The 143,737-nt window shown below is 35.5% G+C and overlaps 10 protein-coding genes, 1 long non-coding RNA gene and 2 pseudogenes across 17 annotated transcripts; 9 read left to right on the top strand and 4 right to left on the bottom strand.

Annotated features, from left to right (window-relative positions):
- The first annotated feature begins 1,739 nt into the window (after positions 1-1,739).
- On the top strand, positions 1,740-4,742 carry LOC137814347 (alcohol dehydrogenase class-3). Its single transcript, XM_068617035.1, has 9 exons — positions 1,740-1,949; positions 2,047-2,183; positions 2,287-2,333; positions 2,492-2,817; positions 3,186-3,268; positions 3,354-3,429; positions 3,883-4,040; positions 4,131-4,292; positions 4,399-4,742. Exons 1-9 carry the CDS (start codon positions 1,916-1,918, stop codon positions 4,513-4,515), a joined length of 1,140 nt encoding a protein of 379 aa, XP_068473136.1. The 5' UTR covers positions 1,740-1,915; the 3' UTR covers positions 4,516-4,742.
- Positions 4,743-7,078: 2,336 nt separating this feature from the next.
- LOC137814346 (uncharacterized) lies at positions 7,079-16,790 on the bottom strand. Of its 3 annotated transcripts, XM_068617033.1 has the most exons (19): positions 16,637-16,790; positions 15,741-16,428; positions 14,949-15,149; positions 14,200-14,283; positions 13,447-13,506; positions 13,082-13,126; positions 12,294-12,493; positions 11,679-12,188; positions 11,395-11,488; positions 11,121-11,297; positions 10,956-11,045; positions 10,231-10,293; positions 10,001-10,075; positions 9,861-9,911; positions 9,137-9,214; positions 8,784-8,918; positions 8,502-8,609; positions 8,339-8,404; positions 7,079-7,601 (listed from the first exon to the last, which is right to left on the bottom strand). In XM_068617033.1, exons 2-19 carry the CDS (start codon positions 16,101-16,103, stop codon positions 7,527-7,529), a joined length of 2,475 nt encoding a protein of 824 aa, XP_068473134.1. In that variant the 5' UTR covers positions 16,104-16,428; positions 16,637-16,790; the 3' UTR covers positions 7,079-7,526. The 3 variants fall into 3 exon arrangements, 2 of the variants coding, with proteins under 2 accessions (XP_068473134.1, XP_068473135.1); XM_068617034.1 differs by lacking the exon at positions 10,956-11,045 and having other exon boundaries at positions 7,369-7,601; positions 16,637-16,776; XR_011081634.1 differs by lacking the exon at positions 7,079-7,601 and having other exon boundaries at positions 8,800-8,918; positions 16,637-16,776.
- An 880-nt stretch (positions 16,791-17,670) lies between these two features.
- LOC137816199 (ammonium transporter 1 member 2-like) lies at positions 17,671-19,635 on the top strand. Its single transcript, XM_068619280.1, has one exon. The coding sequence runs from the start codon at positions 18,085-18,087 to the stop codon at positions 19,549-19,551; it is 1,467 nt and encodes a 488-aa protein (XP_068475381.1). The 5' UTR covers positions 17,671-18,084; the 3' UTR covers positions 19,552-19,635.
- A 4,914-nt stretch (positions 19,636-24,549) lies between these two features.
- Positions 24,550-25,128, top strand: LOC137816064 (two-component response regulator 24-like). Its single transcript, XM_068619163.1, has 2 exons — positions 24,550-24,801; positions 24,955-25,128. Exons 1-2 carry the CDS (start codon positions 24,550-24,552, stop codon positions 25,126-25,128), a joined length of 426 nt encoding a protein of 141 aa, XP_068475264.1.
- A 1,692-nt stretch (positions 25,129-26,820) lies between these two features.
- On the top strand, positions 26,821-28,190 carry LOC137816198 (two-component response regulator 24-like). 2 transcript variants are annotated; one of them, XM_068619278.1, is made up of 3 exons: positions 26,821-26,962; positions 27,399-27,656; positions 27,765-28,190. In XM_068619278.1, exons 2-3 carry the CDS (start codon positions 27,441-27,443, stop codon positions 27,933-27,935), a joined length of 387 nt encoding a protein of 128 aa, XP_068475379.1. In that variant the 5' UTR covers positions 26,821-26,962; positions 27,399-27,440; the 3' UTR covers positions 27,936-28,190. The 2 variants fall into 2 exon arrangements, with proteins under 2 accessions (XP_068475379.1, XP_068475380.1); XM_068619279.1 differs by lacking the exon at positions 26,821-26,962 and having other exon boundaries at positions 27,308-27,656; positions 27,765-28,029.
- A 4,464-nt stretch (positions 28,191-32,654) lies between these two features.
- On the bottom strand, positions 32,655-33,691 carry LOC137816197 (uncharacterized). The gene is made up of 2 exons (XR_011081780.1): positions 33,592-33,691; positions 32,655-32,973 (listed from the first exon to the last, which is right to left on the bottom strand). It is a non-coding gene; the product is annotated as an uncharacterized lncRNA (long non-coding RNA).
- Positions 33,692-34,893: 1,202 nt separating this feature from the next.
- Positions 34,894-39,001, bottom strand: LOC137814345 (uncharacterized). Its single transcript, XM_068617032.1, has 8 exons — positions 38,370-39,001; positions 37,319-37,531; positions 37,031-37,231; positions 36,522-36,629; positions 36,255-36,392; positions 35,885-36,136; positions 35,449-35,769; positions 34,894-35,343 (listed from the first exon to the last, which is right to left on the bottom strand). The coding sequence occupies exons 1-8, from the start codon at positions 38,808-38,810 to the stop codon at positions 35,176-35,178; spliced, it is 1,842 nt and encodes a 613-aa protein (XP_068473133.1). The 5' UTR covers positions 38,811-39,001; the 3' UTR covers positions 34,894-35,175.
- Positions 39,002-41,366: 2,365 nt separating this feature from the next.
- LOC137814344 (pleiotropic drug resistance protein 1-like) lies at positions 41,367-49,641 on the top strand. Its single transcript, XM_068617031.1, has 23 exons — positions 41,367-41,980; positions 42,173-42,293; positions 42,383-42,471; positions 42,890-42,974; positions 43,072-43,231; positions 43,321-43,397; positions 43,754-43,807; positions 43,893-43,983; positions 44,084-44,385; positions 44,503-44,784; positions 44,882-45,198; positions 45,310-45,470; positions 45,553-45,656; positions 45,743-45,899; positions 45,985-46,166; positions 46,284-46,616; positions 47,045-47,335; positions 47,411-47,494; positions 47,582-47,715; positions 47,798-48,025; positions 48,130-48,301; positions 48,407-48,661; positions 49,147-49,641. Exons 1-23 carry the CDS (start codon positions 41,628-41,630, stop codon positions 49,411-49,413), a joined length of 4,299 nt encoding a protein of 1,432 aa, XP_068473132.1. The 5' UTR covers positions 41,367-41,627; the 3' UTR covers positions 49,414-49,641.
- Positions 49,642-57,017: 7,376 nt separating this feature from the next.
- On the top strand, positions 57,018-71,842 carry LOC137814342 (pleiotropic drug resistance protein 1-like). 2 transcript variants are annotated; one of them, XR_011081633.1, is made up of 24 exons: positions 57,018-57,603; positions 57,718-57,838; positions 57,944-58,032; positions 58,121-58,205; positions 58,315-58,474; positions 58,582-58,658; positions 66,179-66,232; positions 66,322-66,412; positions 66,519-66,820; positions 66,920-67,201; positions 67,289-67,605; positions 67,686-67,846; positions 67,933-68,036; positions 68,117-68,273; positions 68,353-68,424; positions 68,530-68,657; positions 68,734-69,066; positions 69,379-69,669; positions 69,748-69,831; positions 69,935-70,068; positions 70,227-70,454; positions 70,543-70,714; positions 71,280-71,374; positions 71,457-71,842. XR_011081633.1 is itself a non-coding variant. In XM_068617030.1 (24 exons), the coding sequence occupies exons 1-24, from the start codon at positions 57,299-57,301 to the stop codon at positions 71,721-71,723; spliced, it is 4,269 nt and encodes a 1,422-aa protein (XP_068473131.1). In that variant the 5' UTR covers positions 57,023-57,298; the 3' UTR covers positions 71,724-71,842. The 2 variants fall into 2 exon arrangements, 1 of the variants encoding a protein (XP_068473131.1); XM_068617030.1 differs by having other exon boundaries at positions 57,023-57,603; positions 71,120-71,374.
- An 8,192-nt stretch (positions 71,843-80,034) lies between these two features.
- LOC137816063 (uncharacterized) lies at positions 80,035-82,104 on the bottom strand. Its single transcript, XM_068619162.1, has 2 exons — positions 81,948-82,104; positions 80,035-81,005 (listed from the first exon to the last, which is right to left on the bottom strand). The coding sequence occupies exons 1-2, from the start codon at positions 82,102-82,104 to the stop codon at positions 80,035-80,037; spliced, it is 1,128 nt and encodes a 375-aa protein (XP_068475263.1).
- A 6,472-nt stretch (positions 82,105-88,576) lies between these two features.
- Positions 88,577-96,688, top strand: LOC137814341 (pleiotropic drug resistance protein 1-like). 3 transcript variants are annotated; one of them, XM_068617028.1, is made up of 25 exons: positions 88,577-88,642; positions 88,710-89,291; positions 89,406-89,526; positions 89,633-89,721; positions 89,810-89,894; positions 90,000-90,159; positions 90,275-90,351; positions 90,971-91,024; positions 91,114-91,204; positions 91,311-91,612; positions 91,712-91,993; positions 92,081-92,397; positions 92,507-92,667; positions 92,754-92,857; positions 92,938-93,094; positions 93,174-93,278; positions 93,379-93,512; positions 93,589-93,921; positions 94,212-94,502; positions 94,583-94,666; positions 94,771-94,904; positions 95,065-95,292; positions 95,381-95,552; positions 95,941-96,195; positions 96,303-96,688. In XM_068617028.1, exons 2-25 carry the CDS (start codon positions 88,984-88,986, stop codon positions 96,567-96,569), a joined length of 4,311 nt encoding a protein of 1,436 aa, XP_068473129.1. In that variant the 5' UTR covers positions 88,577-88,642; positions 88,710-88,983; the 3' UTR covers positions 96,570-96,688. The 3 variants fall into 3 exon arrangements, with proteins under 3 accessions (XP_068473129.1, XP_068473128.1, XP_068473130.1); XM_068617027.1 differs by having other exon boundaries at positions 88,586-88,642; positions 89,810-90,159; XM_068617029.1 differs by having other exon boundaries at positions 88,641-89,291; positions 92,507-92,640.
- Positions 96,689-103,454: 6,766 nt separating this feature from the next.
- LOC137816061 (pleiotropic drug resistance protein 1-like) lies at positions 103,455-109,557 on the top strand (annotated as a pseudogene).
- An 11,075-nt stretch (positions 109,558-120,632) lies between these two features.
- Positions 120,633-130,546, top strand: LOC137814343 (pleiotropic drug resistance protein 1-like; annotated as a pseudogene).
- Positions 130,547-143,737: the final 13,191 nt, after the last annotated feature.

Genomic DNA, 143,737 nt, shown 5'->3' with positions numbered 1-143,737 from the left:
CTTGGCTCGACATGAGTCCGACTTGACTTGATTCGATGTGAGCCCTACTCAACTCAACCTAAGGTGCGCTTGACTTGACTCGACTTGACATTGGTCAGACTCAACTTGGCCTGATGTGGGACCGACTCAACCTTATGTAATGTGGGCTCGATTGAATTCAACACGAATAGAAACATCAACCTTAACTTAACTTGAATCCAACTAGAGTTGGGACCAACTCAATCGGCCTATTTTACTTAAGCCTGACCCAACCCTGTCCATCTTAACCTGATATCAACTTGGACATACTGATCTCTTCCCAACTCGATTTAACCTAATCATGACTCAACTCGGCTAATATAAATCTAGCCTAAATTAGCTCGACATGAGCCATCTTAGCCTAATTCGATTTATCCAAAAACTAAACTCGACTTCACGTGAACTTAATTCAACCTAACTTATCCTAACTTGTATCTAATTTGACTCAACACGACTTAGATGAGACCTAACTCACCCAGACTCAACCTGACTTAGGGTCCATATTGAGCAACTTAAGACAATGTAGGTTTGTGTACGTTCAACAATTTTTAATTTTTTTTTTCATTTTCTTACTTTTAAAAATATCCATGGATTTAACCTAACTAGTAAGGCTTTTGTTGCTATTTAAATTTTTTTTTTTAGTCCTTTGACTCTTTTTTTTAATCCTGAGGGATCAAATGCTATGGACTAAAATCTATTCCTAACCAAAGAATTAGACCTTTTCCAAAAGTACACTAAGAAATTGTAAAATGCCGAAGAAAGAGACAATAAAGAGTTTATTGGAATTACCTTTATTAGGTCGCAATAAAATGTATTCCCTCTTTTTTCTTTTTTCCAAGTACGATATATTAGAATTTTATTTATTTAAATCTATTTTTAATTATCATACATTTTTTATATTTTATTTAGACGTATAGATATATTTTCTCTGATCTAGAAAAAAAAGGGTAAACTAAAAATATTATTAATATTTTATTAAAATAAAAAGTTATTTTATTTCCCAATTTGAAACAGAATTTTATCATTATCATTATTAAATACATAAAGTGATGTTTCTTTTACTACTATTATTGGTACTAATCAAAATACACGTTGCCTTGCATTTTTGTAAATTTAAAGTTGTGTTAAATTATTAAGTTTAATTTAATATACTTTCTCCTTTTTTTAAGTACACTTCAATGTTTATTTTTCGAAAAAACAATGAAATGAATTTTATTAATTTCAATAAAATATTTATAAATTGATTTTTTTATTTTATTTCTATATTACAATATATATATATATATTAATATATAAATTAATTAAAAATTAAGTAATAGTCAAGTGAATAAATGAAAAAAATATTAACTTAAAATTTGAAGATAATAGTTAAATAAAAATATTTTTTGCCTAGAAAGAAATGGATGAAATGTTTTATAATACTTAATAATTTCCTTTTTATTCTAATATTATTTTACATGAACTAGCAAATATAACAAACAATATAGTAAATAATTATATAATTTTTTTATTTTAGTTATAAAGCCGAAAATGCATGTGTAAAATATTTTAAAATTATTACAAGGACTAAGTATACAATAAAAAACAAATAAAAATATGTTATTGAAATTGAAAAAAAAGACAAAAATGAAAAAAGAAACTTTCTCTTAGAATCAAGACAAAGAAAAACAAATATTAATTTTTTGTTAGTTTGTATTGACATGTATAATTTTCAAAAGATGTTTGAAGTTTTATAACTCAATGAATGTGAATTTGAGAGTAATTGAGAGATTATTAGTTTTTGTAATTTAATATGAGCATGTTAAGAGTGTGAATGTCTTGGTCTATAAATAAGTAGAAGGTAGAGTTTTGAGATAAACAGGTATTGGTTTGTGTGGGTCTCATCTCATTCCTTTCAATGGCAACTCAAGGTCAAGTCATCACCTGCAAAGGTACCCAATCTCTTCTTCATTCTTCTTTCTTTCAGATCTAATTAACATTAAACAAATCCCAATAATCTAACTGTGATGTGACGTCGTTTTGATGTAGCTGCGGTGGCCTGGGAACCCAATAAGCCCTTGACAATTGAAGACGTCCAGGTGGCTCCGCCTCAGGCCGGCGAGGTTCGAGTTCAAATCCTCTACACCGCTCTCTGTCACACCGATGCTTACACTTGGGGCGGCAAGGTTTCTATTTTCTTCTCTTTCTATTTGTTAACTGTTTCCGAATCCATTAATTTGTGTTTCCCTTGTTTGGATTTGCATTGTGAGAAAATTGTTAATGTTGCAGGATCCTGAAGGCCTCTTCCCCTGTATTCTCGGTCATGAAGCTGCTGGGTATGTATGCATGTATAGTATATGAATGCGAATGTGAATTTGAATGTTAAAAGGTTCATTTTTAAGATACGATTGCTGCTGCATGTGCTATTTGATGTGAGCATATGCATTTACTGGCATGGATCGGGGTTTTAGGGGTTTGTTCATTTTTGTTGCAGGATCGTGGAGAGTGTTGGAGAAGGTGTTACTGATGTTAAGCCTGGGGATCATGTCATTCCCTGTTACCAGGCTGAGTGTGGGGAGTGCAAGACTTGCAAATCAGGGAAGACCAACCTTTGCGCCAAGGTTCGCTCTGCCACTGGAGTTGGGGTCATGCTCAATGATGGCAAGAGTCGGTTCTCGATTAATGGAAAGCCCATTTATCATTTCATGGGAACTTCCACTTTTAGTCAATACACTGTTGTCCATGATGTTAGTGTAGCTAAGATTGACCCCATAGCTCCTCTGGACAAAGTTTGTCTTCTCGGATGTGGTGTTTCAACTGGTAAATATTCTCATTTACAAAAACTATATTGAGATTTTTCAAGTTGTATGGTATGGGTCTTGTGATTCATGAAATGTGTTTGGAGTTGGACAATAATGTTACATGCTTACATTTGCCTATGGAGATGTATATTATTGCTGCCTTTGCCTTACCAATGTATATCATATTAGACTGTTTCTGATCACAGTTACAAATTCCCGCTCTTGTGTTGATAGTCTAAAAATGAACATGCTTTGTGAAAAATGAAAATGTTTTCCTTCTTTCATTCTTTCTTTCTTAATGCTATGAAATGTGCGGTCTTGTGTCCTTCCGTACCTAGTTCAGTTATTATTATTAAATTGTGATATCTATCTTTCCCCTCTTTTTAGGCCTTGGAGCTGTGTGGAACACTGCAAAGGTTGAGCCAGGGACAATTGTTGCTATTTTTGGCCTTGGGACTGTTGGGCTTGCTGTAAGTTTATGAAGTTACAATTGTAGGTGTTTATGTTTTTTCCCTTTTGGGTTTGACATTTTGATTTGTAATTTGTACTTCACAGGTTGCAGAGGGTGCAAAAACTGCTGGTGCATCCCGGATTATTGGCATAGATATTGACAGCAAGAAGTTTGATACTGGTACGAAATGAACTGGGTTTTCCTAAACCAACCAGAATGTCTTTAATATTGTGAAGTGATTCGTTGCCATGTTTCTCATTTTTTGGTGTTGTAGAACTAATTTCTCTAGGTATTGAGTATCATCCTTTTAAAGAATTATACTAGTGGAAGAATGATACTGTTTTAATGGGATCTTAATATGTATGTTCTTGTGGTATATATTTGTATTTATTTCATTTCTTGCTCCATCGTTTTTGTTGTGCCTTAAATGCTGTGACCTATGTATAATATAGGTCCATGCGTTGTGTCTTACTTACTACATGAGCTATTTTCTGTTTGTGGTTTTTTGAGTTTTGGTTTTATAGTGCTGGTGTAGCATTAGTACACCACAGAAGACATTCTTCACTACAATAATAATAATAATTACCTTTTCATTTATTGATTTGTCTTCTTTTGTTTTTTTTTTCCTTGCAGCGAAGAACTTTGGAGTCACCGAGTTCATAAATCCAAATGAACTTGATAAACCAATTCAGCAGGTCATAATTGATCGTACAGATGGTGGAGTTGATTATAGCTTTGAGTGTATTGGAAATGTTTCTGTGATGAGAGCTGCTTTGGAATGCTGCCACAAGGTGAATATGCTTCTGCTGTCACATTGACTCCATTTTCAAATATTACACTGTGATGGTTGTACACATGAAATATTCTTTGAAAATTCCCAGGGCTGGGGGACATCAGTTATCGTTGGTGTTGCAGCATCAGGTCAGGAAATATCAACCCGACCTTTCCAGTTGGTGAGTGGACGTGTCTGGAAAGGAACTGCTTTCGGTGGCTTCAAGAGCAGGTCACAGGTTCCTTGGCTCGTAGACAAGTACCTGAAGAAGGTAAAAATGTTTTTCAGAGTGTTTTGTTCATTAATTCAATATTTTTGTAAAGCATGGATAGTTTCGAGGCTACATTGTGTCCTTGTCTGCTCTACTTGTTTTGCAGGAAATCAAGGTTGATGAATACATTACCCATACTTTGACTCTCTCTGAGATCAACAAGGCTTTTGATCTTTTGCATGACGGGGGATGCCTTCGTTGTGTGCTTTCAACTCAAGAATGAGGTGATATATGTCAGCCGGGCTAGTTTCGTGAGGAATGGATGTGTTGGGTTGCATTTCTTTGTCGTTGTGCTTGTAGTTTAAACTTCAAATAAATCTGGAGTGGCTATAGCTTTTGAGTAAGATCATGTTAGTCAAATTTGTGGCGAGAAGGGCTTTACAGCGAATACTTGACAATCCTTTTTGAGTTATGGCTATGGTATTATCCTATTTTACCTGTCAAGAATAATCTCTCTTTTACCTCTCCATCCTCTGGGTGGCAGACACCAAAGTGTTTTACTTCTGCTATATTATTGTGAGGCGTCAAGAAGTTAAAATTTTCAACAAATCTGTCATGTTACCTTGTTTCAAGTAATATACTTCATTTCGAAAACTACTAAAAGTTTTTATCTTTCACTAATAATTTAATTCGTAGGCACTTATGTCGAACCTGAACGTTAGAATCGGAAAATCCTTTTAAGAATTTGAACAAAGTTGGACACGTCTAGCCAGTCTGGAACAAATGCTCAAGAGACCAACTAAACATTTACACACGAAATAAATGAATAAAAAGAAGTCAAAATTAATGTTTCTGCACAAAAGGTAACTTGTAGTAACTACAATTTAATGATAACCATTGTAATTATTATTATTATTTGTGTATTAACTTTAAAAAAGTATAACAAATACATATATGTGGCTAGAAACTGATATTTTTAATCATGTTTGCTTGCAGATAATTATCAAAGGGGATAAGATGCTTTAACTTTCTATTCTGCAGAAGGATTTTTTAGGTACCTGTCTCAAATAAAGTTGTTTTTGAAAATGACAATGCTAATCAAATAACATTCCGCCAATCAAATAGAAAGAAGAAACAGAGAGAAGTGAGACAGGATGAAAATCTCCATTTTTTCCTATTTATTTGAAAAGATAAATAAGCAGAAAGTTATTTGGACGACATGTTTATTACATCTGATTTTTATGTTACTTTATAAAAAAATAAATAATTTCCCTTGCAACATCCAAATAATTATATGTAAAACATAATATGGTAAATGGTTTAATTTTTTTTTCAAACATTTTTTTTTCAATTTCTCTTCTTACTTTTATTCAAACAATACACTTTTTTTCAGATTAGATGTGGCTAAGTGTCGCTGATTGTGTAGTACATTGACATCCACTTGGATAAATAAAGTGGAAAACTTTATTTTTCTTTTCTCGACAGAGTAAAACTGTGGATTTAATTATTGATTCTTTGGCTGGGGCATGGGTTGATCAAACCAATTGTAGTACCTTTGTGCTTATATAATAATTCGTTTAAATCTTTTCAATTTATTTTCGTTAAATACTGTTTTCAAGGTTTAAATACCTTTGAGATTTTTATTTGATAGTTTTGTATGACTTTTTTTCATAGACATCTATCAAGAAAAACACTTCCAATGATGGTTGCTGTATTTCACGTTGTAACGTTCGTAGGATGAATTTTGACGTGGACATTAACTTCTGATGCCCCTTCTAACGTGTAAGAAAGCTTTGCATTTGTTTTTAAATTTTTGTTCAGAACATGTTTTTTCATTTTAACTTTATACAAAAAAACCTCTGCAGTAATATCTGTACACACCAAAGCAGAGTACACAAACCAATAAAAAGAACAATGGGGACAAAATGAAAAACAAGAAGTTGGCCTTGTACATTGAAATGTCCTGAGCAATTTACAGTTTTTTGGCTGTTAGAATTTATGGCTTTGGAATCTACAGAAAACTGTGATCAAATGAATTAATCTTTCTATTCTTAATCATTCTTAACACCTTTAGTAAAGTTAAGGAGATATAACATGGAAAAAAAGTGATAGTTAGTGAGTTTGAATTCTGCTCTAAGAAAATAAGTATCTTTTTTAGAATATATATAATAAAATTAAGGAACATTTAGAAAAAGCTAGATGGAAGAACTTATGCAGAGTGTTTTTTTTTTTTATGTTAGACCCCTTTAAATATGGTCTTGAACATAGTCTCGAAATTGCTTTATTTATCATTTAACTTGTTTTTAATGATTGATTGCAGCCTAACTATTACTTTTAATCTAAAAATATTTTATCACTACCACTTAATGTATCAATTAACCATGTTTGTAAAATGTGTCATACCTTTTTAATCTTTCTACAGTGAACTTTAACAAAGTTGCAGCTTTCTTTCTCAATCACCTACACACCATGATATTACTTCTTAATTCGAGCACATCGAAACCAACAAATGCAACTCAATCACCCACATCTGCCACAAATTTCCCATATCCATTCATCTCCCAGCAATAACAGCCTATTACCAAACTTCCAAACATTAAAATTGACAACTCTTGTGTGTAGTTTTCTCCCACAACATATATAATTATGATAAACTTTGTTTAACTAGAGGAAAGGATGATATTGATTATAATAGTCCTTGAAACTAAAAACACTATTAAATAGGTCTTTGAATATGTATTTCATCTGTTATATCAGTTCAAAATTCGAACAAATGTAACTTCAATGATGATATTATCATATCTTTAAATACCAAAATGATACCAACTAGTTCACTTTAAAGGTTTGGACCAAATAATAAAAAAATTCATTAACTTATTTAGAATTTTCTTGATTTTAATATGACATTACATTACACTTTTAGGAGCCAAAACTGTCCTTTACTCAATAAGAAAATTATGACATATATGCTACAGGGAGAGTGGACATAGTACTCACAGTTACTCAATTACAAAACATGAACTGCTGAACCCAAGAACACACCCCTCAATAAAAAATAGGGACAGATTCTTTCCCCTGGGTTAGCACAATGATTTAGTACATGACATTTGTAGTCTATTACTATGAACATTATACAAAATTTTTTGACCCACATAACTTTCTGTGTCTTTCCAAACCTGGACTGAACTGGAGGTGTTCCCCCTATGAAATCCAGAGCTATATCTTCAACAGTGCCATCAAACATGTCTAATACATGTATAACACCATTTGGTCTAAAAATAGTGTGGCACGGGACTATGATTCGCCACTCTCAAAGCTTGACAAACGAGTGTCGGATAAAACAGTGAAGAGCTGTGTATCTACAAAAAGCTGCATAGCCAAGGATTCAAGATCAATAGGTTTGAAACAGTAATTAGTGAAGAGATTGGCCTCCTATAGATAATTTTTTCCATAAACGTCTGTAAGAGAAGAAAATATGAGAATAAAATGAATTGAGATTCTTTCATTAATTAAAATTAACTTGTGCCTTTCAGTCACTGAACAAGTTAAATCAGAGAACTTTTATTAACGTTATGTGCACAAATTGATTTTGACTAATGAGAAATTAAATTAATTTACCTTCCTATTTTTTCTCTCCTGAAAAGTTTATTCAAACAACAGTCACTCCAGGATCTATGTTGCTTCATAAAATAAATGAAAATAAATAAAACAAAATCCCACTAGGCCTATTCATGAAGTAATATTTAATGTTCCACCCTACCTCAGTGATGTTAATTCCAACTATTTTTCTGTAGCTTAAGCCAAATGTAATATATAAAACAATCAAATTTTGGGTTTTTGAAAAAAAGTGGAGCAATTTTTTCCCCTTGTTACTAGAATGGGATAGCTTTTTAACTTTGGGGAGGTACCTAAAGTCATGCTAGAAGTAGTGGGCCACTTTTTGGCACAACTTTCCAAACTTAAAAAAAAGTGAACCCATTTTGATAATAAGGGGCAAAATTATTCCAGTTTCGTCAAAAACCCTCAAATTTTGTTCTAAACTAGGATGACACCAATCAAATTTTCAAATGCCTACGTTTTTTGTTGAAATGATAGGATGCTGCTACCTTAATGAATGGTTGATCCCTAGCAGGAAAGGAATCAATGAAGCTATCTTTAAGAAGTAAAGAAACCTGAAAAAGTAATCCAGGATGAGCTAGGGCAGATAACTCATTCTTAGTATTGCAAGAACTTCCAGAAATAAGTATCACATTAACTTAGTTATCTTACCCTATCGTTATTTGATTGTACACTAGTTATCGTGTGGGATTTCAGATCCGAACAAAGAGACTCCAAATAGTGCCACATTATATTCAAAAACTGAGTTGAAGCTTCGGCCTGTAAACAAGTCAAAATTAGCAGATGCTAATAATGGTTAGAGCATCAGCTAGAAGCTGAAAAACTGCTGCTTTGTGAAGCATGAATTCTTTATACATAAAAAATACTAAAATTTATTTTTCCAAAATAACGTGTGTGTGGAGAGAGATCTTTTAGTATGGGAACTAAGAAAACCTGGACTTCGTTGCACCTATGTACAGGATGCTTTCTAGCAATTGATCGTTCATTTGAAAGTCTAGCATGAATTGGACTCAACCGAGAGAGAAGCTCTTTATGCTGTGGAAGTTTTGGTAATGGACACATTGCAACCTACAAAAGAAATATTAAATGGGAGAGAAACACGAGAAAAATTCTGCTTGGAATAGCAAAAATAGCCAAATAATTGTCACACACACATAAATACAAGCCCAAAATTTGGAAATAGTCAAGAAACATGACGACTGTAAATTAAGAGTAACAAGTTTCCAACAGACTCCCACATTTCTTGCGGAATATCATGTGAGTATCTTTAAAATGTCATTACAAACCTGGTCCTTCAGTATATTAACAAGAACAAGATTAGTAGTTCTCATATTCAAGTCAACTGGTTTATGTTGTATGCCAACCTGCATGAATAATAGATAATTGGATGAACAATTGAGATGAACCATTCTTTAAAATTCAAATGCTTATAAAGAAAAAGATAAATAAATTCTCATTAGATTGATAACCATGTTGGAATATAAATTTGATTTTGAAGTTACTTGTAATCCATGTATGAACATTTAGAAAAAGAACAAAAATTCTAATCTGTTTGTTCTCTTTACCATCCTATTTTTGGTCTCATTTTTTTCTTTTAAGTTTCAGAAAAGATATGGAAAATGGAAAAAGAGGAAGCCTAGTTTTAACATGAAATAAAACTGTATATCAGAATAGGGTATCATTCTCATACAATGAAAGAACAGTAGCATTTTAAATGAACATGCTAATCCTCAATGAAACACACAGGCTTTATCGATCCAAAATGAAATTGGAAGTATAGTACATACCCTAAAAGGCAACAAAGATATTGATATTAAAAAAAATAAAATAAAGGTTTTTGCCATACATTAAAATTGGTTTCTGTGCAAGTTAAAATTAATTTTAACTTATGCATAAACTAATTTCTTCTTCTATAATGCTAAGCAACAATGAATGCTAAAGTACTAGTCAACTAAACAAATATAATATGAAACAACATATTTTATAAACATTCAAGAAAATGATACTCACAATATATGGAACTGGGGCATCAAGAAAATCAATCATTTTCCCAGGTAAAACCTGAAAAGCAAGGCTAATATATTGTTAGATCTTTGTGACAATCTCACATGGAAATCTGAAACCAGGGCTTGTTGAATCCACAGACTTACTGGGAGCAATAAACTCTGCCACTGAAAAGGACGAATCATGGGAATAAGAGAAAGCACTGTGGCAGATAGAACACCCTACATTGTGTCAAAAAATGCCAAAATCAAAGGCAGGTTACAATTCCACTCTACATCAATCCAAATTAATCAGCAGCAGCAACTAGGTTCTAACCGTACAATACTGTAAGGAAAGTCAATGACCATCAATTAGTATGTTGGTTTTAAAGACTTACCAGATTTGGGCACACTATTACCACCTGTTTTTCCAACAACACTCCTGTAATCAATGTCATCACCTGCCAGTAACATTGTGGATAAAAAATAATTTCTTTTAGTCAATGAAGGAATTAGCGAGATATTAGCATCCAATTTAGTAAATAAATGGAATGAGTCAAAATCTTCAATAGGTATTGGAGAGGCAGTGCACTCCAGATGATGCAATTAAGGCATAATAAATCATTCTTTGACAAGCTAAATTGTAGTGACATTATAGAATCACAAAGACTCTGCTTATTTATGTAAATAAAAACATAGGAAAATGAAGATGTTAGGGGGGATACATGTGATATATTCTTCTAACCTTATGTTTTTAATCTTTTCTCACGAAATATTTAAGCTCATTTTGGTTAAAGGATATAAAATAGTAGCTGGGTTGGGTTTGGTTAAACTAAAGTACACTCCTAAACTATAATAGTTAATAAATAATGTTATCTAGATTAAGAACTAGAATAATTAAACTGAAAAACAGAGCAACTGGAACAGGAAACATGATTGAGGACAAAAATCAAACTGAAAATATTTTGCTGCATATAAAAAATTAAATTACACGAAAAAGTACAGTTTAAAAAGATTTTATGCATACAATACAAGTAATGGATTCTTAGAATAGTTTCTGTAGAGAACTTCTGAGTTAGACAGACATTAGCATTGTTGTATGTCAACTGGAATATGTGCTTACACTATCAAGGGACAGAACTCGACATGTAGTCGCCATTGTCCATACTGATAATGATAGGGCTTCCTCAGCCGCTGCCAGCTTCATATTGTCCTTTTACCAAGTATATGTGTAAGGAGTATACATACTTTTGGATAAGTATTGTGTTAAAAATCACTTAAGAATTACCTGAGCTGGTTCAGAACAGTTTGGACAATCATCGAAGCCAAGAGCAGCAACTGAGTGTCGTATGTATTGAATAGCTTGTAGATGTTCGAGAGGGTGGAAGACAAAATCACTTCCTCGAGGTGGAATAGGTTGAGCATGGTATCTACACACTATTTGTAGCAAATCATTCTTATTCTCCTATCAAATGCATTCACAAAAAAATATGTAAATTGGCAATCAAATATGACTTCAGTTTAATCAATGAAAAACAAATGGAAAACCATTTTACACTGACCATGGCCCATTCCATTAACAATTCATCCCCATAATCTCTTTCGGTGTTTGAGAAAAAATCGTCCTCATCTTCTGATGTCATGCTTCTAACTGGACTGCCAATGAAAACAATATGGATTGAAATTGAATTGGAAGTAGACAATAAATGTCAAAAATAGACACACAAACACACCATAAGTTATGCACCATGATTGCTAGAAATGTAACACTGGAAATACAAGGGAAACAATGATAGTCCACCCAAAAGTAAAACTGAAATAAATATTATAATTATAAATTTATTACCTGAAAAGTGATTCAAAACTTCCAAGACGCTCCAAACCACGATTTCGAGGAGACAAAGGTGTTCCAGCTTTCGGAGAAACATGGTCATTTTCACAATTTCCATGCATTCTTTGTATAGAAGCAAGAGTTTCTGGTGCCTTAAACGCACAATTATCAAGAACTTGAAGATTCTTCTTGTCCTCCTTATCTATATCCCTGACATGAACAAAATCTGAAGCATCACTACTAGTCCCACTTACAGGAGATTGACAGCGACAATCCCGTAATTTAGGTGATAACTGTTGGCTTTCATCATCTGATATAATCCCAGCAGCTGCAGCAGTAATAACAGTTGCACCATCAAGAGGAATTGCAGAATCCATCCATTCACTAGATGACTCCATCTCTGGAGAGTTTGCAGCCTTGGACCTTATTTGATAATCTTGTTTGGGCGATGATGGACCGCTGCCAGTGAGAGTCACCTCATTTATAAACTGTGTTATCCGATTCAGGCGCTCCTGTGCAATGAGACTGCATCCAAGTAAGGCGTAATAAATTCTACAGGGTCTAGGAAAAATGAACATATTTGCCCGGAAAAGTATGTTAGTATATGCCAATAAGCCACATAATCCTAACCTGTTTAACATCTCAAAGTGTAACTCAAAGAAGGGAACTCTAGTCAGAAGACAATAGCAGCGGGGTGCAGAAACCAGAAAACGGCTGAGTGCCCCAGAGGAATGAGAAAAAGGCGATGATATGCCTAAGATACCAGGGGGGCTTTGAACAATTTCGGGCACATGTAAGCAAACTCCATAAAGTGTTGTATTGTCTGCTGCCTGATCAATAGATCAAGGTACACAAAACGTGCTTTCAGAAATCATTACAGTAAGAAATAAATGAGAAGCAAATAAATAAAATTAAACCAAACACACACACACACATTGAATGTCCCTATCTTCATAATTATATCGTACTGTAGCGTAAGGTATGCAGTATGTTTATGTATAATCCAGGCTTTAAGCTCTATTTGTTTGTTCATAAGGGACCAGGCTACAAATTAAAAGTTTATTTTTGGTTATACTGTTCTCACTTGCATCTTGCGCTATAACATTAGGATGCCCTTTAACAACAAATGTTTTGAACTGTCGAGTTGAGATAATTGATAGACACATCTGAAGTTTTTTTCTAAAGAAGGAAATACTGAGTAGCTAAGAAAAAATATATACTGTAAGATATTTTACCCCCTCCCCTTGTGTCTCACTCAACAATTCTCAAAAAAGAAATTGAAAATAATAATATGCTGAAACTGTACATACACAGAATCTTGCATAATCTCATCTAGCACAAGTTAGCCAGGGTACAGGTAAGTCAAATAAGAGTTCAATAGAACAATCATTAACCATAGATATCAATACAAAAATTACCTTTACTGTAAAGACAAATGAAAGATCATCTTTTCCTAAATGTTCCTGTAGAGAATAAAAGCAAAAGGAAAATTATATTATCTTTGGTTGCAGAGGTGATAAGGGCTCAGTGGAAGGTTAATAATACAATGAAAATTGGATTGAGACCATGCTTCTTTGCAACAAAATGGAAAGATAATGAAATGTAGACCTTCCCGATATTACTCTACACATGCATGTCAAATATACCAAGTATTAAGTTATGCTTAGAATGAATTATATTATCTAACACACTAGATGATATATTAATTTAACTAGCTTGTCAAGAAAGGAAAAACATGTTTTTTCAAGAAAAAAGAACTACAAGATTGATGTGGCATTCGTACCTGTCCATAGACAAGTTCATTTAGTTCACTAAGAGATGGAGTCCTCTCCAACAACCTTGCCTGTAAATCAACACTTCACAAATGAAACAGTTTTGCCGAAAAGCAGATTTTATTACTTAACTAGACCTATTGTTTATAAAAAACTGTTACTTTTATCCTCGTAACAAAGTGTCAAATTCTACCAATAATAAAGGGTGGAAAAATTATAATTTGTAATTAAGAAATCCAAAAAATTAAAGGCAAGAATATCAGTTAATCTGAATAAGCTAAAATGTATAGTAAGATTTCTCGAGATTCCATAAACTTGCAACTTTATTGCACATACTGTTTCTTAGTTTCTGTCTCCTGCTAACCTCACTTTTCAACGTTTAACTCGTTGGTTAATGTTGATTGTGAAGGCAACTGCATCTAAAAAATTCTTGTCTCTTGTCATATTATCATAACATTGGATAAGCAACTACTGTTTAAGTTGCTCTTACTGTGTCAGCTGCCAGAGTGATAAAAACTATGTTCATATATTCTGCAATGTAATGATAAAGAAGATAACAGAAATTTCTTACTCTAAGATAAATCAAAATATTTATTCATTAAGAAAAAAATCAAATAATTTACACATCAAGGAAAGGGAAAGAGCAACATGCAATGATGGTAGAACCAATTCTATGGCTCCAAATGCAAACAATTGGTAAGGTAGCAGTTAAAATGAAAAAAGAATTTGATAACTCTGAGTACGTAATATAGCATCAAACAGACCTTAACACCTTCAGGAAAGCAAAAGGGAGCTAAATCCTTCATACGCATTGCTAGCTTCTTTGCAGGAGGATATTTGAACAGTAACTGCATGTTTGCAAAAAGGTATCAGAGCTACAACGAAAGCATAGGTCCATAACAATAGACTCAATTGCAAATATAAATCAGGATGAATCGGCAGAAGCTTGCTTGTTGGGAAGTTTTATGATCAATTATTTGTATGGTAGCAACACATTGTAGACTCAAGCAATTCTCATTCACTGTCAAAATACAGATATAATATTGACATCTTTCATAAATGTTGTGAAGTTCCTTTTATATTCCTAGGAGATCTAGACACCAGATATTCCCAAGGTGTATTAGCCTATAACATTCAAGAATTTAACTTTTAAAATTTATCAAAGGAGAAAAACAGAGAAATTGCGATTGAAATATTCTGTTTCTTATAAGCAGAGACTGGACAGCCAATTATCTCTTTTATTTTATGTTTCCTTAAATTTTCTCTGTTTTGGAAGATAACTTATCCTCCCTTACTTTTTACTTTCTTTCTTTTTCCCTCTGATAAAACTTCCTTTTCAATCAAATGTACTTGTTAAAAGGGATCTCATGATAAATAATACTCGTAGGTTTTTTTATCAAGCTTAATGCCATTGAGTGACCCATGTAGTTGATCCCATCTAGGAGGATAAAAAGCTAATATTGTTAATGCTGTATCAAATAATGTATTAAAAAAATACTGATGTCTACCAAACCTGAGGTTCCAAAGTTGGTTCTGGTAGTTTTTGTTGCTCAGGCTTTCTGCAATCTCGAAATTCAGGTTTCCCCTTCTCCTTTTCCCACTTCTTCTTTCTTGCAAACGAGTGCTCCACGGCTTCCAAATTAGAATCTGGATGCAGCCCCACAATCATAAAATGTTCAAAGAGCGATGTCGGCTCCTTATTATGTACACAGTCCTACAGTAATATTCACATTGACTTACTTCAACAAAATGATAAGCTTACATTTCTGATAAATATGTGCATGGTACACAAAAGTCACCTCCTAAAAGTTAGTGCAATAATGTATCATTGTTAATGTTCCGAGTCTACATGAAGAGCCTTCAAAATAACTTTTAGAGTAGTATACCGATTACTCAAATACCAGTATAGGCATGAGTAATTATACATATATAAGAAATATCAAAAACCTCAACACTAATGCTCTAAGTTCCTTCCGAGACTAAGATACAGAAACAACTGCTACCAACGATACATTATTGCATGCAGAAAAATTAAAATTTTGAAAACTGACTAGAGAATTAAAAGAATTGTTAAACTTCATAGATGACAAAGAAGTGATCTAAATATAGTAAATTTTGTTGATAAAACAATAAAGAACAAGTAATTGAAGGAGGAAAATGATTTCTACTGAGGCAAATGTAGTACTGTACTGTATACGATGTAGAGCATAAGTATATTAAATTCCATACCATTTACAGATGAGTCAAGCAAGGATTACTTTGAAAAATAAATATAGCACATGAAGGGATTCTAAAAAATGAATACCAGACTTTTAGGATGAAGCCGATACCACTGCCGTTTCTGGTTTGCCATGACCTCAGGGTTGAAATTGGTCAGGGAATCTTCTTCACGGGATTTGCCACCCCAGCGCCATGCCCTGTGCACGTGAGATCTTAATTTCTGTAAGCTATTAGTACGCTGAACTCCTCTACTAACAAGCTCACTTTGACAACGTCTATGCCCACCAAGCCCCGTTTGTGGCATGCTTGACCCACCACTAGAATACATATTCTGAAATGCTTCCCCAGCAACTCTGAATGCGCCCCCCGAAAAATGCTGCAGGACCCGCATTGGTGATGAAGGCCTCTCCTCCTGAGGTTCAGCCTCTCCTTTTGAGTCCATCTTCATATCCACCTACCTCATGATCTCAATTTTCAGTTCACCAATCAATTGCACCCTCCACTCCATTGCTCTACCTCCACCCTTTTGAATCATTCCACCGAATTTGACGATTCTACCACATATTCATTCCGATGTGAAGATCCCAGATGGAAATTATCACCAAAACTACTCCAGGGATCCTCCTTTCTCCAAAAAAAAACGTCTTTTTACGCATTTAATGATCAAAGATCATATAATTCTTCTGGGCAGGTAGATTCCACCTTTTTTTCCTTTTCAAAATCTCAAAGTTTCAAAGTTTTCCACCCGAATAATAATGGGCACCAACCTGGTTCTAAGCCAAAGAACAATATTCTCATTAATGAGCGAATTAACAATATTCTCATTAATGGCAAGAGAATGCGGAGAAGGAAAGAGGGAAATCAGAAGGAATAACCCTCCAAGGCATATATTAGTTGTAACGGAAACAAGAGTGAGTAAATGCAGGGAAATTCAAAAGATTGCAGATTGTTTTGGTGTGGCAAAGACAGATGATGATGTACCTGTGTTTTCGTGGCTCCTGAGGCTCGGTGTCCTTGTCCTTGACGGAACAAAGCGAGAGAGAGGGGAGAGAGAGAAGAGTTGCCAAATATAGAAATGGAAGAGAAAGGAAGGAGATGGTTAAGTGAGTGGAGGATGAACCTTTGTTTGGAGTTTGAACAAACAAAAAAGAGAGAATGGAAACTAAAACACTACTATTCGTGTCATGTCATAAAAACACATAACACAACAACATAGGAGAATATATTTACAAACATGGTCCTCAACTTGCATTGACGATGCATGATCGGACACTGTTCCATTTGATTCCAAGCACGCAAGCCAACTTTAATTAATTCATCGGACCAAGTTTTGTGGCCACTGCATGTGCTTCAAATATAAGTTTTTTTTACCTTCCAATGCAACAAAAGATAAAAATAACAATTAAGTATATTTTTTATTACTGGTTTTATATAGTATATTTTTTAATTGTATCTTCCGGAGATAAAAAGAATTATTAATTTTTTAAGATCTTTTTATTTATTTATTTATTTTGTAATGGATTACATTAGCCTATTGAATCCAATCCAACTTGAAATTAGCTTAAAATTTTCAACTCAATGTAACAAGTGTACTCATCCCAACCTATTTTTTAAGGTTCTTTTTTTCCTACACCCCGATGGTTTATTCACACACCTCCATAAAATGTTGGAAAAGTCTAAATTGATAATAATTAAGAAGAATTGCATAATTTGAAAATATATTACAAATTACATAATTTATAATAAATTTTGATGAAGATGTATTTTAGATTATGTAATCCAAAAATATATTCAAATTATATAGTCTTAAAAACATTTTTGAATTTAGAAAACCTTTAATATTGATCACTTAAAAAATATTGAAATATAGAGTTTAGACTTGTATTATAACTAATCACTACCATATAAATATATCTCTAAACTAATTTTAATATGATAGATTCTTCTTGAAGAAGTTTATTTTGAAACTAAAAGTTAGAATATGAAAACTGAATTAATTTTTGTTGGGTGGTTAACTCATTTTATTAAATTTTGTCACAACCATTCTTTAAAAACAAAGAAAAAACTGAACTCAAACAGAAAACAGAAATTAGTTTTGAAAATATTTAAAACTTGAAACTTAAAACAACATACTAAAGATTTATATAGGAATTGTTGTTACGAAGAAGGAATGTTGTGAGAAAAAGATACCATTTCCCAGGTAAGGGAACCCGAAAATAAACTTGAGCAGTTGAAATCTACACGTGTGAAATGGTAACCCTAATGCGCAAGAGAAATTAAGGCCACAATATAACGACGTTTCTTGTAAAACCACAAAACAACATCACCTACGACTCGCTCCACGTAAAACAACCACCTCATCAACAAACCCTATTGTTCTTTTCATTATTACATCGGAGTGAGTTTCCAACATCGCCGTCACCACCATCATGGCTGCTTACACTTGTTCTGCCACCGAGCTCCACCCTCTTCTTGGCGGCGGCGCCAACGCCACCGCCGCCGCAGAATACATCTGCGGCCGTTTTGAGGCTATTTCAAACAAGCTTGTGGACACCACTTATGCTGTTGACAGCACTTTTCTTCTCTTCTCTGCTTATCTTGTATTCGCCATGCAACTTGGCTTTGCCATGCTTTGTGCTGGTTCTGTACGTGCCAAGAACACCATGAACATCATGCTGACGAATGTCCTGGATGCCGCCACCGGTGGCATCTTCTTCTACGTGTTTGGCTTTGCCTTTGCTTTTGGCACCCCTTCCAATGGCTTCATTGGGAAACACTTCTTTGGCCTTGAGAAGTTTCCGTCGTCGAGTTTTGACTATGGTTACTTTCTCTTTCAATGGGCTTTTGCCATTGCTGCTGCGGGGATTACAAGTGGTTCCATCGCGGAGAGAACACAGTTTGTGGCTTATTTGATTTACTCGTCGGTTCTGACTGGTTTGGTGTACCCTGTTGTGGCGCATTGGTTTTGGTGTTCTGATGGGTGGGGCAGTGCTGCTAGAGGGGAGGGTTTGTTGTTTGGATCTGGGGTTATTGATTTTGCTGGCTCTGGTGTCGTTCATTTGGTTGGTGCTGTTGCTGGCTTTTGGGGTGCTTTGATTGAAGGCCCTAGAATTGGAAGGTTTGATCATAATGGGAAGGCTGTGCCAATGAAAGGACACAGTGGAACGTTGGTTGTTTTGGGGACGTTTTTGTTGTGGTTTGGTTGGTATGGTTTCAACCCTGGTTCGTTTCTGAATATTTTGAAGGCTTATGGAGAGAGTGGTTCTTATTATGGGCAATGGAGTGCTGTTGGGAGGACTGCAGTGACCACAACTCTTGCTGGATGTTCAGCAGCACTGACAACACTCTTTGCGAAACGTCTTCAAACGGGGCATTGGAATGTCACTGATGTGTGCAATGGTTTGCTTGGAGGGTTTGCTGCTATTACTGGAGGGTGTGCAGTGGTGGATCCTTGGGCTGCAATCATATGTGGGTTTGTGGCTGCTTGGGTGCTCATTGGTTTCAACTTGCTTGCTGAGAAGTTGAAGTATGATGATCCTCTTGAGGCTGCGCAACTTCATGGTGGGTGTGGCACATGGGGGATTATCTTCACTGCTTTGTTTGCTAAGAAGGAGTATGTAAATGAGGTTTATCCAGGGCTAGCAAATAGGCCTTATGGGTTGTTCATGGGAGGGGGTGGAAGGTTGTTGGCTGCACATGTTGTTCAGATTTTGTCCATCATTGGTTGGGTGAGCGTCACAATAGGAGCAGTGTTCTTTATGCTGTTTAAACTGGAATTGCTGAGGACATCACACGATGAGGAGATGGCGGGGTTGGATTTAACCAGCCATGGAGGAATGGCATATGAGTATCACGAAAAGGATGAAAGGAAACCGGTATTTGAAGTAACTGTTTGATCTGTTTGTTTTTTTATCAGAATAAAATAAATTAAAGTGGAGTCTCTCAGAGACACTCCAACTCTTACACGATTTGAAACCTTACACACCAAGTACTGTCATGGAGATTACAAACACATAGAAATATCTCTTTCTAAACATATAAACAGATTACACTTAGAGATAAAAGTGCTTAAAGAGTTGCAGCACCACAAAACCTGCTATGCTTAGAGCTTCCTAAAGATTGCCTTTTGCTGCAGCAGACATACCTTTTATTCAAGATTAAAACTACTACTAGTCACCAAATCACTTACTCCAATCCTTTTAGAAACCTCTTCATTGCAGAAAAGAACATTGACCAGCCGTGCCATCTACACTCCTGTCCAAGCCTTCTCCCCAAAAACCATGTTCTAGTCTTCACCTTTAACTTTTCCAGAGACTTTCTGGAGTTCCTTCCTCTTAAACCTGCTGTACTTCTGCTCATCAACCCTTGCCTATAATTACCTCATGTTTTATAGAGGATTCTTCATATTAACCTCATCCAGAGCCTTCACAACCTGTGACATAAAAAAAACAACCTCCCTAGCCTTTAGCTAGGCCATTGTCAACTCTGTTTCAGAAAAAACCCAGAAAAAACCAGACAACACAGACGTAGTTAATAGCATTGCATTGAATCATGATTACTGCCATCACACAGACCAACTCTGGTAGAAATGCAGTTCTGCAGATTCTCTTCCTCCTCACACCTAACTTGTTTGATCTGTTTGTAAATAGTAAAGAACAATATTCTCTTTAGTGAGTGCCTAAGAAACACCTTATTTGCTTGCTAACTATACAAACTGTAAAAATACTAGTGCTACATAGCTACTATCTGAATCAGAGATACCCTTGTCGAAGACAATGATATATAGTTTCGGGTACATATGTTTGTGTTGTATAGAGGTTTGCATCATTAAGCGCATAATTATTGTTTATATTTGTCAGAACATGGTAACTTAAGAAAAATAAATAAATTCTTTTGATGCATATGCAAATGCCTACAAAATCATGGATTGGCATCAAAACAATGCCTGGATTCACAAAATAAAAATAATAATATTAATTTAATTTTCAAATGTTAGTATTGATCAAATTACGACGTTATTAACTTATACACAATAAATAAATAAATTATTTTTATCTTTTTAATTAAATAAATATTTGTGTTAACGTTGGTTTATCTCATATTAATCCTGCCCTAATACGACACAAAATGTTTTATAATAGTAAATTAAATAAATTTTGAAATAATAAATATTAAAATGAATTAAACTGACATTAAAATTAAATAAATTTAAAAATAAAAGAATATCAATATAAATGAAAAATTAAATAAATTTTAAAATAAAAGAATATTAGCAAAGACTATAAGAAAATGTAAATTAAATAAATTTTAAAATAAAAATCATTAACACGAATCAAATCGATGTTAAATTAAATAAATTTTAAAATAAATATTTGTGTTAGAGTCCATCTAATGTTGGATGCTAGTAGAGCCGGCTTAGCCAACTATGGTGATGCTAAATATCTTTATTTTTTTGTATTTTACTACAAGAAAAACATGAAATAGAAATCCATTTTAGAGATAAAAAATAATTAGTTGCTATAATGATTAAATTAAAGATAATTTTAGAGACTAAATTTTTTATTTATTTCTAAATTAGTTTTTATTATTTTTAAATAGTTTCTAAATTGATATTTAATTAGCTACCAAGATTTTAACTACCAATTATTTAGATTTTAAATTTGGTAGCAAAAACCCTTGGTACCTAATTAGATACCAATTTAGAAACTATTTAACAATAGAAACTAATTTAGAAACTAAAAGTTTTTTTAGTTTCTAAAATAGTCTCTAATTTAGTCACTATTTAGATACCAATTTAGAAACTATTTAACAATAGAAACTAATTTAGAAACTAAAAGTTTTTTTTAGTTTCTAAAATAGTCTCTAATTTAGTCACTATTGCAACTAATTATTTTTTATGTTTAAAATTGATTTTTATTTCATGATTTTCTTGTAGTTTTTACAAGTTGACACTAATTTATTTACGATGGATTCGTACATATGTGACAAGGAATAAGAAGGGTATATTTTTTTTATACTAAAGCCTATAGGTGAATAAGATAAATCTCCTTACCCATAATTTTCCTTTTTCATCTTCTATACAAATCTCCTCACGCTCGTATCTTTCATTCACATTCAAGTTCTCTCACTCATTTTCTTCATCAACATTTTTATTATAAACATGTATACGGACTAGAGTTTCTCAAGTACTCCACACATATATATATATATATATATATATATATATTTTTTTTTTTTTATTTTTTTTTTATTTTTTTTTCTTTACCTATTGAAAAAAAAGTAATCCTGCAGTTCCATTTTGCACACCCTTGTTTATCATTCTAACTGACTAGATTGTTGAATTAGAAATATTTAATAAGTGATAAACTACTTGATAAATGTAGAATGAGATAAAAGCATATAACTATATAAGTTTTATTATATAAATAAAATTTGTGTTTATAAACAAAGATTATTATTATGTAATTATAATTTTTGATTTTTAAAAAATGAAATTCTTATTAAACTTTTTAGCACTTCTATTTATTTTTAAGAGTTGTATATATATGTTTTTATTATTTGAACAAAGTTATTTAATTTAAATGATTTTAACTAATAAATATTTATTAAATTTATTTTTTAGAAGTTTAAAAGTTTTGATTTCTCAATTTAAACTACTGTTGCACCGAGTTTCTTTTTTTCTTTTTAATTTCTACTGTGTAATTTTCACATAACCTCATCTAATGAATTATATATTACTTAAATTTGTAATGCTAATTTTTTTAGTTTGAACTGCATAGAAATTTAAAAAGTAACCCAACTAATAAAAAAATAGTGTAATAATAAATTCTCTCTATAAAATTGAGATAGATAATAAATAATAGGTAAAACTAAATTAAGAATAATAAGGAAATGTATAAAATATTAGATATAATAATGAAAGAAAATTAAATATACTACTAGTTACAACTTGAAACAAGGTGAATTAAGTTAAAAATTTCTAAAGTAAACTACTTTAATGAGCGTTATAAACTATGAAGCTCACATACTTCTCTTAAATGGTGTGTCGGTGTTGGATACTCGTATCGGATACCGACACTCGTATGATACTTGTAGGACACGTATCCGTGAAGTGTCTAATTAAAAAAGTATTTGTTTGATTTTTGACAATTTTAGTACAGTTCCAACATAATTTTATAAAGAAAAAATACATTAATTTTTTAAAAACTCAAACTTATTATATGAATTTTTATTATGATTATAAAAATAAGAAACAAATTCTTTTGAACCAGTTATGAAAAACATCGTTTTCTCTAAAAAATAATCTGGAACATACTTGTGTATATAAATCTTTATTGTCAATTTATATAATTCATAATTATATAATATATAGATCAGTGTTCCCGTGTCCTACATTTTAGAGATTATACGTATCTTCGTGTCCGTGTCGTATCAATGTCCGTGTCTGTGCTACGTATGTTATAAAATAATTTTATATTGATCAAATTAGCTGAAGTTATTTAAATAATAATTAACTTAACTTATTCAAACACGTTCTAAAAACATTGTACTTCTTGATTTAGTCATATTTATTTAATCTTATATAATATATTGTAAAACTTAATTTGCATATTCTATATTTACTAAAAAAAAGATATTTTGAATTAAAATTATATTTAACGTTTCTCGACAATTTTAATATCATTAAGTAGGTTATTCACAAGTTATTCACAATTATATCGATTTTGGAAGGTCTTAAAAGACAAAAAAATTTCTAAAACCAATCTGGTTATGATTAACAATATTTACCGTATGTGCGGAGAGGAAGATGAAACTTCGTCTCACATTTTCTGTACGTGTAGAGTCGTGTAGAGTTACTTGGCTTGTGTGGTCTAAGTGTTATGAGTGGATGAGGTTGACATCGACGGATTACCGGGAACCAAAACAACATTTTTTAAGCTTTAGGATGAGCGGTGACAATAAAAGAGTGAATCAAATCTGGGGTTTGGTGTGGATAGCAGTTGTAGGAGAGTTGTGTAAGTACAAAAATAAGAGGATTTTTAATGGTGGTAGGATAGTTCATATTGAAATCTTTTTTATAGTGCAGATGAAAGTTTGGTCTTGGTTTAAGTCCAAAGCTCGGAGGTGTGTTTTTCCTATTTTGATTGATGTTTTGAGTCTAGACTCTATGAAGTCTGTTAGGAATTATTAGGAGGTATAGTTGATGAGTAGATGAATTGTTACGGTTTGATGTATAAGAGTTGTGGGATCCCTGAAATACCTCTTATTTATTGATTTATTTTTTGTTGATAAAAAAAAAGTTATATCTATCTTATTAGAGGTTAATATTTTTTAGTGAGTCTCTTTGTAACACTTGTTTTTAATATATCTTATAAGTCTCTTTGTAAAGACTTAAAATGCATTTTAAATATTTGGATTTAATAAGGTTACATTAGTTATATATTGTAAGAATAAGGTTATATCCGTTGATTTATCATTTCTGGTAGCTTTTAATAGACCTTTACATATACAGTTTAATTAGAACTCATTCTTGTTATATATGTCCCATTTATCCTGAAAATGTGTCTTAGCACTTCATGTAATTCATCATTTTTCTTCTCCTACCAAGTGTTGCTCTAGTCTCAAGATCTCGATCAAGATCTAAGGTGCAGGTCAGTGTTACTCCAATGTCATCACAAATCTTTCATCCATTGCAAATGTTTAGAATTAATAGAGTTTCCATCTGACTAGTGTTTCTGATACTTAATCATGAACTCAAATGTTCACATGTTTAATTAGCAGTTGTAATGAATCTTTCTTGTTCGAGTGAGAGACTAAAATACTTGTCTTTTTCTTCTTTTCTTTTTGAAGAAATATTTTTGTGGATATCAAGAGGTGAAAAGGACGTGCAAGTTATGGAAGATGAACGCAAAGACAAAGAGAAACACGTAACAAACTCTGACTACTCGAGGACCCAATTGAAAGTACTTATTGTGGATGACGTTAGGGTTATTCGAATGACTCATAAAATGCTGTTGGACAGAGTTGGGGTAAAAGATCACGTTGCTGTGGAAAATGGCAAAGAAGCAGTTGAACTTCATAACAATGGTCAAAGTTTTGATCTGATTCTCATGGATAAGGACATGCCTGTCATGAATGGAATTGAGGTACGTAAACACTAATTTAATAACAGCTTGCTGGGTAGGGAATTCAAAACACTATCATGATTAGGTTTTGGTTTTTCAATGTTTGTTGTGTGGTAAAGAACATTTATTTAGTAAGATGCACGTGCATGTGTGTGTAATGAAACTTTTCCACAGGCAACAAGGACACTTCGTTCAATGGGTATCAGTTGCAAGATCATTGGTGTGTCGTCATCAACCTGCAATCAGCTATATGTACAAGAATTTGTTGAAGCAGGGCTAAATGGCTTCTACACAAAACCCTTGACTGTTAAAATGCTTGGTGAAATTCTTGAGAAGATCAAGTCATGAAAAAAATGGATGCAGTGCAAGTAAAAATGGTCAGTTTTAGTTAGTATGTGAACAACGGAGAACTGTTCTACTCTCTTTTAGGTACTGTTACAAAATAAGCAGAAAATTCCAAAATGACTTGTTATTGTGAATCTTGCAAAGGGTCCTTATTCAATTCTGATTTCTGTTTCGAAGTTAATTTCCAACTAACTTTTAGATCGAGATGTAACTGATTTTTTTATGTTTGTACAGTTTTTTTATGTTTGATCTAGCGTATTGGCTCAAGTTTCACAATTTCCATAATAATACGGTGATAATTTAATAATCACACAGCTATACGGTCCTTAAACATAAGTATAGTATCAAAGTTAATATGATAGGTTCTTTTCCCCTTTTTACATGGATAAGATTTCAAGGGTATAACCTAATTATTCTGTATGTAGAGGGTCTAAGTTCAATGCAGGTTCGATAATGATATAGATTCTAAAACTGGGTCAATATGCGCCTAACTAAACACCTTTGCACATGTTACTTATAATTGTAGTTGACCCATTCCATATATCTGCACATTAAATAATCTAATATATGATTTTTCACTCAATGTGATACATCCTTTGTGAGCTGTAAATAGCACCCTCAAAGTTGTACTGATATGCTAGATGTTAGGGACCAGTAGGGTCCATGTTTCCAATGCATAATGCAATTTTTAAGCTTAGTTTGACCAATGACCTACTTCAAAAAATAATTCTAAAATTTTAAAAATAAATAAATAAATAAGATCAGTATCAACTTTTTATATACAAGTTCTATTTTAAAATTATAATTTTAGAAACCAGTCATCCTGAAATCCTATTCATGGTGTCGCAGTCTAAACACAATTATTTTACCAAGTATTTGAACAAGTCAGTGTCCGAATTTGATAGCTTTAGGTGCAACCTATAAAATCAAAGTGTTAATTTGTGCTTCTCGAAAAAGATAAACCTCTTTTTGTGACATGATGAAGAGATTAGTCCCTGGCTAAGTGACAGGATATGCTGAAAAAGCATGAGGTGCACCCTATGAAAGTGGTAGTTGGACATCCCCAAAAGAAAAAATGGGTCGTGCACACTTTGGAGAATATCCTCTTTGTCGATGACGTACGAAGATTTAGATTATTCCTCATAGAGTGTATGAAAAGGTCTATATTCGGTACAATGGACCTTGTATTTGTGTCTTACAGAGGGTTTCTCTTGGACCGTATTTGGGAGCATGGAATAAGATGAGCCTGACTGATTCATATACGTGTAGTAGTGATGCAGTCTAAACATGTCATTATTATTCTTGTTTCCTTCATCATCAAACTCCAATCGACAACTCTTCTTTTTGTCAGTTTGAAAATCCTATTCTGTTGAAAAGGTATTTCAATTTCCATGATTGGTGTTTGCATTAATGTCTCTTTACTAATTGCCGACTAAAACAAATCTTCCTGCTGAATGCATGTTTAATCAATTTAGTCAAGCATATGTTTCAAACAACTTGGTTCTATTAGTGAAAATTGTCTTTGTTTAAACCTTGTTGTGTATATTTCACTTATTGTCTCCTTTTATTTCTTAAAACATCCTCAGATTTTCAGAATCTGAACAAAATCCGAATCTTGTGTACGTGTGAATATTAACTACATGGGAAAGACATAAATAGGCATAGCACTTAAACAAACTTCCTTTATATTCACACATCGATAGTTTCTTCGCCCTCATTCTTGCTCTGCCATATCTTCCTTGAAACTCATATCTTTGCTCCAAGTTATTCGTCATTCTTCCTCTTCTACTCATTGTTGCTCTAGTACCAAGATCTTGAGAAGATACTTCTGGTGCAGGTGAATTTACACCCACATCATCATGATATCTTCATAATACGTATTTAGCAGATGCATCTTTCATTCATACACAAATATATTTCGCAGTTTTCATATATGATACTTGAAATATTTATAATCTGAAACCAAATCACTGGTATACATCAGGTGGGATATTAGTAACATGTTGGGATGATTGACATAGTTCTATGTTTCACCAAAGGGTTCTTACATTCTTCTGGTGTTTAGTCTGCGGGTTACGTGTGCTGCATAGGGTATTCTGTAGTACTAGCTTTAAGGTATTTTTATTGGTTTGTACTTTGTACCTCCTTTAATGTTAACCACATTCTTTGCTGACAAAAAGGACAACTGTTTTCATAAGGTGAAGAACAATTTTTTTTATGGACAATGAATAATTTGAATTGAAATGCATATTTAGCTGTTATTTGTTGTTCAGGGAGAGAGTGACATCTGCAAAAACAAAGGCAAGACATATATAATGAAACCAAAGAACTCAAGTTCCCAATTGAAAGCACTTGTTGTAGATGATGATAGAGTAAATCGAATGACTCATCAAGCGCTGTTGAAAAAAGTTGGGGTGGAAAATCTTGCTTCGGTGGAAAATGGCAAAAAAGCCGTGGACCTTCATTGCAATGGTGAAAGTTTTGACCTAATTCTCATGGATAAAGACATGCCTGTCATGAATGGAATTGAGGTACGCAATTAATTAATTTCATAACGTTGGTGCTAGGAAATTCAAAGCACGTGCATGCATGCATGTGTAAGTTATACTGAGATTTTGTTGTTGCATGTTCTTATTCAGGCAACAAAGCAACTTCGTTCAATGGGCATTCGTGACATGATTGTTGGTGTGTCATCATCACATGGTGCAGAGAATGTAGAAGCATTCATGGAAGCAGGACTAGATGACTACTACACAAAGCCCTTGACGGTTGATACGCTCAAAGCAATTCTTGATAAGATCAAGTCATGAAAATCCAACCATATGCATGGATGCAGTACCAGTTTACCATGTTAGGCAATAGAATGGACATACATATGTAAAAAAAACTAGTTTTATTTAGATAGCCAGTTTTATATTTATTAATTAAAAAAGTTATATTATAGGAAAAATGACTAATTTCACCTATTATATTTGAATTACAATAATAATAAAACCATAAAGTAATTAATAAAAAGGACATCATAAAATTGAATATATTAATTTTGTTACCAGGAAAATAAACTTGTATGATAATGAGACAAATGAGTGCTATGATAGAGGCATAGTGTTAGAAGTTGTTTGGATGGTAGAGATTATGTAACTAGTAGTTGCTACGAAAAACATTAGACGATGTAAGTGGATAAACACATTTTATATTATATAAGTGAGTATAAATCTTACAATTTTGTAAGGTTAAGTTATGCTTAAATTCCATTTTTTAATATGGTATCAAGCCATTTATAGTTTATCCTAATGAAATTTGTTGGACTTATCAGACCATCCATAAATATATAGTTCTACGCACAGGTTGGAGGGTCTCGGCGTGAGAGTGTTGAAAATTCTACATCGAATAAATATAAATAAAAACATAAATTGCAACATGAATTAGTGGAAACAAATCAAAATATAAATATAAGATCATTTTGTTCCAAATAGATATTAAACAAAGTAGTTGAGATTTTGAATTTATTAAAATTGTTTCGATTTAAGGTTCATAAATATTCAGATTAAGAAATACATTTGCAAGTAATTTAATCTAAATTAGTTTATCTAAAGAGTATTTGTAACATCTTTAACTATATCACCTAAAATTCATATCATACGAGAAGTTATCTAATTAGTATATATATCACCAACAAGATCCACTAATCAAACATATCACACTAATCAAACATATCACACTTTTTACAAAATCCAAGCAAGTAATGAAATTTATACACCATTCAAAATATTGAAAATCAACATGTCTTTCTTTGTACGAAATTCAAGATCACGTCTTTAATTATGCTAGAGTAAAGATCTCGACCATTTTTGAAAATGACATTGTTCCTATGTTTCCAAATTTCTCATACTTTCCCTTAATTTACTATTAGATTCAGATACATTAAAAGACCTAAAATGAAGGAAATGAGATTCGGGTTCATAATGCCAAACAATGATCATTTCCTAGCAATGAGAAACGTAAACACCACACCAGCCAAGCAATCTTACAACTGGAAAAAAGGTGATTTGTTGTTTCCTCAATCTCCCCACACATTACACATAAAATCATTATCTAAAGATATATCTCTTCTCTTAATATTTTCCTTCGTGGCTAGCTTATTTTGTAGCACCCTCCAAACCGTCACCTGTGTCGAGGGGAGGGTCTTAACCTTTCAAAAGTATTTAAACATAATTTTGTCCTTATCAACTAACTCTTTTCTTAGTATCTCATATGCTGACTTAATTGTATATATCATAGGGTCATCTTCCCCCCAAAGCCACCTATATCCTCAACATCTTCAACGAAAGATTTCTTCTCCAAGAGACGTAATAAATGGGCTACTTGATTCTCCTCCCACACGAATAAGTTCCTTCTCCAACCCATCTTCCAAATCCACCTATTGTTGACCCACTCAACTGACTGGTTCACCGTGTTACTTTTAGATAGAGATAAAGAAAATAATCTTAGAAATCTAACTTTAAGTTCAACACTTTATAATATAGATCCTCCCTGCCATGGGCAAGAATTTACCTTTCTATCTAGCCAATCTTTTCCTTATCTTATCTACCACACCTTTCTAAAAATTACTTATTTTGTGATTACTCCAATAGGCATTTCTAGATAAACGAACGAGACCTTAATCATATCACAATTAAGAATTGAGACGTAGCTATAACAACCTTTGATCGATTCCCCACTCTCCAATCTTATTTTTTGAGTATTTAATTTTCAACCCAGATACTACCTCAAAACAGTTAATGATTGCTTTTGTCGTTATCACATTTTGGGTAATGCCTTTTCATGCTCTAAGTTGACTTGTCGAGTCAGACAAATTTCAACTAGTCTTTATAAACAAAATAGAATAATGAATATATCAATAAAGATACATAAATAGTAAAATATGATTAAAAATTGATTTTAAAATTGAAATTTTAAATTTTAAATTTTGAAATTGGAATGAATGTGTGGTGAGATCCTATAAACTCTCTTGGTCAAAGTGCAGATGTTGTTTTCTTTGGTGATTGTTGAAGTCCTAAAAAACATGAAAGTGTTGTGTTAGAAGGTTTCTAATGTTAGAATCCTAATAAATGAGACAAAAGAAGTGCAAGGTATGAGCCAGATATACGCAGGGAACTTATGAGAGAAAGAAACTTGTCATCACATGCATAAATAGAACCAACCACGTGTCTTTATTAAATGATTGCCATGTCTTATTTCCTTAGTTATTGGTAAATTTTGTTTTGTATTTGTTGAGAAATGTTATGGTAATGACACACATTAAATTCGATTCGTGCTATTTCAAATATTATATTTATAGATATGGAGAAAAGTTCAAAATCATATTTTATTCTTTAATCAAAATCGTCAACTTGCACCAGTTCTTTGATCTTTATTTAAGATGATTTTTTTTTCTGTAAGTATTTATGAAATGGAAAACAATAAAATTGTATAGATAAACTAATTAGTGAAATATTAACTTCTCAACCTTTTGTATAATCTAATCGTAACTGAAAACATTTACTTTTCGTTTGTTAGTTAAAGTTTCATAAGAATGCAACTATTCAATAATTATTTGATTTATTTTTCAGAATTACAAGTATATACTTATATTCGGTCCTTAAAGATAAATATGTAGTAAAAATTAATCGTATTTGATATTATAGAGAGAGACTAAGTTCAATGAAGGCTTGATAATGATAGATTCTCAAACTGAGTGGTGTGTGCCTAACTAAATAAGGGAGAACAACATGTCCTCTAAATGAAGGGACAGAATATAGGTGAAAGAACTTAACATGTCAAAACAACACCAAATATATTTGTATTCATAAATTTTTCTTTTGGTATTTTTTAATGACTGTTTTTTTTATTTATCTTCTTTTTTCTTAAACTACCCTTATTTATTCTTAGTTGCACATGTTCCCCTTTTCCCCTTCTTAATTTTTTACAAACTGACATCTTGACTGAATAATTACTTATTATTCATCTGCACTTTTATCACTTTATATTTTATATGAATTATATTGTTACAACATCTTTAATGGAAAAGTCATTTATAGGTACCTTATTTTAAGATACTAAGGTCTTAATTATTTTTTTCATTGGAAGATATATATATGACATGGAAGATTTCTTAAAAACAAGTTCTATAAACTACAATTGTTTACAACTGAGATCTTCTTTTTATTATTTATAGTTAAAAATTAAAGGAATATTTTATTGGAAGAAAAAACAAATTAAATTGGAAAATATAAAAATACGATTTGCTTAATTTTTTCACTATTAAAAAAATCCAATTACTTTAAATACGATGTGACAATATGGAAACCATTTAAATTATTTTAATATAAAATAGCTATCTAAAGTTGGATTTTTAGTTTGATAACATTGGATATTCTTATTTTTAAATAACCTTCTAAAATGCTCTTATCATCAAAGAATTTTACAATGGATAAAATATTATAGTTAATTATTATTATTAATAAATAATATTAACTACGGAAGATTTTGAGCATAAGTTGATAATGATGTCATGCATTAACCTTAATTTTTTTATTGATAAGTTAACTTTTGTTTTTGTTTTTAAATACATAAGAGCATTATTTAATTAATGTATATACCTATTAGACGTGCTTCATTGTAATTTTATTTTATTATATAAGGGTGAACACATTTATTTAATTATAATAATAATAATAATTATTATTATTATAAATCAATATATTGTTAAGAAAAAATGGTATAAGCATATTTAGTTTTGCTGAACAAACTTTTAGCTACATGCATTTTACTATCTTCAATAGACTAGAGATAAAAAGAAGAGAAGAGAGATTGTGCTGCACATTTAGTAAAAATAAAATGAATACATGCCGGATTTATTGGACATTTGTTTTATCAGTGTGCCTAATCACTATCAATCCATTTTGAATGTATTTTAAGCATTTAAAGTAACAAATAATAGTGGTTACAAAATTAGACAATTAAAAAGGATTTGATTCGTTTTGTCCAGCCATTACGTCTTCAACATTCTTTTCAACAATAACAAATTTACATATAGAATAAAAATGAATATAATAAATTACACTACAAAAAAAACTGATTTATCTACGAACCAAATCCGTATGTAACAGCAGAAATCCGTAGGTAAATCAGCATTATCTACGGATTTCCCACGAAAAAAAATTCGTATGTAATGTTGGCGTCGGTAATTTATCTATGAAATATGAGTCCGTAGGTAACAGCAGTCCGTAGGTAATACCTACAAACAGCAATCCGTAGGTAATACCCAGGAGCAACAATCCGTAGGTAATACTCAGGAGCAGCCGTCCGTAGGTAATACCTAAGACAACAGTCCGTAGGTAATTCACACCTACATTCAGTGGGTAAACCCATAGGTAAATCTGCATGCATCAAAATGTTTATTCAAGCATTAATTGAATTGTTTTTTTAAATCGTTTACTCCTGCATAATGAAACATTCAACTATCCAAAACATCCAACATATCAAAATTTTCCAAATTAAACCATCTATTACCAATTGTATTGAACCTATAATATTCAATACAACAATTAATCATCTTCCAATACATCTAACATAAAATAAAATACAATTAATTTCAAATCCACTTATGTAGTCTCATCATATAAAATAAGTCAAAGATAATATAAATAAAAAAGTAAGTCAACTTATAATCCTAATTCAAAACATAATCCAAAATAAAAAACTTAAAACTCCTAATAATGTACATAATCAATGTCTTGATATCGATGCTTGTTGTTGGTTGGATAGTTGTACTTGGACTTGTTACCTGCTTTCTCCAATAATAACCTTCAAGGTTCCATATAAAGTAAACACTATCAGATAAAAGACCAAGTTCGACATAATCAACATGTAACGTGATTAATTAATTTGACTTATAATATAAATTTACACTATCTTTAATGAAAGTTTTTTGTAAGACTTTTTTAGGATTAAAATGTTTTTTTTTATTAATAGTAAATACTTGCAAACAATCTAACCTTACCAAGAATATATAAAAGTTAAAGCTTAAACTTATAACTTCTACAATTAAAAACTTCTTAAAATACTTGTTAAAGAAGATTTTAAACTTATAACTTTTACAATTAAAAACTTCTTAAAATACTTGTTAAAGAAGATTTAATAAGATGATATAACTAGTCTAATATGTTTAAGAAAGGGAGGGAAGAAATACATTACCACATTTAGATGAAAGAGGAGGGTTAGGGGGTGGGCATGGGTTGGAGAGAATAAATAATGCATCAAAACAATGATACAAAGGGTCCCTAAACGTAAGGAATGTCTAGGTCCAACAAATGAAAATGATGGCCTTTAATAAGCATACTTATCTTTCAGTGTATCAGAAATATATGAAACTTTTTTATAAAAATTCACACAATACTTTAGAAAAATAGATTGATAGATCACCTTGGATGAGGTTTACCACTTTCTGCTCATACTTGCGATAACTTTGGATGAGGATTATCCTTTACCACTTTCTGCTCATACTTAAGCTACCTGTAAACATCATTCAAAATATTAACTTCAACTTTTTGTTTGCACCATAATCAATATGACAACTTTGTGAGGCAAAGGGACTTTAGAAACCCCAATATCAGTATTCTTAGAACACAATCTTATGTTATAAAAAACAATGACAACTATAATAAGAAGTACTAGTATAAGGAGATAGTCAATTTAATATCTATAGCAAAACATTATTGCATTGAAACAAATACAACAATAAAGAATTTTTGAGGTATTATTATATAAATGTATGATACTTTAAATTTAAATTAGGCATTTTTTTTGTAGTCTTGACTGCCTAAACAACTGTGTAGTCTTCACAAAAATGCAACCTACTATAGCTGCTTTTTAACCGTAAAAAAAAAACTCAAAACCCACCAACATTGACACGAACTATCAGAGCAAAACTGAGGTGTTGCAAATAGTGTAGCACTCCACAACCTTGGCACATTTGGCAGATGTAGGTGCTGGAGAATTCTACAGCAGATACACTACAAAGAAACTGGCATATCATACCTAGCAAATCCAATGAACAGCTCCTTCACTTGCATAATTTTTGCAGTTTGCCCTTCTTAACATCTTGGCATTGATTCATAGTGTATTAGCATAGCCTACTCTGCTGCTAGTGCTCTAAACAAAGCTATATAAAAACTACATTGTCTACATAGGAGATTCTAGATTCCTACACCTCATTTTCTTCCTCCTTCCTACCTGCACCACAAACCACATAATCCTTCCCCCTCCTTAACTTCACTTGTTGCAATACCTACCTCCATAAGGTTGGCCAATGCTTATTGCTTCTCTCCTTTCTTGCTTTTTTAACGGTAGTACATTACCTACCAACTTTTCGGTAAATAAATCCAATTTACATACGGAAAAAAATCCATAGGTAATAATCCATGGAAAAAAATCCATAGGTAATAATCCATGGGTAAAACAGGTTTTTCTTGTAGTGTTAATACACAAATTTAATGGTCTAAAACAGTTTTTTACATAACAGTTTACACCTGTTTTAGAGTGTCGGTACATAATTTATTAGTTAGTCTGCTGCATTTTTTTTTCTTATTACTTATTTCCCATAAATTTTGGACCAATTATAAAATCAATCATCTCACATTTTAGAGTTAACAAGCTGGTCAATAAATCGAATTGGTCACACCAATATAACCTCCCGATTAAAGATTGTTTCTGATGTATCACGCGAAGACAAAACTCATTATCTATATTTTGTAAGTGCAGCATATTAATAGTTAGCAAAATTGAATTTTACATATGACTAATGTACAAACATGAAAACCCATTTCCCCAATAAGATTACTAAAAACATTGGAGAGCTAACGATTTCAGCAGAATCATTCTAGGCGCTTTAATGAAACTATCCGAGAAGGGTAGGCAGTTGCACGTTGAGATGATGGCTCTCCACTTCACGAAATAAAGTACACTCTTGCCTACCGTCTTCTTCTGATACAATAACTACATAACTAATCATTTCTCTTCATCCTCAGAATCTGACTTTGCAAAAACTGGCTTAGGTTGGGTTTCTGCATATGCTGGAGCAATAAATTTTGGTTCCTTTTCTGCAACATCAGCATATTTCAGAATAGCTTCCCTTGGATCTTCCTCCATCCATGTCTCCTTGATCAGGCCCCCTTTCTGCAATTACCCTAAATGTAAGTATCTTCCACTTTCTCATCTAAACCATGAAAAAACTGGGAAGTCAAGAAAAATTAGACAAAAATGTTCAAAAAACAGACAAACCTTTAGAAGATACTGGGTCAGTAAGCTTCCTTGACTAGTACCAACTCGTCCACCAAATCCAGGACCTGTAATTGGTAATTCAGGTTTATGGGACTTAAATGGATCCTTTAGTACTTTCTCTCGCTGACGCTTTCGGCTTGGTTGATCTCTAAATAATGGTAATGCGTGAGGATTGTGAATGACAGGTTTTGCCTCAAAGTCATCAATTGATTTTTTCCTTGGTGCACGTGCAACACATACTAGAGCTCCTCTCTCACTTAGGGTTGGATCATATAGTATGTGAGTCCCTCCTTGGCTTTTATCACCAGTAGTTGCAAGAATCTATACAAATAAAAGCAAGTTCAGAAAGAATTATAAGCACGACAAAAAATATAGTACAGAGAATGCAAGATCATACCAGAAAATTGGTAAAATAACTATGATATTGAGTTATTACCTGATTCAGTTTAGGATGCCAATGACACTGAACAACACTGCAAGTGGATGATATGCCAACTCTTGAAACAAGCTCAAGGTTTACTCTATCGAAGAAGCACAATAAACCTCCTGTCGTGCTCTCCCTTTCCACAGATGTTCCAGTCAAAAAGAGTTGCTCATCGGGACTGAAGGCGATATTTGTTTGTCCATAGTGATTTGGCAGATCCTCAAATACCTTCAATGGTTCTTTTATTTTGCGTAGATCCCAAACCTGAGGCATAATTCATTGGTCAATCAACAGTCAGGAAGGTTTGATAGACATAATGCACGTCTAACAGAAAATAGCAACAAGCTATAAGAAGATTTCAGATATGTGAACATTTATTTACCTTCAGTGAACCATCAAAACTCCTTGACAATAAGATTCTCCCATCACTAGAAAATTTAAGACCACTAATATCATCTTCATGACCTTTTTCAATGTGTAGATCTGGTCTACTCCCCCAACCAGGCTTAATGTTCCAAATCTGTTAAAATTAATGACAGTTCCAATAAATATAAGGAGAAAGCTAAAAGCTACCACTGTTTCAGCCTATGCTTACAATCACTCTCTATTGACTTTATTGCTTGGTAATATCAGAGCAATAGAAAGATACCTGGATCGAACCATCTCCTATACCACCAGCAATGCACTTACCATCACGATCCCATGCACATGTGGTGACAGGAACTCTTCCAGGTCTTGCAAGCTTTGGTTTAATGACCTAACCATTGAATCATAACCATAACTTAAATAACATTAGAAAATTGTAAAAAAGAAATGACCACAAGTTTATCAAAATTTTCAATAATATTTTCCCATCTGTACCAAAAACAGAGCAGAAGAAAGGATTTTAAAAAGACAATGCTGATGATTTCCTCATAACCTAAAAGCAAAATAGCAGCCAATAATAGTAAAAGTAATGCCACAAACAAGATATTCTTTCAGCCACTTTTCTGTATGAAGGCTAAAGTTTTATTTTAAGAAAATCCAAGTACCCTCCTCCATATCTGTTTGAAATCTTTATCCCATAAAGAGATTAAAAGTACAAACAAAATCACTGTGGATGGAACTACTCCAATGAAAAAACCTTTACAACGGAAGACTAAGATAAATTTTCCAAACCTGCTTCTGACTTTTGAAGTCATTAACATCCCATATGCGTAGCGAGCCATCTTCTGATGATGTTAAAATGGTCTCTTTAGTTTTTGGATGCCACTCTCCACATGTCAGCCCAGATATATGGCCCTTGGTATTCTTTAGATCACGAATATACATGTCTCCCTTTACAAACTCTCCCAAAGTAAGCCCGTCTCGATCATAAATCTGTGGTAGAAGGATGAAAAACACAGTTAACGCAAAAATCACACATTAGCAGAAAAAAAACTAGCAGAAAATGATGCCTTGCACTACCTTTGCTTGAGCTGATCCAGTCACGCACAAAAAGCGATCTGCAGTTGGACTCCAGCTTAAATTGCGAACTTGATGACCTTCAAATGGCTCCAGCTGCCGAAACGATTCCAATCGAGCATTCATTCCTTGGAAGTCATACATTCGTACCGTATAGTCATAGCTTCCAGAAAGCACTCTTGATCCCGTATGATCCACAGCAAGAGCTGACACAACCTGTTAAAAGTTTCCCAGGTCATTAACAAATTGCCCCAAATATAACTGGTTTCCTTTCCTATTACTTTCAGATTTTGACAGCAGGTGCTCATTAAAGTAGCTGGGACCTGTCTTGTTGTGTTTTAGTCAAAATTGTGAAAAATGATACACGACTAGAATTTCAGTTGCATAGTGAAGGTTAAGGGTTTTTCAAGTCTCTATGATTGCAATTAAGGCCACATTGGCCACATACGTCAAACACAGTGCAAACCGTGATTTAAAACCTTAGTTCTAGTTCAGTAAGTACTTAGTTGTTGTATTGTAACCTGATAAGATTGGTCTAGGAAGGCGCAAACCTGCCGATAAACCTCAATGGTTAAAAAATTAAATTGGATGGGCTTAGGGTATTATGTATTTAAATTTTAATTATAAATCCCTAAAAAGTAGATAATGACACGGACAGGGTTGCCATCCAATCCCTAGCTATTTAATTTAGGGTTCTACGATGTGTAATGAACCAATGAAAAAATGTGAATTATTTCTAGTAGCAATTTGATTTTCTTCATAGAATCTTTATAGTTTACAGTAGCTGTAGCTTTTTTACTTCACATCATGACCCCACTCATTAAAAATAGAATAATTAATTGCAGACAGCCCAGAACTTATACCTAAGCTGAAGTAATTTACGATATTCGCGCACCCTTGGGGGATCAATGGATTACCGTAAGACTTAAAAAAAGTGTAAACCCCCCACCAATTGAAATTCTAGAGACTAATAAAGCTAGAATTCAAAACCCTAGAGTGTGGTGATCAGAATTAAAAATATATATTATTTTTCATTAATTTCAGGAAGGAATACCTTGGTGTGGCCCTTGAGAACAATCTCGTTGGTAAGAGGAATCCGGAAGCGGGTCCCTACCTCGTCTTCATCCGATTCATCTTCGGACTCCGACGCGTTCGGTGGCGGCGGGGGCGGGCCAATCATGTCGCCGTCCTCGGCCTCGTCATCAGAAGCTGAGGGCGGAGGCGGAGGAGGTCCGACGATGGGGGCATCGTCGTGATCGGGAGGCGGCGGTGGAATCGGGTTTTTGGAAGGACGGAGGGCATTGAGCCATTCCCTGGAAGAGGAGGAGAGAGAAGGAAGTGGGTTGGAGGAATTGGGATTGGGATTGGAAGTGGAAGTGGAACGACGTGTCGCATTGTGGATGGCTTCAAGAGGCGTTTGAGGTTTCGATTGCTTCCCGAACGACAGAGGAAACTGAGCTCTAGCACCGTCGTATATGTCACCCTCCTCCTCCATTTTCTCCACACTACAAAACGCAACACAAAATTCTACTATTTCATTCTCTTTTTTTATATCTATTTTATTATTCTTCCTTCTATTTCTCAATCGGGCCGAATTTGTCTTCTTCGGCCCAGTACCTCTCAGCCCAATTCTTATTTGAGAATCAAGCCTATATCCAGTTCACAACATTTTTAATTTTCAAAAATAATAATTCGGAAAAATATTTATTTCTTAAAAAAGTTATTATAATTAAGTATTATTAACTAACTAACTTCTTTAATCAGTTTGAATTATTTTTTTCCTGTATTGAAGAAAGAAGATAATGGATCTCAATAGGATAAAATTAAATTTTGAATTGGGTAACGACGTTAATTCTTATTAAACTTGTATAAAATTTAGCATTCTATATATAGACTCAAATTAGATATTAGTAATAAAGATATGATCATGTTTTTGTTTTTGTCTTTTCCCCCAGTAACAAAGGAAAGGTGCGTAGAAGGTATAAGAAAGTTATAGTATTTGATTCTTGAAATTTGAATGTAGTACTGAAACAAAAAATAGTAATTTGGTGGCTGCGTATCTGATATCAAATTTTTTTGGTGGGAGTAAGGCTAAGCAATGAAGTCACCTTGGCCATTTGTTTAATGGAGAATTGATGGCGATTGAGGGAGGTTGTAAGTGGGGAAGAAAAATGCATACACTGAAAAAGAGTAAAACCTAGGCATAATGACAAGACCACCATCCATTCGTACAATTCAACAACCATGTTTTACTCTTGTACTTAAGTGCAACTTCTTTTATAATATTCCAATTTTAATTTACCAAAGGTTGACGCATGGCTTCAATAATATTGGATTCATTTATGTTCTTACTTTTGGAATTATTATCAATGTTTTTTTCTAATTACGAACGTTGACAATTTTATCCAAAAAAAATAATATCGATCAAAAACAATTTGCAAACGATACTATTCGTACTCCCAACACTGAATATGAACAAATGATGTTGTTTATTCACTCTCTTTATATTTAGCGTAGCACTTCATCCTTGTTTGAGCATTGACTAAATTAGCTTGTAGTAGTTGAGGGATTTCTTTCCTAGTCCTCGCTGTGTAATTTACTGCTTCCACCATAGAATCTACAATCATTATCATAGTTGGGGGTGAAGGTGGGTAATCATATAAAACTTCAAATGGAGTTAATTGAGTGGTTGTGTGAAACTTGGTATTCTATCATAATTCTGCTAATGGCAAATAATTAACCTTTTTTAGGCATATCGCCTAAAATACATATAAGATGGCCTTTTACAGACTTGTTTAAGGTCACAATTTGGCCATTGGTTTGAGGATGAAAAACCGTAGACCACAGCAACTTTATTTCATGCCTTTGCATCAGTTCAGTCCAAAGTTGAGTCAGGAAGATTGAGTGGTGAGATGAAATTATCTTTGTTGGTCATCCATGCAGTTTGACGACATTATCCATCAAGAGTTGTACAGCTTTTGCAGCTCCAAAAGGATGAGACAAAGGTAAAACGTGAGCATACCTAGTTAATCGACCAATTATCACAAAAATAACAGTAAGATTTAAGCAGATGAATCATGAAAGTGTTGGGGGATTTTAGTCTTCAAACCTGACATCATTTCCTAGCTAAAGTACCCTTCTCCAATCCCCAATTACGCATCAATGAAGTTAGGGATTTTATTAATATTTTTTTGAAGAGAGAATCCAATTTCATGGATATAGATAAAACTTTTGACCACTACATTAAATAATTTTTTTATCATGATTAATAGTATTAATATTACTTTTAATAATATTCATATTAGCATTATTAATATTATTATTCATATTAATATTATTAATATTGTTATTAATATTAATATTAATACTAATATTAATATTATTATAATTCGTATGTAAGATCACTAAATAACATATTATTTTAATTACCTACCGATTTAATTATCATTGTTTATGAATTATACAACTACAGGCATGTTATTTGATGAAGAGGAAAATAATAAACTTTAGTTTATCTTTTTCTCACTGGGTTTTATATCCTTTGAATTGCTTGCTTTCTTTAACTTAAGTTAACTTGAGTAGTGTTGGTTTTGCAGGATTCGGATGATGAAATTGTAATATATCAAAGAACACAACAAATTCAAAGAACTTAACGATGGAAGGTTGTAATTCATATTATAAAGAAAATACAACTTTTGATAATTATTTTTTACGTACATAATTTACATAAAATTTTATTTTTAAAGTGATGACGTAATGGTAACTATTTTATAACGTAGTACCTATTTTTCTTAGTGCATGATCAACAGAAACCAGATATAAGAGATTATAATATATTATCTCTAATCCAAAAAAAAATTGAAGACAATAAGTTTCTTCTTTCTTTATGTTAATTTTGGTTCCTTTTCTCTAGTTATACAACATAGGCTACAAAAAATATATATTTTGCGAAAGAGACTCGTACTTGATGATATCACCTGTGCTGATTTGTTTAACGTTTTGATATGATACATTGTTTTGTTTATTCGAAGTGTTATTGAAATGCCGAGTTACAGGAAGCAAATGATATAATGGCGAACTTGAAATTCCTCTATGCCCGTCATGGGTGACAACTTTGCTCATAAGCCGCCCATGTGGTCGTTCACCATCCTTCATATATATCTATAAATATCACATCATCATCTTCGTCCTCTCTTGTCTTACATTCTTTTTTTTTTTATCAGCATCTTGTCCAGTTACCATAAGTTCAACTTTGATAGAACTTTTTTCTCTACTCTTTGATTCTTGAAAACTTTTTGATTGTTTCTTGAAAATGGAGGAGGAGGGTAGTGTCAAAGCAGGAAGTAGTCTCCGAGCAGGCAGTACTATGAGTAGTTTGAGGATTGGGAGTGTATCAGTTTGGAGGAACAGTGGTGTGGAAATCTTTGCCAACTCTTTCCACCAGGAAGATGATGAAGAGGCTCTGAAATGGGCTTCCATTCAGAAACTTCCTACGATGGCACGTTTGAGGACAGGTTTGCTGACTTCACCTGAAGGGGTTGCCAATGAGATTGATGTTCATCAACTGGGGTTGCAAGAAAGGAGAGGTTTGCTTGAGAGACTTGTCAGAGTTGTTGAAGAGGACAATGAGAAGTTCATGCTCAAGCTCAGGGACCGCATTGATAGGTGAGTGCATGTCTTAGTGTCATTTCTCTTCCTTTTAAGTAAGCTGCATGAAACACACTAGAGTCTGTATTGGATTGTTGCATCAGGTCTTAGTTCAAATCTCATTGTCATCATTATACAATGAAACAAGTTTAGCTGAATGCTTTTACAATGCACTGTTCATGACTTCATTTTTGGAATGGATGGTGTCAGAGTTGGAATTGCCATTCCTACAATAGAGGTTCGATTTGAGCACATGAGCGTTGGAGCAGAAGTTCATGTTGGAAGTAGAGCTCTGCCTACTTTCACTAACTACATGGTTAATAAAGTTGAGGTGAGTGTACCAATACCAACCTTAAGAAATAATATTTACCTCTTTGAAGTAGATTTTGATATGTCTTTTACTTTTGCTGGCTTTTAAAGGGGCTATTGAACTTCCTACATCTACTCCCAAGTAGAAAACAGCATATAAATATTCTCCAGGATGCTAGTGGAATAATAAGGCCTGCCAGGTAACAGTTAACCCAGAAAGTACTTATATTATATTTCATTTGGGTTGAATTGATCACTGACAAAAACAGGTCACAAGGGATAGTACTGTCCTGGTACCATATTTAGAAGAGATAATTGGAAAAGGATTATAAGTTCTGTATGTTGTTAATACAAATGAATACTTTTATTTATAAAAAGAAAACCAATATAATATTTGCTAAATTCGGTGTATTGTATACACTCATAGACATTTTTTTGTAATGAAGAAAAAAAATACAATGATAAGAAACAAAAGTTGATATCTAATGATGAAAAATATATTTGTAACAAATCTATATCGTGTCTTTCTATTTAATGTATCGAATCATATTTCTAAATCTCTCTAACCATTTGGAACAAACAATCTTAAACAACATGTCACTGTTTGGTTTTCTCCAGAATGACATTGCTTTTGGGCCCTCCAAGTTCTGGGAAGACCACTCTCCTGTTGGCCTTGGCTGGAAGACTTGATTCAAAACTTAAGGTTGAGCATGTATTTAATTGTTAATTGATGGTGTCATGCTTGTGCTCGTATTTTCCATTTTTCATTTGTAGCTAATAAGTTATAACTTCTTGATCAGTTCAATGGAAAAGTGACTTATAATGGCCATGAGATGAACGAGTTTGTACCCCAACGAACTGCTGCTTATGTCAGTCAAAATGATCTTCATATTGGAGAAATGACAGTCAGAGAAACCATGGCCTTTTCAGCAAGAGTCCAAGGAGTTGGACCTAGTTATGGTTAGTCCACATTGCAATTTCGGGAAGTCATATGCAAAAATTTCATATGAAGATCAAGTTTTAACCAAAATTATTTCCCATTTATACAGATTTGCTAAGAGAGGTGTCCAGAAGAGAAAAAGAAGCAAATATTACACCTGATCATGATATAGATGTCTATATGAAGGTAACACACAGATAATTGTCTATTAAAGATATGTTTTACCCATTTGGCTTGATTCCCTTGAACTTCCTTGCAAACTTTTTGAAAGACGGAATGATAAGCTTTCAAACCAATGGAAGAACAATGTGTGGTTTTTAATAGTAATAACATATCTATTAAAACTTTGGAATTCTATTTCTACACATTAAGCAATGGATTTTCTTTTCGGGGAGACAGATACTATGAACAAATCTGTTACATCTGCTTTTCTTTCTTATTTGTGTTGAACTTGAGTGAACCATCTATTTATGTCTATCTCTTAAAATTAAATAGAATGATTTGATAATTAAGTGGTTGAACTTCTGACTTGTAATGCTCAGGCTGTCGCAACCGAAGGTCAGAAAGCAAATTTTATTACAGATTATATTCTAAGGGTAAAATTTCTGTACTCAAGCGTTCTAAAATAATTCTAAAGCCATTTTTTGTTAAATTCCAGTTTGATTTGCTTTATATTTGCAGATTCTTGGACTGGAGGTCTGTGCTGATACTGTTGTGGGAAATGAAATGTTAAGAGGGATATCTGGTGGACAAAGAAAACGTGTTACAACAGGTAAAACTATTGACTTCAAATTTTGAAGTGTATCATATCTAATTAACTCAAGCAATTCATGGTGCAAAAGTCTTCACGAAATATATATCTGTAAATACAGGGGAGATTCTGGTTGGACGACCTAAAGCTCTATTCATGGATGAAATATCTACTGGTTTGGATAGTTCAACAACTTTTCAAGTTGTGAATTCACTCAAGCACTATATCCATTCTCTCAAAGGAACTGCTGTTGTTTCACTCTTACAACCAGCACCAGAGACTTACAATCTTTTTGATGATATTATTCTACTCTCTGATGGGCAAATTGTGTATGAGGGTCCGCGTGAACATGTTCTTGAATTTTTCGCTTCTGTGGGTTTCAAATGTCCTGAGAGGAAAGGTGTTGCAGACTTTTTGCAAGAAGTAAGTGTGGTTTAACTTCTTTCTACGCTGTAAAAAATAAAAGTACATGTTAAATGTTATAGACTAATAGCAATTTTATTTTATCATCACATGTACAAATTTATTATGTTAATAAAGGTGACATCAAGGAAAGATCAGGAGCAATATTGGGTACTCAGAGATCAGCCTTACAGATTCGTCACAACCAAAGAGTTTGTAGAGGCATTTCAATCATTCCATGTTGGGCGAAGCCTTGATAATGAACTTGAGACTCAATTTGACAAGTATAAAAGCCACCCTGCAGCTTTGGCAACCCAAATGTATGGATTAGGAAAGTGGGAACTGTTTAAAGCTTGCTTCGCAAGAGAATATTTACTCATGAAGCGTAATTCATTTCTTCACATCTTCCAACTTTGCCAGGTAGGTTTGATCTTTGTAACTTTTCATGTCAATGTTTCATGTACATGGACATTATTTAATAATTTCCATTACTAATGCCTTTTGCTACATCTTTTAGCTTGCTACAGTGGCCTTTATTGCAATGACTGTTCTTTTTCGGACCGAGATTCACCGAGATTCAGTGATTGATGGTGGTATATATGTGGGGGCATTGTTCTATGGCCTTCTTGTAATTTTTTTGGATGGATTTGCTGATCTTACCGTGACAATTTCTAAGCTTCCTGTTTTTTACAAGCAAAGGGACTTTCTCTTCTTCCCTTCATGGATATATGTTCTTCCTGGATGGATCCTGAAACTCCCCATGACTTTTGCGCTAGTGGGAATCTGGGTGTTCCTCACCTACTATGTTATTGGTTTTGATCCATATGTTGGAAGGTAAAAGAGCTGTTTATGTACTATTTCCCTCCACCTCCCCCCCACCCTTTCTCATGTTAAAATACTACTGAGGTGAGAAGTGACATGTATCTATATCTCTACTTATCGCAGATTATTCAGGCAATTCCTTCTTCTGTTATTTGTTAACCAGATGGCTTCATCCTTATTCCGGTTTATTGGAGCACTTGGTAGGGAACTGACAGTTGGTTTCACAATTGGGTCATTTACATTGTCCATCCTCATTGCTATGAGTGGTTTCGTCTTGTCAAAAGGTAGCATAATATCAATACAAAAGAAGTCTTTCTTTCATTACAATAACACTACTACTTAATTGTCTTTGCTTCATGCCGATAGACAATGTGAAAAAATGGTGGCTGTGGGGCTTTTGGTCATCACCTATGATGTATGGACAAAATGCCCTAGTAAATAATGAGTTCCTAGGGAAGAGATGGAGACATGTAAGCTTTTCCATATTAATCTTTGTAGACATTTTGTGCTTGCCTTGTATAGATAATCTAATGTATGGACATATTTCATATGAAAGGTTCTACCCAACTCAACTACACCATTAGGAGTTGAAGTTCTGAAATCTCGCGGGTTCTTCACTCAGTCAAAGTGGTATTGGATTGGTGTTGGGGCACTGATTGGATATACGATAGTGTTCAATATCTTTTACATCCTCGCTCTCACTTACTTGAACCGTGAGCTTCTTCACCTAAAAAATGTTTTGTAACCAAAAAAGAGAGCTTAATTTGTGTACTAATACCATCACAAATTGGTTATCAGCATTAGTGCAGCATCAAGCTGTTAAATCAGAGCAATCTCAAAGCAATGCACAGGATGGTGGAAGCAGTTCTACTAGGTCTTCATCCAGAAGAAAAGAAACTGAGAGAAGAGGAATGGTTCTTCCGTTTGAATCACATTCCATCACCTTTGAAGATGTAACATATTCTGTTGACATGCCACTGGTAAAGGGGATAAATAAGTAAACGAAAAAAAAAAGAACACTTGTATCAAACTTTCTGAGCATTATTAAGATTTCTGAGAATTATTAAGATTTCTGAGTCCATGCACTAAATTTGCAGGAAATGAAGAATCAGGGTGTTATTGAGGATAGGTTGGACCTTTTGAAGGGTGTCAGTGGCACTTTCAGACCAGGAGTTCTCACTGCTTTAATGGGTTCCACTGGTGCTGGCAAAACAACTCTGATGGATGTACTAGCTGGAAGAAAGACCGGGGGGTATATTGGTGGGAACATCACAATTTCTGGCTATCCAAAGAAGCAAGAAACCTTTGCAAGAATTTCTGGATACTGTGAACAAAATGATATCCACTCTCCCCATGTCACAGTATATGAATCTTTGCTCTATTCAGCATGGCTTCGATTATCAGCAGAAATCAATTCTGAAACCAGGAAGGTTAGTACCTTAATCCCATGTTGAGTATAAATATCCTAGTTAAATTACTTCTTACATTGTTACACAATTTTCTTCTACAGAATTAGTGATTTGACTTCTCTCCAGTAAGAAATTTACTTAAAAAATATAGTATGAAACTATAATTTTTTACAACAGAATAGATTTTACTGTTTTTTAGTTCATCTAACGAGGACAAGTAATTTATTATCACGACATCTACATTTGACTTACCAATTAATAGTTATAACTTTAGGTGTAAGGTACTTTAGAACTCAAATTCCAGTATAAGTTACTTGATTCCATGCACGGTCTCCCTCTCAGCTATTTCTTGTACATTTCACATACTGTGTCACTTGGAGTGTTATAAAAACATCATTTAAATGTCTTATGAGTTTACTAAGTTTGAAATGACTAACGGTTGGTGGCAGATGTTCATTGAGGAAGTGATTGAACTTGTGGAGCTGAACCCTCTAAAGCATTCAATTGTTGGATTGCCAGGTGTTAACGGTCTATCAACAGAGCAACGCAAAAGATTGACTATAGCTGTTGAGCTAGTGGCTAATCCCTCTCTCATATTCATGGATGAGCCAACTTCTGGGCTAGATGCAAGAGCTGCTGCTATTGTCATAAGAGCAGTTAGAAACATAGTGGACACTGGAAGAACAGTTGTCTGCACAATCCATCAGCCTAGCATTGATATATTTGAATCTTTTGATGAGGTAAAATAAGCAGAGTAACAATTTGACTGATTTATTCTATTAAGAAGTTTCTAACTCTTTGCCAACTAAATGCAGCTTTTTCTTATGAAACGAGGAGGGCAAGAGATATATGTGGGACCACTTGGGCATCATTCTTCTCATTTAATCAGTTATTTTGAGGTAAAACGTTAAGAAAATTAAACTGCATGTTTTGCTTCAGACCTGACTGAGTAAAAATTTCACTTGGTGGACACATTTCTCATGAAGGAAATTAAAGGGGTCAATACGGTTGAGGATGGCTACAATCCAGCAACGTGGATGTTGGAAGTCACAACTTCAGCAAAAGAAATGGAATTGGGGATTGATTTTGCTGAAGTGTACAAAAATTCAGAGTTATACAGGTATATTCAATTCGTTGAAGTCTAAGTTGTTCAAAGTATGGAAATGTTACTTAGGTAAACTGTCATGTGGCATATATTTCAGGAAAAACAAGGAAACTATCAAAGAATTGTGTACTCCAGCCACTGGTTCAAAGGACCTTCATTTTCCTAGAAAGTACTCAAGGTCCTTCATTACTCAATACATGGCTTGCTTATGGAAACAACATTTGTCTTACTGGCGCAATAATCAATATACTGCCCAAAGGTTTCTCTTCACAATTGCTTTGGCCTTGTTGTTTGGGAGCATGTATTGGGACCTTGGCTCCAAAATGTGAGATGAAGTCATCAAACTGAAAAACAGGATATTTTTTTGCCTCAAACTCATGTTAGATATCTCTATCTCTTTCTAAAGTTGTATTTCCATATCTTTTGCAGCAAAAAGCCACAAGATCTTTTCAATGCCATGGGATCCATGTATGTTGCTGTTCTCCTTCTTGGTATTAAGAATGCTTATTCAGCACAACCGTTGGTGGCTGTTGAAAGAACAGTGTTTTACAGGGAAAAAGCTGCTGGAATGTATTCAGCTTTGGCATATGCTTTTGCTCAGGCAAACACTTGCTGTTTAGAGATTTAACTTTTTAACTTCCTTGCATGTAATGATGTACAAATTTATTTCAGGGTCTAACTATTCTGATCTTATATTTCCTAGCAGGTTGTGATCGAACTACCTCATGTTCTTTTACAAAGTGTGGTTTATAGCAGTATAGTGTACGCAATGATCGGTTTTGAGTGGACTATAGCTAAATTTTTCTGGTACCTTTTCTTCATGTACCTCACCTTCCTCTACTTTACCTATTATGGCATGATGTCTGCTGCCATGACCCCAAACCCCATCATTGCGGTTATATTTTCTTCTGGAATCTATGAAGTATGGAATCTCTTCGCAGGATTCATTATCCCACGGCCAGTAAGCTTTCACTTCCTTTGATGTCTGATGCAGTTTTTTATATTTACTTTATAACCTTAAGACATGAAGAGTGCTAATAAACACTTTCTAATACTCTTTCTAGCACACTCTACACTACGGATTGAAATCACAAAAATCACTTTGCGCATTAAATAAAGAGTGTGAGTCTCAACTATGATAGAAAGTGTTCTTTGAGATATCACTGATATTTCTCATTTTGTGATGTATCAATTATGTATTCATGTCAGGACATTGCATAACACTTCAATTAGTTCTAGATGAATCTTTTTGTATCTATCTTAGATTTTTTAAAATTCTTACCAGAGACAAAAATTGTCTCTAGTGATTTGTCTCATGTCCTATGATTTAAAAAAAAGGGTCATACTTATATGTCTTTGTCTTGTTGTTTTTATGTCTCTGAGTTGTTACTAAGTTTCCTAAACATGATTAACTTTATTTGTATCCTTTGGGGCATGGGTGAACAGAGGATTCCTGTCTGGTGGAGATGGTACTATTGGGGAAATCCAGTGGCTTGGACTTTGTATGGGTTGGTGACATCACAATATGGAGATGTTCAAGACCTTATTGAGTTTAATGGTAAAAGTACAACAGTGGAAGACTTTTTGAGAAACTACTTTGGTTTTAAGCATGATTTTTTGGGAGTGGTTTCAGCTGTACTTATAGTATATGCAGTAACTTTTGCATGCATCTATGCCATTGCCCTAAAGTTGTTTAATTTCCAAAGACGTTAAGAATGAGGCATTCATATTTTGGTTAGGATAATAGTGATTTGTGCAGGAAAAAAACATGTCTTTCTGTGTTATCTTGTCTTGGAATTTAAAATTGTATCATTACCATCATGTATCACTTTTAGTTTTTAATTATACATTTGTCTTATAATACTTTTTTTAATCCCTTCACAATTCCAAAAAATTTGGGTGTGTTTGATGGGGTTAACTTGCTTTGTCATATCTATTTTTGTGTATTATCAATTTACTAAAAAAATTAGTCAACACTTTTCTCAGAAAATAAATGCCACTGTTATTTGGAAAGAAGTTTCTACATCATAAAATCCACTCAAGCTTAAAGCCACCATAGATGAAATAGAATCTATTTTGACCTTATAAATTTCTTTTTAATTTCAATTCAATTAAATATTGGACATTATTATTTTACCAATGTGCTTAGAAAAATTTAATGGTTTACAAAATAAAAAAATAATAATAGTAGTAATAGTTTACAAAATAATTGGTACTTTATGTGAAATATCTAATATATACTTTTATTTATATAAAAATATTTTAGATTGAATTAAAAATAATCGCTATATATAAGATGTCCAGATTTTGCAGTAAACGTAGTAATTATTTAAATATTATTATCAATTAAGTTATTAAGTATTGTATTACTGTCAAACTATGAACCTCTATAAATTAAAAGCTCAATAAAATATCAAATTGTTTCTTGAAAAATAATTTTCCAATCAGGTTTAAAAAAAAAAGATAAGCTAAAATGGTAATATAATATATGTTTAAAGAAAAAAAATGATTTTACACTTTCAGTAAATCATAAAATATCATGTATAATAAATTTATCAAACTTTATTTTAACTATTCCAAAAATCACACAGTTAGTTATTCTGTCTATGTAGAAAAAATTAAATTTGACATTTCCAAATATCATATGTAAGTTATGAAGATCGAGTTTTAGTGTTTTAGAGAAATAAAAGGAGAGAATTGATGCATTTTTGGGAGGGAAGAACGTGAAAATTTAATACAATATAAATCCGTATATAATACGGCATATTTTATTTTTATTCTAATACACAGGACTCGACAGATTCTTTTATCATGATTTTTATTATAATAATTATTATTATTAATAATATTAATATAATTTATATAATTTATATTATTAATATTATTAATATCATTTATATTATTAATATTATTTATATTATTAATGTTATTCATAATATAAATATTATTAATAGTATTAATATCATTTATATTACTAATAGTATTAATATCATTTATATTATTAATATTATTAATATCATTTATATTATTAATATTATTAAAATATATAAATTATTAATATCAATAATATTATTAAATATTTTTAATATTATTAAATATTATTAATATTTTAATATTATAAATATTTTTAATATTATTGTTAATATTATAAATATTGTTAATATTATAAATATTGTTAATATTATAAATAACATAAATATTAATAATATTAATATAATTTATATTATTAATATCATTTATATTATTAATATCATTTATATTATTAATATCATTTTTATTATTAATATCATTTATATTATTAATATTATTAATAATAAAAATATTAATATAAATATTATCACTAATATTAATATTATTATTATTACAATTATTAAAAATATTTTGTATGTAATACTTTATGTACGGATTTGTATCCGTATGTAAATTTTTTTATATAGTTTTTATATTATAATTTTTTTCTTTCATTAAATTAAAAGAAATAATTAAACTCAAATTATTTTTCTAATTTAGTTATAACAACGTAATAAATCTTAAAATTATTTCAATTTTCTATAACATTTTTTATATTTTATTTATTTATTTATTTTAGTTTGTTCATTGTTTTTAATTCCCATCAAGAATTATACGAATCCAAATCCGTATGTAACGCTCACTTTATATAAGGATTTGGATCCGTACGTAAAAATTGATATGTAACACTTACTTTACATACGAATTTGGATTCGTATGAAAAAATCCGTATGTAAAACTATGTATGTAACACTCACTTTACATATAGATCCAAATCTGAATGTAAAAATCTGTATGTAATGCTTACTTTACATACAAATCTGGATCCGTATGTAAAAATCCGTATGTAACGCTTACTGTACATACAGATCAAAATTCGTATGTAAAAATCCATATATAATGCTCACTTTACATACGGATTCAGTTCCTTATGTAAAAATTCGTATGTAACGCTGACTTTACATACAGATCCAAATCCATATGTAATGCTCACTTTACATATGAATGCAGATCTGTATGTCAAAATTCGTATGTAACTTTCACTTTACATACGGATTCAAATTCGTATGTAATGCTTACTTTACATACGAATTTGAATCCGTATGTAATAATCAGTATGTAAATAGCAAATTTCTTGCAGTGCAATGGTGTTCATAGTCAAATCTGCATATAAAATCTTTAAAGAAGATGTCCAGGAGGGAGGAAGAGAGGGATTTATATGTGGGTTTTTGGAAGATTAAGGCTCAATCGTCAACTCTTGTTACAGTTTGGAAGATTTTAGAAGACAAGATTTCAACTAGTGCGAATTTGGCAAGAAGAGGAATCAGGATAGATAGTTGCATTTGTTGTTGTGTGGGGAGGAAGAGGAAACCACGTCTCACCTCTTTTGCACGTGCAGACTTCGACGGATCATTGGGAGTCAAAAACGCATTTTTTTTTTTAATTTCAAGAATTTTCAAGATTAGTGGGACGATAAAAGTGTTAACCAGATGTGGGGTTTGTGTGTGGGTAGCCGTGGTAGTTGAGTTGTAGAATCACAGGAACAAGAAGATCTTTAAAAGCGGCATGATAGACCATATTGAAATTTTTACAATGGTGTAGCTTAAGGTATGATCATGGGTGCTATCCAAAATCCGTGGTGTAGGTTTTTTGTATTCCGATTGGTGTCTTGGGCCTCTGATCTGCATGAGATGAATCCGTTAAAAATTGTCAAGTGATTTTTTGCGGGGTGGAGTTTGTAGGGGATTTGTTAGGGGGTCAATTTTGTTTGTCTGGGTTGTATGTTTTTGTTTGGACTTGGAGCTAAGACATAAAATGTTTGCATAAGGGTTGAGGTATCTTTAAAATCTCTCTACTTTATTAATTTGTTTTTTCTGATAAAGAAAAATCTTAAAGTTCAAGAAATTCAAATTTGACACAATCCTTTTTTATTATGGTCAAATTATACTTAATATATTAATGAAATTGAAATTGTGCAACTATTTCTACACTACTTTATACTTTTTAATTTATATAAACTTCATGATAAATTAAGAAAGTCTGAAATACAAATTAAAAAAGTAATCTATATTTTAATCTATAAAAAATTATTTTAATATAAATTTTACTCTATATCTAACTTTTGTAAGTTTTTTATAATATTATAAATTAATAAAGATAAAATTACACCTCAAATTAAATATGCATAATAATAATAATAATATTTTATATATATCAGTACAATAAAATTATTAAATAAAAATATATTTTAAAGATAAAAAATAATTAATCACTATTAAATAAATTAAATATTATTTTAAAAATAAAAAATTATTGATATTTATTGTAATTTTTATTATTAATGAAATTTATAAATTATTTTTTAAATTGATATTTAATTAACTACCAACTTAATAAAAAATAATTGATAGTTAAAATTAACTAATTATATATCGATCTAAAAATTAGTTTATATATTTTATTAATAATAAAAAATATTTTAAATATCAATAATTATTTATCTTAAAAAATATTTAATTTAATTAATATAATGATTAATTATTATTATTTTAAAATTAATTTTTATTTAATAATATCATAATATATATCAATAAATAAATAATTAAATTAAATAGTGCAGAGACTCGAACCCATAAAAAAGACATGTAGAATCCTAGTAGTAGGGGTTACAAAACACACCCATGTGGGCACACACTATGAAAAATATCCAACCTTACATTAACAATTTAGGTTGAACTTTATTTTATTAAGGATAAAAAATATAAATGATGATAATATATAATTTTATTCTTCAGTTATTCTAAAATTTTATTTAATTTACCTAAACTTCTAAATTCTCTACACATTCTTTAAGATTTACGATTCATCGGTCATTCTTTTTAGATTAGGTTTCATCTTAGAGTAAAGAGTAGATTAATTACAATTTTGATTTAAGTAATAACTTCATATTTCCGTTAAAATTAACCCTATATTGTTTTCTTCTCTTTTCTAAGTTTATGGAACTATACTTCATTTTTTTTCTTCTAAATCAACTAAGTAACAAGAATGTTAAACAACAAGTTACACTAAAATGTTAAAGTAATCCTACTAGTATTATGGAAAAAGTGAGAAGTAGTTATTATCTCAACAGCAGCAAACAGAGAAATGAGAAGACAGATAAGAGATCTAGAAAGGAAACCAAGGGGGTCCAAACTCATTGTTTTTTATAACTAACTTTTTTCTCCCCACTATTCATAAGAAAATAGGCACCCACTACCTCATTCAATAATCCTTATTTCTACCCCCCTCCCCACCTCCCCATTTCTTTCTTTTCTTTTATTTTTTTTTTCTCTCTTTCACTCTTTCTTCTCTCTCCAATTTCTCTTCCATAATTAATCTATTTTTAGATCTAATAACACCATGCAATAGGTGAGGAGTCATACTACATTTTTACTCGAACATATTCTTAAACCGAGTAAATTCATATTTGTTCTAAAGATATTTTATTATCTGTTTTTCTTTATGATTTAGTCATCAATCTTACTGGAGGCAATTGAGAAAAGTGTTTCTTTCAATTTAATTAAGTTCATACTAAATTTTGGCAATGTTTCTATAACTTATTCTAGGTTCCTAAATTTTGGAGTGATTCCTTTATTTGAGGTAGAATTTCCATCAAAATAAGGAATTTCAGGTAAGACAAACTAACTTTAATTTTTAATAGCACCCTAGAGTAGAAGATCTTTGATGTTGTTTGTGTATTAAGTATTGATGGATGCCTATGTGGTAACGGAGATCTCCGAGTTTCACAGATGATTTAAGTCACATAAACTAAGGTATCAGGTGGTGAGAAGCTGATGGGAAAATTCATGCACACCGTCACATATGAGATGCACGACTTGAGTTCTATTGAAATCATTTCTATTGGATTAGCTGGTAATCTAAGTCTTGGGTATTGGATCAGATGTTAGTCTCTGGTAGGACTATGTACACGAGCAGATGATGATCATACAGGTGACAAATGTTTTGGAGGACTTAAGATGTTGGTTTGAATCTTATATTGTAAATATTTGTATTTTATAAGTTTTAATCATGTATTAAGAATGTTTTGAAAAAACTTTAAGTTTATATATAAACATATAGGATTTATATTATAATATTTAGATCTATTTCTGGAGTATTAGAATACACCATATATCACTTTTGAAAAAAGGTTAATAATAGTGACTTTTTTAGCAATTAATCAGTGGTTTTGCATTGACATTGAATCTTGTGTGTATAAACTGTCGGTAAATAATTTTTCTACACTAGTGTATCCACGATTTTTTTTTCCATATATCTTGTTTTAATTAAATTAATATCCACGATGTTTGTATGTTATTATTTTTTTACATTTGATGTGTAGTTTATAATTTGAATACAAATAATGATAGAAGAGTAATACTAGTTATAAATAAAAAAATAAGTATAATTATATTTTGAAGTAGTTGAAATATCTGTAGTTATTTTTAGTTGACGGATAATTTATATATCTAATATTCTTTTTTCTTTTTCATTATTGTTGTGTTGCATACAAAATATAATTAACAGTAAGATAGGAATATGACGTGTAGGATATTCACGAATCTCCATCTTATATTGTTATAAATATATAGTAAATATTGAATTTATAGAGATAACGTGCATTAATAATTTTATTTAATACTTAATTAAATGAAATAAATTATGGGTTGAATTCGGAAACTGAATAAGAATGAGCGTGGATTAAACTAGCATTAAACTAGCATTTAAACTAGCATTAAATAATAATTTTATTTAATACTTAATTAAATGAAATAAATTATGGGTTGAATTCGGAAACTGAATAAGAATGAGCGAGGATTATGTTAGTCACTATTAATCTTTTAGAGACTAATTTAGAATTTAAAATACTAGTAGAAAAAATTTGATAGTTAATTTAGATACCAATTTAAAAATTATTTTGAATTATTTTATTAATAATAGAAACCACATTAGGTATCAATATTTTGTTAGTCTCTAAATTAATATCTAATTTAGTCAATATAGTGACTAATTATTTTTTGTCTATAAATTTGATTACTATTTAATAATTTTCTTGTAATGATATATATAAATGTAAATAAGAAATAAATAAAAAATGACAAAATAAATATTAATATTTAAGAAATAAACATCACATATACGAATAAATAAAAAAACTAAACATATTAAAATTAATAAAAACATAGTATAATATATACATAAATAAATAAATCGTTCAAGTATAAAAAAAAAAGTAATTTATGTAAATTTTTTTTTATCCAGACGAATAACTCGAATTTCATTATTTGGTAGGTTAGCTTCTACTTAAAAAAACAATTTTATTGTCTCCTTTTAAGTCCCTTAACATATAATTTTGTTTTCATCCCTTCCTAAGTTTTGTTGATTTATTAGACATGTTTTTTTTTACTATTTTGTATAAAACTATAATTTATATAATTAAATATATATAATATGTAAAGAAGAAAATAAATAAATAAATAACAAAGAAAATATTAATATATAAGAAATAAATATAAAAAATAAATAAAAAACTAAACATTATAAAACTAGTATAAACCATGTATAAACATAAATAATATATATAATTACCTTTTTCATTCCTACCTTTAGCATCAATATTTAATTTAGTCTTTATGTCGGATATTTTTATTAAGTCGCACGTGTCAAGTAAATTCGGAATTAAAATAATATATATAGATAATGTTTTTTCATTCTTACATTTAGCATCAATATTTAATTTAATTCTTATGTTGGATATTTTTATTAAAGTCAAGTAAATTGAGAATTAAGATAATATATGTAAATAATGTTAAATTTAGATACAAATTCATAAATAATACTATTTTTTTTAGTGAAAAATATTGCACATAACAGCAGCAAAAAATTTAAAGAGATCAACATCAATATGAAACCCTAATTCCTTTGTTCAGAACACCTTGAGGGTTTCTTGAGAGAAAAAGGAAAACGTTAATCCCCTTCTGACTTTGCCAATTGTCTCTGAGTGCGCCAGATGTATTCAAAACACTTTCTTCAAAGCACTTTATGCATTTGTACACGTGTCTTGCAGACAATCAATCATTCACGAAATAGTCTTCTTTGTGTGCCACGTTTTAGGTTTCTTCTTTTAGTAAATAATTATTTTAATTTATTTATTTAAAAACTGTGGTGATGACACATGGCAAAAGTTTCTAATTATGTTTATTAAGTATACATAGATTTGGCTCGGGCGAAGTAATAAAATACTGTTGCATCTTCACCACGTAAAGGTGGTGGCTACAAATATGTGCGCAGATATGCATATGTTGCCACTTCAAAAACCCTCCCACCATATTTAACTCTGCTAAAACTGCATGTTCTTAATTCCTTCCTCAATTTCCATATATATCTTGTGTCCCATATTCAGGGAAAATAATTGGATCTTTTCAACCACATGAAAACATCGGCAAAACAAACTGAAAATGCTTTTGTTTCTGGAAAATAGTTACTAGGTTCTAGCGGTGGCTGCAGTAGGGTTAAAAGTTCTATTTGTTTTGTTATTGGGTCCGGTTGAATGGAGGGTGGGGATAGTTTCAGAAATGGTAGTTCATCCATTTCGAGGGACAATGCAGATATCTTCTCAAACTCATTGCACAAAGAGGATGATGAAGAGGCTCTCAAATGGGCTGCCATTCAGAAACTTCCCACCGTTTCGCGTATGAGGAAAGCTTTGTTCACTTCATCCGAAGGGGAAGTGAATGAGATTGATGTGCACAAACTTGGGTTGCAAGAAAGAAGAGTTTTACTTGAAAGACTGATCAGAACTGCTGAAGAGGACAATGAGAAGTTTTTGCTCAAGCTAAGGGAACGAATTGATAGGTAAGACTCCCATTCTCTTTTGTTCCTGATTCTAATGAAGTTGTGTTTGATAGAAATGCACTCATGGTGGCTTCTCCTCCTCCTATTTTGCTTCCTTGGATTGGATGATATCAGAGTTGGAATTGATCTTCCGACAATAGAGGTTCGGTTTGAGGACTTGAATGTGGAAGCAGAAGCTAGTGTAGGAACTAGAGCTTTGCCTACCTTCGCTAACTTCATGGTGAATATTGTGGAGGTGAGTATTGGTACCAGCTTTCATATTTAGTAGAACATGCACCTTGACCTTACAGAAGGAGTTCTAACATGTTGAATATTTGGTTTCACTTATTTTCGTTAAAAGGGTATGTTGAACTCTCTTCATATTCTACAAAGTAGAAAACAACATATACATATTCTCCAGGATGTCAGTGGAATAATAAAGCCTGGCAGGTAATGAAAGTGGTGTTCTATATATATAAAGTGGTAATTAACCAGCACCTTCGGAACCAATATAATGTTTCCATTTCCTACTGTTCAGAATGACATTACTTTTGGGCCCTCCAAGTTCTGGAAAAACCACACTATTGTTGGCCTTGGCAGCAAGACTTGATCCAAAGTTAAAGGTTGGGGCATCAAAGAAAATAATTTTTTTTTTCGAAAAATATTTCTTGTTTTTTCTCTATTTTTTTTAATCTTGGATCTCTAGGTGATTTAGTGTGGTTTCCTGATCAGTTTTCTGGAAAGGTGACTTATAATGGTCATGCGATGGATGAGTTTGTACCCCAAAGAACAGCAGCGTATGTCAATCAAAATGATCTTCATATTGCAGAGTTGACGGTCAGAGAAACCTTGGCCTTCTCAGCAAGAGTGCAAGGAGTTGGACCTCGTTATGGTTAATCTGCAGCATGAATAATTATTTTTTGTTCATGTTCAATGTTCAAAACACATGCTAACATTATACGTGTTTTGATTATGTGTATACATTTTGGCTTTATGCAGATTTGCTTGCAGAATTGTCGAGAAGAGAAAAAGAGGCAAATATCATGCCTGATCCAGATATTGATGTCTACATGAAGGTAACAAAGAGTACATCACTTGTAAGGAATGTGTTTTTCCCATTTGACTTTCATCCCTAAGCCTTTTTTATATTGTTGTTTACTGATAGCCATTCAAGCCAAAGACAGAAGTATGACAGCTTAGCAATGTTACTATAATGCCCTGTTCAATTTTGGACATTCCTCTCCTCTTCAACTTCTTGCTATTAATTGCAAAATTTTTCTTCCAGAAGGGTTCTTTTGAAGAAAACATAAGTGACAAATTAGAAGAAATAGAAATAATGTGAAGATAAAGAAAGTAGAAAAGAATAATCTCAGATTTAACTTAGAAAACTCTTCGCTGGAAATAAAATACGGGAAGAGGACAAACAATTCACCATATTGAAAAAATAAAAACAAACTCTCTAAAGAAACACTTCTTGTATTTCTTTTGTGGTATATCTTACAACTGATAGAGTCCTAAGGTTTAGGAATCTTTTCTAGAAAAATCTTCATTATGGCCTTAAAGCCCCACTAACAACATAATAAAATTTCACTCACAACTTTTGACTTTTCATCTATCAAAACTCCCATTCTTTTATTTTCTAGTAACTTCTAATTTTAAAATCCATAAACTAACATTTAAAGTTTATTCAACAAAACTCCCCCATAAACTTAAATGTTTCTACCATCCATCATGCCAATCCTCTTCTTGTATTTGTCGAAAAGTACTTTCGGTAGCGGTTTTGTGAAGATATCCGCAACTTCATCCTGACTTGCCACATGCACCAATTCCACACTTCCTTTCTTCACATGATCACAAATAAAGTGAAAACGTACATCAATGTATTTGCTTATTTTATGGTTCACTGGGTTCTTTGCCAACTCAATTGCTGATTTGTTGTCAACTTGAATCACGGTTGCATCTAGTTGCTTTAGCTCCATCTTGCTCAACAAGTTTCTAAGCCATATCACATGACATACACACCAAGATGCTGTCACATATTCAGCTTCACCCGTCGATAACGTCACGATCGGTTGCTTCTTTGAAAGCCAAGAAAATGTTGTGTTGCCCATAAAGAATACATATCCCGATGTACTTTTTCGATCATCTATGTCTCCATACCAATCGCTCTTAGAGTAACCCACCAACTTGTAATCTTCTGCTTTTGAGTAGAACAATCCGAGTGATACAGTACCATGGATGTACCGTAGAACTCGCTTCAACGCCTTCCAATGTGAGTAAATCGGTTCCTCCATGAATCGACTTATGATGCCGACACTTAATGAAAGATCCAACCTCGTGCATGTGAGATAACGAAGGCTTCCTACCAAACTCCGGTATCTACTTGCATCGACACATTCTCCTCCATCGAACTTTGAGAGTTTTGCACCTGGTTTCATTGGTATTGATATTGGGTTGCAATTTTCCATCTTGTACTTCTTCAAAATCTCTTTTGCATATGTCTCTTGTGATACAAAAGTACTCATCTTTTCTTGTCTAACCTCCAAACCAAGGAAAAACTTCATCAATCCCAAATCTGTCATCTCAAATTCTCGTCTCATTGTGCCCTTAAACTCTTCTATCATCTCATTATTGTTACCCATAAAAATAAGATCATCAACATAAAGAGCAACAAATATCATGTTACCTCCACTGTTCTTTGCGTAAAGAGCATGCTTGTAAGGACATTGCTTGAACCCGTTCTCTTTGAAGTATGTATAGATACGAGTATTCAATGCCCACGGTGCTTACTTTAACCCGTAAAGTTCCTTCTTCAATTTTAGCACCTTCTTCTCTTCTCCGATTTTCATGTACTCGGGTGGTTGTTCGATGTAGGCTTCTTCTCCAAGCACACCATTCAAGAATGACGACTTGACATCCTTTTAAAATATCGGTCATTTAAATTGAGCTTCTTGGGAAATGAGCAATCAAATAGTCTCCGTTCTTACAACGGGAGCAAACACCTCATCGTAGTCGATTCTCTCCTTTTATATGTATCCATTCACAACAAGTCGCACCTTGTACCTCTCTATCTCGCCTTGAGCATTCATCTTTTTCTTGAATACCCACTTCACACCAATGGGCTGACTTCCCTCTGGAAATTTTGTTAACTCCCATGTGTTGTTGCGGTCAATCACTTTAATCTCCTCATCCATGGCAGTTTGCCACTTTTTGTCTCGCACCGCCTCTTCAAAGCTGATGTTTTCTGCATCTGCCAAAAGACATACAAGGTGTACCTCATTTGTCGAATCATACAAATCTTGCAAACTTCGCATTTTAGGTTGTCGTGTGGTTCATCTTCATCATCGGTAGTTTTGGAATTTTTATTTGTCGGTGCAACGACGAATGATTCTCCAACTTCAATCATAACCTCTGAAGAATTGTTCCAATCCCACTTGCTTGCTTCATTTATTCGCACGTCATGACTCACCATCACCTTCTTGCTTATCGGGTCAATGAGCTTGTATCCTTTTGTCTTCTCATCATACCCAATAAAAATATACCTTTTGCTTTAGTCTTCGAGCTTCAATCTTTGTTGATTTGGTATGTGTGCATAAGCCACAGTACCAAACACTTTGAGATGAGAAATTGTCGGCTTTTGTCCGCTCCATGCTTCTTGAGGTGTTTGATCATCTAACTTCACATGTGGACATCAGTTTTGCACATAGATGGCGCATTGCATAGCTTCTGCCCAAAATTCCTTTGGCATCTTTTTGCTCTTAAGTATTGATCGAACCATGTCGAGAATGGTCCGGTTCTTCCTCTCACCACACCATTTTGTTGAGGAGTGTACGACGCGATTAGAAATTGCCTTATGCCTTGCTCCTTGCAATACTCCATGAAAGTCGTCGAAGTATACTTGCCATCTCTATCGGATCGTACAACTTTTATCTATCTATCATTTGCCTTCTCGACCATCACTTTGAACTTTTTGAACACATCGAATGCCTCAAATTTTTCTTTCAAAAAATAAACCCAAGTTTTTTGTGGGAAATCATCGATAAAGGCAATGAAATACCTTTTACCGCTGAAGGATTCTAGAGTAATTGGTCCATATATATCAGTATGAATCAATTCGAGAGGTTGCTTAGTCCAATACTCAGCCTTCTTTGGAAATGAGGTTCTCACATGCTTGTTGAGCACACATTCTTCACAAAATTTTCCCTCGTACCATGTGGGTAGCCCGTGCACCATATTCTTCTTCGCTAACTCTTTTAGGCCACCATGATGTAGGTGACCAAAATGGAGATGCCACAACGATGCCTTATCTTCTATGTTGACTTGCAAACATTTTTCTCGTATGCTTCTCAAATTCAGCTTGTACATTCGATTTCTTGCCATATCGATTCAAGCAACCAAACGCCCTTGCTTGTTCTTCAAGTGTAGTAGCCGATCTTTTAAAAATATTGAGTAACCTTTCTCCGTGAGTTGCCCCATACTCAAAATGTTGGTCTTGAGGTCTGGTACGTAATAAACATCTTGGAGTGACCCAATTAAGCTATCTTTTTGTAAGTAGCAAACCGTACCTCGGCCTTGACCTCACTTTGATGCATCTCCAAATGACACATGACCATCTTCAATCTTTTGCATCTCTTTGAATAGGTACTCGTGACCACACATATGGTTGCTTGCTTCCGAGTCGAGGTACCACAGAGTGTCATTGTTAACGCTGACTTCATTTTGAGCCATCAAGGGAATACCTTCATTCATTTCGTCTTCCAAGGCTAAGTTCGTTGTCTCTTGTATCTTTATATCGTATCGATAGTCTTTTGCAAAATGCCCCACTTTACCACAATTATAACATTTGTCGGAGTTGCAATCCTTTGCATAGTGACCATATTTGTAACATTTGTAGCACTTGATGTTGGAGTAATTTGATCGACCGCCTCTTCCTCGACCACGTCCTCTTCCACGCCAATTTGGTTGGCTCGACTGTTCCTTCTCCTTATAGTACCCTTCATGACTATTTCCTTTACCATCGCGACCATTTTCACGATTTCCATGGCCACGCCCTCTACTTTGAGAATTTTGATGACAGAGTACCTTTTCGTCTTTTATCGACGCCTTGGTTTGAAGTGCTTTCTCGAGCGTTTCCTCCTCCTTCTTCTTCTTTCGTTGCTCGTGTGCCTCGAGAGAACCGACAAGCTCGTCAATTGTGAGCGTCATTAGGTCCTTTGACTCTTCTATTGCGCACACAATACTCTCAAAATTGTCGGTTAATATTTCCAAAATCTTCTCCATAACTCGTGCATCGGTCAACGTTTCACTATTTCGGTTGAGTTGATTCACCACAGTTTGCACACGCGTGATGCAATTAGATACACTTTCCGACTCATACGGCTCAAAACAACGTGTAAAATGTCGCCTTATCCTTTGATCGCGTCTCTTTCAACATCTTGGTTTGAGCCGCCGTATAATTCGTGGTATCTGTTGGTTCTTCGAAACCTTCTTCGACCACCTCCCATGCATCTTGAGAACCGAGAAGAGCTTTCATTTGAATGCTCCAGTTATCATATCTGGTCACCTTCGTTAATCGTGGTAGCGATATTTGACCGTCACATTTGTCATTGGCTTTGATACCAAATTAAAAAAACAGACAACCACTCACTTGGATTTTCTCTAAAGAAACACTCTTCTTCTTGTATTGTTTTCTTTCTGTGGTATATCTTACAACGACATCCTATTTATAGGCTTTAGGAAGCTCTTATAGAAAAATCTTCATTATGACCTTAAAACCCCACTAACAACATAATAAAATCTCACTCACAACTTTTGACCTTTCTTATATCAAAACTCCCATTCTTTTATTTTCTAATAACATCTAATTTTAAAACCCACAAACTAACATTTAAAGTTTATTCAACACTATTGAAAAAAACATAAGTGATAAATTAGATATACGAAAAGCAAAACAAAGAAGTAACTAAATAAAAATAATGTGAAGATAAAGAAAGTAGAAAGAATAATCACAGATTTAACTTAGAAAACTCTTCACAGGAAATAAAACACGGGCAGAGGACAAACAATTCATTATATTGAAAATTGAATATATTATTGCATATAAAGATCCTAGCACAAGAGCATACTAAAAAAGTTCTCAAAAAAAATTAGGGCACCAACTCTAAAAGTTGCCATCTCAACTAGTTATAGGTGAATCATCAGTTTCTTTTTTTCCATACAGATATTAACTTTTTTTTTATCAGCAAAGAATGAATAAATGTAAAATGGGACACTTCAGGGGTGTCCCAACCCGTATACATCAGATAGGTGCTCCTAAACGGGATGAATTGAGTTCAACTAACACATTCAGAGCACCCAGAATCTACTAAACAATCAAACCAAAAAAGCTAGTAGAAGCAAAATTAAAAGCAAAAGAGCACTTTCCAATATAGTGCCAATTAACTAAAACATGGCCACAACCAGCGGTATGTCACATTCTGATTGCCCCACACCTGGATGAAATAAAAGTAGTTCACCACCCACAATCCAAGATTCTAGCAGCATAACCTGTTGGTATTATGGCTGCATCAAGAAGGTTGTTACCGACATCTAGACTTCACAATCACCTCTCCTATGCTTCACCTATATCAGTCCTACCTCCATACCATCCACCACCTGATAACACTCATTTAGGCAGGATAAGCTTGACATTTGTGATCCATGGTTGCCTCAGAACCTTCCAAAGAATCAGCCCAACATTCCATCTAAATTATATTTTGCCCCTGAGACACCCCTATACCTGCACCTGCAAGAGACTCATAAAACCTGCACCCAAGACTGGTCCAAGCTGCACTTTCCAGTTTGACATTAGCAACTCCTAAGATACTCCTTTGCAAGACCCGTCAAAGAAACTCTAGGATTTCGTATATCCCAGCAAAGATCTACTCTCCGCTCCATATTACCATCAAAGTTGATATGTTGGGAGCCTCCATCTGTCTACCCCTTCTACTCCACTTCACCTTACCTCAAACCACGGTCCACGTCAAACAGAACCTACTCCCACGATATTTTAGCTACTGTGATTCTCCATACTACTAAGCCCTTCTCCTCAACTTCGCCTTGATACAATCCAAAGTCCACATTATCTACCCGCTCTCTCTTACCTTCCAGCCATAGCAACCTCTCGTTCGTGGGGCATAACAACACCAGTCATACATCCCTCATTTAAGTACAGAGTTGTAATTACAGAGCTATCAGGTATTCCACCCATGAGTAGCATGTTAATAACCCAACAACACATGTCATCTATGGTGCCACTCTTCTTTTGATGACCTCCAAAACTCAGGATTCCTTTTCATCATCTTTACTTCTTTTGACTCATATTCCACTCACCACTCTCTGCCTCCACTCAACATATATATTACAACGCAGCCTACCAGACCCAGATATAGAGAATTGTGTTGATAACAAGGACCTTTCCTCAATACATTTCTCAACTCTCACAATCTGTACTTATTGCTTTCGTACCTGAATCTTTGTACTAAGATCATGCCAGCTCCTCCAGGGACAACACCGATGCACTCCTCAATAGAAAGGAGATCACTTACTACCTAAAGATAGAATTTGAGATTGACTTTCCATCCTCTTCTTCCAAAAATTACCTGGACCAAGACAACAACGTGGGATCATCTATTCTGAACCCCAAATGACCCCTTAGTCCTGCTCCCCGTTGGTACACAGACCCTTTACACTCCATCACACTTAACCACCCCACCAGCTACTGCACCACCTATGACCTCCCACCCATAGAACCACCCAACACCCGTGCAGCCAGTCCACATAACAACAGAAACCCACCCAGCACCAGCACACCAACCCTTTTATTTAAAACTAGTAATACATACCATTGGATTCAAAACCCAATATGCAAAACAGTAATTAACATTATGCGCTTTATGCTTCGTCCATAACCACGACTTAAGCTGTGCGTTCTGGAACACCTCTTCCGCATCTACCACACCTTGGTTGAACACAACTGAGTTCCTATGCTCCCATATACACCAGACTATATTTGCCCACACCCCTTTCCACACCAGGTTTTGTTTATTACTGCTTTGGATCAAGTGGAAACTCTCAAAGTGGGTTAAGCAGTCATTGTGTTGGACAGAAAAAATTCCAATCCATCTATAACACAAGGCCCACACACTCTGGGCATGTTTACAGTCCAGGAAGAGGTGTTGACACGACTCTTCCTCGGACTGACACATAGCGCATACCATAGAGTCCAGCATCACCCCTCTTTTCCTCAAACACTCTCTAGTGGGTACTCTACCCAACATCACCCTCCATGCTGTGATCACCACATTAGGGAACGTTTTAGTCTTCCATAGATACTTGAAAGCATCAATCTGTGGGCTCCTATCAGCTTTAACTAGGCATTCATATGCAGACCTCACCGTAAAACTTCCGATTCATCGCTTTTCCACACCCGGGCATCCTTTCTATCCCTTTTTACAAAAGCACTAGATATAACTATACCAAGTTCATTTTCTAAAGGAATCTCCCATTCAAATCTTACAGATATTAACTGGTTGTCCTTTTGACTCTTAATACTCAGGCTGTAGCAACGGAAGGCCAGAAAGAAAATTTGATAACAGATTACGTCCTAAGGGTATAAAATCTATTCTTTCTAAAGCTTCTCCAATCATCGTGATCCACTCATTACAATATTTTATTTTAATGTCTAATTTGTATTTGCAGATTTTAGGACTGGAGACATGTGCTGATACAGTTGTAGGAAATACAATGTTAAGAGGGATCTCTGGTGGACAAAAGAAACGCCTTACAGCAGGTAAACCAAAACTTCTTTTCTTTCAATCACGAAGTCTACAACTTTACATCACTCAATTAAATGAATGTATGTGAGAAGTTTAATCATTATAAACTTATTAATGCAGGAGAGATGCTGGTTGGACCAGCTAAAGATCTATTCATGGATGAAATATCTACTGGTTTGGATAGCTCAACAACCTTCCAAATTGTGAATTCACTCAAGCATTTTGTTCACATTCTCAAAGGAACCACAGTCATCTCACTCCTGCAGCCAGCGCCCGAGACTTACAATCTTTTTGATGACATTATTCTACTCTCAGATAGTCATATAGTGTACCAGGGTCCCCGCGAATATGTGCTTCAATTTTTCGAATCAATGGGTTTTCAATGTCCCGAGAGGAAAGGTGTGGCAGACTTTTTGCAAGAAGTAAGTGTCCTTGAGTATTGTCTCAACAATGTAATCTGTCTGCACCGGTATAAGAGAGTTTTATAAATTTAGTTGTGACCATTGATTAATATGCTATAGGTAACATCAAGGAAAGACCAGGAACAGTACTGGGCACACGAAGATCAACCTTATAGATTTGTCAGAGCGAAAGAATTCTCCGAGGCACTAAAGTCATTTCATGTTGGGAGAAGCCTTCGTGAAGAACTTGATAGTGAATTTGACAAGTCTAAGAGTCACCCAGCTGCTTTGACAACCAAAAAGTTTGGAGTGGGGAAATGGGAACTGTTAAAAGCTTGCTTATCTAGAGAATATTTACTTATGAAGCGCAATTCATTTGTTCACACCTTCAGGCTGAGCCAAGTAGGATTGGAAAATAGAACGGTTCATTATATTGTCGTGTCATCTAATGCTATTATTGTTTTACTCATAGCTTCTCCCTCCATTTAGGTTGCTGTAATGGCATTTATTACCATGACCATCTTCCTCCGGACTGAGATGCGCAGAGACTCAGTGATTGATGGCGGGATATATGTCGGTGCATTGTTCTTTGGCTTTATTGTGATTATGTTCAATGGACTTGCTGAAATTCCCATGGTTGTTTTAAAACTTCCTGTTTTCTACAAGCAAAGGGATAATCTGTTTTTTCCTTCATGGGCATATGCTCTGCCTGCATGGATCCTAAAAATCCCTATGACTTTTGTAGAAGTTGCCGTTTGGCTATTCCCAACCTACTATGTCATTGGATTTGACACAAATATTGGAAGGTAAAAACAACTTTGTGTTGACACATACTCAACAACCATGCTCGTTGATCTTTCTAGTCTCATTTTCTATCTTAATGCAGATTTTTTAGACAATACCTAGTTCTTTTAGTGGTGAACCAGATGGCTTCCGCATTATTCCGATTTCTTGCAGGAGTAGGGAGGGAATTGAATGCAGCTTTAGCACTTGGGTCATTTACAGTGACCTTCCTTTTTCCTACGAGTGGTTTTATTCTATCAAAAGGTACCATAGATACAAAATAGACCAACCCCATGCTTTCCATTATGTTCTACACTAACAATGCACCTTTGTCTTCTTTATGGTTGCAGGCAACATAAAAAAGTGGTGGTTATGGAGCTTCTGGACATCACCTATGATGTATGGACAGAATGCTATGGTAAATAACGAGTTCCTTGCGGAGAGATGGAGACATGTAAGTTTAAATAATATATACCTGTATGTCTTCTTTATTATATAAATAATATGATATCTGAACATAATCTTTTATTATAGGTTCTAACTAACTCTTCGGAGCCTCTTGGAGTCGAAGTTTTAAAATCACGGGGATTCTTCATCCAATCATATTGGTTTTGGATAGGCGTTGTGGTTTTGATTGGATATACATTACTTTTCAACTTTGGCTACATCCTTGCTCTTATGTATTTGAGTAGTGAGGGTCTTCAGCTTAAATATTTAATAAACCATATGAGGTAAATCTACCTATTAATTTGATAAAATTGATTTTGCAGCACCTGGGAAGCGACATGCTTTTATATCCGAAGAACCTGAAAACAATGAGAAAAATGGTGGTAGTAATAAAGGTACTTCTTCTCTTAACAACAGATAACATAGTCAACTCTATATTGCTAATAGTTCATTACCAATTCACATTACATTTAATTGATAACGCTGGAACTACTTCATAGTGAGACAAAGTATATGTGGAAATACATCTTCTCATGCTTTTCCGTCTGGCTATAGAGGAATGGTTCTTCCTTTTGAACCACATTCTATCACCTTTGATGACGTAACATATGCTGTGGACATGCCACAGGTAATGTAGAAACAAAATTAAACCATTCGAAAAAACATGCATATATTGTGAATTAAAAATTATCAAATACTTGCAGGAAATGAGGAACCAAGGACTTGTTGAGAATAATTTGGTTCTTTTGAAGGGTGTGAGTGGATCCTTCAGGCCAGGTGTTCTCACTGCTCTAATGGGTGTCACCGGAGCAGGCAAAACAACTCTGATGGATGTACTTGCTGGTAGAAAAACCGCAGGATATGTTGTAGGGAATATCACAATCTCTGGGTATCAGAAAAAGCAAGAAACATTTGCAAGAATTTCAGGATACTGTGAGCAAAACGACATCCACTCTCCTCATGTTACTGTGTATGAATCCTTGCTTTATTCAGCATGGCTCAGATTGTCCCCAGACATCAATGCTGAAACCAGAAAGGTTGGTATCTAAATTTTATGTCTTTGACAGTCATTCATGCTAATTCATTGTAGTTTAACAAAGGCTGCCAACTAGTTTGAAAACTTGAGGTTGCCATGAAGTAACCATTTCAGTAATTCTGCATTCTTGTCTAATGTGGCTTAGAGTTTGCAAGCAAATTTTCACAGTAATTTGTAACCGCCAAAACCAAAATTAGAATCTATTACCATTCATGATTGGAATTATTAAGTCCTAAATAACAAAGGAAACAAAATTATAAGTGTTTAAACCAAAAAAAATACCTCGATGTTTGACGCTGATTAATGGTTGCAGATGTTCATTGAGGAAGTCATGGAACTTGTGGAACTGAAACCACTAAGGCATGCATTAGTAGGGTTGCCAGGTGTTAATGGTCTCTCAATAGAGCAACGTAAAAGGTTGACAATTGCAGTTGAACTTGTAGCAAATCCTTCCATAATATTCATGGATGAGCCAACTTCTGGGCTAGATGCAAGAGCAGCTGCTATTGTCATGAGAACGGTTAGGAACACGGTAGACACTGGAAGAACAGTTGTTTGTACCATCCATCAGCCTAGCATAGACATATTTGAATCATTTGATGAGGTGAAACAAAATCAGTACAGCAACTTTATTCTGCTTTCCGTACCAAGTTTCTAACCCTTTTGTCACGACAAAATGCAGATTTTTCTAATGAAGCAAGGGGGACAAGAGATATATGCGGGGCCACTTGGACGTCGTTCTTCCAATTTAATTAGTTACTTTGAGGTGAAAATATAAATGCTATGAAAATTAGGAATTCTGAACTCATGTTTTGCTTCAAATCAATCTTCATGCTAAAGTTTCACTCATGCACACTTTTATTCTGTAGGAAATCCAAGGTATCGGTAAGATTAAAGATGGCTATAATCCAGCAACATGGATATTGGAAGTCACAAGTTCAGCAAAAGAAATGGAATTGGGGATTGATTTTGCTGAGGTGTATAAAAATTCAGAGTTATACAGGTATTTCCAGTTGTATAGTGTAATAATAACTACAGACTCGAACAGATAGAGGCACTTAAAAGGTCTAAAAGTGCTATAATGTTATGTTTGTTATTAGAATTATTTTCAGTTCAGAAGTAAAATGGTTGCTGATATATGGTCTTTGTTATTTCCCTCAGAAGAACTAAAGCACTTGTTAAAGAATTGAGTACTCCATCTTCTGGTTCGAAAGACCTTTATTTTCCTTCACAGTACTCAACTTCATTTTTCACCCAATGCATGGCTTGCTTATGGAAACAACATTGGTCTTATTGGCGCAATTCTCAATACACTGCTCTAAGATTTCTATTCTCCACTACCGTAGCTGTTTTTCTTGGAAGCATGTTTTGGAACCTTGGCTCCAAAATGTAAGATCAAACAAAAAACTTTGACATTCTCATTTGTTTTGTTGCGACTATTTCATCAAACATAAAACTTCCCCATCAATTATTGCAGTGAAAAGCAACAAGATCTTTTCAATGTCACGGGCTCCATGTATATTGCTGTTCTCCTGCTTAGTATGAAGAATTCTAGTGCAGTGCAGCCAGTAGTTACTGTTGAACGGACAGTCTTTTACAGGGAGAGAGCAGCTGGAATGTATTCAGCTTTTCCATATGCTTTTGCCCAGGTAAGCAATTCCACTCTCTAAATACATGTCTTTTATTTGAGTGTTATTTGATCCTAAATCATAATCTTCACAACACTTGATATAGAAAATGAAGGAAAAATATGTAGATCTCAATCACTGATGAAAAGCCAACTGTTAATATTATGTATACATGCATAAAAATCATGAATGTGTTATTAATTTATTCATTAAGTTTTTCGTCAACAACCAAGATTAGTTAATCTCTAAACTCTAAAGAAAGTAACTCCTTAAGAGGAGTCAAATCCAAAGCTAATTGATAACTTGTCTGTCTTAGTAATTAAGGTGATTATCATCAGGATTTGAAATTATTACTTCTATTTACTTCATTAAGAGTGAATAATTTACCTCTGCATTCCTTCTTTCTAATCTATATTGCTGTTGCAGGTTCTGATTGAGCTCCCATATGTACTTGTACAAGCTGTAGTCTATAGCATTATAATTTATGCAATGGTTGGTTATGAGTGGACTGTGCCTAAATTTTTGTGGTGCCTATTCTTCATGTACTTTACCTTCCTGTACTTCACCTACTATGGAATGATGGCAGTGGCAGTGACCCCTAACCTACCCATCGCCAATACAGTTTCTTCAGGATTTTATGCAATGTGGAATATCTTCTCAGGATTCATAGTCCCACGGCCAGTAAGTTTCGTCTTCCTTTCATATTTAGTGCTCAGTAGATTCATACTCTCTAAACATATTCCTTTTTGGCATGGTCTACCAGAGGATCCCAGTATGGTGGAGGTGGTGCAGTTGGGCAAATCCAGTTTCTTGGAGTTTGTATGGATTGGTGGCTTCACAGTATGGAGATATAAAGCAAAGCCTTGAATCCAGTGATGGGACAACAACAGTGGAAGGCTTTGTGAGAAGTTACTTTGGTTTCAAGCATGATTTTCTTGGAGTGGTTGCAGTTGTGATGGTTGCATTCACAGTAGTTTTTGCATTGGTCTTTGCTATATCAGTGAAAATGTTTAATTTCCAGCGGCGCTAGAAAACCATTCAAGTATTTCGTACAGAAATGTTCATCGTAACATTTGTAAGAAAATATCTTCATAGCTCACTACTGTAATTTTTTTATTTATCAATTAAGTGTATCATAAACAGTTTAAATAGTTTCCTAGAAATCACAGTTGATTCCGAAAAGGACGAAAGAGAGGATAACTCACTCTTAAAATGATACTAACAAAAATGAAAAAGAAAAAAAAAACTTCATTAATATCACAGTAAAGTTGTTGTTATGATCCATCTTTCCTTTCTTTCGGTCTAAGTTGTGCCATTCATCTCTCACCAACCATGTTGAAACAATTTTCTCTGTTTTTTTCCATTGCACCAGTGTAACCTTGCCTTATCTTTTCCATTTTTTCTTCTTGTTGTTTTTTGAAAAAGAACACAAAACACAAAGAAAAGAAAGTAGAAACTTACACTACAATAAAATCATCAAATAGAAATCAATTTTTTTTTATCAGCAAAGAATTAAATTAATTAAAATGGATACTATACAGGGATCCCAAGGCACCTCTTCCCTTTCTAAGGGAACTTAGTTTCTAAATGGTATCTCATTAGAGATCTAGCTCAGAGTCCAACCCGTTTATAGATAATGTTTACAAATAAAGAGGATGATATCTACCTATATGGCACCTCTTCCCTTTCTAAAAAAACTTAGTTTGTAAATGATATCTTATTAGAGATCTAGCTCAGAGTCCAACCCGTTTATAGATAATGTTTACAAGTCCCTTGAAGAATGTCCATAGAAACTTTAACCATTACACCAATCAAGTTTTGTTGTCATGTTATGATTATTATTATACTTATGAATATAATTATCAATATTAATATAATTAATAAAATAAAAATTAATAATATTTTTCAAACCGATGACCGACCGGTCCCTAAACCCGGTCAACTTATTTGTCAAGATCATACTCCAAGGTACGAGGTCGACTATGTGTCATACGTGGCCGACCGACACAGAGAGCTCAAGTCAAAGGTTGACCCAATTAACGAAGGTTAACCTATGATTAGGAAACGGCCTAATCCAACCCTAATCGCTAAGCAACCCCCTAATCCGGCCCAACAGCGAGGGCCCATCAAGGTAATATAAATATCACGCATTCCAAGGAACAAGGTACGTCATTATCTACAGTATTCCAGCCAGCCGAATACGATACCCCACTGACTTGAGCGTTGGAGTGCCATCTGCAGGTACACCACCCGCCTGAGGAGTCATCCAGAAAGAAGGACCGAAGGAGGAAGCGAAGCACGACCGACCGAGTGACGTTCGAAGGCAATAGTTCTCCCAGTCCCCAACCTAGTTCGAGAACAATTGGCGCCCACCGTGGGGCCGAGGAGAGCCAGCAACAACCACAGCAGTAGATGGTATCAACCCGCAGCATGGCAAGCATGACTGAAGCAAACCAAACAACAATGATGATTGCCCTTCAGAAGGAGCTAGCAGAGATGAAGAAGGCACATGAGGAGACGGCTAAGAAGAATGAAGAGGAGATCAAAAACCTCCAAGAAGAAAACAAGCGGATGAAAAGATTGGTCGAGGGGGTGCCATCCCTCGCCATGACTAATCAGGCCGGCAGGTCCCACGCCACCGGGGCCGGCGTCCAGGCCGAGAAAGACACCAAGAATGATTTCACCCTGGAAATGGATGGGGAATCCCACCCCAGCAAGACCATCAACACCACCGCTCCAGCGGGCCCGGACCGACGCCATCCCTTCACCGACCGTGTCATGGAAACCCCCTTGCCAGACAAGTGGAAAGGCTTTAACAGGGACCGTTACGATGGGACGACCGACCCAGATGAGCATGTGGACGCGTACACGACCCATATGAGCCTATACACCACAGACGACGCAGTATTCTGCCGGGTCTTTCCAACCTCACTGAAGGGCAGCGCTCTGAGCTGGTTCACCATACTCCCGGCACACTCAATAGACTGCTTCGAAACGCTGGTAGCCAAGTTCGACATACAGTTCGCAACCAGCCGCCCCCACCATCTGACGTCCATAGCCCTGGTTGGCATTCGTCAAGAAAGGGGAGAATCCCTCCGAACGTTCATCGACCGGTTCAGCAAGACCGCTATGAGCATTCGCAACCTCAGCCCTGAGGTGGCGATGCACCACATGCTGACCGCCCTCAGACCTGGCCCGTTCTTTGACAGCCTGTGCATGCAGCCTGCTACCAATCTGGACGACCTTAGACGTCGAGCGGCCAAGTTCATGCAGTTGGAGGAACTTCGTGAATTCAGAAACAACGCCCGAGCCGAGGCAAGCGGGGAAAAAAAAGAAGATAGAGAGCGGTCAGGAAGATCCCGAACCGGTCGGGATCAGAAAAAGGACAATCGGGGACCCCGTTTCTCCCGATACACACCTTTGAACGCCGAAAGGAGCAACATTTTACAAGAGGCCCTGAGCGCCGAGTTAATACCACCGCCCCGAAGGGCCTTGAGCCCAGAAAACGCCGACCGCAACAAACGGTGCCGATACCATAAGAATACTGGCCATTCTACCGAGGAGTGCCAAGCCCTGAAGGACAAAATTGAGGAGCTTATCCAAGCCGGACACCTCAGGCGTTTCGTGCGCGGAACCCGAGAAACGCGCCGCTCCCCATGCAAGGAGCAAACGGTCAAGAGACGAGTGATGACTTTTTACGGCAAGTGCACCGCGTTTGTCAGAAGTAATAATTGTCCCTAAGGACGGATATCGATCCCACAAAGAACAGTGAATCATTGAGTACAATATTCGCTAAATATAACAACAGAACAATAAAAAAGAGTGTGAAGTGATTATGTTGGCACTGATCAATAAGAAAACAAACAAAGAATTAGTTGCTTCAATTGGAAAAATTGGGATTAAGTTTCATCTCTCTCACTCTCATGTATTTTGATTAGCATGTTAATATTAAGTTCTTTAATTGAAATTGATGCCCGTATAAAAATCATTTATATCGATTCCTCGCATATAAAATCCTTAAGAATGTTCCCCAACTATCGATCCCTCGCATACTTATAAGAACAACTTAGAACGAAGCTCAGACGTTTAATAGCAATTAACATTTCAAGTCTATTCCTAGCACTCAAATATGTTAAGTATTGTTGTTTAGGTCCGAATCCTAAAAATACCTCCCGGTCAGATTTAAGATTCTCAATTTGTCACAGAGAATTAAAAGTAAAACAACAATACCAATAATCAATCAAGAACTGAATATTAATATATAAAATATCACCTCAATACATAAGAGTTTGAGCAGATTACTCCTAATCCCAAAGGGTAGAATTAGCCACGCATACTTCTATCACCTTCCATTCTCCCAATTGGGTTACAATTCACTCTATGGTGTTTTCCTCTCAATCTGGCACACTAAGTTTGAGCCTCTAGCCCTCTATTTATCCTAGTTTTCTAGGGTTAGGTTGTTTATTGTGTCGCGCTAATGGGCTAAATGATAAAACATAAAAAAAAGGCCCAATCTTTCTTTGCATCTTTTCCATTCTGGGACCTTCTATCTTTATCTTTTTAGCTCAAATCATTAATCTTTAATCCAAATCTCCAATCTTCCTTAGAAATCTGCAATTAACACCAAATTTGGGAATAAAATACTCTTATTCAAATAAAGATCATAAAAAATGTAAAAAGGTATAAATTCATAAATTAGGGATTATTTTATATGTAAATTAGCAATAAATCCTCATAAGTGCCTATATTTTAATATGAAATATTACTGAAATTAGACACTTATCAACGAGACCGAACCCCCCCAGGCCCACGAGATGGCGACAGGCGGGGAGACCGACGGGGACGAAGAGACGACCCCCCACAAACCGACACCCGCAGAGGCCGAGAAGTGATTAACACCATAGCCGGAGGCTTCGGTGGCGGAGGCAGTACTAACAGCGCACGCAAGAAGCACCTCCGCGCCGTCCACCAGGTAAATCTTGTCTTCGTCCGACCAAGGATGCCACCAATCACGTTCACAGATGAAGATTTCAAGGGGATAGACCCAACCCAGGACGACCCCATGGTGATATCGGTCGACATCGATAACTTCACGATCAAAAAGACCCTCGTGGACCAAGGGAGCTCGGTCGACATACTATACTGGAAGACCTTCAAAGCCATGAGAATACCAGAGGAGGAAATGATGCCCTACAACGACCATGTGGTCGGCTTCTCAGGGGAGCGCGTTGGGACAAGGGGGTACATAGAGTTGTACACGACGTTCGGCCTGGAAGGGGCTAGCAAAACCCTCAAAATTAGATACCTGGTCATAAACGCCAACACGTCTTACAACATCCTCCTCGGCAGGTCATCCCTCAACAGACTTGGAGCGATCGTCTCCACACCCCATCTGGCAATGAAGTTCCCTTCCTTCTCGGGCGACATCCTGACCATACATGTAGATCAAAAGGTCGCCCGAGAATGTTACGCCGAGAGCCTGCGGGTCGAGCCCACACAACAGGGGCCCAGCAACAGCCGCTCGCCCAGGCGAAAGATAGCCGGCCGTGGTAGAAGCCCCCGCCGACACTCGCCCCAACCCAAGAAGGGCATCACCATGGCAGACCTGGATCCCAGGGAGATTGAGCCGAGACTTGAGGCCAAGGACGAGCTGCGACAAGCCGAACTCGATGGGAAGGATCGGTATATAAGCATAGGCACGGCAATGGCCGCCGCCGATGCAGAATTCGTTCACCAAACCCTCAAGAGGAACGTAGACCTATTTGCGTGGACGACGGCCGATGTACCAGGCGTCCACCCGGACATCATCACCCATCGCCTCGTGGTATACAAAGAAGCCCGACCGGTCGCACAAAAGAAGAGGAACCATGGAGAAGACAAGCGATTGGCAGCCAGAAGTTTGGCCGAGAAGCTCTTGAAAGCCGGCTTCATAGCCGAGGCACGATACTCCACTTGGCTAGCCAACGTCGTGATGGTTAAAAAGCCGAGCGACAAATGGCGATGTGCGTAGACTACAAGGACCTCAACAAGGCGTGCCCCAAGGACTCATATCCCCTCCCTAACATCGACCGGCTCGTAGACGGAGCGGCCGGCCACAAGATATTGAGTTTCCTGGACGACTACTCCGGCTACAACCAGATCAGCATGCACCATAGCAATAGAAGTAAAACGGCCTTCACGACGGACGGTGCAAACTACTTCTACAAGGTGATGCCGTTCGGCCTAAAAAACGTCGGAGCTACCTACCAGAGGCTCATGGACAAAATTTTCAAGGGGATGATTGGCCGAAGCGTAGAAGTCTACGTGGACGACATCGTGGTGAAGTCCGACTCGTGCGGCCAACACATCAAAGATCTACAAGAAGTCTTCGACGCTTTAAGAAAGGTCAACATGCGCCTTAACCCCGAGAAGTGCGCGTTCGGCGTCGAAGGCGGCAAGTTCCTCGGCTTTATGCTGACCCACAGAGGAATCGAAGCAAACCCCGACAAGTGCAAGGCCATAACGGAGATGAGGAGCCCAAAAAACTTGAAGGAAATTCAACAGCTGCTTGGCCGACTGACAGCACTGTCCAGATTCGTACCCCGCCTCGCCGAACGGATCAGACCGATAGCCGCTATGCTCCGCAAAACTTCGAAATTCAGCTGGAACGAGGAATGCGAGCAAATCTTCGGCCAGCTCAAAGAATTCCTGTCCTTACCGACCGTCATCCAGAAGCCCCGCCTAGACCTACCCATAGTGGTCTACTTAGCGGTATCGGAGGAGGCAGTAAGTGCCGCCCTTGTCCAGGAGGTAGACCGCGAAGAACACCCTGTATACTTTGTCAGCCGGACGCTCCATGCAGCCGAGACCAGGTACCAAATGATAGAGAAGGTGGCACTAGCCCTAGTGCTGACGGCAAGGAGAATGCGCCCATACTTCCAGAACCACGAAATCAGGGTAAAGACCAACTATCCCATATATAAAATTTTGTCTAAACCCGATCTTGCAGGACGAATGATAGGGTGGTCGGTCGAGCTTTCAGAGTTCGACATCAAGTACGAACCGAGGGGCGCCATCAAATCCCAATGCCTAGCGGATTTCGCAGCCGAGCTCCCCAAGAACACAGAAGTCTCAACCAAATGGGTCCTCTACGTGGACGGCTCTTCCAATAAAACAGCCTGCGGAGCCGGGGTCATCCTCGAAGGGCCGGGGGACTTACTGATTGAGCAAGCCCTCCAGTTCTCCTTCAAGGCAACGAATAACCAGGCGGAATACGAGGCCATACTGGTCGGCCTCAACTTGGCGAATGACCTGGGCGCGCGAGAGGTCGCATGCAAGAGCGACTCCCAGCTGGTCGTCGGCCAAATCAAAGGAGAATTCGAAGTCAAGGAGCCCCTCCTCCAACGATATTACCACACCGTTCGTAACATCATGGCCAAATTCGACGCGGTGGCGGTCCAACACATACCACGAGAGGAAAACGAGCGCGCCGATGCACTCTCTCGCCTGGCATCCACGAAAAAACAAAGCCACCATCGATCGGTCGTCCAGGTGCGACTAGCACAGCCGAGTGTGGGCGACGCCGAGTGCATGACAGTCACCGAGACCCACACATGGATGACCCCAATCACTCAGTACTTGGAGCATGGGACATGCCAGCCGGGGGAAGAGAAGAACATCAGACGGCAGTGCGCCCGGTACACCATGATCGGTCAGGATCTATACCGAAGGGGGTACTCCACGCCACTCCTAAAGTGCCTCACCAAGGAGCAATCCCAGTATGTGCTGCAAGAGATCCACGAAGGGGCATGCGGGAGCCACTCCGGAGCCCGAACGATGGCAGCCAAAATAATCCGCGCAGGGTATTATTGGCCGACCGTCCACGGAGATAGTGCTGACTACGTCAAGAAATGCCAAAAATGCCAAGAGTTTGGCCCTCTCCACCACCGAAAACCAGAGGAACTGCATAGTATGACGTCGCCCTGGCCGTTCGCTATGTGGGGAATGGACATCATCGGCCCATTCTCCCCAGGCAAAGGCCAGACAAAGCATCTGCTGGTCGCGGTGGATTACTTCACCAAGTGGATAGAGGCCGAACCACTAGCCACAATCACCGCCCGAAACGTCCAAAACTTCGTATGGAAAAACATAGTATGCCGGTTCGGCATACCACACTCAATAGTCTCCGACAACGGCCGGCAGTTCATCGATCAAGGCCTCATGACCTTCTACGACGACCTCGGCATCAAATCCCTCACAAGCTCAGTCGAACACCCACAGACGAACGAACAAGCCGAAGCGGCCAACAAGGTCTTGTTGAACGAACTAAGGAAGAGGCTCGGCACGGCCAAGGGAAGATGGACGGAGGAACTGCCCGAGGTCTTATGGGCATACCGCTGCACCCCACAATCCACCACACAAGAAACCCCTTACAGCCTCACGTACGGCACCGAGGCCATGATACCAGTAGAAGTCGGGGAGCCATCCATCCGACGCCAACTCTTCGACTTATCCCTCAACAAGGAAAGTCTGGCGGTCGGCCTCGACCTCTTGAACGAGCTTCGAGATAAGAGCAAGATACGAGAAGCGGCGTGCAAGCTCCGAGCGGCAAGGAGATACAACTCGAAGGTCCAGCCCAGAAGCTTTCAGCAAGGTGACCTCGTCTGGAGAATGCGCAGCAACGCTAGGAAGTCGGACGGCAAGTTCTCATCAAATTGGGAGGGACCATTCCGAATCCGGGAAGTGGGAGAAGGGGGAGCTTACCATTTAGAGCACCTATCGGGAAAAATTGTACCTAGGACGTGGAATGCCACGCACCTAAAGTTTTATTTCAGCTAAACATGAATAAAATATACGCACTCTTTCCTCGCCCGGCCTGTCTATCGGTCGGAGAGGTTTTAACGAGGCGTTTCATATATAAGTGTATACAATGAACGACAATAACGGTTCGGCCAGGACGAAGCCTTAACCGGCATACCCTCCCGAACCCGTACCCACTCGGCCAGGATGTAGCCTTAACCGGCATACCCTCCCGAACTCACTCGGCCAGGATGTAGCCTTAGTCGGCATACCCTCCCGGGACATACACAACGATCGACACAAGTCCACCTACCGAACTTCGTTACAATCACTTGGTTGATTTTAGTTCTCAAGTTAATTGCTTACACACACCGACCGGTTGCTCCGTTCTTTTTACTCCGTTAATATTATGAGTCAAGTTTACAGGTTCAAGTCCAATCGGCTAGTAAAGGATCGATCGTCCAGAAAATGAAGAAACAATTAAAGAAAAGAACTTATATTAAAATTGAAAAAAGGTGGGGGCCACACCCCGGCCCCAGGGGTCTAAAAGTAAAGCTGACCGCCTAGTCTACGATATTCAACACCTCATTAGAGGGGTCAGCTTCAACTTCTTCAACTTGAGGAGGACCGGCCGCTGCAGGGACCATACGGCCATCCACAACGTCCATGTCTTGGTCAAATTGACCAGATGGAGGTGGACCGCCATACAGCACCTCAGCCTGTCGGACGGCAAGATCGAAGCTCTGGCCAATGAGCACCATGGTGTCCTCCATGGTCTTCAGAACTTCGGCCTCCGCCACCCTCCTGGCCTCGCTTTCGGCCGCAGTTTCCTCCTCCTTCAAGCGGGCCCTACGGTCGGCATCTTCCAACGCCTTGCGAAGGAGAATAACCTCCGCAGCCTTCTCGGCATCGGCCCTCTCCAGCTCGGCCACCCTCTGCTGACGCAGCTCCAGCTCGGCCCCCTGAGCACACAACTTCTTTTCGTAAGTTGTGTTGGCCTCCATGGCCTGCTTCAGATTGTGGCCGGCCTCCTGGAGTTCGTGTTCGAGGCGCGATATGTCCTCGACCCGGCTCTTCCGAGCGTCTGCACCCCGGCGTGCCAAGAATAGACCCCGGCAGATCATCTCGATGCCGCCGTCCAGGAGGTCGTCGTTAGGGACCGACCGGATCTCACCCTCAATGTTGGAGGGCAGTTTGAAGCTCACGGCCCTGGAGAAGGACCGGTCATCCCCAAGCGCGAGCATCGAGCCGCCCGCGGTGGCCAAGGGGACCGCCACCCCCGTCGGAATGGGGCGGTTAAAGTCATCAGTCGGAGGGGGAGTCGGCCTAGCAGACCTTGCGGGAGGGGGGGTGGGCATCTGACCCGCCGCCCTAACTGTCCGGGCAATGTTGCCGCCCTCGCGGTTACGCTTCTTGGAGGGGCCAGCCTCCTCCGCCCGGGGCCTAGCACTGGTGGCCCCTCTCTTCTCGTTCAACTTGTTTTTAAAAGAATGAAGCATCCCGACGGCTTGGGGAACTTCTCTCTTGGTGATTTCTACAAACCAAACGAGAAACGGTTAGTCGGAACATGGCAAAAAAAATAAATAAATAAATAAATAAATAAAAAATAAAAATAAAAATAAAAATAAATATATATATATATATATATATATATATATATATAACAAGGCCAAGTGCATGAAAAAGAACATACCCTCGAAAGCCTCCGCGCGATCGGTCGCATTGTACAACGACATGAGCGGTCGTGCGGGGAGCTTCCTGGGGAGACTATCAAATAAAGAAAAAACGAGCCGCTCATGCTCGCTCGGATGCGCCGGCCTTGGCCAATCCGTTATCTTTGTCGGACTCCTCGACCAAAAAAGAGGGAAGCGGGACCGGCCAACCTCATCAAAAAAATAACGTGTCCCAGCCGGCTCCACGTACACTTTAAAAAACTTCTCCTTGAAGTTCTTATAAGAGGCCGTGAAGGGCTTGAACAACACACTGCCCGCCCGGCTGACCAGCGATTGCCAGCTGACAAGCTTGGCCGGGTGTGACGAATAGAAATGAAGAAAGCAGGAGGGAAGAGGGCGCAACCCAAACGTCCGGCAAACAATGCGGAACGCTTGCATCGACGCCCACGAGTTGGGGTGGAGCTGAGTCGGAGCCACGTTCAGCTCCTTCAGAACCCCGGCCGTGAAGGCATCGAAGGGTAGAGACACGTGCAAGTCCGAAAAAAGACAAGCATACATGAAGAAAAAAGGAGGCTCGGTAGATGACCGCTCCCGATACACGCGGTCCTCCAAAGAGCAAGGACCGAACGCCATCAAGGATTCCTCGGCCGAAGCCTTCAAAACAGGAACCTCATCCAAAAATGCGCCAACAGAGGCGTCGGTAAGAAAGAAGGACGACACCTCACATACCCGGGGATCTACCCAGGCCGGCCCTACATGGGGGCGCGGCCCCTCAAAAGGGGCCGAGCGGTCGAACGCATTACCAGCGTCCTCCCTCACCAAGCCTGGAGAGGGAACCCTCTCCACTTCCCCGACAGGGGAAGCCTGGCCAGAAGAAGAAGAAGAAGAAGAAGAAGAAGAAGAAGAGGAAGAAGACGAAGAAGACGAGCAAGCCGGGGGAGACTCGGCAAGGACAGACATGACTAACCTTGAAGACGGACGAGGAAAAGCAACAGAAGACGGTCGGATTGGTAATAGGTGTCGGAGCTCAAGCAAAGATAACGCGTGAAACGCTACTATTCCCAGCCCCTATTTATAGCCCGGGAGGGCCTCGAAATTCCAAACGTCACAATAACCCCAACCGTTGGATTCGTTTGATCCAACGGTTCGCATCGCTCCGCGCTCAGAAAAATCCCTCATTAATGCGCGTCATGTCAATCGCTCAGACGCCCCCAAACATCACTTCATTCATCATTACACAATCCGCCCGTGCCCCATTCTTCAGACTCTTCGGCTGTACCACCTCTCGAGCCTGGGAGGCAACTGTACTGGGATGACCGACCGGTCCCTAAACCCGGTCAACTTATTTGTCAAGATCATACTCCAAGGTACGAGGTCGACCATGTGTCATACGTGGCCGACCGACACAGAGAGCTTAAGTCAAAGGTTGACCCAATTAACGAAGGTTAACCTATGATTAGGAAACGGCCTAATCCAACCCTAATCGCTAAGCAACCCCCTAATCCGGCCCAACAGCGAGGGCCCATCAAGGTAATATAAATATCACGCATTCCAAGAACCAGGTACGTCATTATCTACAGTATTCCAGCCAGCCGAATACGATACCCCACTGACTTGAGCGTTGGAGTGCCATCTGCAGGTACACCACCCGCCTGAGGAGTCATCCAGAAAGAAGGACCGAAGGAGGAAGCGAAGCACGACCGACCGAGTGACGTTCGAAGGCAATAGTTCTCCCAGTCCCCAACCTAGTTCGAGAACAATTATACTTATGAATATAATTATCAATATTAATATAATTAATAAAATAAAAATTAATAATATTTTTCATATATTTAATATTATTATTATTATTATTATTATTGTTAAATATTTTTAATATTATTAAAATTCTTCGTATTATTAATATTATTAAATATTATTAATATTATTAAATATTATTAATATTATTAAATATTATTAATATTATTAAATATTATTAATATTATTAATATTATTATTAATATTATTAATATTATTAATATTATTAATATTATTAATATTATTAAATAGTATTAATATTATAAAATATTATAAAATATTATTAATATTATAAAATATTATTAATATTATTAAATATTATTAATATTATTAAATATTATTAATATTATTAAATATTATTAATATTATTAAATAGTATTAATATTATTAATATTATTAAATAGTATTAATATTATTAATATTATTAAATATTATAAAATATTATTAATATTATTAAATATTATTAATATTATTAAATATTATTAATATTATTAATATTATGAATTATGATTTTATAATTCTTCATATTATATTAATATTATGTATATAATTATTGTGATAATAATTGGTAAGTAATAGAGATCCGTGAGTGATAATTAGTAGGTAATAGAGATTCGTGGGTAATAGTTGGTAGGTAATAGAGATTTGTAGGTAAAAGTTGGTAGGTAATAAGATCTGTGGGTAATAGTTGGTAGGTAATGCTGAATTTACCTACGGATTCAGAATTTGTGGGTAATGTTCGTAGGTAATATTGTTCGTAGGTAATATCTGTATGTAATGCTGAATTTACCTACGGACTCAGATTTATGGATAAAAATCCGTAGATAATACTGATTTTTTTTTTGTAGTGTATGGAAAAACTTGATGGGGTGATACAGGATGTTGAAGAGTGGAAGGATAAGGTTTTCTTGCTTTGAATTCGATCTACGAAGATGGGAATTATTCCAAGTATTATGTCACAAATATACTTTTTGGGTTATATTTATTTGAAACATTAGGGTAAGGTCATAAATGTGTAGGATTGGAGATTATGAAATGCATGTATCCATTGAATTTTGGGATATTTTCTCTAGTTTTTGATAGATAACATGTGTTATTTATACGTTACTTTGACAACTCTTATATTGTATATAATTCTTGGTACGATTGATTTAAATATAAATATATATAATAAAAAGTAAATTTATAATTAAATATTATAAAAAAATATTATAATAATAATATTGAAGGTTATAATATTTGTATAAAGAAATAGAATTCTCAATATATAGTTATCCTATTTATATATAGTTGTGAGTAGTGGAGCAGTGGTACTTTCCTATGCTGCAGCAGAAGGCTTGTATAGGCCAGAGTTTTTTGATTGTGTAGTTTAGGTGTAGATGACAGTGGTTTTTTTTTTCTTTTTGTACTTTTATAAAGGTTGAAATATTTTTTATTATATTAATTTGCTATTTCTGATGAAAAAAAAAATATTCATGAATCTCCATCTTTTATATATATATATATATATATTATGGGTTCTCCATAAATATAGTAAATATTGGACGTGATTTATAGATATAAAATGCATTTATATTTGTATTTAATAATTTGATTAAATAAAATAAATTATGAGTTGAAATTTGGGAACTGAGAATGAGTGTGGATTAATTAGGTTTGCATTAATAATCCATAACTTCTTTTGCCAAAACTTACCAAATTTTAACTATTTTATGGAAGAAAACAGCCAAAATAAAACTGACGATTTTGTAAAATCAGAAAAGTAGAACATTAAATCAAAGTAGAACATCCAACTCTTGCTGGTATTGGATCGTGCACTACTAGATTGTGTTATGTTGTATTTTAAGCTTTTTTTTTTTAATTTTGTATACATATTGAAATATTCTTAAAATATTTCTTTCAATTCATGTTATTCATTGTTGATAAAAAAAATATGAAAAGTTGTTTTTCAGGCCTACACTATAACACCATTTCAATAGACATTAGAAAAGAAAAGTGTTTTTATAAATTTCCCAAACAAATCAACCCATTTAGTGAAACAAACAATAATCCAAGAGTTGAGAGTTGATTATGCCTTGCAAGTGTTTTTTTATCAGCAAACGCAAATCTGCATTCCATCCATAAAAAATGTAGCCTTTCTTGCAAAAAAAATACTATCTTTAGGTTACAAATTGAAAAACATAAATATATCTATAATAAGTAAGGTCAACTCAATTTTGTTACATATATCTAACTAAAATATAGGGTTTCACTATATTTTAAGGCATAAAATGCATTTATATTTTCATTTATACTTTAATGAAATACAATAAATTATGGATTGAAATTTGGAACTAGATAAGAATGAGAGTGGATTAAGTCAGCATTAAACAATCCATAACTTCTTTTACCAAAACTTACCAAAATTTGTCTCATTTCAGCCAAAATAATTTTGATTTGTAAAATCAGAAAAGTAGAAAATTAAACAAAAGTTGGCTTTCACTCCTACTAACACAATTTCAATAAATATTAGAAAGAAAAATACTTTATTAATTTCCAAAACAACTCAACCCATTTTTACACCATGAGATAAACAATACAGGATGGCAGTGGAGTCGACAAAACACATGTTTTTTTAATGCAGGATTGCTTGGTTAGTCTGGAATAAGTGTTATGCATGGTTAGGGATTGCGTCGGTTGATCATGTTGATCAAACTGCTCACTTCTTGCATTTTAATTTGTTAAATGCTCCTGTCCACGTAAATGTTGTTTGGAATTGTGTTTGGATTATTGTAGTTAGTGAAATATGGAAGCACAATAATAAACATATTTTCCAAGGAGGGTGATCGATCTTTCGGAAGTGTTTTTGGCCCAATTAAAGGCTTGGCCTTGGTTTCTGCTTGTTTTACTTAATCTGAGTGTTGTATTGATCCTGTGGCTTGTATGTTTTCAATTAAGTAAACTTTTGTAAGGTTTACTTCTTTTGGTTGTTTGTTGTTCTAAGTTTAAAAAGGTTAGATTGTTTAGAAGGGATGAAGAGACTTATTGTGCTTTGTATAAGGGTAAAGTGGTTCATATTTATTTATTTTTTTCTTACTTTATGGTAAAACTATATTTCATATTTAATGAAAATTAATTGTGCAACTATTTCTACACTACTTTACACTTTTTAATTTATACAACTTCATGATAAATTAAGAAAATCTGAAATACAAATTAAAAAAGTAATCCATATTTTAATCTATAAAAATTTATTTTAATATAAATTTTACTCTTACATCTAACTTTTGTAAGTTTTTTTATAAAACTATAAATAAATAAAGATTACACCCCAAATTAAATATATATAATAATAATAATAATTATATATATCACTACAAGAAAATCATGAAATATAAACAAATTTTAGAGACAAAAAATAATTAGTCATTATATTGACTAAATTAAATATTATTTTAAAATAAAAAATTATTGATATCTAAAATAGTTTCTATTATTAATAAAATTTATGAATTAGTTTCTAAATTGATATTTAAGTAGCTACCAACTTTAAAATATAAAGTAATTGATAGTTAAAACCTTAGTAACTAATTAAATACCAATTTAGAAATTAGTTTATAAATTTTATTAATAGTAAAAATTAATTTATATTAATTATTTATTGTCTCAAATAATTATCTAATTTAATCAATATCGTGACTAATTATTTTTTTCTCTAAAATTAGTTTTATTTAATAATTTCATAATATACATCTTTAATATATTTTTTTATCAATAAATAATAATTAAATTAAATGGCATAATAGTTAAAAGACCCCAACCCATATAAAAAATGATATGTAGAATCTAGTTTATTTTTATCAACAAGAAAAATAAATAAATAAATAAATATGAACCACTTCAAGAGTGGTTCAACCCTTATACATTTTGGACAAAAGTCCACATCAATCTAAAACTGAACAATTGTCCCTCACAAAACTATAGAAGGAAAACCAACCCAACCAACCAGTCATCACTTGTTTTTAATTGAAAACATATAGACTAGAGGATCAAGATAATAATAAGAAAAGGAAAAACAAGCAAAAAGAACTTTTGAAGTAACCCAAGACCATATATACCTTCAATTGAACTAAAAAGAAGATTTCAGAATGATCAATCACTCCTTCCTTGAAAATATGCTTATTCCTATGATTCCAAATTTCACTAATAAAAGCAATCCAAATATTTCTAAAAGCTAAGTTGACAGTAGCAGGAGCGTCAATCAAGTTAAAATGCAAGAAATGTGAAGCGGGCTCAAGAGGATCAGCCAACTTCACCCCTACCCAATCATAGCATAAATTCCATATTAACCAAGCAACTCTACATTCAATGAACAAATGACTTGTGGTTTCCTCTTTCTCCTTACAAAAGCAACATACAGTAATATCCACCAAAATCTCATGTTTTGTCAAATTAATCTTAGTAGCAATCTTGTTCTCCAGTACCCTTGAGATATAGTAATATGCCCTTGAGAGTTGATTATGCCCTTGGAAGCATTTTTTTTATCAGCAGAATTAACGCAATTATGCGGTCCATCCATAAATGTAGCCTTTATTGCACAGAAAAAAAAACTATCTTTAGGTTACAAATTGAAAAACATAAATATATATCTATAATAAGTAAGGTTAACTCAATTTTGGTACATATCTAGCTAAAATAGAGGTTTTCCGCTATATGGTTTTAAGACATAAAATGCATTTATATTTTCATTTATACTTTAATGAAATACAATAAATTATGGGTTGAAATTTGGAAACTAGAAACTAGACAAGGAGCGTGGATTAAGCTAGCATTAAACAATCCATAACTTCTTTTACCAAAATTTGACTCATTTCAACCAAAATAAAATTGACAAGTTGTAAAATAAAAAAAGTAGAAAATTAAACAAAAGTTGGCTTTCACTCCTACTAACACCATTTCAATAAATATTAGAAAGAAAAATACTTTATTAATTTCCAAAACAACTCAACCCATTTTAGTGAACAAAAACAATAATCCAAGAGCTGAGAGTTGATTATTCGGAAGTGTGATCCCAAGATTTTAGAAAAACGAAATCTGTGAGTAGTGTATTTTTTTTTCTTTTGTAAGTGTCCTCTATCAAGTGTAGGACCAAATATCCTTCCAACTGTGTTTGTTCCATTCACAAGAGCTGAGAAGGGCAAAAGTTCTTACTACTCACTCCAAAAGCTGTTGCTGCCATATCAGTTTTCACATAAAAAGAAAAAGTATGGTTCTACTGCCCATAAAAAATACTATTTATTAAACATAAATATGATAAGTATCAGTTGTCCATCCATAAAAAAAAATCAGTCTTTCTTGCACAGAAAAAAAAAATATACTACTACTTACGTTACAAATTGAAAAATAAAAATATATTTATTGATAAGTAAGGTTAACAAGAAATATACTAAAAATATATAGACTAATCTGAACATGGGCTTTCATGGAAAGGGACATGTACTGTGTTGAGTGCAGTGTTTTATGGGAAAAGAGAGAGTAGGGATCACACTACTTCTAATCAATTCTTTATTCTATTTTTTCTTTCTTTCTTTATGAGTGGGAAGCACCTCAAATACTTCTTTATTTATATAATCTTTCTCTTCAATAAAAAAAAGTCAATCATCTCAATTTTGATACATATCTAGCAAAAATATAGGCTTTCCACTACCCGTATGTCTCACAGGTAATCCTTTTTTTTATACAATATTTGGCTCGTGCAAAGTAATAACATACTATTGCATCTTCAGCAGGTGAAGGTGGTGGCTACACTTATGTGCGCAGATATGCATATGTTGCCACTTCAAAACCCTCCCACCATATTTAACTCTGCTAAAACTGCATGTTCTTAGTTCCTTTTTCCTGCATGTCCCATTCTGGGAAAATAATTGGATCCTTTCAACCACATGAAAACATCGGCAAAACAAACTGAGAATGCTTTTTGTTTCTGCGAAACAGTAACAAGATTTTAGCGGTGGCTACAGTAGGGTTTAAAGTTCTATTTGTTTTGTTATTTTGTCCGGTTGAATGGAGGGTGGGGGTAGTTTCAGGAATGGTAGTTCATCCATTTGCAGGGACAGTGATAAGGATATCTTCTCAAACTCATTGCACAAAGAGGATGATGAAGAGGCTCTCAAATGGGCTGCCATTCAGAAACTTCCCACCGTTTCGCGTATGAGGAAAGCTTTGTTCACTTCATCCGAAGGGGAAGTGAATGAGATTGATGTGCACAAACTTGGGTTGCAAGAAAGGAGAGCTTTACTTGAAAGACTGATCAGAACTGCTGAAGAGGACAATGAGAAGTTTTTGCTCAAGTTAAGGGAACGAATTGATAGGTAAGACTCCCATTCTCTTTTGTTCTGATTCTAATGAAGTTGTCTTTGATCGAAATGCACTCATGGATGGCTTCTCCTACTCCTATCTTGCTTCCTTGGATTGGATGATATCAGAGTTGGAATTGATCTTCCGACAATAGAGGTTCGGTTTGAGAACTTGAATGTCGAAGCAGAAGCTAGTGTAGGAACTAGAGCTTTGCCTACTTTCGCTAACTTCATGGTTAATATTGTAGAGGTGAGTATTGGTACCAGCTTTCATATTTAGTAGAATATGCACCTTGACCTTACAGAAGGAGTTCTAACTTTGTTCAATATTTGGTTTCACTTATTTTCGTTAAAAGGGTTTGTTGAACTCTCTTCATATTCTACAAAGTAGAAAACAACATATACATATTCTCCGGGATGTCAGTGGAATAATAAAGCCTGGCAGGTAATGAAAGTGGTGTTCTATATATATAAGGTGGTAATTAACCAGCACCTTCGGAACCAATATAATGTTTCCATTTCCTACTGTTCAGAATGACATTACTTTTGGGCCCTCCAAGTTCTGGAAAAACCACACTATTGTTGGCCTTGGCAGCAAGACTTGATCCAAAGTTAAAGGTTGGGGCATCCAAGAAAATAATTTTTTTTTATAAAGATATTTCATGTTTTTTCTCTATTTTTTTTAATCTTGGATCTCTAGGTGATATAGTGTTTCTTGATCAGTTTTCTGGAAAGGTGACTTATAATGGTCATGCGATGGATGAGTTTGTACCCCAAAGAACTGCAGCATATGTCAATCAAAATGATCTTCATATTGCAGAGTTGACTGTCAGAGAAACCCTGGCCTTCTCTGCAAGAGTCCAAGGAGTTGGACCTCGTTATGGTTAATCTGCAGCACGAATAATGACTTTTGTTCATGTTCAATGTTCAAAACACATGCTAACATTATACGTGGAATTTAAGTTTTGATTATGTGTATAAATTTTGGCTTTATGCAGATTTACTTGCAGAATTGTCGAGAAGAGAAAAAGAGGCAAATATCATGCCTGATCCAGATATTGATGTCTACATGAAGGTAACAAAGAATGTGTTTTTCCCATTTGACTTTTATCTCTTAGCCTTTTTTATATTGTTGATTACTGATAGCCATTCAAGCCAAAGACAAAGAAGTATGACAGCTTAGCAATGCTACTATAATACCCTGTTCAATTTTGGACATTCCTCTCCTCTTCAACTTCTTGCTATTAATTGCAAAATTTGTCGTCCAGAAGGGTTCTTTTGAAGAAAACATAAGTGATAAATTTGATATACGAAAAGCACAACAAAGAAGTAGCTAATAATTTCAGTTACAATTACAAATAATGTGAATAAAGAAAGTAGAAAAGAATAAACACAGATTTAACTTAGAAAACTCTTCACAGGAAATAAATTATGGGCAGAGGACAAACAGTTCACTATATTGAAAATTGATTATATTATTGCATATAAAGATCCTAGCACAAGAGCATACTAAAAAAAGTTCTCAAAATTATTTCATCACGAAATTGGTAGCACCTCCAAGATTTTTGGCCAGGCCAAAAATTAGGGGCACCAACTCTAAGAGTTGCCTTCTCAATCAGTTATAGGTGAATCATCAGTTTTTTCTTTTTCCATATAGATATTAACTGATTGTGCTTTTGACTCTTAATACTCAGGCTGTAGCAACTGAAGGCCAGAAAGCAAATTTGATAACAGATTACGTCCTAAGGGTATAAAATCCCTTCTTTCTAACGCTTCTCCAATCATCGTGATCCACTCATTACAATATTTTCTTTTAATGTCTAACTTGTATTTGCAGATTTTAGGACTGGAGACATGTGCTGATACCGTTGTAGGAAATACAATGCTAAGGGGAATCTCTGGTGGACAAAAGAAACGCCTTTCAACAGGTAAAACAAAACTTGTTTTCTTTCAATCCCGAAGTCTACTACGTTACATCACTCAATTAAATGAATGTATGTGAGAAGTTTAATCATTATAAACTTATTAATGCAGGAGAGATGCTGGTTGGACCAGCTAAAACTCTATTCATGGATGAAATATCTACTGGTTTGGATAGCTCAACAACCTTCCAAATTGTGAATTCACTCAAGCATTGTGTTCACATTCTCAAAGGAACCACAGTCATCTCACTCCTGCAGCCAGCGCCGGAGACTTACAATCTTTTTGATGACATTATTCTACCCTCTGATAGTCATATAGTGTACGAAGGTCCCCGTGAATATGTGCTTAAATTTTTCGAATCAATGGGTTTTCAATGTCCCGAGAGAAAAGGTGTGGCAGACTTTTTGCAAGAAGTAAGTGTCCTTGTGTATTGTCTGAAAAATGTAATCTGTCTACACCGGTATAAGAGAGTTTTATAAATTTAATTTTGATCATTGATTATTATGCTACAGGTAACATCAAGGAAAGACCAGGAACAGTACTGGGCACATAAAGATCAACCTTATAGATTTGTCAGAGCTAAAGAATTCTCAGAGGCACTCAAGTCATTTCATGTTGGGAGAAGCCTTCGAGAAGAACTTGATAGTGAATTTGACAAGTCTAAGAGTCACCCAGCTGCTTTGACAACCAAAAAGTTTGGAGTGGGGAAATGGGAACTGTTAAAAGCTTGCTTATCTAGAGAATATTTACTTATGAAGCGCAATTCATTTGTTCACACCTTCCGGTTGAGCCAAGTAGGTTTGGAAATTAGAATGGTTCATTTAATTGTCGTGTCATATAATGCTATTATTGTCTTACTCGTAGCTTCTCCCTCCATTTAGCTTGCTGTAATGGCATTTATTGCCATGACCATCTTCCTCCGAACTGAGATGCACAGAGACTCTGTGACTGATGGCGGGATATATGTCGGTGCACTGTTCTTTGGCCTTGTTGTGATTATGTTCAATGGACTTGCTGAACTTCCCATGGTCGTTTTAAAGCTTCCTGTTTTCTACAAGCAAAGGGATAATCTGTTTTTTCCTTCATGGGCATATGCTCTGCCTGCATGGATTCTAAAAATCCCTATGAGTTTTGTAGAAGTTGCCGTCTGGCTATTCCTAACCTATTATGTCATTGGATTTGATCCAAATATTGGAAGGTAAAAGACAACTTTGTGTTTACACATGCTCGTTGATCTTTCTAGTCTCATTTTCTACTTGAACCCTGAAAATAAAAAATAACATTCATTTTATGTTTCCATAATGCAGATTTTTTAGACAATACCTTGTTCTTTTAGTGGTGAACCAGATGGCTTCCGCATTATTCCGATTTCTTGCAGGAGTTGGGAGGGAATTGGATGCAGCTTTAGCACTTGGGTCATTTACAGTGACCTTCCTTTTTGGTACGAGTGGTTTTATCCTATCAAAAGGTACCATGGATACAAAATAGACCACTCCCATGCTTTCCATTATGTTCTACACTAACAATGCATTGTTGTCCTCTTTATGGTTCCAGACAACATAAAAAAGTGGTGGTTATGGAGCTTCTGGATATCACCTATGATGTATGGACAGAATGCTATGGTAAATAACGAGTTCCTTGCGGAGAGATGGAGACATGTAAGTTTAAATAATATATACCTGTATGTCTTCTTTATTATATAAATATTATGATATTTAAAACATATTTTTTATGATAGGTTCTACCTAACTCTTCGGAGCCTCTTGGAGTCGAAGTTTTGAAATCACGGGGATTCTTCATCCAATCATATTGGTTTTGGATAGGCGTTGTGGTTTTGATTGGATATACATTACTTTTCAACTTTGGCTACATCCTTGCTCTTACGTATTTGAGCAGTGAGGGTTTTCAGCTTAAATATTCAATAAACCATATAAGGTAAATCTATCTATTAATTTGTTAAAATTGATTTTGCAGCACCTGGGAAGCAACATGCATTTATAGCCGAAGAACCTGAAAACAATGAAAAAAATGGTGGTATGAGATACAAAAAAGATAACTTCACTGATCACTCAATTAAAGGTACCTCTTCTCTTAACGACAGATAACTTAGTCAACTCTAGGTTTGTAATATTTTCAATTCACATTACGTCTAATGGATAACGCTGGAACTACTTCATAGTGAGAAATGATGGAAGTATATGTGGAAATACATCTTCTCATTCTTTTACCACTGGCTACAGAGGAATGGTTCTTCCTTTTGAACCACATTCTATCACCTTTGATGAAGTAACATATGCTGTGGACATGCCACAGGTAATGTAGAAACAAAATTAAACCATTTGAAAACACATGCTTATATTGTGAATTAAATGTTATCAAATACTTGCAGGAAATAAGAAACCAAGGAGTTGTTGAGAATAAATTGGTTCTTTTGAAGGGTGTCAGTGGATTCTTCAGGCCAGGTGTTCTCACTGCTCTAATGGGTGTCACTGGAGCAGGCAAAACAACTCTGATGGATGTACTTGCCGGTAGAAAAACTTCAGGATATGTTGTAGGGAACATCACAATCTCTGGGTATCAGAAGAAGCAAGAAACATTTGCAAGAATTTCAGGATACTGTGAGCAAAACGACATCCACTCTCCTCATGTTACTGTGTATGAATCCTTGCTTTATTCAGCATGGCTCAGATTGTTCCCAGACATCAATGCTGAAACCAGAAAGGTTGGTATCTAAATTTTATGTCTTTGACACTCATTCATGCTAATTCATTGTAGTTTAACAAAGGCTGCCAACTAGTTTGAAAACTTGAGGTTGCCATGAAGTAAGCATTTCAGCAATACTGCATTTGTCGAGTTTGCAAGCACATTTTCACAGTAATTTGTAAGCGCCAAAACTAGAATCAATTACCATTCATGATTGGAATTAAGTCATAAGTAACAAAGGAAACAATATTATTAGTGTTAAACAATAAAAAAATCACTTGGATGTTTGACGCTGATATATGATTGCAGATGTTCATTGAGGAAGTCATGGAACTTGTGGAATTGAAACCACTAAGGCATGCATTAGTGGGATTGCCAGGTGTTAATGGTCTCTCAATAGAGCAACGTAAAAGGTTGACAATTGCAGTTGAACTTGTAGCAAATCCTTCCATAATATTCATGGATGAGCCAACTTCTGGGCTAGATGCAAGAGCAGCTGCTATTGTCATGAGAACGGTTAGGAACACGGTAGACACTGGAAGAACAGTTGTTTGTACCATCCATCAGCCTAGCATAGACATATTTGAATCATTTGATGAGGTGAAAAACAAAATAAGTGTACCAAGTTTATTCTGCTTTCCGTAACCAAGTTTCTAACCTTTTGTCACTACAAAATGCAGATTTTTCTAATGAAGCAAGGGGGGCAAGAGATATATGCGGGGCCACTTGGACGTCGTTCTTCCAATTTAATTAGTTACTTTGAGGTGAAAATATAAATGCTATGAAAATGAGGAATACTGAACTCATGTTTTGCTTCAAATCAATCTTCATGCAAAAGTTTCACTCATGTCACGCTTTTATTATGAAGGAAATCCAAGGTATCGGTAAGATTAAAGATGGCTATAATCCAGCAACATGGATGTTGGAAGTCACAAGTTCAGCAAAAGAAAAGGATTTGGGGATTGATTTTGCCGAGGTGTATAAAAATTCGGAGTTATACAGGTATTTACAGTTGTATAGTGTAATAAAAATATAGACTCGAAAGTAGTAAGATAGAGAGCACTTAAGGTCTAAAAGGCCAATATGTTTTTTTATTATTAGAATTATTTTCAGTTCAGAAGTAGAGTGGTTGTTGATATATGGTCTTTGTCATTTATCTTAGGAGAACTAAAGCACTTGTTAAAGAATTAAGTACTCCATCTCTGGGTTCGAAAGACCTTTATTTTCCTTCAAAGTGCTCAACTTCCTTCTTCACCCAATGCATGGCTTGCTTGTGGAAACAACATTGGTCTTACTGGCGCAATTCTCAATACACTGCTCTAAGATTTCTATTCTCCACTATTGTAGCTGTTTTGCTTGGAAGCATGTTTTGGAACCTTGGCTCCAAAATGTAAGATCAAACAAGAAACTTTGACATTCTCATTTGTTTTGTTGCAACTATTTCATCAAACATAAAACTTCCCCATCAATTATTGCAGTGAAAAGCAACAAGATCTTTTCAATGTCATGGGCTCCATGTATGCTTCTGTTCTCCTTCTTAGTATGAAGAATTCTGGTGCAGTGCAGCCAGTAGTTGCTGTTGAGCGGACAGTCTTTTACAGGGAGAGAGCAGCTGGAATGTATTCAGCTTTTCCATATGCTTTTGCCCAGGCAAGCAATTCCACTTTCTAAATATATGTCTTTTATTTGAGTGTTATTTGATCCTAAATCATAATGTTCACAACACTTAATATAGAAAATAAAGGAAAAATAAGTGATCTCAATCACTGATTAAAAGCTAACTGTTAATATTATGTATACATGCATAAAAATCATGAATGTCTTGGAAATTTATTCATTAAGTTTTCCGTCAAAAACCAGGATTAGTTACTTCAACCTCTAAACTCTAAAGAAAGTAACTCCTTTAGAGTCAAATCCATAATTGATATCTTGTTTGTATTAGTAATTAAGGTGATTATCACCAGAATTTGAAATTATTACTTCTATTTACCTCTACATTCCTTCTTTCTTATCTATATTTCTGATATTTCTGTTGCAGGTTCTGATTGAGCTGCCGTATGTACTTGGACAAGCTGTAGTCTATAGTATTATAATTTATGCAATGATTGGTTATGAGTGGACTGTGGCTAAATTTTTGTGGTGCCTATTCTTCATGTTCTTTACCTTCCTGTACTTCACCTACTATGGAATGATGGCAGTGGCATTGACCCCTAACCAACACATCTCCACTATAGTTTCTTCAGGATTTTATGCAGTGTGGAATATCTTCTCAGGATTCATAATCCCACGGCCTGTAAGTTTCATCTTCCTTTCATATTTATTGCACAATAGATTGATACTCTCCAAGCATAGAAGGTAGCAAATTTATGAGAAATATTCCTTTTTGGCATGGTCTACCAGAGGATCCCAGTATGGTGGAGGTGGTACAGTTGGGCAAATCCAATTTCTTGGAGTTTGTATGGTTTGGTGGCTTCACAGTATGGAGATATAAAGCAAAGCATTGAATCCAGTGATGGGACAACAACAGTAGAAGGCTTTGTGAGAAGTTACTTTGGTTTCAAGCCTGATTTTCTTGGAGTGGTTGCAGCTGTGATGGTTGCATTCACAGTAGTTTTTGCATTGGTCTTTGCTATATCCGTGAAAATGTTTAATTTTCAGCGGCGTTAGAAAACCATTCAAGTATTTCGTACGGAAATGTTCAACGTAACATTTGTAAGAAAATATCTTCATACTGACTAATATATTTTTCTATTTATCAATTAAGTATATCATAGTCCGATTATGAATTTGGCATCTCTTAATTGTTGAAATAGTTTCCTAGAAATCAGAGTTGATTCCGAAAAGGACGAAAGAGAGGAATATTCACTCTTAAAATGAACTAACAAAAATGAAAAAGAAAAAAAAAAACTTCATTAATATCACAGTAAAGTTGTTGTTATGATCCATCTTTCCTTTCTTTCGGTCTAAGCTCCTATCGACCACGAGTTGTGCCTTTCATCTCTCACCAACCATGATGAAACAATTTCCTCTATGTTTTTTCCATTGCACCAGTGTACGTTGGCCTTATCTTTTCCATTTTTTTCTTCTTCTTGATTTTGAAAAAGAATACAGAAGATAAAGAAAAGAAAAGAGAAACTTACTATTGAAGTAACTTTACAAAGAAAGAGTAAGGTCACACGTGACCCATCTAATACTGATAGGACAGAGATTGTCTATCACAAACTAGACGAGGATTGTCTAATTTTTTTTTTTTATCAGCAATAAATAAATAAAATTAAGAGGGATACTTCAGGGGTATCCCAACCCGTATACATCAACCACATAGTTACTCTCCCTTTTTAGGGGAGACAACCATTGTGTGGCATAACCTGCTTTAAAAAACTGTAAGCATAGAATAACAAACCAATTTGCACCCTCATGACAGAGGACCTACACAGTTATGACAGCTGCCTAAAAAATGCTACATAGACGCAGCAGTACATTATACACCTTTGCATCCAAACACCGCTTCACCACCTTGGCCTCACCTGCACCCTTACCTACATCCACAACCTATACTTCCTACCAAAAGATGAATGTAATATAGTAAAGTATTCTTGTTCTTCTCGATCAGAGCAGAAACCCACAATGGTGGCCATTTGTGGTGGACCCGTGAAAGGAGTTCAATTTCAGATGAGGATCGTCTAGTGTATAGAAGAAGAAACCGAAAAAAAAAAAGCAAAGTTCATTGAGAAGCGAAAATAGCCTTTTTATTTCAGCAAGAATAGTAACTTTGCTTTTGTACTCTGCCTTGGTACTATTACAAGAAACCACTTTCTGCTTGTGCGAAGACCAAAAGACAAGATTAGACCTAAAGTAGATGCAATACCCAATAGTTGAATTGCGATCATCCAGATCAAAATCCCAATCAACATGACTAAAACCCAAAATGTGAAAGTTGTGGCACTTGCAAATGAGAAGACCATTTTTTCTTTTATCAGCAAAAATATAATTAATTTAAAGGGGACACTTCAAGGGTGTCCCAACCCTTATACAAAAAACCAACAATCCAACCATCATGCTTACAAATCATATTGCAGAATTAAGCATAAAATTTGCAGGACTCAACATACAAAAAGTGCATAGAAAAGGATAGATGATTACAGATTGCTTCCCTTTTCCTAGTTGAGCATGCGCTGGAATAGAACAGCTCACAAGGACAGCAAAAAATCTACACCATTAAAAATCTTCTAGCACTCCAGCTGCTCATCATGATATCTGCTATAAAATGGGTTTACGAGTCTACTTAATCCAGTTGATTGGGTCCTTAATCCAGTTGATTGGGTCCTTAATCCACTTATATGCATTACGAGTTTCAAGTAATTTTTCCAGGATGGGAGCAGAGGATGGGTAGGGGTGCCTATGATGACCCAAGGACAATTCAAGCAAGCTGAAATGCTTGGAAAGGGATGCGTTGGTGTTGGAGGTCGGAAAGTGATAGGGATCTTGGGAGAAGTTGAGATAGCTCTGGTGCTGTAATAGGCTTTGAGAGTATGCACTGCTTTGAGAAGTGCACTATCCTTCACTCAATCTATTCTCACCCACATGTGAGCTGGCGTAAACATCACTGGTATAGGTGTGAGAATGCTGGAACTGGGTTAGTGGTGCAGGACAGGCTTGCTGGAGCTTGGAGGCTGCACATCGTGTACATACATCTACGGGTTTTTGGTTTTACTTGGCATGGGTAAGTTGGAAAAGGCTACAACAGAGGAAGATATGGAAGGGTGGAGTACGGAAGGACAACAGTAGGTGTATGTAGGTGCTGGTTTTGGACGATGGTTTTTGGTTTTTATAGAGGGAAGGGGTGGTCTTGGTAGAACATGCAGGGGTAGAAATGGGTGAGGTGGGTTGGAGTGCAAAAGAAAACATCACTTTTTGGAGTCTGCTGCAGATGAGAATTTATACAAGCACTTTGGTGTTTGCTGTTTTTGCTGCAGTTGTGATTTTAAATTTTCGGGGTACTTGCTGTTTTCTTTACTGCTAATGAGGTATCCTTAGGATTTTTTTTTAAAGGTTAGATCATAAGCTAAGAGCACCCTTCTCATGATTGCATGGAGGATGGGTCTAGTGGGTTTGTGAGCTCAATCCTGCTGCTATGTTTCTTTTCTGCAGGGTTTATCTTGTATCTATCGCTGCAGGTATAGCCTCTTTATGGCTGCTCAGCGGTATAATCAGTTTGTGGTTTGTAAACGGGTTGGGATACCCCTAAAGTATCCCTCTTAATTTAATTCATTCATTGCTGATCAAAAAAAAAATCTGCTATAAAATGGTCCAACCTGCCCTGCATCACTAGGTCTGCATTAACCCAGCACCTGCAAAGTTGGCTGCGTCACACCAGAACAGCACCTCACAGGCCCCTCAAGATAGAACTGCTTCACCATGATCAATAGATTGATCTCTGTTACACTTCCAAACTGCAGCCTCGTCTCGTCATCCTCGTCATATACACTTCGTACTTCCACGTAAATTCTAAAGGATACTTGCAACTCTTAGATTGTAGTATTAGTGAAGAGAATTCAGTGTTTCACCAGACTTTAAACTGTTATCTGCAGCTTGATCATGGATAAAAGTACTCCACCACATCCACGAGTACAAGAAATTAAATAATTTCTGTAGGATAAGCCTCATAGGATGCTTCAAACAAGGAAAGATAATCTCTTGGGGGAATCTTGTAGCTTAACGAAAAACTTGGTGTACCAACACCTACAATCATGCATTTCAATCTTTCAAAAGAATATACCTTCTTAGTCCCTTGTCACCCACTCACGTAAACTCTCAGCAGTGGTACTAGCTTTCCTGAATAATTAAAAACTCCATTCCATTCTAGCAGCAACAATCGAGCTTCCTCAGAAGATAGTTCTTCTGAATTGCTACCCCACACCAACAGCTCCTGCATCACCCACCTTCCACCGCTTCCTACTTGAATTCTCGCCTCTGCACCCTTTGCAAGTTTCTCATCCTAAGCTGAATCTGCTCATCATCTCTCTACTCACCATAGCCTAACCTCTGAGTAAATGGACCTGCATCGGGATTTTTCCACTACAGGCACCAGACCAGAGCACCAGCATATACCTCATACTTCTCCTCCAGCAACTTTCGTTTTCTGCACCCTGCACATCTGCACTTCCCCTATTTTTTTACTCCGTCTCAGATACAAGTTCAGAATTGAAAGCATAACAAGTCCTTCTGCTACCCTGGAGACCCTTTGACCGCCATCTGACACTCAATCTTCTAATGCATATAAGTGGGTTCAGGACCCAATCCACAAAAGAATAATTGAAAGTGTGCACCCTATGCTTCATCCACAACCACAACTTGAGTTGTGCCATCTAGAATATTTCTTCCGCATCTACTACCCCTTGTTTAAATACTATAGAGTTCCTTTTCTCCCAAATACACTCACAATAGCTGCCCAGACACCTTTCCATACCAGATTTTGGTTACTACTAGCCTGAATCAAATGGAAATTCTCAAAGTGAGTCTTTAAAACATTGTGTTGGACAAATAAGATACCAATCCATTTGAAGCACACCGACCATATCCACTGAGCATATTTGCATTGTAAGAAAAGATGTTGATAGGATTCATCCTTAGCCTGACATAATGCACACAAAATTGTGTTCATCGTCACCCCTCTCCTGCTCAAACACAATGTTGTTGGCATTCTACCCAGAAGAACCCTCCATGTTGTGATCATCATATTGGGGAGTGCTTTAACCTTCCATGGGAACTTGAAAAGATCGTGATGAGGCCCTCTAACATGCTTAGCTAGACATTCATACGCTGAATACACAGACAACACCCCTGATACTTCACTCCCCCACACCCGGCGATCCTTCTCTTCCCTATTCATAATGGCCCTAGATATATACATTACCAGATCTGCTTCCATCATGGATTCCCACTCAAACCTGACACGTCTCCACCTTAAACTCCACCACCATACAGATTCTTCCCATACACCTACCTCTTCCACCTTTTGACCCTGATTTAAAGACAGTGAGAACAACCTAGGGTATAAAGTTTTGAGGTTGATATTGCCAACCCACACATCCTCCCAAAATCTAGCTTTGTCTCTACTTCCTAGTTTCCAACCTAATTCTTCTTGAAACCAGCCAAAACCTCCTCCCTCCCTACATACTTTAGATAAGTCTCTCCACCACCAGGATTGGTATTTCACTTGTGTTTGGGAACTTTCTAAGTCCAACCCATACTTCGAGACCAGTAACTCCTTCCACCTCCCTTTCTCTTAAGATAAAAGGCACCATATCCATTTAGCCAGAAGAGCATAATTAAACTTTCGAATATCTCTGCAACCCAGGCCACCCTCCCCTTTCGGTTTACACACATTTTCCCAGCTTACCCATGATATCGACCTTTTCTCCTTCCTCCAACCCCATAGGAACCTCCTTTGTATAGTGATAATGCTTTTGCAGACAGATTTCGGTGTTTTGAAAAGGGAGAGTAGAAAAGAGGTACAACAGTGATAACAGACTTAACTAGGCATATTTTCCCTGCCATCGACAGGAATCTCCCTTTCCACACATTGAGTATAGCCTTTAGCTTGTTTAGAATAGACTCCCAAAACTGCTTCTTCCTTGGGTTTCCTCCCACTTCTAGGCCCAAATACTTAAAAGGTACTCCCATCTGAGCGCAATTCAGAGTTTTTGTGTAGCATGCAAGAGTGTTTCTATCAACATTGATGCCTACTAGCTTTGATTTATGGAAATTAGTCTTCAAGCCTGAAGCTAGCTCAAAACCCCTGAGAATTGACTTTATAGTCACCACATTATTGAATGACTTCTCACATAGGAAGAAAGAGTGTGTCATCAGCGAATTGCAACATACACAACTCGACCTCATTACTTCCAACCTTTACACCATTCAGAAAATTGACCTTTATAGCTTGTCTTACTAACCCAGCAAGGTCTTTGGCTACCACAATAAAGAGGAATGGGGCTAGAGGATCGCCCTGCCTCAATCCTCTCGTTGGTTTAAATTCCTCCGTAGAACTCCCATTAACCAACACTGAGACTGAAGCAAATTCCATACAACCTCGAATCCATTGTATCCATTTACTATGAAAACCCATCCTATCCAATGCATTCAATGTATACGCTGAAAAAGAAGGTAATTGTGGATGACAGAAGCAGTGTTGGCAAAGAAATCATATTAATGGTTTAGTTACTAAAACAACAACTGGATCACCTAGGAGGGGCTCGCTTGTTGGGTTAGTTGCAGAGGCTGAAGTGGAGAAATTGCTGTTATGTGCAGGAGAAAAGAGTGTCAAGTGATGAGCTCGAATGGAGGAGTTACTCCTGGCCATACTGGAACCTGACAAAGATGCTGTTAATTTGTTAGCATCTGCTTCAATGCTACTCCACTGCAGGTGTTTCTGATGGCAGATGTGGCAGCAGCTATCCAAGGCCAAATCAGGAAGTTTGTCTTTAAAGTAGCGTTAAGGAGAGAGATAGTTACAGAGAGTCACATGGTGTTATGGCTGGAAAGGAAATCACCCACATCAAACTTTCAAATACAAATTTGTTTTAGTTTTCATCTGTCAGCTCTGGAAACCAGGTTTATTCCCAAAAAATCAGCACTATTTTCACTGGGTGTTGGTTAGGTTGTGTCCTGGTCTTTGGTGTTTTTTCTTAGCAGTTGCAGGTTTGCACCACTTCTAGGATGCTATCTGATGCTTTGTTGCTCTGTAGTTCACCTCTGGTTTTGGGGGCTGTATGTGTTGCTGGATTTTCTGGTTTTGGGAGTTGGAGGAATGTGTATCTCTGCCTATGCTGGAAGCCGTGGAGGATCCTTTGTGTTAAAAGGTTTTTTGCAGTGATGGAGGAATGAATCGTCTAGTGAAGTAGACATCTACATAACTCTTTTCAATTACAACATTGATTATAAAGTAAAGCTACTATGGAAAAGCTTAAAGCTGAGGAGAGTCAGCATCCACAAGGTCAAGGTGTAGTCTCTGAAATGCAAGTCTGTCATCTTTTATGCACGTAATCTGCAGAAGTTTTCAAACCAGCATTTCGGTCTGCATGAACTAGAGAGAAATCAAGTAAAGATGGGAAGATATTGGGATTTGTATGGACTTAAGTGGCCAATAATAGTGGTTGATAGATGCAGCTGGGTGGGTCATTATCCGGTTATATATGGCCACTTAAGAAGGGTGCAGGGGTGGGGTAGAGTTATGTGGGTATAAGTAGGAGGTGGGTGGGTGCAAGCAAGTATTACAATTCTGAAACCAATGGAACAATCAAGGTATTAGGTGCCAATCACAGGAATATTTGGCAAAGATCCTAGGGGCTAATACAATGCATAAGTATTATGCAGCCGGTGTGTTTGGTTTAGGCCCTGCAACCAGTTCCTAATGCATATTTATGCAGCAACCTTGACAGTGTATTGAATGTTTTTATTATGTGGTTGTTGGTTTTTTGTATAAGGGTTGACACACCTGAAGTGTCCCTCTTAATTTAATTTTATTCTTTGTTGATAAAAAAAAAAATCATGCCTGATCCAGATATTGATGCCTACATGAAGGTAAAAAAGAGTCCATCACTTGTAAGGAATGTGTTTTTCTCATTTCACTTGCATCCCTAAGTCTTTTTTATATTGTTGATTATTAAGAGCCGTTCATACCAAAGAAAAAAGTATGACTGCTTAGCTGTTACTGAGGCTCGGACATGCCTCTCAAAATTATTTCATCACCAAATTGGTTGCACCTCCAAGCTTTTGGGCCATGCCAAAAATTAGGGCACCAACTCTAAGAGTTGCCATCTCAATTAGTTATAGGTGAATCATCAGTTTCTTTTTTTACATACAGATGTTAACTGGTTGTCCTTCTGACTCTTAATACTCAGGCTGTAGCAACGGAAGGCCAGAAAACAACTTTGATAACAGATTACGTCCTAAGGGTATAAAATCCATTCTTTCTAACGCTTCTCCAATCACCGTGATCCACTCATTACAATATTTTCTTTTAATATCTAACTTGTATTTGCAGATTTTAGGACTGGAGACATGTGCTGATACAGTTGTAGGAAATACAATGTTAAGGGCATCTCTGGTGGACAAAAGAAACGCCATACAACAGGTAAAACAAAACTTCTTTCAGTCACCAAAAGTACTACTAAGTTTACACCACTCAATCAAATGAATGTATGCGAGAAATAATATCATTATAAACTTGTTAATTTAGGAGAGATGCTGGTTGGACCAGCTAAGGCTCTATTCATGGATGAAATATCTACTGGTTTGGATAGCTCAACAACCTTCCAAATTGTGAATTCACTCAAGCAATGTGTTCACATTCTCAAAGGAACAACAGTCATCTCACTCCTGCAGCCAGCGCCCCAGACTAACAATCTTTTTTATGACATTACTCTACTCTCTGATAGTCATATACTGTACCAGGGTCCCCGCGAATATGTGCTTCAATTTTTCCAATCAATGGGTTTTCAACGTCCTGAGAGGAAAGGTGTGGCAGACTTTTTGCAAGAAGTAAGTGTCCATGTGTATTGTCTCAAAGATGTAATTTGTCTGCACCGGTATAAGAGAGTTTTATAAATTTAGTTGTGACCATTGATTATTATATGCTATAGGTAACATCAAGGAATGACCAGGAACAGTACTGGGCACACAAAGATCAACCTTATAGATTTGTCAGAGCGAAAGAATTCTCCGAGGCACTCAAGTCATTTCATGTTGGGAGAAGCCTTCGTGAAGAACTTGATAGTGAATTTGACAGGTCTAAGAGTCACCCAGCTGCTTTGAATACCAAAAAGTTTGGAGTGGGCAAATGGGAACTGTTAAAAGCTTGCTTATCAAGTGAATATTTACTTATGAAGCGCAACTCATTTGTTTACATCTTCCGGTTGAGCCAAGTAGGTTTGAAAATTAGAATGCTTCATTTAATTGTCATGTCATATAATGCTATTATTGTCTTACTTACTCATAGCTTGTCCCTCCATTTACCTTGCTGTAATGGCATTTATTGCCATGACCATCTTCCTCCGGACTAAGATGTGCAGAGACTCTGTGACCGATGGCGGGATATATGTCGGTGCATTGTTCTTTGGCCTTGCTGTGATTATGTTCAATGGACTTGCTGAACTTCCCATGGTCGTTTTAAAGCTTCCTGTTTTCTACAAGCAAAGGGATAATCTGTTTTTTCCTTCATGGGCATATGCTCTGCCTGCATGGATCCTAAAAATCCCTATGACTTTTGTAGAAGTTGCCGTTTGGCTATTCCTAACCTACTATGTCATTGGATTTGATCCAAATATTGGAAGGTAAATACAACTTTGTGTTTATACATATTCAACAACCATGCTCGTTGATCTTTCTAGTCATATTTTCTACTTTACCCTGAAAATAAAAAATAACATTCATTTTCTGTCTACATAATGCAGATCTTTTAGTGGTGAACCAGATGGCTTCCGCATTATTCCGATTTCTTGCAGGAGTAGGGAGGGAATTGAATGCAGCTTTAACACTTGGGTCATTTACAGTGACCTTCCTTTTTCCTACGAGTGGTTTTATTCTATCAAAAGGTACCGTTGATACAAAATAGACCAATCCCATGCTTTCCATTATGTTCTACACGAACAATGCACCTTTGTCCTCTTTATGGTTCCAGACAACATAAAAAAAAGTGGTGGTTATGGGGCTTCTGGATATCACCTAAGATGTATGGACAGAATGCTATGGTAAATAACGAGTTCCTTGCGGAGAGATGGAGATATGTAAGTTTAAATAATATATACCTGTATGTCTTCTTTATTATATAAATAATATGATATGTGAACATAATTTTTTATGATAGGTTCTACCTAACTCTTCGGAGCCTCTTGGAGTCGAAGTTTTGAAATCACGGGGATTCTTCATCCAATCATATTGGATTTGGATAGGCGTTGTGGTTTTGATTGGATATACATTACTTTTCAACTTTGGCTACATCCTTTCTCTTACGTATATGAGCAGTGAGGGTCTTCAGCTTAAACATTACCATATAAGGTAAATCTACCTATTAATTTGATAAAATTGATTTTGCAGCACCTGAGAAGCGACATGCTTTTATATCCGAAGAACCTGAAAACAATGAGCAAAATGGTGGTAGTAATAAAGGTACTTCGTCTCTTAAGAACGGATAACATAGTCAACTCTATATTTCTAATAGTTCATTACCGATTCACATTACATTTAATTGATAACGCTGGAACTATTTCATAGTGAGAAATGACGAAAGTATATGTGGAAATACATCTTCTCATGCTTTTCCCTCTAGCTATAGAGGAATGGTTCTTCCTTTTGAACCACATTCTATCACCTTTGATGACGTAACATATGCTGTGGACATGCCACAGGTAATGTAGAAACAAAATTAAACCATTTGAAAACACATGCATATATTGTGAATTAAAAATTATCAAATACTTGCAGGAAATGAGGAACCAAGGAGTTGTTGAGAATAATTTGGTTCTTTTGAAGTGTGTCAGTGGATCCTTCAGGCCAGGTGTTGGGTGTCACCGGAGCAGGCAAGACAACTCTGATGGATGTACTTGCTGGTAGAAAAACTGCAGGATATGTTTTAGGGAACATCACAATCTCTGGGTATCAGAAAAAGCAAGAAACATTTGCAAGAATTTCAGTATACTGTGAGCAAAACGACATCCACTCTCCTAATGTTACTGTGTATGAATCCTTGCTTTATTCAGCATGGCTCAGATTGTCCCCAGACATCAATGCTCAAACTAGAAAGGTTGGTATCTAAATTTGATGCCTTTTACTGTCATTCATGCTAATTCATTGTAGTTTAACAAAGGCTGCCAACTAGTTTGAAAACTTGAGGTTGCCATGAAGTAACCATTTCAGTAATTCTGCATTCTCGTATAATGTGAATTATTCAAGTAATCTGGTACTTACCTTTTCTGGATTCAGTTGTGACTAGCCCATACTTAGAGTTTGCAAGCACATTTTCACAGTAATTTGTAAGCGCAAAAACTAGAATACCATTCATGATTGGAATTATTAAGTTATAAGTAACAAAGGAAACAATATTATTAGTGTTAAACAATAAAAAAATCACTTTGATGTTTGACGTTGATTTATGATTGTAGATGTTCATTGAGGAAGTCATGGAACTGGTGGAATTGAAACCACTAAGGCATGTATTCATGGATGAACCAACTTCTGGACTAGATGCAAGAGCAGCAACTATTGTCATGAGGACGGTTAGGAACACTGTAGACACTGAAAGAACAGTTGTTTGTACCATCCATCAGCCTATCATAGACATATTTGAATCATTTGATGAGGTGAAACAAAATCAGTGTAGCAAATTTATTCTGCTTTCTGTAACCAAGTTTCTAACCCTTTTGTCATGACAAAATACCAAGGCGTTATGTCGGGTTACGTAATTGCTGTTTGGTGTAAAGGTGGACTGGTTGGCTGGTTGGACTACTATAATTCGTATGTGTTGGGGGGGTCGGTGAAGGAATGAAGGTTTCAATTGGAGAGGGTGTGATTAGAAGGGTGTCGTGGGGAGCAGCTTGGGAAACTGGTGAAGAGTGTTAGGATTTTTTAGGTGTTGCTGTGCTGTTCTTTGGAGTGCAGTTGGGTGTTGGGTGCTGTTATTTTATTGGTTCTGTCATTTGGTTCTTTTATAAGTGCTGGTTTGGGTTTGGCATTCCCTTTTGTAGGTTTAGGTTTTTGGTTATACTTTCTTTTGTGGAAGTGTAACTTTGTGGCTGTGGTACACGGGTTGGGATACCCCTTAAGTATCCCTTAATTTTATTCATTTATTGCTGATGAAAAAAACATAAAAAAAATATAGGTATTTCCAGTTGTATAGTGTAATAAAACTACAAACTCGAAAGTAATCTGATAGAGCACTTAAAGGTCTAAAAGTGCTATATTGTTCTGTTTATTATTAGAATTATTTTCAGTTCAGAAGTAAAATGGTTGCTGATAGATGGTCTTTGTCATTTGTCATTTGTCATTTGTCTCAGGAGAACTAAAACACTTGTTAAAGAATTGAGTTTTCCATCTTATGGTTCGAAAGATCTTTATTTTCCTTCACAATACTTAACTTCCTTTTTCACCCAATATGGCTTGCTTATGGAAACAACATTGGACTTACTGCGCAATTCTCAATGCACTACTCTAAGATTTCTATTCTCCGCTATTGTAGCCGTTTTTCTAAGATTTCTATTCTCCGCTATTGTAACTGTTTTGCTTGGAAGCATGTTTTGGAACCTTGGCTCCAAAATCTAATATTAAACAAGAAACTTTGACATGTCAATCTCATTTGTTTTGTTGCGACTATTTCATCAAACATAAAACTTCCACATCAATTATTACCGTGAAAAGCAACAAGATCTTTTCAATGTCATGGGCTCCATGTATATTGCTGTTCTCCTTCTTAGTATGAAGAATTCTATTGCAGTGCAGCCAGTAGTTGCTGTTGAGCGGACAGTCTTTTACAGGGAGAGAGCAGCTGGAATGTATTCAGCTTTTCCATATGCTTTTGCCCAGGCAAGCAATTCCACTTTCTAAATACATGTCTTTTATTTGAGTTTTATTTGATCCTAAATCATAATCTTCACAACACTATATAGAAAATAAAGGAAAAATATGTGATCTCAATCACTGATGAAAAGCAAACTGTTAATATTATGTATACATGCATAAAAATCATGAATGTGTTGGAAATTTATTCATTAAATTTTTCGTCAACAACCAGGATTAGTTAATCTCTAAACTCTAAAGAAAGTAAATCCAAAGGTAATTGATAATTTGTCTGTCTTAGTAATTAAGGTGATTATCACCCGGATTTGAAATTATTACTTCTGTTTACTTCATTAAGAGTAAATAATTTACTTCTGCATTCCTTCTTTCTAATCTATATTTCTGTTGCAGGTTCTGATTGAGCTCCCATATGTGCTTGGACAAGCTGTAGTCTATAGTATGATAATTTATGCAATGATTGGTTATGAGTGCACTGTAGCTAAATTTTTGTGGTGCCTATTCTTCATGTACTTTACCTTCCTGTACTTCACCTACTATGGAATGATGGCAGTGGCATTGACCCCTAACCAACACATCTCCAGTATAGTTTCTTCAGGATTTTATGCAGTGTGGAATATCTTCTCAGGATTCATAATCCCACGGCCTGTAAGTTTCATCTTCCTTTCATATTTATTGCACAATAGATTCATACTCTCCAAGCATGGAAGGTAGCAAATTTATGAGAATATTCCTTTTTGGCATGGTCTACCAGAGGATCCCAGTATGGTGGAGGTGGTACAGTTGGGCAAATCCAATTCCTTGGAGTTTGTATGGATTGGTGGCTTCACAGTATGGAGATATAAAGCAAAGCATTGAATCCAGTGATGGGACAACAACAGTGGAAGGCTTTGTGAGAAGCTACTTTGGTTTCAAGCATGATTTTCTTGGAGTGGTTGCAGCTGTGATGGTTGCATTCACAGTAGTTTTTGCATTGGTCTTTGCTATATCAGTGAAAATGTTTAATTTTCAGCGGCGTTAGAAAACCATTCAAGTATTTCGTACAGAAATGTTCAACGTAACATTTGTAAGAAAATATCTTCATACTGACGAATATATTTTTCTATTTATCAATTAAGTATATCATAGTCCGATTATAAATTTGGCCTCTCTTAATTGTTTAAATAGTTTCCTAGAAATCACAGTTGATTACGAAAAGGACGAAAGAAAGGGAAAGAAAAAAAAAACTTCATTAATATCACAGTAAAGTTGTTTTTTTAGCAAAGAATAAATGAATTAAAAGGGACACTTGAGATGTGTCCCAACCCTTTTACAGAAAACACATACAAGCCTACCACCTAACTTACACACCAAGAACATTACAATCAAACCAAAGTATAAGCTAATGCTTCCTAACATTTAAATCAAACAGCCGCATACACTGCATAGAAAACTGAGAAGAAACCAAGCACAAGCAGAGCACACCCCACAAAAAACTTCCCTTCTTAAAACTCCAGGGGTACTGCTGCAATATGACAGACCCTGCTGGAACACACTGCTGCATTATGCAGCAACCACTCACAAATATAAGAGTAAGCTAGGAGAAATAATTCTCACTATTCTCACACAATTTCTATATAGTAACTTTAATCTTCATTCAATGTAAATTTACATGAGCCAAGCACCTCTGTAAACGAAAATTGATTGTAGACGAAAATTGAGAAAGGTTAGCATGAGCATTAGACGATGTACTCTGTTCACACCTTGTCTAACAACGTAAAGTTGTAAGACCAAGTTTCACACAAATTTGATACTTGGATTTATTGTGTTACCAAGAAGAATTCCAAGAATCATGATTGTCATTTTTGGATACTGGAAAATGCATTGAACACTAAGAAGTATTATAATGAAAAGGCAGACGTCTTCCCCTGTTTTTCAAACCATTATTGTGATATCTATCTTGTTGATGATTTGAATAATACCACGAACTTGAAAAGGTATGGGCTTGCAGAAGAATTTGATTAGCGAGGCAATGTTTCCCAAACCTTTCTTCTTGAGCAAGAAAAAGGGATTCAAAATCAACAGAATACGGATCCAGGCAGGATGTGATGGACATAATGAAATGATCATTCTCATCAGGTAAACCATAAAGGATAACCTCTATATGATCTTCAGTAGTGATGGGAGCTCCAACAATTGTCAGAGTATCAACCGTCTTCTTGATATCAAGAAGATAAGTATTAATATTATGATCTCTCTTCGATGTGTGTAGGTGAAGTTTCAGTTTTTGGCTATGGTTTGATAGGCATAATACGTTCTCAGGCGTGTTCAAATTTGCACAAAAGTTTCAAGACCCACCATCTTGGTGAGAAATGGAGTTGACATTGAAGTAAGAAGCCAAGAAATGATAAGTTGGTCTTATTGCTCATAGCGCAAAAAATCAGGATTGATATTATTTGCTTGAGAATCTTCAAAAGTCTTGAATTTTGAAGGAACCGTTGAATTATCCAAGAAATGTGTAAGTTAAAGGCCGTGAATGGTGGCAAGAACCTACTACTGCCAGATGATAAAATTATCATCATTGAGCTTGAGATTGATAGGCATGGTGAAGGTACGCGGAGCAAATGTCGAAGACGAAAAAATGTTAGAGTTGAGCGTTGTAGGTGAAGAAGTCATTACTGGCTCTTGATACAATGAAAGAGAACATAGGTGACAAAGATAATAAAATATAAACTTATCATTGATTAATGTAACTTTACAAAGGAAGAGCAAGGCCAAATGTATAGGTAGGAGAAGACAAGACCGTCTAATACAGATAGGGAAGAGATTGTCTATTACATATTAGACGAGAACAGTCTAGTACATATCAGACAAGGTTAGGAGGAGGATACAAGTTTTTGTGTGGTACACCGTCGCTAAGAGGAAGTTTCATCGCATACAACTCAATTTTAATTTTATTTTTAATTTTAATTTTACAACCTCCCTTACACCCTTAGTTCATCAAAAATTGTTGGGCGAGGTATTTTAATAATTAAGGAGGGGTTAGTTAGAACAAGAAATTGACGAGCATAACAAGTAAAGTATGCCTTTATAAGTGTAGTAATTTTTAGTTGACGGATAATTTATATCTAATATTCTTGTTCATTTTTCTTTCTTGTTGTGTTGCATATAAAATATAATTAATGGTAAGACACGAATATGACATGTGTATAATTAAGGTGGATATGCTTTAGTATAGGGATGATACACTCTTTTCCTCTAAAGGTAGTACCCAAAATGTGGTAATGATAAAATCAATTTTGAACTGTTTTAAGTTTTAGGGGTGTCTCAACTTTAAGAATTCCTCAGTTCATAACATACTATGTAAAACAACACAGCTCAAAATTCTTAAACTATTAATGAAACCCCACTACCCTTACATACCCAAAAATTATAAAGGTCCTGCAGAAAAATCAGCACTAGCAGTATGTTGAAAAACAAAGCTATTTAGTGGTGAAGAACTAAAAAACAGAACACCATTGCCTCCTGCATCCTATATGGCATCAACTTCTATAAAACTGAGTTGCTACTATGGACCAAATACTGCCCATTTGGTATATTCCTCATTCTTTTGCCTAACAAAACAATATTATTCTGACTACCACTTTCTATCCTGCCTTTGGCTGCTTCCAATTGGAAAAAAGCATTGCCTCAGCGGTTGGTGCAGATGAATAGCTCGTCTCTGGGCCTTGGTATCCATGCATTAGGGGTTACTGGAGTTTTAAAGGATAAAGAATGCATAATAGAAACTCCATTTTAACCCAAGAAATACATCAGACTCCGATGATTTATTACCACAAGTACACTGCGTTGTCAGAAGTAATAATGTGTATCAGAAGTAACAATGTGTATCTGAGGACTAATATTAAATAAAAAAACAATTGAATAATAAAAGTGAGTTGAAAATGGTTGTGTTCGCAATAATTAACTATGTGCATTAAATAAATAAAGAGTAGGACTCTCACCTAATACGAATTTCAACTAACTATAGTAAGTGTTCTTTGAGATATCACTATGATATTTCAGTACGTAGCTTGGACTTTGTATGGGTTGGTGACATCACAATATCGAGTTTTGGTGTTTTAAACAAATAAAAGGAGAGAATTGATGAGAAAAGGACACTACAAGCAATCCTAGACTTCAAGAAATTCAAATTTGGCATAATCCTTTTTTATTATGCTAAAACTATATTTAATATTTAATTAATGAAAATTAATTGTGCAACTATTTCTAGACTACTTTACACTTTTTAATTTATACAACTTCATGATAAATTAAGAAAATCTGAAATACAAATTAAAAAACTAATCTATATTTTAATCTGTAAAAAAAATTTTATCAATAAAAAATTAAATAAATTAATAAAAAATATTTTAAGGATGTCTCAAATCATATATATAAGTATCAAGAAATTCTTATGAACGACATAGACTTCTTAAGTATAAATTCTATTCTTACAATGAAAAACCCCTGTCACCAACTCATAAAAGCATAGCTTAAAAAAACATCGATTTGGCACACAAAAAATTCTACATAAAGTTCTGTTTCATCTCATAAAAATATATATTTATTCTCCATTTTATTTTAAAACTATATCTCCTAAACTAAATAGATAATTTGGTGATTATATATTATCATAATTTACTCTTACATCTAACTTTTGTAAGTTTTTTATAATATTATAAATAAAGAAAGATAAAATTACACCTCAAATTAAATATACATAATAATAATAATAATTTATATATATCACTACAAGAAAATAATTAAGTATAAATAATTTTTAGAAAAAAATTAATTATTACATTAACTAAATTAAATATTATTTTAAAACATAAAAAAAAATTATTAGTATCTAGAGTAATTTTTATTATTAATAAAATTTATAAATTAGTTTCTAAATTTATATTTAATTAATTATCAAAATTTTAACAATCAACTTTAAAATATTAAATAATTGATAAAGTAATTTATAATTAAAATCTTGATAACTAATAAAATATTAATTTAAAAATTAGTTTATAAATTTTATTAACAAAATTATTTTAAATATTAATCATTTATTTATCTCAAATAATATATAATTTAATTAATATAATGATTAATTATTTTTTTAAAATTAATTTTTATTTAATAATTTCATATATACATCTTCAACACTGTTTATCAATAAATAATATTTAATGGTGCAGTTAAAGAGACCCAGCACACATAAAAAAATGTGTAGGATCCTAAGTAGTAGGGGTTACAAAACACACCCATGGGGCACACACTATGAAAAATATCCAACATTACATTAACAATTTAGGTTGAACTTTATTTTATTAAGGATAAAAAATATAAATTATGATAATATATAATTTTATTTTTCACTTATTCTAAAATTTTATTTTATTTACCTAAAATTCTAAATTCTCTACACATTCTTTAAGATTTACTATTCATCGGTCATTCTTTTCATGATTACGTTCCATCTTTGAGTAAAGAGTAGATTAATTACAATTTTGATTTAAGTAATAACTTCCTATTTCCCTTAAAATTAACCCTATATTTTTTTCTTCTCTTTTGTAAGTTTATGGAAGTTTTATACTTCATTTTTTTTCTAAATCAACTAAGTAACAAGAATGTTAAGCAACAAGTTTACCCTAAAATCTTAAAGTAATCCTACAAGTTTACTACTAGTATTATGGAAAAAGTGAGAAGTAGTTATTATCTCAGCAGCAAACAGAGAAATGAGAAGACAGAAAGGAAACCAAGGGGGTCCAAACTCATTGTCCTCACTACTGATAAGAAAATAGGCACCCACTACAAAATAGGACCAACCTCATTTATAAACATTGGGAGTGGAATATATGGTCCACTATGATCACCATGCCATAATTTCAATTAAAAATCGTGAAAAATACGATGGATATCAACAATTAAAATATAATTAATAAGAACATTTAAGAGATTTTTTTATCAACTAACAATAAATAAATTGAAAGGGACACATCTAATCCTCTTACTAACAAATTAAAAATTGTGCCTGTAGTTATGACAGCTTGCAGTTAGGGAGAAAGAGTTTAATTAGGAAATAGTTGTCCTTATTTTTCTCAAATGTTGGTTGTGCAGATAATTCAACCTTTATATAACCCTTGTATAATTAAGAGATAATTCAACCTTATATAAAAAGTTATCTATAGAAATCCTGAAAAAAATAGTTCCAATAAACGGACACACTCCATAGATCCACATGATCCAAAAAAGTCAAAATAGTTCCAAAAAGAACAACAACCAGGCACAATAAGTTGTACACAAAGAATTAAATCAAAATGGCAGAAGAAGAAAACCAACCGGAGACAAAGATGGGATGGGATCAATGTTCTGTGCTATCAGAATTGAATCAATATTTTGTGCCATCAAATTCTACCTTTGACTGCTAGTCAAGTCATACTATTTCTTTTATGCTCAGCTTGAAACCTCTTGTCTCATAACCAGAAGACTCACCTCTTTCTTCTTTCTTGCAAAACAGAAAGCATTCACCTTTCCCAGCCATTTAGTACTGAAAAAGGAGTTAAACTTACAAAGATTTGAAACCAAAATTCCATTTCCTTACCATAGAATATGACAAACTTTAAACCAGAGATGAGACTACATCCCCTAATTCAAGCCCAACATGTTTGACTACAACCCTTGTGAAAATGTTGTTACTGGTGCTGTTTAAGTCCCCTATTTTTCCATGCTCCAATTCCTACAAGATTACAAAAACATTTCCCAACTAAGAAGTTAACACTATTATAAGATACATATAAATCGTAGAAGGTAGCTTGTTGAATAGTAATCGCATCCAAGATTTTATTATATATAATTCCAGAGAATAAAAAGTAAATAAATTGTGCACCATAATTCAAAGCTTCTCATGAAAACTCCCAACACCATGATACTTACCTTCACATAAAACCTGATAACTACTTGATTGATCTAAGATACTGATTTGGACATAAAAGCTAGTGAGAAAAGGAAAAAATGAGAGCACACAATTTATTTTTCATCCACATTTAGACCTTCAGCTGAGCCATATGGAACAATTCTTCCTCATCCACTGTTCCATCTCTAAATTTGTAGTGGCTGGAAGTAACAGCTTGTAAGCAACATATCTAGTTTGATAGGTCCAAAATATCTCATTTTCAATTTTGATTTTTTTCTTAAGGCCATCAAGTGTTGCCTATATGGTTGCAGCTTCACTAAAACCAATTCACCCTTCTTGAATTCGAAATTCCTCCTCTTTAATTGCATATTTTTTCATAGTATGTTGGGCCTTCACTAAATTATGTTTCAGTTGAGTAAAGATAATTAATCTTTTTGTTGTAATAGTTCTTGCACATCAACATGATTATTAGAGTCATATATTTATTTCACAATTGCAAGTAGATCCACAGAGTAAACTACCTTAAAATGTGCTAGTGCTGAAATGGTATGATGCATTATACCAAAATTATACGCAAGGCAATAATTTGGTCCACCCTTTCATAAGTAAATCAAAGAAGGTACATTTCTAAGCAATAATTCATAGCTTCTGATTGACCATCAAACTGGGAATAATAAGATATGTACTCATGACTAGAGTAGTACCAAACTTGACAAAAAATGTAATGTCTGTGATGGTCTTTCCAATAAAATTGAGTTGCTACTTGAGTCAATGTCCTTATTATTCCTGTATGTCTCCCTAGAGTTGAGGAGTGGATTCTTTGGTGACTTATATTTTTTTTTATCAGAAAAAAGTAATTAAATAAGGGACTAGTTAACTATCATTGTCCAGCATAATTCAGCCCCCAAAAACATACAAAACTAGCCAAAGAAGGTATTCCTGAGCCCTCCAAAGTTGTAAACCTGGTGCACAACTATTCCTACATATGGCTAAGACCTCCATCAATTCTACTAATGGTCTACATACAACGTACAATGACAAGTGTAGGCCAAAAACATGACTTCAAGTCGAAGAGTTCAAAGATGACAACTTAACCCGAGTGAAATTGTGGGCTGTGATGTCTATTGTTTCTGTTCGTTGCCCTTCCCCAACTTTGCCTATATATATTCTCCAGCTGGATTTACAGGTTTTCTAGAAATTGATACGTGTGCCTCCCAGCCTTTTCCTTCACCCATTATAGGTTTTTATTTTCTTGCCCACTCCAAGTTGGTCTTGTTAGAAAATGATGTTTGGCAACACAAGGTGTATGTTAATTCCTGCAAACTTGTGTAGATCCACCCACTTCTACTCTTTGTGTACTGGTTGATTCCTCCATGGTTGTTGTATGGTTTTGCCATAGCCTACAAAACAGACACAAGATTCCTGCTCCAAACATTGTGACATAAACTTTCTTCACAAATTTACTCTAACATATCTCAATTCAAACAACCTCATTTTCTTCTCAAATCACTCTAAATCCACTCTTTCAAATTTCCTCCCAATCCAAACAAACATAAGAGGTAATGCCTAAACTTTGCAATGGCTTCTGTGATGGGTGATTTCTTTTGCAAAATAGGTGTCACTTTCTTAAACAAATATTAAATTAAAAGAAACAATTAGAATAAGGAGAGGGGACCACTCTGGCTAAGGATCTCTAAACTTCTAGACCAGAACAATTATCCTCACCCTGAGCCATGGGCGAAGCTATCATTGAATAATCCTTATTTCTACTTTAAACATTTTTAAATCTTTCTACTACTTTACTACTTCTATATTTTTTAGTAGTGAAAATATGTGTTATCACTCACCGTCTATCGACGAATTTTTTTCCATAATATCTTATTTTAACCAGTTAAATTCATATTCACGATGTTTGTATGTTAATATTTTTTTACATTTGATGTTAGTCTGGTGCATAATAATCATCTAAACACTCCAATTACAGTTGTAATGCAAAGGGTGAAATATTGGAGGTGGAAGGTGAGAACCGTCTTATGGTACTTCCATTTGAATCACGGTGATGACGAGATAAAACATATGTAACATGTGCCAAGTTTAGGTGGTGGCAGGTTGAATTACTAGAATGGGCCTATGATGGTTTGCTTTGTAAGACATAAAATGCATTTATATTTTCATTTATACTTTAATAAAATACAATAAATTATGGGTTGAAATTTGGAAACTGAACAAGAATGAGTGTGGATTAACCTAGTATTAAACAATCCATAATTTCTTTTACCAAAACGGGCCAATTTACCTTTAAAATTACTCAAGTTTGACTCATTTTGTGGAAGAAAACAGTGAAAAGTAGAACCTTAAACCAAAGTTGTCTTCAGTCCTACACTAAAACACCATTTCAATAAATTTTACAAAGAAAAGTGCTTTGTGAATTTCCCAAACAAATCAACCCATTTAGTGAAACAAACAGTAATCCAAGAGTTGAGAGTTGATTATGCCCTTGGAAGTGTTTTTTTTTTATCAGCAAACGCAATTCTGCAGTCCATCCATAAATGTAGCCTTTCTTGCACACAAAAATAACTATCTTTACGTTACTAATTGAAAAACATAAATATATCTTTAGGTTAACTCAATTTTGGTTCATATCTAGCTAAAATAGGGTTTCCACTATATGGTTTTAAGACATAAAATGCATTTATATTTTCATTTATACTTTAATAAAATACAATAAATTACGGGTTGCAATTTGGAAACTTGATAAGAATAGGGATGACATACTGCGGCAGATATTTTTTTATTGGCAAAAAAAAAAATTGAAGTATTTTAGGGATAATCCTTATAAAAAAACAAAGATGTCTTCCAACCTAAAACTTGCTTTGACGTGTTGAAGAAGACTGCGTAGCACAAAAGCTACAACGTCTATCCCATACCCAAAAATAAAAATAAAAACACCACCTCAAACATTGAGAAACCCTTTTCACCCCAATCTAGCTCCTCTAACGTTTCCTTTTTTGACTGTTCTCATGCATAACAAATGTTTTAGACACCAACCAGAGTAAGAGAAACATGTTAAGCGTAACTTTGAGGTAATCCATGACCAAACCTGCAACTGCACCATTGTAAAGACTTCAATGTAGTCTACGCGTCCATTCTTGAAAACCTTCTTATTTCTTTGTTTCCACAATTCACCTATAATGCAATCCACACACAATACCGAACTAGCCAAGCTCGAGGCCCGTTTAGAAAAACGCAAGGCGGGCTGCCTATTTCAACCCGTTGGCTCGCTTAGACCCGCCTCGCATAACCCTCAACCCACGCAAGTTGAGTGCGAGGCGGGGGGTGGGCTGTCCCGCATAACTCAGGTTTAGAAAATGTAGAAATTTTTTTCTGCACCCCCATATTTTCTTAATGCAGCCTTACATTTCACATTCCGAATTTTTTAATAACATCTTACTACGCAAGTCTCATGAGAATAATATTATGAGACCATTTACCTAATACATCTAAATAAAATAAAAATTAAATTTATTCAAAATTTCTATTTAAAAAATTATTTTTTATTAATTTTTAAAAAAAATATTTCTTATGCGAGCTGGCCTGCAGACCTGCGAACCAATCATTATGCGGAGTGGGCTAGAAAAATCAATCTTCATATTCTATGCGGGACGGACCAACCAGAACCGTAGTTTACTGGCCAAGTGCAGGATGGGTCAACCTGCGTTGTCATTCCTAGATAAGAAGAAGCGTGGATTAAGCTAGCATTAAACCATCCATAACTTTTTTTACCAAAATTTGGCTCATTTCAAAAAAAAAAAAAATTGACAAGTTGTAAATTCAAAAAAAGTAGAAAATTAAACGAAAGTTGGCTTTCACAAAAATATAATGGAAAAAAAATTTGAATATATTGATTATAATTATTAAATATGATCAAGTATTAGGGTTGAATGAGATTTTATAATATTTTTTCATACATATATAATAAGTTCCCTTTTTCATAAGTATTTTTTTTTCTTCATACATACCATATATAATAAGTTCCCTTTTTCATAAGTACAACCCAAGTTAATTTCTTAATCCGGCATTAAAATCGGAACAATGATGCGAAATACTAGAAAAGTACTTAATTAATTTCCAAAACAACTCAACCCATTTTACTGAAACAAAAAATTATCCAAGAGCTGAGAGTTGATTATGCCTTTGGAAGTGTGATCCCAAGATTTTAACGAAATATGTGAGTAACAGTTTTTTTTTCTCTTTTGCAAGTGTACTTTATCAAGTCTGGGACCAAATATCCTTCCAACTGTGTATTGTTCCATTCACAAGAGCTGAGAAGGGCAAAAGTCCTTACTACTCACTCCAAAACATGTTGCTGCCATATCAGTTTTCACATAAAAAGAAAAAGTATGGTTCTACTGTCCATAAAAAATACTATTTATTACACACATAAATATGATAAATATCAGTTGTCCGTCCATAAAAAAATGCAGTCTTTATTGCACAGAAAAAAAATACTATCTTTACGTTACAAATTGAAAAATAAAAATATATTTATTGACAAGTAAGGATAACGAGAAGTATACTAAAAATATATAGACAAATCTGAACATGGGCTTTCATGGAAAGGAACATGTACTGTGTTTCAGTGCAGAGTTATAGGGGAGGTTTTTTTTATGGGAAAAGAGAGAGAGTAGGGATCACACTTCTAATCAATTCTTTATTATATTTTTTACTACATATTTACCTTTTTTTTATGAGTGGGAAGCACCTCAAATACTTCTTTATTTATATATTCTTTCTCTTTAATAAAAAAAATAAATCATCTCAATTTTGATACATATCTAGCAAAAATATAGGCTTTCCACTGCACATATGTAGGCTATGTAGGACACTGATACGATATTGACACAAAATTACGTATAATATCTAAAATGTAGGACACGGGAACACGTATCTATATATTATATAATTATGAATTATATAAACTGACAATAAAGATTTATGTGTACAAGTATGTTTCAGATTATTTTTTCATGACTGGTTCAAAATGATTTGTTTCTTATTTTTATAACCATAATAAAAATTTATACAATAAATTTGAGTTTTTAGAAAATTGATTTATTTTTCTTTTTTAAAATTGTGTTAGAATTGTACTAGAATTGTCATAAATTCAATAAATACTTTTTGAATTGAACACTTCGCAAATACGTTACGAGTGTCTGTATCCGATATGACTATCCGACACCGACACCACACGTCATTTAATCAACTTAATTTTTTTTATACAATATTTGGATGGTGCGAAGTAATAAAATACTGTTGCATCTTCACCACGTAAAGGTGGTGGCTACAAATATGTGCGCAGATATGCATATGTTGCCACTTCAAAAACCCTCCCACCATATTTAACTCTGCTAAAACTGCATGTTCTTAATTCCTTCCTCAATCTCCATATATATCTTGTGTCCCATTCAGGCAAAACAAATTGAAAATGCTTTTGTTTCTGGAAAATAGTTACTAGGTTCTAGCGGTGGCTGCAGTAGGGTTTAAAGTTCTATTTGTTTTGTTATTGGGTCCGGTTGAATGGAGGGTGGGGGTAGTTTCAGGAATGGTAGTTCATCCATTTGCAGGGACAGTGATAAGGATATCTTCTCAAACTCATTGCACAAAGAGGATGATGAAGAGGCTCTCAAATGGGCTGCCATTCAGAAACTTCCCACCGTTTCGCGTATGAGGAAAGCTTTGTTCACTTCACCCGAAGGAGAAGTGAATGAGATTGATGTGCACAAACTTGGGTTGCAAGAAAGAAGAGTTTTACTTGAAAGACTGATCAGAACTGCTGAAGAGGACAATGAGAAGTTTTTGCTCAAGTTAAGGGAACGAATTGATAGGTAAGATTCCCCTTCTCTTTTGTTCTGATTCTAATGAAGTTGTCTTTGATCGAAATGCACTCATGGATGGCTTCTTCTCCTCCTATTTTGCTTCCTTGGATTGGATGATATCAGAGTTGGAATTGATCTTCCGATAATAGAGGTGCGGTTTGAGAACTTGAATGTGGAAGCAGAAGCTAGTGTAGGAACTAGAGCTTTGCCTACCTTCGCTAACTTCATGGTGAATATTGTGGAGGTGAGTATTGGTACCAGCTTTCATATTTAGTAGAACATGCACCTTGACCTTACAGAAGGAGTTCTAACATGTTGAATATTTGGTTTCACTTATTTTCGTTAAAAGGGTATGTTGAACTCTCTTCATATTCTACAAAGTAGAAAACAACATATACATATTCTCCAGGATGTCAGTGGAATAATAAAGCCTGGCAGGTAATGAAAGTGGTGTTCTTTATATATAATAAAGTTGTAATTAACCAGCACCTTCGGAACTAATATAATGTTTCCATTTCCTACTGTTCAGAATGACATTACTTTTGGGCCCTCCAAGTTCTGGAAAAACCACACTATTGTTGGCCTTGGCAGCAAGACTTGATCCAAAGTTAAAGGTTGGGGCATCAAAGAAAATAATTTTTTTTTCGAAAGATATTTCATGTTTTTTCTCTATTTTTTTAATCTTGGATCTCTAGGTGATTTAGTGTGGTTTCTTGATCAGTTTTCTGGAAAGGTGACTTATAATGGTCATGCGATAGATGAGTTTGTACCCCAAAGGACTGCAGCATATGTCAATCAAAATGATCTTCATATTGCAGAGTTGACGGTCAGAGAAACCTTAACCTTCTCAGCAAGAGTCCAAGGAGTTGGAACTCGTTATGGTTAGTCTGCAGCATGAATAATGACTTTTGTTCATGTTCAATGTTCAAAACACATGCTAACATTATACGTGAAATTTAAGTTTTGATTATGTGTATAAATTTTGGCTTTATGCAGATTTGCTTGCAGAATTGTCGAGAAGAGAAAAAGAGGCAAATATCATACCTGATCCAGATATTGATATCTACATGAAGGTAGGGTTGGTATAGATTAAATCCAATCTAGATCCAAAGAGAAATTGCACCATATCCATTTTTAATTTTTCAAATCTATTTTAAATAAATTAAATTTAAATTAAATCCACTTTTTCAATTAGATTAAATTTACTTTGTCAATTAGATTAAATCCATCTCGATCTAAATCTTGACTGACTCACCTCGATATGAACTCGAGCCCACTTGGCTCGACATAGATTTAGGCCCACTCGGCTTGATATGGAACCTAGCTAACTCGGCTCAACAAGGGCCTGGACTGACTCGACTTACGCCCGGACCGACTTCATTGAACTTGGGCCTAGGTCTACTCAACTCGACATGGGACCGGGTCGACTCAACTCGATCTAGGTCCAGATAGACTCGACTTGACACGGGCCTAGGCCCACACAACTTGACATGGGCTGACTCGGCTTGACTTGGCTCGACATGGGTCCAGTGCCAACTTGACCTTGGCCTAGTGACGACTCGACTTGGGGTCAGGCCAACTCGGCTGGACATCAGTAAGGGACGACTCAGCTCAACATGGGCGTGGGCCGACTCTGCTCGACATTGACCTGAGTTGACTCGAATCGACATCAACCCGAGCCGACTCGGCTCGACATCAGCCCGGGTTGACTTTGTTGAACATCGTCCTGGGCTGACTCGGCTCGACATCGGCTCGGACCGACTCGACTCGATATCGGCCCGGGCCGACTCGGCTCTACATTGGCCAAAACCGACTCGGCTCGACATCGGCCTGGGTCCACTCTTGACATGGTCCCGGGCTGACTCAGATCGACATGGACCTGGGCCGACTTTGGTCGACAATGACCCGGGTTGACTCGGATCGACATGGGCCCTGGGCCGACTCAGCTGGATATTGATCGGGGCCGACTTGGCTCGGTATGAGCTCGAATCGACTCGGGTCAATATGAGTTTGAATCAACATAGGTTCGGGCCGACTCGGCTCGACATCGGCCTGAGCCGACTTAGCGCGACATCGGCCTAGACGGACTCGGATCGACATGGTCCCGGACCGACATGGGCCCGAACCTACTCTGCTCGGCTTTGGCCCTCGCCAAGTCCAGTCGACATGTAAGCTGGTACCTCGGCTCGACATGGGCACAGGCCCATTCAGCTCGACATTGGCCGGATTGACTCGACTCGACATAGGTCTGGACCGACTCGGCTCAGCATAGGCTCGTGTCGACTTTGCTCGACATGGGCAGTGCCGACTCGACTTGGGCTCTAGCCCACTCAGCTCGACTTAGGCCCTGGTTGACTCGGTTCAACTTTGGCTTGGGCCGACTCAATTCAACGATCGACTCGACACAACTTTGGCACGGATCAACTCAGCTTGACTTGAGCCCTGACCGACTCAACTCAACATGGACTCGGACCAACTTTGCTCGACTTGGACCCGGATTGACTCGACTCAACCTGGAGCCGGACCAAGTCAAAATCCAACCTAAAATTCATTTTGGATAATCCAAAAATATATACAATTTATACCTAATCCATATCTAATTAAATGGATTGAACTTAAAATCTAAAATTATAGATTTGGATTTGAGATAAATCCATTTAAATGGATTAAAAGTAATATCAATTTAGATAATTATAAATTGGATTTCAGAATTTGGATTTTTTTTCCGCGTTCGTGTAAGGTAACAAAGAGTGCACACTTGTAAGGAATGTGTTTTTCCCATTTGACTTTCATCCCTAAGCCTTTTTTATATTATTGATTCCTGGTAGCAATTCAAGACAAAGACAAAGAAGTATGACAGCTTAGCAATGTTACTATAATACCCCGTTCAATTTTGGATATTCCTCTCTTCTTCAACTTCTTCCTATGAATTGCAAAATTTCTCGTCCAGAAGGGTTCCTTTGAAGAAAACATAAGTGATAAATTAGATATACGAAAAGCAAAACGGTGAATCAGAAGATTCATCTTTTTCCATATAGATATTAACTGGTTGTCCTTTTGACTCTTAATACTCAGGCTGTAGCAACTGAAGGCCAGAAAGCAAATTTGATAACAGATTACATCCTAAGGGTATAAGATCTATTCTTTCTAAAGCCTCTCTAATCATCTTGACTCAGTATAATATTTTCTTTTAATGTTGAATTTCTATTTGCAGATTTTAGGACTAGAGATATGTGCTGATACCGTTGTAGGAAATACAATGTTAAGGGGAATCTCTGGTGGACAAAAGAAACGCCTTACAACAGGTAAAACAAAACCTTTCTCAATGACGAAGTGTACTAAGTTTACAGCACTCAATTAAATGAATGTATATATGTGAGAAATTTAATCATTATAAACTTGTAAATGCAGGAGAGATGCTGGTTGGACCAGCTAAAGCTCTATTCATGGATGAAATATCTACTGGTTTGGATAGCTCAACAACCTTCCAAATTGTGAATTCACTCAAGCAATGTGTTCACATTCTCAAAGGAACAACAGTCATCTCACTCCTGCAGCCAGCGCCCGAGACTTACAATCTTTTTGATGACATTATTCTACTCTCTGATAGTCATATAGTGTACCAGGGTCCCCGCGAATATGTGCTTCAATTTTTCCAATCAATGGGTTTTCAATGTCCTGAGAGGAAAGGTGTGGCAGACTTTTTGCAAGAAGTAAGTGTCCATCTGTATTGTCTCAACGATGTAATCTGTGTGCACCGGTATAAGAGAGTTTTATAAATTTAATTGTGACCATTGATTATTATATGCTATAGGTAACATCAAGGAAAGACCAGGAACAGTACTGCACACACAAAGATCAACCTTATAGATTTGTCACAGCCAAAGAGTTCTCAGAGGCACTCAAGTCATTTCATGTTGGGAGAAGTCTTCGTGAAGAACTTGATAGTGAATTTGACAGGTCTAAGAGTCACCCAGCTGCTTTGACAACCAAAAAGTTTGGAGTGGGGAAATGGGAACTGTTAAAAGCTTGCTTATCAAGAGAATATTTACTTATGAAGCGCAATTCATTTGTTTACATCTTCCGGTGGAGCCAAGTAGGTTTGGGAATTAGAATGGTTCATTTTATTGTCGTGTCATCTAATGCTATTATTGTCTTACTCATTGCTTCTCCCTCCATTTAGCTTGCTGTAATGGCATTTATTGCCATGACCATCTTCCTTCGGACTGAGATGCGCAGAGACTCTGTGACTGATGGCGGGATATATGTCGGTGCATTGTTCTTTGGCCTTGCTGTGATTATGTTCAATGGACTTGCTGAACTTCCCATGGTCGTTTTAAAGCTTCCTGTTTTCTACAAGCAAAGGGATAATCTGTTTTTTCCTTCATGGGCATATGCTCTGCCTGCATGGATCCTAAAAATCCCTATAACTTTTCTAGAAGTTGCTGTGTGGCTATTCCTAACCTACTATGTCATTTGATTTGATCCAAATATTGGAAGGTAAAAACAACTTTGTGTTTACACATACTCAACAACCATGCTCGTTGATCTTTCTAGTCTCATTTTCTACTTGAACCCTTAAAATAAAAAATAACATTCATTTTATGTCTACATAATGCAGATTTTTTAGACAATACCTTGTTCTTTTAGTGGTGAACCAGATGGCTTCCGCATTATTCCGATTTCTTGCAGGAGTTGGGAGGGAATTGAAAGCAGCTTTAGCACTTGGGTCATTTACAGTGACCTTCCTTTTTAGTACGAGTGGTTTTATCCTATCAAAAGGTACCATGGATACAAAATAGACCAATCCCATGCTTTCCATTATGTTCTACACTAACAATGCACTTTTGTCCTCTTTATGGTCCCAGACAACATAAAAAAATGGTGGTTATGGGGCTTCTGGATATCACCTATGATGTACGGACAGAATGCTATGGTAAATAACGAGTTCCTTGCAGAGAGATGGAGGCATGTAAGTTTAAATAGTATATACCTGCATGCCTTCTTTAATTATAAATAATATCATATTTCAACATAATTTTTTACGATAGGTTCTACCAAACTCCACGGAGCCTCTTGGAATCGAAGTTTTGAAATCACGGGGATTCTTCATCCAATCATATTGGTTTTGGATAGGCGTTCTGGTTTTGATTGGATATACATTACTTTTTAACTTTGGCTACATCCTTGCTCTTACGTATTTGAGCAGTGAGGGTCTTCGGCTTAAATATTCAATAAACCATATATCTAAGTAAATCTATCTATTAATTTGATAAAATTGATTTTTCAGCACCCGGGAAGCAACATGCATTTATATCCGAAGAACTTGAAAACAATGAGCAAAATGGTGGTAGTAATAAAGGAATTAATGCGATGAGATACATAAAATATAACTTCACTGATCACTCAATTAAAGGTACTTCTTCTCTTAACGACAGATAACATTAGATTTGTAATATTTTCAATTCACATTACGTCTAATGGATAACGCTGGAACTACTTCATAGTGAGAAATGATGGAGGTATATGTCGAAATACATCTTCTCATACTTTTCCCACTAGCTATAGAGGAATGGTTCTTCCTTTTGAACCACATTCTATCACCTTTGATGAAGTAATATATGCTGTGGACATGCCACAGGTAATGTAGAAACAAAATTAAACCATTTTTGAAAACTCATGCATATAATGTGAATTAAAAATTATCAAATACTTGCAGGAAATGAGGAACCAAGGAGTTGTTGAGAATAAATTGGTTCTTTTGAAGGGTGTCAGTGGATCCTTCAGGCCAGGTGTTCTCACTGCTCTAATGGGTGTCACCGGAGCAGGCAAAACAACTCTGATGGATGTACTTGCTGGTAGAAAAACCGCAGGATATGTTGTAGGGAATATCACAATCTCTGGGTATCAGAAAAAGCAAGAAACATTTGCAAGAATTTCAGGATACTGTGAGCAAAACGACATCCACTCTCCTCATGTTACTGTGTATGAATCCTTGCTTTATTCAGCATGGCTCAGATTGTCCCCAGACATCAATGCTGAAACCAGAAAGGTTGGTATCTAAATTTTATGTCTTTGACAGTCATTCATGCTAATTCATTGTAGTTTAACAAAGGCTGCCAACTAGTTTGAAAACTTGAGGTTGCCATGAAGTAACCATTTCAGTAATTCTGCATTCTTGTCTAATGTGGCTTAGAGTTTGCAAGCAAATTTTCACAGTAATTTGTAACCGCCAAAACCAAAATTAGAATCTATTACCATTCATGATTGGAATTATTAAGTCCTAAATAACAAAGGAAACAAAATTATAAGTGTTTAAACCAAAAAAAATACCTCGATGTTTGACGCTGATTAATGGTTGCAGATGTTCATTGAGGAAGTCATGGAACTTGTGGAACTGAAACCACTAAGGCATGCATTAGTAGGGTTGCCAGGTGTTAATGGTCTCTCAATAGAGCAACGTAAAAGGTTGACAATTGCAGTTGAACTTGTAGCAAATCCTTCCATAATATTCATGGATGAGCCAACTTCTGGGCTAGATGCAAGAGCAGCTGCTATTGTCATGAGAACGGTTAGGAACACGGTAGACACTGGAAGAACAGTTGTTTGTACCATCCATCAGCCTAGCATAGACATATTTGAATCATTTGATGAGGTGAAAAACAAAATCAGTGTACCAAGTTTACTCTGCTTTCCGTAACCAAGTTTCTAACCTTTTGTCACTACAAAATGCAGATTTTTCTAATGAAGCAAGGGGGGCAAGAGATATATGCGGGGCCACTTGGACTTCGTTCTTCCAATTTAATTAGTTACTTTGAGGTGAAAATATGAAAATGAGGAATACTGAACTCATGTTTTGTTTCAAATCAATCTTCATGCAAAAGTTTCACTCATGTCACGCTTTTACTCTGAAGGAAATCCAAGGTATCGATAAGATTAAAGATGGCTATAATCCAGCAACATGGATGTTGGAAGTCACAAGTTCAGCAAAAGAAAAGGATTTGGAGATTGATTTTGCCGAGGTGTATAAAAATTCGGAGTTATACAGGTATTTGCAGTTGTATAGTGTAATAAAACTAGAGACTCGAAAGTAATAGGATAGATAGCACTTAAGGTCTAAAAGGGCAATAATGTTTTGTTTATTATTAGAACTATTTTCAGTTCAGAAGTAGAGTGGTTGTTGATATATGGTCTTTGTCATTTGTCATAGGAGAACTAAAGCACTTGTTAAAGAATTGAGTACTCCATCTCCTGGTTCAAAAGACCTTTATTTTTCTTCACAGTACTCAACTTCCTTCTTCACCCAATGCATGGCTTGCTTATGGAAACAACATTGGTCTTACTGGCGCAATTCTCAATACACTGTTTTAAGATTTCTATTCTCCACTACTGTAGCTGTTTTGCTTGGAAGCATGTTTTGGAACCTTGGCTCCAAAATGTAAGATCAAACAAAAAAACTTTGACATGTGAATCTCATTTGTTTTGTTGTGACTGTTTCATCAAACATGAAACTTTCCCATCAATTATTGCAGTGAAAAGCAACAAGATCTTTTCAATGTCATGGGCTCCATGTATGCTGCTGTTATCCTTCTTAGTATTAAGAATTCTAGTGCTGTGCAGCCAGTAGTTGCTGTTGAGCGGACAGTCTTTTACAGGGAGAGAGCAGCTGGAATGTATTCAGCTTTTCCATATGCTTTTGCCCAGGCAAGCAATTCCACTTTCTAAATATATGTCTTTTATTTGAGTGTTATTTGATCCTAAATCATAATGTTCACAACAATTAATATAGAAAATAAAGGAAAAATAAGTGATCTCAATCACTGATGAAAAACCAACTGTTAATATTATGTATACATGCATAAAAATCATGAATGTGTTGGAAATTTATTCATTAAGTTTTTCGTCAACAACCAGGATTAGTTACTTCAACCTCTAAACTCTAAAGAAAGTAACTCCTTCAGAGGAGTCAAATCCAAAAGTAATTGATACTTTTTTTGTTAGTAATTAAGGTGATTATCACCAGGATTTGAAATTATTACTTCTATTTACCTCTTTTTTTTTTATCAGCAATGAATAAATAAAATTAAAAGAGATACTTCAGAGGTATCCCAACCCATATGCAGACCCAAAACTATTACACCCTCTCATGGATTAAACAGAATTATACACTCAGAAGCTTTTAACAGCTAAACCAAAAGCATTAAAACAGAATAACAGAAGGGTGTTTGAACAACAGAATAACATCAAGAAAACTATTCTACCACCATCCTTCCTTGAATACATAAGGGGAGGCAAAGCCTAATAAGCCACTACAGAAAGAAAGAAACCAGCCACAAGTGGCACCAAACACCCACCAACCCTGCATAAAAAGCCAGAAAAAAAAAACTCAGCTTAAGCTCATTGCCACCAACACACACACGCCTATACTGTACCAAAGCACCACACCATATAACTCGAAAACAGGGGATTTCGCAGCAGTAATGCCTTAGAATAACTCCAGAACAGGAGGTACAAGCCCGATCAATTCCTTCTATTAATTTCTGCATTCCTTCTTTCTAATCTATATTTCTGTTGCAGGTTCTGATTGAGCTCCCGTATGTACTTGGACAAGCTGTAGCCTATAGCATTATAATTTATGCGATGATTGGTTATGAGTGGACTGTGGCTAAATTTTTCTGGTGCCTATTCTTCATGTACTTTACCTTCCTATACTTCACCTACTATGGAATGATGGCAGTGGCATTGACCCCTAACGAACACATCTCCACTATAGTTTCTTCAGGATTTTATGCGGTGTGGAATATCTTCTCAGGATTCATAGTCCCACGGCCAGTAAGTTTAGTCTTTCATATTTAGTGCACTGTAGATTCATGCTCTCTAAGCATAGAAGGTAGCAAATTTAGGATAATATTCCTTTTTGGCATGGTATACCAGCGGATCCCGGTATGGTGGAGGTGGTTCAGTTGGGTAAATCCAATTTCTTGGAGTTTGTATGGATTGCTGGCTTCACAATATGGAGATATAAAGCAAAGCATTGAATCCAGTGATGGGACAACAACAGTGGAAGGCTTTGTGAGAAGTTACTTTGGTTTCAAGCATGATTTTCTTGGAGTGGTTGCAGCTGTGATGGTTGCATTCACAGTTGTTTTTGCATTGGTCTTTGCTATATCAGTGAAAATGTTTAATTTCCAGCGACGTTAGAAAACCATTCAAGTATTTCGTACAGAAATGTTCAACGTAACATTTGTAAGAAAATATCTTCATAGCTCACTACTATTTTTTTTTTATCAACAAAGAATGAAATTAAATTAAGAGGGATAAAAAAGGGTATTCCAACCCTTTTACACAATCCAAACCACATTAAGAGATTACCAAATAAAAGAAAGAATACTGAGAATGAAGAAAATATGTGTTGTTTACTGCATAAACTAAACACCCTGCACCAGCCAGCACCTGCCTCTATTGAGCTGCTATAGAGATGCAATCTGCAGCTTCAATACCACCAAAACACACCGAGAAAATTAGCTACCTCCATCAACTCATTAACTTTCTACAGCGTCTTCAGTTGCTCCATTTTGAAGATTGGCTTCACCCTATAACAACCAAGTAACTCCACAGAAAAGTCAAATGTTAAGGCCTTGAAATCCACCTTCCAGCTTGGCTTAAAAAACCTTCCAGCATGTCTATCTGTAAGCCCACTACATGTTCGCACCATGCCCGTCCCAGCTGCAAAAAATCCATCAATTCCATGTCTGGATCCCCACCACACCACTAATGCTTCCTTACACATGTGAGACCACTAGTTGCACGTGATTGGCTCTTGCCAGGAACACCATCCAGCACCAGTAATCCCCCCTACCAGTGCACCAAGCTGAGCTCCAAGCATAAGCCAAGAATTTCCACCTTTCTTTGATAAAATATCCCCTGCTTCTACCGCACCAAACATCCACTCTCTTTTGCAACTCTCTCCTCTTTAATGGTCTACAGCAGTGTCCAAGCCTAGGCTTCTTACATCATAACAGCTTCAAGACACCGTTAACCTGCCCATCTTACGTCCTCTTGTGTGCTAAACCAAAACTTTACCACAACTACTACTACTTGACCAAAGCTCCATATTCTGATCACCACCAAACCAATCAGGCATCACAGCTGCGTAGATTCTTGAGAGTGTAGCAAACTCATGCATCTGCCTCCAGCCGCTCATATAAACCTCTACCTTCTGTCCATATAACTTCTCTACCTTTCCTTACTTCTCTACTTGAAGTTCAGGCTGAAAACGTAAGCCTGAAGTGACTTCTTCAAGAGCTGATGTGTCTTGAAATAGTCCATGATTTTTACACTCCCTAGCCATAAAACCTCAATAGCTCTGATTGTCACACTTTGGTTCCAGCATTTCCCTATAATGCAGACCAACACAAATGTTGCTTAAGTGTGCTTACCAAGATTCCATACCAGCACACCCTAAACTTCAGACCAGCCTCCAATTTACTCCCCTACCCTTCTTCAATGCAGACCGACAGGTTGGGACTGTGGTAACAGCACCTGGGGCCCCTCCATCTATTACTCCTGCAAGGCAAACACTACCACTTTTAATGGATGCAAATGGAGCCTTTAGATACCAACATTCCTCCAGCACTGCAAGACCTCTCCCAGTGTGCATAAAACCAGATACACTTGCCCCTGACTGGACCACAAAGATAGCTTCCACGGTCCCATTGAACATCTAGATTCCTGAACAAAGTGGTAACCTGCTGTGATTTCGTGAGTATCCCAACATTCTGTTTTTGAGCATAGAAATACCAGAACCAACATAAATACCAGAAATACCATAAAACAGAAGAACCAGAACCGACATCACAAGCAACAAAGCCACAGATCTAGCCTAGGCTTAGATTTGTTACTCCTTCATCTCTACTTCCCTCAACCGCAGCTCCAGGACTCAAGTCATGACCTTATTCCATAAGAGACAAAACTGATGCGCTAAGGACCCCTGCACCTGCAACATAACATCTCAGGAGTAATGAGTGCAACCCTCTTCCCATTCCATCATACTACACCAGAATCCTAATAAAGCTTGACGCCTGTGAGCCCTACTTATAGCCTCTAATGCATAGCATTGGGTTGAGAACCCAGTCGACGTACGAGTCGTTAAAGGAGTGCACCTTATGCTTCATCCAGAGCCAAGATTTGAGTTGAGCCTTCTGAAACACCTCCTCCGCATCAACTACCCCTTGCTTAAAAACAATCAGGTTCCTTTGATCCCAAATACATCTAATAATAGTTGCCCAGACACCTTTCCATACCAGATTTTTCTTATTACTGGTTTGGCTCAGATAAAATCTAAGGAAGTGCAAATTTAAGACATTTTGTTGAACAAAAGATACACCTATCCATTTGAAGCACAGCGACCAGACCCTTTGAGCATATTTACACTCCAGAAAAAGATGTTGGCATGACTCCTCCTTTGACTGACACATTGCACATAGCGTAGAGTTCACCGTGACGCCTCTCCTACTCAAACTCACCCTTGTTGGGATTCTACCCAGCAACACCCTCCAAGCAGTCATCACCACATTTGGGAATGCCTTAGCCTTCCAGAGGAGTTTGAAGACTTCTAAGCAAGGGCCTCTAGATTGCTTACTTAAGCATTCATAAGCAGAGTTCACAGAAAATAACCCTGGTACTTCCTTCCCCCACACCTGCACATCCTTGACATTCTTTTTCATTATAGCCCCAGTTAAAAGCATAAGATCTGCTTCCATTGCGGACTCCACCCCAGATTCCACCTCCATTATGAATTAACCCAAACACCTACCTCACCCACTGTTTGGCCCTTATTTAGGGACAGGGAGTACAATTTGGGAAACAAAGATTTGAGATTAGTACTTCCAATCCACACCTCCTCCCAGAATTTTACTTTGTCCCCACAACCTAGTTCCCAACTTAATTCTTCCTGGAACCATCCTTTTCCTCCTCCCTCCTTACATAGTTTATTAAGGTCTCTCCACCGCCACAACTGAAATTTAATAGAAGTTTGTGCGCTTTCGATCTCCAAACCATACTTTGAGGCCAAAATCTCCTTCCACCTTCCTTCCTCTTGAGAAATACAACGCCATATCCACTTTGCTAGGAGGGCATGATTAAACTTTCGTATATCTTTTAAACCCAGGCCTCCCTCCTCCTTAAGTCTACAAACATCTTTCCAACTTACCCAGGAGATTGGTTTATTCGCTTTACCCCAACCTCATAAGAATCTCCTTTGGATACTAGTAATCCTTTTGCAAACTAAGTCCGGTACTCTGAAAAGGGAGAGATAATACAAGGGTATGACAGTAATGACAGATTTAATAAGGCAAATTCTCCCTGCCAAGTCAAGAATCTACCTTTCCACACACTGAGCCTAGCTTTTATCTTAATAATGACAGGTTCCCAAAATTTCTCCTTCCTTGGGTTTCCTCCCACTTCAATTCCCAAATACTTAAACGGTATCCCCATATGTGTACAGTTCAGAGTCTTTGTGTAACAAGCTAGAGAATTACTTTGAACATTGATGTCTGCTAGCTTTGACTTATGGAAGTTAATCTTCAGTCTTGAGGCTAGTTCGAAGCCCCTTAGGATGGCCTTCAAAGTTATCACATTATTAAGGGAGTCTTCACAAAGAAAAAGAGTATCATAAAAGAAATCTCATCTAACCGAGTCATATGCTTTTTCGAAGTCCACCTTTAGACAAAGCCCTCTTCTCCCCTTCCTTCTAAGTTCCTCTACCATTTCATTAGCCATAAGCACACTGTCTAAGATCCCTCTTCCTTTTACAAAAGTTGATTAGCTTTCATCTATCAAGGATGGTAACACCTTCTTCATTCTACTAGCCAACACCTTAGATATGATTTTGTATAAGGCTCCAACTAGTGAGATAGGTCTATAATGCTCCAGCATAGAGGGGTCCCTAACTTTAGGGATTAAAGCTATGAAGGAAGCATTACAACCCTTCGGGATACTCCCAGTCTCATGAAACAAAGTCAGTGCTGCCAAGATCTCATCTTTTATAAACTCCCGGTTCTTCCGAATGAAATTCAAATTGAACCCATCTGGTCCGGGGCTCTTTGATCCATCACACTGCCACACTGCATCCCTAATCTCCTTCTCTGAAAATACAGCTATGAAGCCCTCATTATCAGTCGTGGTTAAAGACTTGAGCTCGACTTCATCCAGTCTTACCCCTAGATCTTTCGTTGCTCTGAATCTATATTCGAATAACTTCTTCGCCTCTAAACGGACCGTACAAGGTTCCTCACACCAATGATCCCCCACCTGGACACCCTTCAATTCATTCCTTAGCCTTCTCCACCTCAAAGATGAGTGAAAGAATCTAGTACAGGAGTCCCCACTCTTAAAGCAGTTTGCTCTTGCCTTTTGACAGCTAAGGGATTCAAGTTTCTTATCATTCTCTTTTAGATGACTTACCAACTCCAGTCTTCTCAACCTCTCACATTTCGCTAAGCCACCAGAGTAGTATTGGCTGTCAAGAGCCTCCAGCTCCTGTAGGATCCTCCTCTTGGAAGTATCAAGGTTTCCAAACACATCCATGTTCCAAGATTTCAGATCTTGCTTGAGGAGTTTTAGTTTTTCTTTAAATTTCGTTAAGCCATTCCCCTGAATAGAGTAAGACTGCCATTTCTCCTTCACCATCCTGCTAAAACCTCTCTCGAACAGCCAAGCATCTATGGTTCTGAACGGTTTTGGACCTCAGTTCTTCTCCACAGACTTAACTACCAGTGCACAATGGTCTGACACTTCCCTTCGAAGGACATATTGTTTACTCTTGGGCCATAGTATAGCCAATCCTCAGTAATAAGCACTCTATGAATTCTACTCTTAGCCGTTCCATCTGGTTTAAACCACGTAAACTTCTTGCCCACCAGAGGTAAATCTAGAAAAAAGTTGGAGTCAATGAAGCTATTAAAGCCAGTTACTTCGCTTGTTTGTTCACCCCTGTCCCTGATGCCTTTCCTCTCGTTTCTACTTCTCACAACATTAAAATCTCCACAGAGGCACCAGGCCAATACGTGCGATGTCTGTTTTACACACCTAGAGGAAGTTTTTAGGTGTTGGCCATAAATAGCAATATACTAGTTCCCATCACGTGACTTTCATAATCAAAAACTTCCTTATGCCACATAGACAACAAACTTCCACTGCCTTCATCTCCTTTATTGTGGATCCAACCAACTTTGTTATCCCCCCAAAACGCAAAACATCTAGCATCCGAGAACTCTTTAGACTTTGTTTCTTGTACACAGACAAAATCAACTTCCTCCCGTCTATAATATGTCTCATATACCTAGCTTTGGTACCTTCCCCCAGCCCTCTTATGTTTAGATTGACTATAATCATAAAAACCGATCCTTCTTTCCCTCCTCCGCACTCTTCATGATCTCCAAATCTTACTTCCAGGTTTGAATATTCCTCGACTACCTCTTGTTCATCCCCACGACATGTGATTCCTACTATATTTTTTTTATTTATCAATTAAGTGTATCATAGTCCGATTATAAATTTGGCATCTCTTAATTGTTGAAATAGTTTCCTAGAAATCAGAGTTAATTCCGAAAAGGACGAAAGAGAGGAATATTCACTCTTAAAATGAACTAACAAAAATGAAAAAGAAAAAAAATCATTAATATCACAGTAAAGTTGTTATGATCCATCTTTCCTTTCTTTCAGTCTAAGCTCCTATCGGCACGAGTTGTGCCATTCATCTCTCATCAACCATGATGAAACAGAGGGGAGGGGCCTTTTAGACAGTGTGTTAATATCAAATGAAACCTTGGAGGAAGTGAAAAGAAAGAAATCATCGTGTTTACTCCTAATGGTTGATTATGAAAAGCATATGATTCAATGCATTGATATTTTCTATATTATATGTTAGACATGCTTGGGTTTGGGGGTAAATGGATTAGATGGATAAAAGCATGCCTAGAGTTCGCTTATGTGTCAAAATCCTTGTAAATGGGAGTCCAAAAAAGGAATTCAAACCTAGAAAGGGTCTTAGACAGGGTGATCCCCTTGCTCCCTTTTTATTCCTAATAGTGACTGAGGGTTTGGCAGGAGCGGTCAGGTAAGCAGTCATCAAGGATTTGCTTCAAAGTGTGGAGGTTGGGTATAAAAGTGTAAAGGTTAACATGTTGCACTTTGTCGACGATGCTCTCTTCTTCTGCAAGGATAGCCCACAAAACATAATGGTGATCAAATCTATATTATGTTGGTTTGAGTTGGCTTCTAGGCTCAAGGTCAATTTGAGTTGGCTTCTGGGCTCAAAGGAAGTTCTTATCTATGGCTGGCAGAGTTTGTTTATTAAGGTCAGTTATCTCTTCTATTCCCCTTTTTTTATTTCTTTTTTCAGGATGTCAATGTATGTGGTCTTGTTTATTAAAAAAATACATGGGGTTGGGGGAAGGATGGTAAGAAAATTGCTTGGGTGGCTAATGACTTTTTACGGCAAGTGCACCGCGTTTGTCAAAAGTAATAATTGTCCCTAAGGACAGATATCGATCCCACAAGGAACAGTGAATTATCAAGTACAATATTCGCTAAATATAACAACAGAAAAATAAAAAAAAGTTTTGAGTTGGTTATGTTGACATTGATCAATAATAAAAACAAGAAAAGAATTAGTTGCTTCAATTGGAAAAATATGGATTTTAAGTCTATTCCTAGCACTCAAATATGTTAAGTATTGTTGTTTAGGTCAGAACCCTAAAAATACTTTCCAGTCAGATTTAAGATTCTCAATTTGTCACGAAAAATTAAAAGTAAAATCACAATACCAATAATCAATTAAGAACTGAATATTTTAATATAAGATATCACCTCAATACATAAGAGTTTGAGCAGATTAATCTCAATCCCAAATGGTAGAATTAGCTTAGCATACTTCTAGCACCTTCCATTCTCCTAATTGGGTTACAATTCACTCTATGGTGTTTTCCTCTCAATCTGGCACACTAGGGTTGAGCCTCTAGCCCCCTATTTATCCTAGTTTTCTAGGGTTAGGTCGCTTCCTGTGTCGCGCTAATGGGGTAAGTGATAAAACATAAAAAAAAGCTCAATCTTTCTTTGCATCTTTTTCTTTTTAGCTATAAAAACGGCCCAAACATAATGGGACCTTCAAACTTTCTCTTTTTACCTCAAATTATTCTCCTTTCCTCCAAATTTTCAATCATCCCTAAAAATCTGCAATTAACACCAAATTTGGGAATAAAATGCTCTTATTCAAATAAAGCTCATAAAAATGTAAAAAGATATAAATTCATAAATTAGGGATTATTTTATATATAAATTAGCAATAAATTCTCATAAGTGTCTATATTTTAATATGAAATATTACTGAAATTAGACACTTGTCAGTGGCATGAGAGAAAGTGTGCATTCTCAGAGAGGAAGGTGATTTGGGAATAAAAGATATATGACTTTTTAATGATGCACTTTTAGAGAAATAGATATGGCATTTACAGTTAGTAGAGAGTGGGTTGTGAAAGGAGATCATTGAGTCTAAATACGATGACTAGAGAGAACTTCGAGGGATTACTAGTAACTCTAAGGATTCTACTTTGTGGAAGCACTTGAAGAAAGTTTAGACATCGGAGGGGTGGAGGGGTAGCTTTGAGGACAATGTTGCATGGAGGCTTGGTGATGGACGTAATGAAATGATCATTCTCATCAGATAAGCCATAAAGGAGAACCTCTATATGATCTTTAGCAGTGATGGGAGCTCCAACAATAGCCAGAAAATCAATTGTCTTTGATATCAAGAAGATAAGTATTGAGACTATGATATTTCTTCAATGAGTGTAGTTGAAGTTTCAATTTCTTGATATTGGCTATGGTTTAATAGGCGTAATACGTGTTCAGGCGTGTCCAAATTTGCACAACATTTTCAAGACCCACCATCTTGGTGAGAAATGGAGTTGACATTGAAGTAAGAAGAGAAGAAATGATAAGTTGGTCTTGTTGCTCAAAGCACAAAAAATCAGGATTGATATTATTTGCTTGAGAATCTTCAAAAGTCTTGAATTTTGAAGGAACCATTGAATTATCCAAGAAATGTGTAAGTTGAAGGCCGTGAATGGTGGCAAGAACCTACTACTACCAAATGATGAAATTGTCATCATTGAGCTTGAGATTGATAGGCATGGTGAAGGTATGCGGAGAAAATGTCGAAGACAAAAAAATGTTAGGGTTGAGTGTTGTAGTTGAATAAGAAGCCATTACTAGCTTTTGATACAATGAAAGACAACACAAAAGACAAAGATAAGAAAAGATAACCTTATCATTGATTAACGTAACTTTACAAAGGAAGAGCAAAGCCATATGTATAGGTAGGAGAAGACGAGACCATCTAATATGGACGGGGCAGAGATCATCTAGTGCATATTAGATGAGGACAATCTAGTACATATCAGACAAGGTTAGGAGGAGGATCCAAGATTTTTTCATCACCAAGAGGAAGTTTCATCGTATAACAACTCAATTTTATTTTTAATTTTAATTTTACAATCTCTCTTACACCCTACTTCATAAAAAATTGTTGTGCGAGGTATTTTAATAATTAAGAAGGCGTTAGTTAGAATAAGGAATTGATGAACATAACAAGTAAAGTATTCCTTTATAAGTGTCACTACAAGAAAAAATGGTTTTAACGAGAGTTTACTTTTACATTATCCAGGGTTAAAACCTCTATTAAGTCATTTACTTAGGGTTGTAATTATCCACGCTAAACCATCCCTGAGGAACGTGTTCCCCAGGATTTTTTTAAACCTCAGGAAAAGTCTTTCAGAACCCTTGTTAAATACTATGGGTTTAAGAACCTCCGTAAAATATCATGGGTTTAAGAACCTCCATTAAATATCATGGGTTTAAAAACCTTCGTGAAATACCATGGGTTTAAAAACCTCCGTAAAATACCACGAGTTTCAAAATTTTCGTAAAATGACTTATTGTCTGAAATTACTTTCAACCCCATTTTCCACCGTCTCTAACAATTCTCTTGACTTCTCTCTTCCATCGTAGACACACTCCTCTATGGCACCGGCTCAATGGTCATCGATGACAGTCCTAACAAGGAATATTTTATCTAAGGAGAAGAAACACTAAATAAGACATTATCTTCTTCTTGCTCCAATATCACTTATACCATCACTTTACTACTCCAACTTGGGAACTAGTGTTTATCACTGCTTTATATATCCTAAATAATTGCATTATCTATCAAATGTGGGCTTCAAAGCCATGTGTGTTCTTGGCTACGAGGACTTCAAAGATTGCAAGAATATATTGCGAGGAGAAATTAACTTTATCACTTCTCACTTTCACAGTGAATTAATTATTAGATGCATTTTAAAATAAAGACCTTAATTTAAAATATTTCAAAATTATGAGAATTAAATATTAACAATTATAACTAAAACTAAAATTGCACATAAAATATACGTACATCGAAAGCTAAAACAAAATAAGATAAGTCTGGTTTTTTGAAGTATGAGTTTGTGACAAAGAAAAACTAGGAATTATATAAACCAACTACCATTAATCATAATAAATACGTAAATACGATTGAAATACTTATTATCCAAGATTAGTTGTTGAAATATTTATTATCTAAGGTTATTTTGTTGAGTTTTTAAAATAAATTTTTGAAACTTTAGAAAACTTATTTGTAATGTAAAGTTACACTTTCAAAAATTTAGAGAATTTTTAGTTATAATATATATATATATATATAATATTAAAACTATATAGTAATTAATTATTTTTTATAAATAGATTTAATTATATTTATTTATTGATGTTTGAAAAATCTGAAGTATTTTATTGAGGTTCTACAATAAATCTTTGAAATTTAACGAAGGTTAAAAAAAACTCCGTTATTTTGCTAAGGTTTTAGAATAAACCTTTTTAATTTAATGAAGGAACTACAAAAAAATGGTTTTAAAATCTCCCTTGAGTCATTTACCCAGGGTTGTAGTCTCCCCGCTAAACCATCCATGGGGAATGTGTTCTCTAGGGTTTTTTTAAACTCCAGGAAAAGCCTTTCAAAACTCTTGGTAAATATCGTGAGTCTAAGAACCTCTGTAAAATACCATGGGTTTCAAAACCTCCATAAAATACCATAGGTTTTAAGACCTCTGTAAAATATCATAGGTTTCAAAACCTCCTTAAAACACCATAGGTTTTAGAACTTCCGTAAAATACCATGGGTTTCAAAACCTTCGTGAAATACCATGGGTTTCAAAACCTCCATAGAATACCATAGGTTTCAAAACCTCCATAAAATATCATGGGTTTCAAAACATCCATAAAATACCATGGGTTTTAGGATCTCCGTAAAATACTATTAGTTTCAAAACCTCCGTAAAATATCATGAGTTTCAAAAATTTCATAAAGTACCATAATTTCAAAATAAATATTTTTTACTTATTTATCATTTAAGTATTCATTTGTATTTCTAACCACAATTGTTTATCTCCATTTTAGAAGATTGAACTCTAAATTCTCCTTTCGTATACACTCATTCATAATATTGACTCTTACTCTACAAAGTAAGAGTGAAAAAGTAATATAAAAAATAATAAAATTGAGTTATATGTGGTGATGTTGGTCTCATAGACGCATAAATGCATAAATAAATAGGTTAAAGGTAGATAGTTTGGAAAATATTGCTATTAGTACAACCCACCTACCACTTTTAAGGAAAACTATAAATTTATAATGGTTTTATTAAAATTTCATTACACTAAAAAAAAAACTATCAAATACAAACTAATTTTAAAGACCAAAAATAATTAGTTGCTATAGTGAATAAATTAGAGACCATTTTAGAGACTAAAAAATTTTTTGGTTTCTAAATTAATTTCTATTATTGTTAAATGATTTCTTAAATGATAATCTAATTAGCTGCCAAGGTTTTCGCTACCAAATTTAGAATCTAAATAATTGGTAGTTAAAACCTTGGTAGCTAATTATTAGATACCAATTTAGAAACTATTTAACCATAATAGAAACTAATTTAGAAACCAAAAATTTTTTTAGTCTCTAAAATGGTCTCTAATTTAGTCACTATAACAACTAATTATGTTTGATATCTAAAATTGGTTTATGTTTCATGATTTTTTTTAAAACTTTTTTTCTTGAAATGTGTAGTAATTTTGCTGACGGATAATTTATATATGATATTCTTGTTCCTTTTTCTTTTCATGTTTTGTTGCATATAAAATATAATTAATGGTAATATATATATATATTTTGTCGGCTTCCATCTTATGTTATGAGTGTGGATTAGGTTTGCATTAACAATCCATAACTTCTTTTGCCAAATTTTGACTATTTTGGGGAAGAAAACAACCAAAATAAAATTGACAATTTGCAAAATCAGAAAAGTAGAACATTCAACCAAAGTTGTCGTTCAGTATTATGGAGCATATTGGGACTGGATAATTATGCAGAATACCACAGTACCAGATCCTTGCAGCTGGACCATTAGCTGCAAATACTTGGCATGCTACCTCCCTTCCAATGCTTGTCCTGGTACAATGGCACACATCCAATGCCACTTAAAAGAGTCCTTCCCCTCACATGGAAACCTAATACATTCTGAATACAATCCAATGATAGCATAAGAAGGGACGATTGTTGAGCAGATTGCGTTCACAAAGAGATAGGTTTTTTAAACCAGAAATACTCATTCTGTAACTACCCTGCACTACATTAAACTGCAACAGCACATTACATAGAGCATAAACCAAAACGTGCTTACAATCAAAGCTATTCTTAGATGTTATGAACTTGCATCTGGATTAAAAATCAATTTTCACAAATCTAATCTAGCAGTTATAAACATTGAAAAAACATCTTTTGATTGTTATGCAAGGATTTTGAACTGCTCTCAAATGTCTTTACCTTTTAAATACTTGGGTATGGTTATTGGTGGTAACCCAAGGAAAGGCCAGTTCTGGGAACATGTAGTGAACAAGATAAGGATCAAATTAAGTTCCTGGAAAGGGAAACTGTTATCTTTGGCAGGAAGAGTATGTCTTATAAAGTCGGTTTTATCCGCTATCCCTTTGTTTTATTTCTCTGTATTCAAAGCCCCTGAATCGGTATATAAAAAGTTGATTAGTATTCAAAGAAGATTCCTCTGGGGATGGGGAAGGGACAAGCGAACAATTCCATGGATTAGCTGGGAAAATATCTGCAAAACAAGAGAAGAAGGTGGGCTTGGTATTAAAGATATTCGTTGTTTTAACTATGCGTTGTTGGCCAAGTGGAAATGGAGAATTCAAGGAGAAGAAAGAGGGAAATGGAAGGAGATAATTGAGTCGAAGTATGGAAGTGGAGTAGATCAGTCACCTATCCCTATTAAATACCAATCGTGGTGGTGGAGAGACCTCATTAAGGTGTGTGGAGAGGAGAATTCGATGGGGTGGTTCCATAAAGAAATCAAGTGGAAGATTGGTGTTGGGGATAAAATAAGATTTTGGGAGAACTCTTGGGTCAATAACAATAGTTTAAAGTCAATTTATCCTAGACTATATACTTTATCAGCTGATCAGGGGTTAAAAGTAAAAGAAGTTGATAGTTGGGTGGAATCGGTATGGATCTGGAATCTAAGATGGAGACGTCCTGGATTTGAATGGGAAGTTGCATTACAGGAAGAATTATCAAGAACTTTGGCTGGACTTAAACTAGATAGAGGGATGAAGGATTGTATGACATGGAAAGGCGAAGACTTCTATGTTAAATCTGCATATGAATGTGTTACAAAAAGTGGTTCATGTAATAAGAGTATAATTTTCGAACATCTCTGGATGTCCAGAGCATTTCCAAATGTTCAAATTACAGCATGGAGGGTCTTATTGGATAGGTTACCAACAAGGATAAACCTTTCCAGGAGAGGTGTAGGGGTAAATACATCTTGTGCTCTGTGTCAGAAGTGGCCTGAATCGGCTCAACACCTGTTCCTAGAGTGTGAATTTGCAATACAGGTATGGAACTGGTGTTTTAGATGGATTGGAATTATATCTGTACAACAAAAAATCCTCAAAGACCACTTTGAGAGCTTCTATTTGATGCAGATGAATTATAAACAAAATCTTGTGTGGAAAGGAGTATGGACAGCTATAGTATGGAGCATTTGGGATCAAAGGAACAGAACTATCTTCAAACAAGATTGTGTTGATACGGAGGAAATATTCCATATGGCTCAACTTAAGACTTGGTTATGGTTGAGGTATAGAATGAAGTCCTTTAATTATTCTTTCTCTGATTGGCTTTTAAACCCTATATTGTGCATTAAAAGTTGCTAGTAGATGGAAGGAGTATAGGGAAGGAGTCGCTACTTGCATAGAGATGAAAGGAAGATAGGTTAATGGTGGAAGGGAATGAGGGGTTATGTAGGAGGGAT

Source organism: Phaseolus vulgaris, chromosome 1 (genome assembly GCF_000499845.2).
Source record: "Phaseolus vulgaris cultivar G19833 chromosome 1, P. vulgaris v2.0, whole genome shotgun sequence".
NCBI lineage: Eukaryota > Viridiplantae > Streptophyta > Magnoliopsida > Fabales > Fabaceae > Phaseolus > Phaseolus vulgaris.
Note: the sequence above shows the minus strand (reverse complement) of the source record. Positions and strands in the feature narration are given on the sequence as shown.

Bases quoted from the DNA above. Each gene is read 5' to 3' on its own strand.
- LOC137814342 (XM_068617030.1), top strand. From the start codon at position 57,299: ATGGAGGGTGGGGATAGTTTCAGAAATGGTAGTTCATCCATTTCGAGG. The intron at 67,606-67,685 runs GTAAAAACAACT...ATCTTAATGCAG, and splicing joins TTTGACACAAATATTGGAAG to ATTTTTTAGACAATACCTAG. The intron at 68,658-68,733 runs GTAATGTAGAAA...AAATACTTGCAG, and splicing joins ATGCTGTGGACATGCCACAG to GAAATGAGGAACCAAGGACT.
- LOC137814347 (XM_068617035.1), top strand. From the start codon at position 1,916: ATGGCAACTCAAGGTCAAGTCATCACCTGCAAAG. The intron at 1,950-2,046 runs GTACCCAATCTC...GTTTTGATGTAG, and splicing joins TCAAGTCATCACCTGCAAAG to CTGCGGTGGCCTGGGAACCC. The intron at 2,184-2,286 runs GTTTCTATTTTC...TTAATGTTGCAG, and splicing joins CTTACACTTGGGGCGGCAAG to GATCCTGAAGGCCTCTTCCC.
- LOC137816064 (XM_068619163.1), top strand. From the start codon at position 24,550: ATGGAAGATGAACGCAAAGACAAAGAGAAACACGTAACAAACTCTGAC. The intron at 24,802-24,954 runs GTACGTAAACAC...ACTTTTCCACAG, and splicing joins CTGTCATGAATGGAATTGAG to GCAACAAGGACACTTCGTTC.
- LOC137814341 (XM_068617027.1), top strand. From the start codon at position 88,984: ATGGAGGGTGGGGGTAGTTTCAGGAATGGTAGTTCATCCATTTGCAGG. The intron at 92,398-92,506 runs GTAAAAGACAAC...TCCATAATGCAG, and splicing joins TTTGATCCAAATATTGGAAG to ATTTTTTAGACAATACCTTG. The intron at 94,905-95,064 runs GTATTTACAGTT...CATTTATCTTAG, and splicing joins AAAAATTCGGAGTTATACAG to GAGAACTAAAGCACTTGTTA.
- LOC137814346 (XM_068617033.1), bottom strand. From the start codon at position 16,103: ATGAAGATGGACTCAAAAGGAGAGGCTGAACCTCAGGAGGAGAGGCCT. The intron at 13,507-14,199 runs GTCTGTTTGATG...GTTGATTTACAG, and splicing joins GCTTTCCTGAAGGTGTTAAG to GCAAGGTTGTTGGAGAGGAC. The intron at 8,919-9,136 runs GTTTGTAATGAC...TTTCTTTTGTAG, and splicing joins TTAATATACTGAAGGACCAG to GTTGCAATGTGTCCATTACC.
- LOC137816063 (XM_068619162.1), bottom strand. From the start codon at position 82,104: ATGTCTGTCCTTGCCGAGTCTCCCCCGGCTTGCTCGTCTTCTTCGTCT. The intron at 81,006-81,947 runs GTAATGCGTTCG...TTTGGTTTGTAG, and splicing joins CTTGGTGAGGGAGGACGCTG to AAATCACCAAGAGAGAAGTT.
- LOC137816198 (XM_068619278.1), top strand. From the start codon at position 27,441: ATGAAACCAAAGAACTCAAGTTCCCAATTGAAAGCACTTGTTGTAGAT. The intron at 27,657-27,764 runs GTACGCAATTAA...GTTCTTATTCAG, and splicing joins CTGTCATGAATGGAATTGAG to GCAACAAAGCAACTTCGTTC.
- LOC137814345 (XM_068617032.1), bottom strand. From the start codon at position 38,810: ATGGAGGAGGAGGGTGACATATACGACGGTGCTAGAGCTCAGTTTCCT. The intron at 36,630-37,030 runs GTTTGGAAAATT...TTCAATGGTTAG, and splicing joins ACTTCAAAAGTCAGAAGCAG to GTCATTAAACCAAAGCTTGC. The intron at 35,770-35,884 runs GTAATAACTCAA...TTATTTGTATAG, and splicing joins GGCATCCTAAACTGAATCAG to ATTCTTGCAACTACTGGTGA.
- LOC137816199 (XM_068619280.1), top strand. From the start codon at position 18,085: ATGGCTGCTTACACTTGTTCTGCCACCGAGCTCCACCCTCTTCTTGGC.
- LOC137814344 (XM_068617031.1), top strand. From the start codon at position 41,628: ATGGAGGAGGAGGGTAGTGTCAAAGCAGGAAGTAGTCTCCGAGCAGGC. The intron at 42,472-42,889 runs GTAACAGTTAAC...GGTTTTCTCCAG, and splicing joins GGAATAATAAGGCCTGCCAG to AATGACATTGCTTTTGGGCC. The intron at 44,785-44,881 runs GTAGGTTTGATC...TACATCTTTTAG, and splicing joins ACATCTTCCAACTTTGCCAG to CTTGCTACAGTGGCCTTTAT.